General features: G+C 54.5%; 4 protein-coding genes and 1 long non-coding RNA gene across 11 annotated transcripts; 3 read left to right on the top strand and 2 right to left on the bottom strand.

Annotated features, from left to right (window-relative positions):
- Nucleotides 1-9,616: 9,616 nt before the first annotated feature.
- Nucleotides 9,617-11,301, bottom strand: LOC135977399 (uncharacterized). The gene is made up of 2 exons (XR_010594873.1): nt 10,369-11,301; nt 9,617-10,324 (listed from the first exon to the last, which is right to left on the bottom strand). It is a non-coding gene; the product is annotated as an uncharacterized LOC135977399 (long non-coding RNA).
- A 6,719-nt stretch (nt 11,302-18,020) lies between these two features.
- TJP3 (tight junction protein 3) lies at nt 18,021-64,451 on the top strand. Of its 4 annotated transcripts, none has more exons than XM_008171298.4 (20): nt 18,021-18,201; nt 40,966-41,022; nt 41,474-41,598; nt 42,272-42,374; nt 44,326-44,824; nt 45,324-45,427; nt 51,357-51,519; nt 52,148-52,238; nt 53,902-53,966; nt 54,826-54,886; nt 55,324-55,480; nt 56,492-56,600; nt 57,699-57,918; nt 59,005-59,201; nt 60,049-60,144; nt 60,650-60,720; nt 61,082-61,393; nt 61,837-62,094; nt 62,496-62,548; nt 63,879-64,451. In XM_008171298.4, the coding sequence occupies exons 2-20, from the start codon at nt 40,975-40,977 to the stop codon at nt 63,979-63,981; spliced, it is 2,835 nt and encodes a 944-aa protein (XP_008169520.2). In that variant the 5' UTR covers nt 18,021-18,201; nt 40,966-40,974; the 3' UTR covers nt 63,982-64,451. The 4 variants fall into 4 exon arrangements, with proteins under 4 accessions (XP_008169520.2, XP_042697334.2, XP_065434665.1 ...); XM_042841400.2 differs by having other exon boundaries at nt 18,083-18,201; nt 41,474-41,642; XM_065578593.1 differs by lacking the exon at nt 18,021-18,201 and adding an exon at nt 35,938-36,169.
- Nucleotides 64,452-65,411: 960 nt separating this feature from the next.
- APBA3 (amyloid beta precursor protein binding family A member 3) lies at nt 65,412-79,417 on the bottom strand. 2 transcript variants are annotated; one of them, XM_024107890.3, is made up of 11 exons: nt 79,319-79,417; nt 76,148-77,425; nt 75,411-75,450; nt 74,051-74,196; nt 72,750-72,836; nt 71,507-71,665; nt 70,600-70,779; nt 70,034-70,246; nt 68,642-68,761; nt 67,804-67,944; nt 65,412-66,670 (listed from the first exon to the last, which is right to left on the bottom strand). In XM_024107890.3, the coding sequence occupies exons 2-11, from the start codon at nt 77,381-77,383 to the stop codon at nt 66,599-66,601; spliced, it is 2,394 nt and encodes a 797-aa protein (XP_023963658.2). In that variant the 5' UTR covers nt 77,384-77,425; nt 79,319-79,417; the 3' UTR covers nt 65,412-66,598. The 2 variants fall into 2 exon arrangements, with proteins under 2 accessions (XP_023963658.2, XP_005283856.3); XM_005283799.4 differs by having other exon boundaries at nt 79,174-79,377.
- A 6,830-nt stretch (nt 79,418-86,247) lies between these two features.
- Nucleotides 86,248-89,517, top strand: MRPL54 (mitochondrial ribosomal protein L54). The gene is made up of 3 exons (XM_005283869.4): nt 86,248-86,433; nt 87,505-87,661; nt 89,179-89,517. Exons 1-3 carry the CDS (start codon nt 86,331-86,333, stop codon nt 89,309-89,311), a joined length of 393 nt encoding a protein of 130 aa, XP_005283926.2. The 5' UTR covers nt 86,248-86,330; the 3' UTR covers nt 89,312-89,517.
- Nucleotides 89,518-106,506: 16,989 nt separating this feature from the next.
- On the top strand, nt 106,507-135,686 carry LOC101950925 (mucosa-associated lymphoid tissue lymphoma translocation protein 1-like). Of its 3 annotated transcripts, XM_065578134.1 has the most exons (17): nt 106,507-106,646; nt 110,411-110,617; nt 115,427-115,593; nt 116,650-116,780; nt 117,199-117,349; nt 118,153-118,331; nt 118,630-118,726; nt 119,651-119,698; nt 126,846-126,884; nt 127,639-127,842; nt 129,284-129,461; nt 130,378-130,452; nt 132,480-132,607; nt 132,736-132,885; nt 133,424-133,581; nt 133,832-133,966; nt 134,881-135,686. In XM_065578134.1, the coding sequence occupies exons 2-17, from the start codon at nt 110,481-110,483 to the stop codon at nt 135,238-135,240; spliced, it is 2,337 nt and encodes a 778-aa protein (XP_065434206.1). In that variant the 5' UTR covers nt 106,507-106,646; nt 110,411-110,480; the 3' UTR covers nt 135,241-135,686. The 3 variants fall into 3 exon arrangements, with proteins under 3 accessions (XP_065434206.1, XP_065434207.1, XP_065434208.1); XM_065578135.1 differs by lacking the exon at nt 132,736-132,885 and having other exon boundaries at nt 106,513-106,646; XM_065578136.1 differs by lacking the exons at nt 106,507-106,646; nt 110,411-110,617; nt 115,427-115,593; nt 117,199-117,349 and adding an exon at nt 116,063-116,235.
- Nucleotides 135,687-136,614: the final 928 nt, after the last annotated feature.

Below are 136,614 nucleotides of genomic sequence, written 5' to 3'. Positions count from 1 at the left end.
CCTACCTAACACAATGAGCCCTGACCCTGCGGTCTCCCTTGATATTACTGTTATATATGTGCTAATGACTAATAAATGTGTATCAGCAGCGCCTCTGTCACCCCCTCTTCTCCCTGGTAGAGTCAGTCGGTTTCCGCTGTTGTTTGTGTGGGGTGTTAATTCAGCAGCAGAGAAGAGGAAAATCTTTTTAACTAGGGGGTCACGCTGTGGTGTCTGTGCATGCCATGTCCATTGCACACCCCAGGGGTTCTCGGCATCCCTCCATTTCCCCCTCGAGCACCCTGCGTGCCACCCTCCCAGTCTCCTCTATTTCAAGGACTCCTTGCAACACTCCCACCCTCTCCCTCATTCCAGCAGCTCTCTGTGCCCCTTCCTATTCCCCCTTCTCTCTATACCGGTGTCCCCTCTTTCTACCTTCCCCTTCCAGGGATTCTCTGTGCCTCCATTCCCATCTTTGCTCCATTGTCCCATGCCCCGCACCATTCTCCTTATTTGTGTTCTGTCTGGGAGAGAAGGCTGTCAAGGTGCCAACATTTTAAACCAAGCCGGAGCGGAGTTGAGGGATGTTGTTATGCTGAAAGGTATTAATTTCTGCCCTTAGCTGGTTCTTTGATCTACAGACAAGGTGTTAGAAGCAGACACTCTGCTAACCAGATGGCAGGGGCTCTGTGTGTGCCCCATTTCCCACTCCTCCCCTCCCCCCACTTTTCACCACCATAAACAGGTTTCTGACCATTGATACCATTCCTTGGCATTTTAGCATTAATCGGATGCAGAATTCAAAAATTATCACATTACCAACACACACAACAACGTAGTCAAGTTATCGTATTACCAACATACAGACACAGCAGTGCCGTCAAGTGGAGTATTAGACCCCGCTTTGCTTGTGCACAAATAGGGAAATGGGACTGTGAAATGGATGGGGAAGAGGGGCAGTCAGGAGCAGGTGTGGGACCTGCAAGTATTTTACAGCATAGTTGAAATCTGACAGAACAAGGAGTAATGGTCTCAAGTTGCAGTGGGGGAGGTCCAGGTTGGATATTAGGAAACACTATTTCACTAGGAGGGTGGTGAAGCACTGGAATGCGTTACCTAGGGAGGTGGTGGAATCTCCTTCATTGGAGGTTTTTAAGGTCAGGCTTGACAAAGCCCTGGCTGGGATGATTTAGTTGGGGATTGGTCCTGTTTTGAGCAGGGGGTTGGACTAGATGACCTCCTGAGGTCCCTTCCAACTCTGATAGTCTATGATTCTATGAAACTGACTAGATTTGAAATTGATGCTCCCCATTCCAGTTTGAATCAGCAGCTCTGTGACCAACACCCTTAGGTTCCAAAGTCCTTTTCTCTACACTCTTTAAAATTCAGCCCTGGTATAAGTGAATTCAACTGCATTCCAGTCAATAGAAGTTTGTCCCGTCACATCAGGGCTGAACCGGGGCGAGGAAGTCATGAGAATGCCAGTGTCAGGCTGGCTTGGTCAATCTAATTGGTGATGTTAGGATGTTTGGTTTCTAAAGAGCCACTAACAATCCCTTAGGAAAGCTTTGTTGTCTAAAAGGAGCTCTTCAAAGAAATTATCCCCGAGACAGACTTTGGATTTGGATTTGGATTTAAAGGTGGGATGTCAGACCACATTCTAACAAACCCACTCTGAAAAGCCTAGTGTAGACAAGGCAGCAAAGACATGAACATGTTACACCGCTCGAAAGTCTAAGCTCCCACTCATTCGACCAGTTTATCATGTGTTAAAACAGTGGTTCTCAACCTTTCCAGGCCACTGTACTCCTTTCAGGAGTCTGATTTGTCTTGCGTACCCCAGGTTTTACCTCTCTTAAAAACTCGGGCTTTGGCTTCAGCCCCATGTGGCTTTCTGCCCTGGGCCCCGGCAAGTCTAAGGCTGGCCTTGGTGACTCCAGTAAAATGAACTGATCTGCAGTTTGAGAACCGCTGAATAGTATATAGAGCACTATAAACATGTCAGTGTCTGTGTGAAATTTTAGTTTGTACTGACTTCACTAGTGCTTTTCATGTAGCCTGTTGTAAAACTAGGCAAATATTTAGATGACTTGACTACCCCCGGAAGACCTCTGCGTATTCCCATGGTTACACATATCCCTGGTTGAGAACCACTGTGTTAAAATGTACACCACCTTGCCTATACCACACTTATAATGTGCTAGCTAGAACAGGTGAGATAGCACGTTTTAACAATGCATCTTTAAATCCTAGTCTAGATTCTAGACAAACCCAAAGTGGCCTTCGGGCTACACCCTGCCCTCCTAGGGAACTGAGCCAAAACAATCCTGTTCCCCGCTCTCCCTCTTATTCTTAACACACATAGGCCCAGGCTTTACAGTCAATTATACCAGTTGTTGTTGGCGCATCTTCTTTTTCTCTCGTGTAACAGCACCACCTAGTGGTAGAGTTCTCCTCTTTTGCCCTGACACACAGGAGGATCTAGGAGTCCTGTGTTGTTACCATCATTTATTCAACCAAATACAATGTATGAGTCTCACCTTGGATGACAAAGCAGTTGCTGTTGCACATTATGAAATACATCACCCCCTTCTCTCAAGGAGAATACTTCTCATGCACCAGAGCCAGTCCTGCTTGATCCCTGGACCAACCCATTGAACTGGAGCCTCCAATATGGTCGTGTGGCATTGTTCTTTATCCAGGAGATGGGTGCGTCCTGATTTCAGGGTATGTCGCAGAGGGCAGGGTTCGGGTTGTCTGGTTATGCCCTTGGTGACTGGTTGATTTCATGGAGGTGTATAGTAGAAGAAGATGGGGTAGGTAGAGCTATAGCTTTATATGACATTGTTCTGGTGGTTTTGACTCAAAAGGAAGAAGGGCAGTGTGAGCCCCTGCCCTCCCCGGTAAGCCCCATGAGGGGGGCTCTGCTTCTGCAAAGCGGTGTGTCCACTTCCTCCCCAAGCACCACTCTGACATGGCCTAGCTTCAGAGCAACAGAACTGTCACCGTGGGCTGAGTGTCCCACCCCCATTTCACAGAGTGTGGCAGGATGGCACAGGGCAGCAGGAAGATGGTGTCACACACACAGGTGCAGGAACTTTTGATGAGCTTAAACTTAACCCAGACTTGATGTCTCTGTCTGAACTTTTAATCAAAGCTCTGACCTGCGAACTACTCATGACACCCCCCTCCCCTTAAGTAGCCATCTCCCCTTTTCTCTACTTAATTTACATTTTAACCTGTTTTATCCTGTAGAATCTTGATTGATTATGCATGACCATTATGATCTGTTAATCACTTTGTTTACTTCTGTGTATAAATATTGATGCTCACCCCTAATAAACTTGCCACACTTACTCTGAAGCTTTTCAAGCTAAGGATAGTGTGAGCCCGTTGGATCAACGAATTGGTGTCTGGTCTCTGACAGATTGTGAGCCCCATACCAACTCCGCACGAACTCGGGTGCTGGAGAGGTGAGTAAGGACTTGCTTTTTACCTAACAATTTGGGGGCTTGTCCGGGATTTCCTTCTGGTGCGGTGCCTCTGTCCAGTGGTCAGACCACTCATATACGAATTGGCAGGCGCCACGGGAGATTTCTCCCAGCCAATTCAATATTGAGGGGTCGTGTACTGGACAGCAGGATAAACGCCAGTTGGAGGGCTCCTGTCAGACACCATGGGTCAAGGGACTAGTGTGCCTCTTGAGAGTCCGTTGGGGATTGTAAATAAGTTATGGAACGAAGGGAAACTCCCAGTACAGACAGGAATGTCTAGGAGGAAGTTGTACACACTGTGTGTAAGGAATTGGACTGGGTATACCGCGGTATTGGCCGACCCGGAGATGAGGTGGCCTTCGTATGGCTCTTTCGAACAGGCTGCCTTAAGAGGAGTAAGGAGCCAGATCAAAAAAGACCATCCGGGACAGTTATGTTACTGGTTTTGTTGGGACACAGCAGCAGAGCTGTGGAAATCTTTAAAAATTATGGCAGTCAGGTATTCTCCCGAGAGTGAACCCCCTCCATGTTATTTCGATGAAGGGTGTAAACCACGGCGTGTTTTGACTCGTCAGTTGGTCCCCACTGCACCTGCCCCTATTCCTCCGCAGGGGGACTCTCTCCAGGGCACAGAGGGGAATCTGCAGGACTCCAGGTCGGAATCTTTGCAGAGGGATAAGGGGGAAATGGAAGGGCACACCTCGGGAGGAGTAATTACTAGGCAAAAGATCAAGCAGATGCAGCAGGTTGCATACCCCTCCCCTGAGGATAGCCCAGAGGCTGCCTCCGCCAAACCTTTTGTGAGTGATAAAGGTGTAAGTAGAGAAATGCCTTTACAGGTGCACGACCAACCTTTTGTGGGCAATGATGGCCAGTTACAACATACTAATATTGTGGAATATAAAGGATGGCTAGAATGGGACTTGAAAGAGTGGGGACGGTTGTCAGGGTCCTTTGGGGAAAATCCCCGAAAGATCACAGAACTTTTAGAAAGATTGTTTTCAAGTCATAATCCTACTTATACGGATGTAGATCAGTTGTTAAGTAGAGTTTTGACCGGAGAGGAACGTAGTAGATTGTGGATGGCAGAAAGGACATGGGGGGATAGCGATGCGGTTAATACTACTTGGATGGATAGGCGGGATCAAGCCGCTGGCTGGAATCCCCTAGACTGGAGTCAGCCAAGGCTGACTCAGCTGCGAACAGATCGAGAGCGATTGTTAGAGAGACTCAAAGAAATGGCTCGCCGCTCGCCTAATCAGGCTAAGTTCATGCAGATTCGGCAGGAATCTGATGAGCCACCCAGAAAGTTCTGGTCGAGGCTATTGGAGGGGGCCCAAATGTTCACTCAGATGGATCCTGAGAGAGAAGCAGACCACCCTACTCTTATTTCGTTTTTTGTGAATCAGTCAGTGCCCCCTGTAAGGGATTATTTGTTAAAGTTTCGCTCTGGTTGGGGAGGTGAGTCAGTCACTTCAGTGTTGGATGTAGCTGATTTTGCATGGGAGAAAGAAAGGGAAAGTAGTAAAAAGAAAGAGAAAAAGGAAGAATATAAGTTGATGGCTTTAGCTTTTCGCGGCGGTGTTCGAGGCAGAGGCCGTGGCCGTGGCAGGGGATTTCAGGGTGCTCGGGGAAGAGGGTCCTGGCAACCCCAGCCACCAGGAAATTGTTTTCAGTGCGGACAGCCCGGTCACTTTAAACGTGAATGCCCCTGGGGACACCCAGAGGGTCTGGTCGCATCCGCAGATACTTACACCAGGGACGAATACACCCCTGCACCACCAGCTCAGCCCGTTCCCCAGGCCTGGATCAACTACGGGCAACAGCAGCAGCTGCAGCAAACTCAGCCTCCTCAATGACGGTACCCCGGGGGCGAAGGCAAACAATGTGATGGTCTTATTTCCTTAATGTCTTTAGCTGGCTCCTTCCTCACTTTCTCCCCTCCCAGCAAAGAGCCTCGTCTAACCCTTTCAGTCCAGGGACTGCCTGTCTCCTTCCTCATTGATACTGGAGCTACTTTCTCTCTTTTAAATCATGCCCCCTCTCCCTGGCTATCCTCTGAGGTTAAAACTGCAACTGGGGTGGAGGGCAACCCACAGTCTCTGGGACTCACTTTGCCTCTAAATGTTATTTATGCTGATAAATGTTTTTCTCACCGTTTTCTTTTTTCCCCAGCTTGTCCGATCCCTTTGATGGGCCGGGATTTACTCTGTAAGCTTGAGGCTACTTTAACCTGCACTCCTGAAGGGGTAGGATTATTGATGACAGTGTTAGAAAATTCGGCCCCAACTCAGGGTAATTGGGAAACCCCCCCCTCTCTCTCTCCCCTGATCTCACTGACTTGCCTTTAACCCTCTGGGGAATTTCTGACACTGATGTTGGCCTGCTCCTTTCAGCAGAGCCAGTAAGGATTCAAGTGAAGCCCTCCTTAACCCCCCCCCCCCCGTCAGTCCCTCAATACCCCCTGTCACTGGAAGCCCGGGAGGGCATCCGCCCCATTATCGAGGGATTCATTGCACAAAAGCTAGTCCGCCCTCAGCGCACTCCCTGTAACACCCCTATACTGCCTGTCAAAAAGCCTCCTAAAAAGGACGGAGACCCTATTCGTTGGCGCTTTGTACAGGATCTATGGGTTGTTAATCAGTATGTGGTCCCTCTTCATGCAGTAGTTCCTGATCCAGCTACTATCATCAGCCAAATCCCCTGGGATGCTGAGTGGTTCACTGTTATTGACTTAAAATCAGCCTTTTTCAGCATTCCTGTGCACCCAGACTCTCAGTATCTCTTTGGTTTCACCTGGGAGGAACAAAGTTATGTCTGGCAACGACTTCCTCAAGGCTACAGAGACAGCCCCACGATTTTCAGCCAATGCCTCCGCCACGACTTGGAAGACTTCACCAGTCCGCAGGGATCCACGTTAGTCCTATACGTAGATGACATCCTATTAGGTAACCGCGAAGAAGCTGCCCTCCGCATCGATGGTAAGGCACTTTTATTATACCTACACACCAGAGGCCACAAGGTAGACCCTAACAAGATTCAGTGGGTCTCACAGACGGTCCGATATCTGGGCTTCCTGTTAACCCCAGAGGGGAGACAAATGGACCCAGTCCGCATAAAGACTATCCAAAACTGCCCTCTGCCAAACACCAAGAAACAACTTCGAGGTTTCTTAGGATTAATTGGCTTCTGTCGCCCCTGGTTGCCGTCCTGCGGGGAGTTAAGCAAACCGCTCCACCAACTCACTGCTAACCTTGCTCCTGACCCTTTGCAGTGGTCCCCGGACACAATCCAAGCCTTTCAGTTACTCAAGGACAGTGTGGCCTCCTCCATGTCTCTCTGCCCCCCCAATTACAGCAAACCCTTTCACCTTTTTGTCCACGAGAGGGGCGGAATTGCTAGTGGCGTCCTTACCCAGCTGAGCGGGCCCCACCATTTCCCGCTTGCTTTTTACTCTCAGCAGATCGACCCTGTCGCTCAGGGAACCCCATCCTGCACCCGAACTCTGGCAGCAGCTGCCCTGCTGATCACAAAGGCAAAGAGCCTGACCCTGGGTCATTTTACCACGGTTTGGACCCCTCATGCCTTGTCAGCCCTTCTGCGTAGGGGCACAACCCAAGTCTTTTCGGCCCATCGTCAGCAACAGCTAGAGGCCGAACTCTTAGAAGACACTAACCTAATTTTTGAAAGGTGTGGGCCCCTTAATCCAGCTACCTTGCTTCCTGACCTGCCAGTCCTCCAGGATCAGCACGACTGTGTGGAAGTAGTTTATAGCATCTTACAGATAAGGGACAACCTGTTTGACGTGCCACTGGACAACCCTGATTGCATCCTCTTCTCGGACGGAAGCTCCTTCTATGTTGATGGCAAGCGTTTCACCGGTTATGCAGTCACCTCTGAATAGGACATTCAAGAGGCCGCCTCACTGCCAGGCAACTGGGGAGCCCAAGCCGCCGAACTCTGTGCCCTGGCCCAAGCTTGCCAGTTGGCCGCTGGTAAGACCGTTACCATTTTTACTGATAGCAAGTATGCTTTTGGAGTTGTGCATTGTCACATCCACCTCTGGAAGTTTCGAGGTTTCCAGACAGCTGCCGGTAAACCCATTCAGCACCTCCCCCTCATCCACAAGCTTTTGGACGCCCTTCAAGAACCCTCGGTCCTGGCTGTAGTTCACTGCCAGGCCCATACTAAAGATGATAGCCCCGTCACCCGTGGGAATGCCCTGGCTGACGCCTCCGCCAAGACGGCTGCCATCTTACCCTTAGCCATGCCCACGTTGGCTATTGCAGTCTCCTCCTTTACTCCACCGCACCCCGTACCAGTACCCGCTGCTGAACTACAGTCGTGGGAGAGCCTCGGAGCCACTCTGGTCAAAGGGACCTGGCTTATGCCGGATGGCCGAGCCTGCCTCCCTCGCTCCACATACCCCGTGGCAGTTCGCTGGCACCATGATAAGGGGGGTCACTACGGCACGCATGCCCTTGTGGACACCATCGCTCGCTTTTGGTATGCTCCAGGCATTCAACCCTACTGCCTGTCAATAGTGAAAGCATGCAGCACATGTCAGCGTAATGGACCTGCTCCGCCTCTTAACAAAATTAAGGGTGGAAGACCTTCGCCTGCTGCTCCATTTCAACATCTTCAAATTGACTTTGCAGATATGCCAAAGGCTTTTGGGAAAAAGCACCTCCTTGTTTTGGTTTGCCCTCTGACTTCCTGGGTCGAAGCTTTTCCTACTGCTAATTGTACTGCTGCCACAGTGGCGAAGATTCTCCTTAGAGACATTGTACCCCGTTTTGGCATCCCTCTCGTGCTTGACTCAGATCGCGGACCTCACTTTACTGGTCATGTCCTTGGCCGTTTAGAACAAGGACTGGGCATTTCACACTCCTTTCATACACCCTACCACCCCCAGTCTAGCGGGAAAGTTGAGCGTATGAATAGGGAGCTTAAGTTTACATTGGCTAAATACTGTCAAGAAACAGGGTTAAAGTGGCCTCAGGTACTTCCCTTGGTCCTGTTTCACCTTCGTACTCGCCCAACCCGTGTATTGGGATTATCCCCCTTTGAACTGCTCTAGGGACACCCCCCTTTCAAAGGCGGGGCGCTACCACGTGCTGATGTTTCACTATTGGGAGGGGATCATATGACCGCGTGCCAGTTTCTCTCCCTACAGGCTCGCCTCCGTACCCTTTGGAAAGCCTCGCAGTTTTCCCAGACCGTGCCGCTGGAAGAACAGATCCACCCGTTCCAACCAGGGGACTTCGTCTGGGCCAAAAAGTTCGTTCGTGGCGACACCCTCCAGCCGAGGTTTACTGGACCCCACCAGGTTCTTTTAACAACCCAGACTGCAGTGTTCCTGGAAGGACGCAAATCCTGGATCCACCACTCCCACGTCAAGCCAGCCATAGTGGACCACAGTGACGGACCAGCAGCTCTTGCCACCACTGAGGACACTGCCTCCGACCAGTGGACCAGCTTACCTCTTTCAGACATCAGACTTAAATTGACTCGGCAAAAATGAGAGGACCTTTTATTCTGACAACTGTATGTTTTTTATTATGCCTTTTTAGTTTATTTTCTGCTTATGAAGATAATGCTTTTATTAGATATTCCCACAAGGTTAAAACTCGTATTTTAGGAAATAGAAGTAATTGCTGGGTATGTACTCAATTTCCAGTAAATGCAGAACAGGGACTCCCTTTCACACCCATTCCCCTGACCACTGCTAATATGATTTGGATGCCACCGGCTAGAGTAAAAGATCCAGTCCAACAAGGAGTCTGGTGGCACCTTAAAGACTAACAGATTTATTTGGGCATAAGCTTTCGTGAGTAAAAACCTCACTTCTTCGGATGCATCCGAAGAAGTGAGGTTTTTACACACGAAAGCTTATGCCCAAATAAATCTGTTAGTCTTTAAGGTGCCACCAGACTCCTTGTTGTTTTTGTAGATACAGACTAACACGGCTACCCCCTGATACTTGACTCCAGTCCAACACAATCTTACATGGAACAAAACAGGAGTGCCAATTAACAGATATCTCAGGGTAACCAATCAGACAGGATCACTGTGTTTTGTTAAAGAAAAGGGGTCAACTTTTGTGGGAACAAGTAAATGCAACATGTATTTTAATGGCACCGCCTTTAGTAAAAATCTTGGCTTCAAGCCTTGCGCATCCCACTTATTCCATATGTGGATCCCTCACCCCGATCCAACTTTTTCATGGGTGGGCAAGCCTTCAGAGTCAGCTTTTAAGAAGCCCTGCTCAGATCACGAGGGTGTCCAACTAATTGCTAAGGGACATACGATTGCCTTCTACAACTGCTCAAGCAGTACTACACTGCCCTTTGAAAACACCACTACCAAATTGTGCCTCTGCAGTTCGCACAACGACCCCTCTGCGTTACCAGGGGAACAGTGGTCCAACGGGTGGTGGGTTACCTCCTACTTTGAGAAATGGAATACCCGAAACGCATTGTATGGAACATACTGGGTGTGCGGGCCCAAAGCTTATTACTTTCTCTCCCCTGATTGGGCAGGGTCATGTTATTTAGCGTGGCTAACACCGCCTTCTTGCATCTCCCTCACTCCCCCTCATTTTCCCCACGTTCGTAACATCCGTGAAACCTTCAGAGATATTAATATCCGTGATGGTTTGTCGTGGCAGCGGTGGGCTGGTCTCATTAGCTTGAGGGGTGGTGTCATCCGTCTACAGGGACTACTAGAATCTTTAACCAATGAAACTGCGACCCTATTTGAGAATCAGGCCGGAGAAATGTCCCAGCTGCGCCAGTTAGCTTTGCAAAACCGAATGGCTTTAGACATAATGTTAGCAGCCCAGGGAGGAACTTGCGCCCTCATAAATGAAGAATGCTGTGTTTTTGTAAATGACACCTACTCTGACACTTTTCAACGTACCAAACATCTACGGGAAATGGCTAAGAACTACTCCTCTGGCCAGCCACCTTATGATTGGTGGGGAGCCTTATGGAATTGGCTGCCTGGATTTGGGTGGGTTAAAAAACTCTTGGTGGGTATTGTTGGGGCCATAGTAATCCTTATAATACTGTGTTACTGTATTCAGTGTGTCCCCTCCCTCATAGACTCATGTGGGTCAGTTTATTCTTTTCCTACTTCAGCCAAGGGCCTTACTCTCTTCGAGTTGGCCCAGGCTGAAATTGCCAAGCGGCCCTTGGCTCCTTAAAATGGGGTGTAGCTTTTGGTAAATAGTTATCCCAAAGCTACAAATGGAGGAATGTTGAGTCTGAACTTTTGATGAGCTTAAACTTAACCCAGACTTGATGTCTCTGTCTGAACTTTTAATCAAAGCTCTGACCTGCAAACTACTCATGACACCCCCCTCCCCTTAAGTAGCCATCTCCCCTTTTCTCTACTTAATTTACATTTTAACCTGTTTTATCCTGTAGAATCTTGATTGATTATGCATGACCATTATGATCTGTTAATCACTTTGTTTACTTCTGTGTATAAATAAATATTGATGCTCACCCCTAATAAACTTGCCACACTTACTCTGAAGCTTTTCAAGCTAAGGATAGTGTGAACCCGTTGATCAACAAATTGGTGTCTGGTCTCTGACAGATTGTGAGCCCCATACCAACTCCGCACGAACTCGGGTGCTGGAGAGGTGAGTCAGGACTTGCTTTTTACCTAACAGTGTCACACACACAGGTGCAGGGCAGCACATAGTGGTGTTCTCCCCTGCATAGGGGATGCGCTGACCTTGCAAAGGCACCACGTAAGTGCTGGGACGTGGCTGGACACTACATGTGTTGTACTTAAAGTACTGCAAAGGATCTTTTCAGGGGGAATAAGGCAAAACGCCACATTTATTAGTAATACATGTATCCATTAACACTGTATCATATGCATATAATATATTACACTTACACTCACACACACAAACACACTCCATCTTGTTGTTACCAATTAGTTGCTCCCCTTAACTTTACTGGCCAGGTGAGTTAGATGGGGGAGGGGGTGGAGCCGGGCTTCTGCCAACCCGGATCAATGCTCCCATGTTGACAAGACGAGACCCGGGGTCCTCTGCAAGACACCTCACTTTTATAGCAGCTTCCCTCTTATGCAAATCTATACCAGATTCAAACTCTGTGTCTGTGTCCATTGGTCCTTTGTGCTGCTTTCTTTTGAGTGTTGTCCCAATGCTGCAAAGAGGGTGTTTCCAAAAGAAGGTGCTTGCTTCTAACCCCCGAGGCCGTCGGTATGTCTGCTTGTCTTTAATGAGCCCACTTGACACGTTTTATTATCCTTGGGTCTGGCTCCCAGACCCTCTCCAACAGTTGAGGCTGTCTGGAGGTGCTGCCTTCCATGCCTTGCTCATCCACACCTCATTCATTCAACAGGGCAATTGATTAAGAGTGGGGGGGGGAGAGCTCTTGTTCTACTGCTAGCAAAAAGAATTTTTTCTTCTATCTTATTCTATCCTTAGGGGCTATAATATTATACCAAGGGCAATGCAAAGTTTCTAAATGAGGCTTTGATACAAAGTCCCATGAAAACAGAGATCACACGTGGGTAGACCCACCCCAAGGTTATATGAAGAGGCACAATGTAAAGTCATATGAAAATGATTAGAGATTTATCTACACATGGAATCTCTTCTGCTCCCAGTGCAGGAGCGCCGCCTCTAGTGGGGGACATGGCAGGGCCACACGGGGTATGTCTGGCTCGACTCAGTTCCACACTCCTGCTTTGTACATTTGACGGTACTTTGTGTCTTGTCAGTGTCGCTGACTCCCCCAAATGAGTCACTTCCTCTCATTATTGGGAGCTTTTCCATACAGCAATCGGGGGAAGAGAAATGTTTCTAAAACAGGCAGATGTGATTGTAAAGGGGGCAGGAGAAGGAGCCGTCAGAACCTGCAATTGCTGTTTGCAGTGGACTAGATTGGAAATAGATTCTGGTCCCTTTAAGTGTGAATCAGCCATGGGTCCTTCTGTTCCAACAGCCTTTTCCATCTCTCCACAGCTCCCTAATATTGGGTCCAGTTCAGCCCAGCTGTAAGTGCACTCAGCTCCACTGAAGTCAGTAGAACTGTCCCCCCTTACACCAAGGCTGTTGGCCCCTTGAGAGTGTGCCTCTTTCCCTCTGTGTTCCCTTCCTTTTCTCTCTTTACAATATTTGCCATTGCTGGGAGGCTGCCAGCCAGCTATGCTGCTGCCAGTGCTTGTTTTCTGTGGTGGCAACATGACGTACCCTCCAGGGGTGAGGAAGTCACGAGGATGCCAGTGCCAGGCTGAGTTGGCCGATCTAATTGATGGGCACTCTGCTTGTTAGCAGGAAGGATGATCCCAAAGCAGCTCATTACAAATGCAACATCCTATCAGCTGTGGAAGATGCTTCATCTAAAAGAAGCTCTTCAAAGCAACGATCCCCTTCTGCCTAGTAGTAACCCATTTCTCTTCGTTGTGCCTCCAATATTGTTCTATCAGGATACTGGGCTGAGAAAGCGCTGGCCTCCCCAACTCATTATGTCCTGTTTTCATGAGCCCAGGACTTCACAATAACTCATGGCTGGCTGCTGGCAGGTCATCTCTTTTCCCCTTACAATGGCACCATCTAGTGTAGAGATCTGCCCCGGCCTCTGATTTTATTTTCTCTCCGCCTTGTCTTCATTATGAGGGGGGGAGGAAAGATGCGTTTTTAACATGTGTTAACCAATGGTAACAGCCTAGAGAAGACTAGGAAGGCCGTTGTGGTTTTAATGTGTTAGCTGGTGTGGTGTGGTGTATTGAAAACTTGTTAAAATAAGTTGTCACTTTCAATTCTAAGGGGTTTCCTGCTCCTGCTTGCAGATGAGAGAGCTCAGAGGGACATGTGCAATTCTGCTCCTCAGCTGTGGGTCTGCAAAAAAGCCAGTCTGGGGCAAGGTGGGGTGAGTTGTACTTCTCTGCCTTAGGGAGCCGCCTGCTTTGACTAGCTCTGTATTTGCTTGGTGTGTATTAGATTTCTGGATTCTAGGAAATAAAGTTGTGTTACGTTGCAACCTTCCAGCAAGAGCATGTCTGGTTTGTTTCTAGCTCTGTGTGTATGCTGTGAATGTAACCGCTGGTATAGATTTATCTTGCCCAGCTAGGCCATGTTAAAACTACAACTGCCTTTTCTTTACCAGGATATAAACATTAAAAATACCCCTTTTCTCTTTAGTGTAGGCATGGCCTCACACCTTCACACGCCACCTGAATGGCCAATGTTGTCATCACTCATTCAACCAAATCTCCAGAGAGCAGTTATAGGCTCCCTCTACTGCCTTTTTCTGCTGCCAGCTTCCTGACTTTGTGCTAACCCTGCCTGTTCCTTCTCAGCTGGGCTCCATCATCAATCCAGAGTTACCTAATTCCCCTCAGCTGTGGCCTATCCAGTTAATTGGCCCCTTCCTCAGTCTCATTAACCCCTGCTTGGTTCTGATGAAGTGGGTTCTAGTCCACGAAAGCTTATGCCCAAATATGTTAGTCTCTAAGGTGCCACAAGGACTCCTCATTGTTTTTGCTTGGCTAGTGTGGAGTGAGCACCACATTACACTTGGTCAGTTTCTAAGCAGCATAAAACTTTTAAGTACTTCCTAATTAGCTCCTGTATTCCTTGATGGGTGTACTGTAAACCCTTATGTACAATTGGGGGCCGGGAAGAGTAAGGTGTAGTGCAGCCTTATTCTATAGAGAGCAAGGCCCCCATCCTACAAACACTTACACCAGGGGTTCTCAAACTGGGGGTCAGGACCCCTCCGGGGTTGCAAGATTATTTCATGGGGGGTTGTGAGCTGTCAGCCTCCACCCCAAACCCCGCTTTGCCTCCAGCATTTATAATGGTGTTAAATATATAAACAAGTGCTTTTAATTTATAAGGGGGGTCGCACTCAGAGGCTTGCTATGTGAAAGGGGTCACCAATACAATAGTTTGAGAAACACTGACTTACACACATGCTTGATTTCACTGCTGTTAGTAGTTCCACAGATGTCAATGGGAGTACTTGTGGTAGTAAAGTTAAGCATGTAAGTGTTTGCAGAATCCGGGCCCTGGATAGATTCCACAATAGGAACACCCCAGCTTTTTTTAAGTAAATATTACCTGGCATGTCAATATGGCACCTGGGTCGGAAAAGCTCCTCTGTGATCTTGTGCCTTCAGTTATTCTTTGATTATACAGATTTGATTAAGGGAGGGAGGGAATTTAATGATTCCTGCACTGGGAATCAGGAGACACGGTCTGGGAAATGCAGGGAATCAGGAGACCTGACTCTGCTACTGACTTGCTGTTTGACCATAGCCAGGTCACTTAACCTATATGTTCATCAGTTTCTCCATGTGTCAAACGGGAATTATAATACATACTCACCTTTATAAAGAGCTGTGAGACCCTCTGATGGAAAGTGCCGTCTAAGTATCAGTCACCATGATATGCATAATGTATTAGATCAGTGTTCAGCTGTGTTTGTTTAATTTGGGAAGGCATGTGGAAGTTACCTGTTACCCAGGGACTGTCAAAAGATTCCTCACTGGGAGAGCCAGGTGCTGCAGTGTTGAACTGCCTCTGCCACTGTTCAGTTTTATCTGTATCTCCAGGAAGGAGATTTGCACTGGCTAGGCAATCTTCTGCTTGTTTAAAAATAACCCAGCTGATATTAGTAAGGGGCTAAGTGAGATTTCTACAGCTCGGAAGGGATCTGATCTGTGGGTTGAGGAGGGAGAGGAAAAGCCCATTGGTGGTTGGTCTGTAATTTGGAAGGATCAGATCCTTTAGGGAAACAGCACGTGAGTGACAGTGTTAGTTCAGCATTATTCTCAAAGCAATGGAAACCTGATTCCCAAGACCACACCTATGAAGCTGCATCATGTGGAGTCAAATACTGTAGCTACCTCCCTGGCCACACAGTAGCCATCTTACAGCAAAAAATCTTCAGGACCAGACTCCAAAGAGAAACTGCTGAGCTCCAGTTCATTTGCAAATTTGACACCATCAGATCAGGATTAAACAAAGACTGTGAATGGCTATCCAACTACAGAAGCAGTTTCTCCTCCCTTGGTGTTCACACCTCAACTGCTAGCAGAGCACCTCACCCTCCCTGATTGAACTAACCTCCTTATCTCCACACTGATTTATACCTGCCTCTGGAGATTTCCATTACTTGCATCTGAAGAAGTGAGGTTCTTACCCACGAAAGCTTATGCTCCCAATACTTCTGTTAGTCTCAAAGGTGCCACAGGACCCTCTGTTGCTTTTTACAGATTCAGACTAACACGGCTACCCCTCTGATACTTGTAGCTAGTGAGAATCTTCAGCCTTCTGTATCGTTTGACATCTTCAGAGTGCAGTGCAGACATTGACCACCGAATCCTCACAACCCCCATCAGACAAAAATATTATGATCTCCATTTCACTGCCCAGGAAGCTGAGCTGTAGAGGAACTTTCCTGCCTTGGTCCCCAGAGAGAACCCTGCTCGGAGATATGGTTAGAGCTGAGAAGTTCCTCCCTCCTCGTCTTGTGTTCACACCACTAGGCCATGCTTGATATCAAACAAAGCACTGGACAGTTCCATGAGCAGCGATGAAATTGGTGGCCCTGCAGGCTAAGATTATAGCGTAATCCTGTCTCGCGCGCCAGGATGGAACGAAGCCGATCGCTGCCGACATTAGGGAAGATTTTTTTCTCCTTGTTCAGTATTGCGCAATCAGGCTGCTGTCTACGGTGACTTTTATGCCCTCCTCAATAACATCAAACACTAACCACAGCCCTAGGGTCACACAGCAGGACTTGGACTGTTGACCTGCTTGGGGATGGCAAATGGGCCAAATTCCACACTGGTGCAGGCAGGCACTGCTCTATTGAATTCAGTGAAGAAAAACCAGCAGCCCAGCCCCGTGGCTTGGTGATCCTGTTCTGCATTGGCCCCGGTAGGGCAATTCTTGTTGTTGTTTGTATGATGGTAGCACCTATGCAGCTAAGGACCAGCTGAGGACGGGGCTTCATTGTGCCAGGCACTGGCCAGCCAGAGTACTAGAGAGTCCCTGCCCTGGAGAGTTTCCAGCCGAAACAGACCAGACCCAAGGAGGGAAGGGGGGTAACAGACGAGCAGAGTGACAGGTGTAAATGTCACTTCATGCTGCGTGTTTTGTTTAATCCTTCAGATGGACTCTCGTGGGTGCAGGGGGATTTGCTAGATGAGGAGATAAGGGAGGGAGTGGGGCCATAGAAGAAGGTAGGGGAGATGAGGGATGGAGCATGCAAGGCAGGTGGGGATTGGAGCTAGCAGTCAGTCAGCACAGGAGAGAATGCCCCACTCTTTGCTCCCTGAGGGTGCTGCAGAAGAGAAAGCCCCGGGGATGGGGGCGGGGGGACTCTCATTGCTCAGTAGCGACCCTTCTGGCTGATTGAGATTCATCTTGCCCACCTTGGCCAGAGGCTTGTGGTACTAATGCAGGTGGGAAAGTGCCCTCGAAACCCCAGAGTCGTAGCAGACTAGGGAGGAAAGAGCTGTTTGATCCCCCTTGCAAAAATGCCATGCCAGTTTCCCAGCTCAAGCACCCAGCCCCTCACCTGTCCTTGCTAGGGAGATGCTAAGGAAGAAACTCCCCTCCCAGGTGAGCAGGGGAGGGTGAGAAAGAAATGTGCAAGGCTGTTTTAGATCAGCCCTATCCCCTTGCAATACAGAGGCTTAGAATCATAGAAGGTTAGGGTTAGAAGGGACCTCAGGAGGTCATCTAGTCCAACCCCCTGCTCAAAGCAGGACCAATCCCCAACTAAATCATCCCAGCCAGGGCTTTGTCAAGCCGGGCCTCAAAAACCTCTCAGGATGCAGATTTTACCACCTCCCTAGGGAACCCATTCCAGTGCTTCACCACCCTCCTAGTGAAATAGTTTTCCCTAATATCCAGCCTACACCTCCCCCACTACAACTTGAGACCATTGCTTCTTGTTTTGTCATCTGCCACCACTGAGAACAGCCGAGCTCCATCCTCTTTGGAAACCCCCTTCGGGTAGTTGAAGGCTGCTATCAAATCCCCCCTCACTCTTCTCTTCTGCAGACTAAACAATCCCAGTTCCCTCAGCCTCTCCTCATAAGTCATGTGCCCCGGCCCCCTGATCATTTTCGTTGCCCTTCGCTGGACTCGCTCCAATTTGTCCACATCCCTTCTGTGGCGGGGGGACCAAAACTGGACGCAATACTCCAGATGTGGCCTCGCCAGTGCCGAATAGAGGGGAGTGATCACTTCCCTCGATCTGCTGGCAATGCTTCTACTAATGCAGCCCAATATGCCGTTGGCCTTCTTGGCAACAAGGGCACACTGCTGACTCACATCCAGCTTCCCGTCCACTGTAATCCCCAGGTCCTTTGTCTCTCCAGCTCCCCATTAATTTTTTAGGGTTCCCCAGGTATACAGAGTATTTTCTGGCCTGCTCTGTCTTCCTGTGTGTTAAATGCCAGCATAGCTGCCCACGTCCCATTTCCCAAAGGTTACCTTTTCTTTCGCCCTCTGTTTGCCTTCCAGTTTCTGGCCCACAAAGGGTTAAGCGAGCCGCCCTGAACTGAAAGCGGCTGCTGCATATTTCAAGCAGGCTCTACCTGGGGAGTGGAGAGTTGTCTTCTTCCTGGTAGGGGAGCACCAGGGAGTCGGCTCTATGTGTGGCTGAATCCCAGGGAATCTCTCTGTTGTGGAGGAGCAGACACCTCGCACTCCCCCAAGGTGAGTGTTTAATGTGGTGGGAACTGTGGCTTTGATTGAACTGGGCTGTGGGGGAGGGAGAGGGAATTCCTCTTTGCTGGCACAGAGCTGAAAAACGACCTCCTTTTTGAGTTGGAAAGGGACAGTCTTCCCCATTTTGTCAGCACACCTCCCTGGAAGCCAGTGGGGGCCATAGACGTGCCTTTCAGACCCTGCTGGAGTGTTTCTAAGGGACGGGTGTGTCCAAAAGTACCCAGAGCTCCCGTGGAATAGGGGGAGCAATGTTCAAAGATTCCTACTGACTGGTAGAGGTGCTTCCCAAAGAATCAGACTTTAAGCGCTAACCGGAGCGAGGGCAGCCGCTCTAGGACTGGATTTTGCCATGGGAACCCGGCTCCAATGGCAGTTTTGTAAAGGAAACTCACCTTTCACTCTTGTCAGCACCAAATCCTTAGCTATGGCCAGTGACCTGAACACGGGGCTGAGCCCAGAGCCTGGAAGCTAGGACTGAAATGCTGGGGCGTAGAATTGATTTTATTTCAGATCTGAGCTCTGAAGCGTTAGCCTGACTTCCCCAAAGTCTGATTTCACAGGTTCCTCCTTGGTGTGTCTCAGGGGCAGTGAAGCAAACAGCTCTTTGCTGTAGCCACAAAACAGCTTGCTGGGATGTAAACAGTCTCACTGGTGACCCTGAAGCACCAGAGTGAGGCATAAGTAGGTGAGCTGCAGACAGCAAAGGCGCTTTGGCGAAAAACAAGTTTTAAGAAATTATAGGCGGCTTTATGCAGAGAATAATCCAGGAGTTACTCTGGATTTACACAAGCGTAACTTAGAGCCAGATCTGCGTCTGGGACAGGATACACTCTCGGGGCCAAATCTAGGCTGCAAATAAAACTAAATCAGAGGATCTGATTAGACCACTGTTGTCATCGGTAGCGCAGATGAGACCTGAGCTGAATTCAGGCCCTGGGGAAAAGTGCCTGTTTGTTCAGCCACATCTCTGCTGGGCAGTAGGAAAGGAAAGGAAAAGGCGGCTATTTGTAGTGCGCCCCGTGCTGTATATACAAACCAGGGGCCGAGCTCCCAGCCTAAGGCCCCAGACCAGATCCTCCCCGCCTCTAGTTTCCCCACAACTGCGTTTGTTTGCACTGTGAGCTGTCAGGGTGGGACTGGGTCTGTGCTCAATCAGTGCTTAAAGCACAGTGACAACATACTGGGTGGTGCTGTCCCCTCCCTTCTGTAGTAGCCCTGTGCCTTGGGCTGCAGTGGGAGTCAGGCCCATAGGTGCTGGGGGGGCTGCCACACCCCCTGACTTGAAGTGGTTCCATCACATACAGGGTTTACAGATCGGTTCAATGGCTCTCAGCCCCCCCACTGTACAAACTGTTCCAGCGCCCCAGTCAGGCCAGGGCTGTGGTCAGTGTTTTCGAGATGCTGCTTGATTTAGCAGGCTGGGAGGGTGGGGGTGGTTTCTGCAATGAAACCTGCCAAACCAGCTTCTCTGGCTGTTTGCTTGGGTGTCTTCTCTCCCTTAGCATGGGCGCACGCACCACACCTAGTTAGTGTTTAAGTGCCCCAAGGGTGGAGCAAAACTCCATCCACCAGGCCAGGGGCGGCTCTATGTATTTTGCCGCCCCAAGCACGGCAGTCAGGCGGCTTTTGGCGGCGCGCCTGCAGGAGGTCCGCTGGTAACACGGATTCAGCGGTATGCCTGCGGGCGATCTGCCGGTCCCGCGGCTTCGGTGTACCCGCCGCCGAATTGCCGCTGAATCCGCGGGACCGGCGGACCTCCCGCAGGCATGCCGCCGATGGCTCCCTGACTGCCGCCCCCACAGCGACTGGCAGGCCGCCCCCCACGGCTTGCCGCCTTGGTGCGCTGGTGCCTGGAGCCGTCCCTGCACGAGGCTGAAGCAAACCTGTGCAGGCACTTGAATTGCTCCTGTGATTTTGCTCATCAGAGTGTAAAAGGGGAATTGTGGGGGAGGGGCTGCAGATCCTTTCCCAAGTGGGGATGGGGAGGCCAAGGCTGGACTAGCGGAGGGGGGCTGCAGGTCATTAGGAAGGGGTAGTGGTAATGCTTTGAGGTAAACGTGCACTTACTAGAGCTAGCAATCTGACTGTAGCCTCTTCGGAGTCCCTCCCTTGGACACTCCCATGTGCAGTGACAATAGAGAGCCCTTTCCTGGGGACTGCATGCAGGGTCCCCCTGGGCCTCCCTTCCTCAAAACCACTTGGTTTATCTTTGCACTAGGCCTCTCAGAACTCCCTGTGCGTGGCAGCCAATAAAGGCGAGAGCTGGGGCTAGGGACAATAGAAACTGCTCCTGACCTTGGGCAATGTAGCAGGGTGGAGAATTCTGGACGGCTCAGACTGCCTCCCTGATGCCTGTTTTAACGCCCACTGTCCCGCCCTGCGGAGGAGTTTCGGGTCAAAGACTGCAGCCAGTTCAGACCTAGGCTAGGAGCCTGTTGATTGCATCGGCTTCAGCAGGTGTCTAAGCAGCTGGGCTCAGTCACTAAGCAATCTTTCTCTGTGCCACTCCCCACGGCGCTGTCTTTCTGGTTCCAGTCCACCTCTAGCCACAGCCAGGGAGGGCCCAGTTCCTCATAAGGCTTGGGGATTCTGGGGACTTGCTGCAGTCCTAGCCCAGGAACGTGCTCTGCAGCCTCTCTATGGAGTGGAATCCTGGCCCTACGCTGGGGTTAGAACCGAGGCACGCAGGGCCCAGCCTCACAGGATTTGGCCCTGCCTACGCCTTCCTTTTTGTTTTTAAACACAACAGTCTGCTTCTATGGCTCCTCTCTCTGACGATCCAGTGCTTTGCAAAGCCTCCCCGGGGTGGGGGGAGATACTTGCCCACGGTCATGGGCAGAGACGGAACTAGTGCAGGAGTCCTGGCCCCCAGGCTCCTGCTCTAACCACCAGACAATGCTGCCTTTGTGCCTCCGTCTGTGAAAAGATGATTCTGTCGAGAGTGCAGCTGCCCCTGCCCTTAATTTGTCTCTCTCCTTGGCTTTCCAAGCAGTTGCCGCCCCACTGAGAAGGCTCCTGGCTATGTGATGGAGTGAACTGCCTGGCTGGGAATCTAGAGTTTTTAGTCCGAACATTCTGGTGTGTGTGTTTCTTTTGAAGTCGGGCTTCTGTATAAATTGGTACCCAAACTGGCTGCTTCACTGTGCATCTCTCCCAAGGTAGACGTGCCATCGCACACACCGTGATGGCTCGCGCAGCAGGGATCTTGCAGCGTGGAAATAAAAGGTCTGCTGAAGAGTAGCAACCACAACAAAAATGCCCCTTGCCCCCTGCCGGTTGCCCTAAGCAATGTGGCCGCACAGAACATCAAACACTAGGGAATGTTCCCACTGACAAAATCAGGGAGAAAACTGGCTTTGTGGCTAATGTGCCGGACTGGGTGATCTGGGTTCTAGCTTTGGCTCTGCCGTAAACAGGTTGTGAAACCTGCTCTGTGCCTCAATGTCCTTGTCTGTAAAATGGGGATAAAACAATGGCTTACTTCACAAGGATTTAATGAGACTTCATGTATTCATGTTTGTAAAGTGCTGTGAGAGCTGTGGGATGGAATACACTAATAACAGTGAGGCTACATCACTGCCGGTCCTTATCCCTATTGTACAGCTGGGCAAAGTAATAATAATACATTACAGTTGTTTGGGTGGAGAGACTGCGTAGGACTGTAAGTGGGGTCTGAAAAGAAAAGATGTTGAGGTCCCTCCCCAAAGAACATCCTGATGATGTCTGGCTTAGGTATGGGTCTGTCACCTTAGTAGAATAGTCTTTTCATTGTAGTATTCCAGCAACTGTGTTTTGTATCTTGTATGCATACCCAACCTGGGGACAGAGCCTTCAAGGAGCTGGAAATTGAAGCTAGACATATTCAGACTGGAAATAAGGCGAAAACAGATAGATGGTGATTAACCATTGGTACAATTTACCAAGACTCATGGTGGATTCTCCATTACTGAGAATGTTTAAATCAAGATTGGATATTTTTCTTGCTAGGAATTATTTTGGGGCAATTTGCTGGCCTGTGTTATACAGGAGATCAGACTAGATGATCACAATGGTCCATTCTGGCCTTGGATTCTATGAATCTATGAAAAGTCCTTGAAGCAAACAGGGCATCATGTCTTGATGGCAGAGACTAGAATAGAAATGAAATACTTCTGTGTAGGGCCTGAGGAGAAAATCCCCAGGGCTCCCTAGAAATGAAGTGTCTCTGAGATCCTCCTCACTGCTCCATGTGGTGGTCAGATCATGACAGTTGATAAGGACTGTGCAGTGCACGTGAGCTCAGAACAGATGCAGGGACTCCAGATAATATTAAACTATCCATAACAGAAACAGACAGGACTGACTCCTGTCGGAATAACTGGAGTCCTTTTTGGTAAAGAACTGGTGGTTCATCCTTTTGTTGACCTCTCTGATTGTGTTTCTCACCTTGGCACCACCTGTGACTGATTGCATGCACATCTCATCCATGGCTTTTCTCCCAGGAACCTGCCTGTGGATTTTCATGCAGGCAATGAGAACCATCTTGTTGGTTTGTTTTTATTTATAATTTTGTATTCAGTTTTCCAAATACAATAAATATACCAAAATACCAGATTCATCATAATACAAAAGTAAAGCCAGTTAGGATAAAAGCGAGGAAGTAATATATCTATCTTCAGAGTCTACATTAATCATAGACCTCTTAAAGAGTCATTCCAAATTGCTTTGAATTTTTCGGGCAAACCCTTTCTGCAGAGTGCCAGTTGTTCATTAGCTGTGAGGTCAGCTGTATCACTGAGCCAGGCATCAATATTTGGTGGGGACTGACCATTTTTGCAGGATTAACTTTTTAGCAATCAGGAACCATGCTGCCTTGTTACCAGGTAATCTCTGTGTATCGGGAATATATACAAGAATGAAACTTAAGGGGGAGGGCTCCAATTTAGCATCCAATATCAAATTGGTCCTTTGACCCACCTCATACCAGAAATTCTTGATTCGGGGCACTCCCAAAACATATGAGCTAATGTAACATCAAGGGAGTTACATTTCCAAGAGTGGTCAGCATTTATGAGACCCATTAGCCTATGTGAGGACAACTATATTCGAAAAAGTGTCTTTTGGTGGATAAGCTGTAGTCTCAGGTCTATAGTTGCTTTTTAAACATTAGATAAAATTGTATTCCACTGGGCCAGAGATACTGTGTATCCAAATTTCTGTCCCAAGCAACTCTCAAATTAGCAATCTTTGGCAGAGTTCTTTGGGCCAGACAATCATAAAAGGATACCACTGGCTGAGAAAATCCCGGACGTTTCCTTCAAAATAATAAACGTTCTGGAACTCTCAGTGCATCCAGTGCAAATATATGTACAAGTCAATGCTTTAACTGAAGAGATTTCCATGCTACAGAGCAAGACATGCCAAATTGTTGCTGAAGATCTACAAATGGTTTAAATTTATCATTGTCAGTTAGCTGTGACACAGTCATAATTCCTGTGGCCATCCAATCCCTCCACAGCAAAGTTTTGCTGCTGATTTTAAGGCTAGGATTGCTCCAGAGTAGATTACTACATCTACATGGAAAAATGGGTGGAACTGGAATGTTTTAGCTAAGTTTGACCAAGCTTGCCTCACAAATGCTATTGTGGGAGCTCTGGAGCCATCAAATCTATACCAACTTGATCCTACAATGCCTGAAAGTGCGGGAGAGTATACCAATTCTTGTTCAGTCTGAACCCGAGGTGGCGTCTGTGTGGTCATATCTAACAGCCACAAAGATGCCGGGCTTAACAAAAAGGAGATATGATCATTTTCCAAGTTGGGAAAATGAAATCCTCCCAGAGATGGGGGAGCTGTAATTTGTTCAGAGCCAATCTAGGTTTCTTACCTGCACCCCAAAGGAACATTCTGAAAATATTATTGAATTTTCTTAAAATGAGTTTGAGGAGTAGAAATAGGGAGCCCCCCATAGGAGATAACAAAATTCTGCGAAGGACGTTCATTGTCAATATATGAATTTTATCCAACAAACAAACTGAGGGTTAACACACTCTATCTCCTCAAATTATCAGCCACTTGGGCATTAATTGGATCTATATTTATCTTAGGGATGTCTGGAATAATTTTGAGAATTGGTATTCTTAAATATTTCATATAAGATGATTGCCCTTGAAATTCCCAATTTGAGGAAAGGCCTTTGTGGGCATATTTGTTAATGCCTAAGATTTCTGATTTTCCCCCAATTAATTTTATATCCTGAGGAATCCAAACTTATTAATAGTGGTAGGACGGTTAGGAATAGTAACCTCAGGCTTAGACACTAATACAAGAGCATCATCCACAACATAGAGCCTAATTTTGTGCTCTTTTCGGCCCACCTTGATGCCGTTAATAGCGTGATTAGCTTGGATGGCAATGGCTAAAGGTTTTAGAGCTAAATCAAACAGAAGAGGAAGACGGGGGTAGCCATGCCTCGGCTCACTCTGTAATGGAAATGGGGTGGAAATAATACCATTGGTAACTACCCTGGCAGTGGGGTTAGAGTATAAAAGATTAATCCGCGCAATACATGAGTCACCAAATCCAAATTTTGCTAACACAGGAAAAAGATAGTCCCAGACTATGCAGTCAAAGGCCTTTTTGGTGTGTAAAGAAATGACTGCTAAGGGTTTTTAGAATCTCTCAAAGTGGCAATAATATCAATCAGTTGATGCAAATTATCTGAGCCAAGTCTATTATAAAGTAAACTTACCTGATTTATGTGTATAATATGGGATTGGACAAAGTTCTCTCATACAGCAAGAACTTTAGCTAAAATTTTATCATCACAATTGATTAAAGAAATTGGCCTGTAATTACTATATAGTTCAAGGTCTTTCCCAGGTTAGGAATAACAGAAATAACAGCTTCTTTAAGAGTAGGTGGGAGGGTTAGCTCATCCTTGGCCTCACTGAACATACTCAATAATCTAGGTCAGGGGTAGACAACCTATGGCACGCGTGCCGAAGGCGGCACGCGAGCCAATTTTCAGTGGCACTCACACTGCTCGGGTCCTGGCCACCGGTCCGGAGGGCTCTGCATTTTAATTTAATTTTAAATGAAGCTTCTTAAACATTTTAAAAACCGTATTTACTTTACATACAACAATAGTTTAGTTATATATTATAGACTTAGAGAAAGATCTTCTAAAAACGTTAAAATGTATGACTGGCACGCAAAACCTTAAATCAGAGTGAATAAAGGAAGACTTGGCACAGCACTTCTGAAAGGTTGCCGACCCCTGATCTAGTCAAAAAGAAGAATCTGTTTAAACAGTTCAGAAATATACACTTGGCACCCAGAGTGGATGTCCAGATCAGGTGAAACTTGGAGACCCTCACAGTCCAAACATTACAACTACAAGTATCAGGTGGTAGCCGTGTTATTCTGCATCTACAAAAACAACACGGAGTCTGGTGGGACCTTAAAGACTAACAGATTTATTTGGGCATAAGCTTTCGTGGGTAAAAACCTCACTTCTTCGGCTGCATAGAGCTTATTACCACTACAGTAATCACCTATTACCAGGGCTCTGTCTGCAGGGCCGGCTCCAGGGTTTTGGCCGCCCCAAGCAGCCAAACAAACAAACAAACAAACAATAAAAAAAAAAGCTGCGATCGCGATCTGCCGCGGCAATTTGGTGGGAGGTCCTTTGTTCCGAGCAGGAGTGAGGGACCGTCCGCCGAATTGCTGCCAAACAGCTGGACGTGCCGCCCTTCTCCGAAGTGGCCGCCCCAGGCACCTGCCTGGTAAGCTGGTGCCTGGAGCCAGCCCTGTCTGTCTGTCATGGAGGCCGCAGAACTCACGGATTCCATTACTTTCTGCAACCTCCATGACTTCTGCAGTGGCCGGTATGGCTGACCCCAGGGCTGCCCAAGCATTTGGCCCCAGGGCCAGATGCTCAGGTGGCCCTGCAGCCAGCCATACCTGCTGCTGCTTGGATGGCCCCGGGCAGCTGGCCCCAGGGACCACCTGAGCAGTGATCCTGAGGGTGGTGGGAGCAGCTGCAGCACAGTGGCCCCCGGCAGTGGTCCCGGGGGCAGCCGGAAAAGCGGCAGGTGGCCGGCCCCCTGGCAGCAGGTGCCGCTGGTCCTCCCCCCGAGCACCGTCCCCCATCCCCTTGGAAGCCTCCCAAAGCAGTGGGCTCCCAGCTAAGATTTAGTCAGGGGTATTTATAGTACAAGTCATGGACAGGGCACGGGCTGTGAATTTTTTTGTTTATTGCCCGTGACCTGTCCATGACTTGTACTAAAAATACCCATGACTAAATCGTAGCCTTACCTATTACCAATAGAACCTTGGTAACACTTAGTCCATAAGGAAGCCCCAGCTAATAAAACAATTAGAGGGGGAGGGATAGCTCAGTGGTTTGAGCATTAGTCTGCCAAACCTAGGGCTATGAGTTCAATCCTTGAGGAGGCAACTTAGGGATCTGGGGCAAAACTGGTCCTACTAGTGAAGGCAGGGAGCTGGACTCAATGACCTTTTGAGGTTCCTTCCAGCTCTATGAGATAGGTATATATCCATTTAGAATATATATATATATAATTATTAATCAAAATGATGGATTTTACATTGATGCTCCTTTCCTATGAGTTAAGGCAATAGGAAGTAAATTGATAATAACCCTTCAACCCCAATGAGAGAGGGGGAAAAAGGAACTAACATATCACTATGAACTAGCACCCATCAACTTGTTTAGCGCATATTAGTTCTAAGCGAGCAATACATACATTCCATACTGTCTGATCATTCCATAGATGTCTTCTCCTCTTGCAAGGGAGAAGTTTGCAGATTTTTGAGGTATTTTCCTGCCTTCTGCAGGGAATTGATGATACTATCTTCTTGCCATTCTTAATATGGAGCACTGCTGGGAATTTAATAAAATATTTCAAGTCTATCTTCCCAGCCAATAGTTTTGCCTGGTTAAAAGCTGCCCTCATCACAGGCATAATCTTGAAAGAGCAGTATTTTAATTGCTGGTTCTCCCCATAACAGTTCCTTTTTTCCCCTCTGGATTTCTGCAATATAAGCTCCTTGTTTTTGGTAAACATCAGGAATTTCACAATCAATGCTCTAGGCTGACCTTCTGGAGCAGGCTTGAAGGCAAGAGCCTAGTGTGCCTGTTCTGTGTCAAACCAAAAATCTACTGGCAGAACCAACAACTTAGTTAGCAGTTTAAGGAAATGTTCGGAGGGTTTACCTTTCTCTGTTCCCTCAGGGACACCCACAATCTTGCTGTTACGTCGTTTTGAGTGGCTTTCTAGATCCACTAGCTTGGTCTTAATAGTCTTGATATCATGAAAATTCTTCATAACCTGTAACTTGTTCTTCTTGAAATCATCTTCCACTTCAGAAATTCTGTGTTGTCCATCAGCCATTCATCTGGAAGGAGCTTGGAGTGCACTCTGAATCTCAGTCTTGCTGGTTGTAGGGTGGAAACTATAGAGTTAATTTCAGTGGTGTCTGTGGCCACCTGGTGTAGTACAGCCATCAGCTGCATTCCATCAGGCTCAGGCGCCATTTTGTTTGAAGAAGGTGATCAGGCAGATCTCCTGTGGGGTTTTTGTTTGTGTGCTTTCAGATTCAGAGAGGAAAATGCAGAGCTAGAGGGGATCTTGGGGGTTTCAGTAGTCAAGCACAATATTTCTTGGGGTGGGTTGGATGATTGGTTTTAGGGAACAATGTTTAGGGATTCCATGTGGGCTGCTTCCGAGCTCAAGCAACCTGCATCCGCCTAGGTCACATCTCCCTCTGGCGTCCAATGAGAACCATCCATGTCTAAATGAATGGACCATTTCTTGGCAGTTGCTTTTCTGATCTCTGACGATGCTTTTGATCTGGCCCTTCTGTGAGGAATTGTGTTCAGAGGCCTGTCCAGTCCCACCGATTCCCAAGCACTGAAATTGTAGTAGCAGTTCATACCCAGTTCTCCCCTGTACCAATGAGTGCATCCAGAATCAGATGAACAGAGCTAATCCAGAAGCTGCGAGACAGGTAGGGTATCCAGTCATACCAATGTGCTGCACTCTACAATGATTGGCAGCCAATTCCAGGCACATTTCAAGGATCTGGCCCTCAGTGGTCCACACCTGGCTACCTCTGAAACAGTCTCTAGCTGGCTCTGCACTCTACTGCAGCAGCTGTATTCAGTGAGCACGCTGCCTGGTGGACACTTTCTTGGGGGCTTTAGCTGTGGAATCAATTCCCACCAGAGATCTGCCTCAAGCCACGTCCTGCCACCTTCAGGGCACATGGTGAAACTCCTCGTTTGTTAGACCTTGTCGGCAAACAAGTGCATCCTCTGCCTTCATATCCTCCGCTGAGGCCACTGCCTGCTGAGTCCTTCCCAGTACAACAGGATCCTGACGTCCGACTGGAGCACTGCATTCCACTGTGCCTCATCCATCTTTGCAACATGGGGTAGCAGAGAGGTGACGCATGGGACAGATCAAAGGGAATTCTGGGCCTTTGATCCCATCGTCCCCTATGACACCAGAGCATATCCCTACAATGCATAATGAAAATTTCCCTTCAGGCAGTGTGGAGAACACTGGGACGCCTACCCTCAGTGCACCATGCTTCTAGCAATACAGCATGCTGTGGTGTGGACACAAGCATTGTGACATGCATCAGCACAGTGTGAAGGCACTCCTCTGAAACATGTTTTGTTTTGCTTTGGTAGCACTATGCCACCAAATCTTATCCCGGCCTAGCTGCTGTGTGCAACAAGCCCTTAGGATCACTAATAGGGTTGCCAGGTGTCTGGTTTTCAACCAGAACGCCCGGTCGAAAAGAGACCCTGGCGGCTCCGGTCAGAACCGCTGACTGGGCAGCTAAAAGTCCAGTCGATGGTGCAGCGGGGCTAAGGCAGGCTCCCTGCCTGCCCTGGCTCCATGTGGCTCCTGGAAGCGGCCGGCATGTCCAGCTCCTGGGTACAGGGGCAGCCAGGGGGCTCCGCGCACTGCTCCCGCCCTAAGCGCCAGCTCCGCAGCTCCCATTGGCCAGAAACTGCAGCCAGTCGGAGCTGCGGGGTGGTGTCTACAGGTGTGGGCAGCACGCGGAGCCCCTGTGCCACTCCGCCTAGGAGCCAGACATGCCAGTTGCTTCCGGGAGCCGCCTGAGGTAAGTGCTGCCCAGCTAGAGTCCGTACCTCAATTCCCTGCCACACCCTAACTCCCTCCCAGAGCCCACACCCCTCACCCCCTCCCACACCACAACCCCCTTCCCGAGGCCTGAACCCCTGCCTGTACCTCAGACCCCCTCCTGGAGCCTGCCCCTCACCCCCTCCCACACCACAACCCCCTTCCCCAGGCCTGAGCCCCTGCCTGTACCTCAGACCCCCTCCTGGAGCCTGCCCCCCAACCCCTTGCCCCAGCCTGGTTAAAGTGAGTGAGGGTGGGGGAGAGCGAGCGACGGTGGGAAGGGAAATGGAGTGAGCGGGAGGCGGGGCCTCAGAGAAGGGGCAGGGCCTCAGGGAAGAGGCGGGGCAAAGGGTGTTCACTTTTGTGCAGTTAGAAAGTTGGCAACCCTAGTCACTAAAGATTCCATGACCCTCTTTACAGGGGTTGGAGACTAGGCCTGTTGGTTGGACAAATTCCAGTCTCATCCTCCGTTTTTATTGATATGACCGTAGCACCTAGAAGCCTTAGCTGTTGTTGAGCCTGAACAGCTGACAGTCCCACCAGATGAGAGAGAGAGAGCGAGAAAGGAAGTCATGGTCTCCCCATTTTACAGGTGCGGATACCAAGACAGAACAAACTCAGCGAGATCAAGTGACCTGCACCATGCAGGGAGTCTGGCAGAGCAGGGAATTGAACCAGGTCTCTAGAACCTCAGGCCAGAGCCTTAATTACAAGCCTGTTCTCCCTCTTGGAATTTCTGTTATAGGCAGACCCAGTAGTGACGCCTCTGGCTCGGTGGCCCAACACTTTCCATTATAAACCCCTGCTTTAAGCCGCCTATAACTTTGCCAAACTGTACCCACTTGGTCTGAAATTGTCCATGTTTGCTTTCTACCTGTGCAATCTTAATTCAACCCACTCATGCATAGGCATTATGATCGCCTTTCTAATGATTTGATCACTACTTGTCCTACAGGACCTCTGCTTCATTTGCTTTCCGTCCTGGGCACTGATTGAGGTAGAGGGTGGCACAAAAAGAGAAGTTGTTTTGTGTTTAAGGTGCTGGGACTTTAGTAAGGTTGCTAAGACAGTGCCACACGACATTCTCAGAAGCAAACTTGGAAATGTAGTCTTAATGAAATGACTATAAGGTGGGGGCACCACGGGTTGGAAGACCATGCTCAAAGAGTAGTTATCAATGGTTCACTGTCAAACTGGGAGGCTGTATCTAGTGGGGTCCTACAGCACTCTCTCCTGGGTCTGGTACTACTGAATATTTTTATTAATGACTTGGATAATGGAGTGGAGAATATGCTTATAAAATTTGTGGGTGACGCCAAGCTAGGGGGTTGCTAGCACGTTGGAGTTAGAATTCAAATGACCTTGACAAATTGGAGAATTCATCTGAAATCAACAAAAAGAAAGTCAGTAAAGACAAGTGCAAAGTACTTTACTTAAGAGGGAAAAAACTCAAACGCCCAACTACAAACTGGGGAGTAACTGGCTAGGTGATCGTACTGCTGAAAAGGATCTAGGGGTTACGGTGGATCAATATGTAATGCAGTTGCAAAAAAAGACTTTTCTTTGAGTGATTGCACATGTACATTGCTGCACAGTCACTGGAAATGTTTCCCTCAATGGTACCCATCAGAGTGGCTTGAGTAGCCCCTGCCTTCACATGCCACTGCGGGCTGGACTAGATGTGGTGGACTCGGCTACCAAGACCATGGCTTCTGTGGCTTCCAGGTACAGGAGGTCTTGGCTGCCATCCTCAGGGCTTCTGCACATGGTCCAACAAACATTACAAGACTTGCACCCCCTTCCCCCCAAAGGTGCTTACTTGCGCCCCCTTCCCCCTTGTTTTTTTGGGAAGCAAATAGAATCCTTCAACTCATGGAGCTTAAAGTCTAGGGTGATTTTATAGTCTTTGGGGTTGTATACTCCTGCCCTGCCCGCAGCAGACCCACCATTACTCTGCTTCTGCTCTTTGTCAGATAGGGGCTATAAACGCAAACCACCATCTCCTCCTGCATCTTCATCAGTGCCTGCCCAGGGACCACTCTCACGAGGAGTTCCTCTTCCAGGGGACTCATTCTCTCCTTCAGGTAGGAGCCATAGAGGAGGTAGCTATGTTTCAGAGGGAAGGGGCTCTATTCCCATTATCACCTAACCACAAAAGCAAAAGGAGGTCTCAGCTCAGTTTTAGATCTGCACCAGCTCAACAGCTATCTCCAAAAGATAAAGTTCTACATGACCACCCTGGCTTCCATTATCCCTCCCTGGATCCTGGTATGCCGCCCCCAACTCAAGCCACCTATTGTCATGTGGCGAGTTATCAAGGTCACAGCAAGTATCTCAGATTCGTAGAGAAGCACTCTCCTTACCTGTTCCCCCTCAGGCAGCAAAGGAAAGAAGCAGTCATTTAAAGTATCGAGTACTCATGAGCATGGATGGAAGATCTGTGATCCCTCACAGGGTGTTAGGGATGAACTTCCCCAAGGGGCCGGGGTTTCTTGCACCTTCCTCTGAAGCCTCCGGTTCTGGCCGCTTTCAGAGACGGGACGCTAGACAAGCCGGCGAATTGGCCATGTTTAAGAGATGGAGCTTAGAGTAATTCTACACAGCAGTGTGAGCCCAGGCTCAAGCCGTCCACACTGCAAATGCCCTAACCTAGGGCTCGGAGCCAGGGTCCCAGGAACCTGCAGGGCTGGAGGGCCCACGCCTGTGTTAAGCTGGGTCCTAGGGTCTGAGCCCTATAGCTTTCCTGTGTGCATGCAGCCCCCGCTTGACTCAAGTCCCAGAGTTCCCGGCAGCCAGCACAGTGGCCACAAGTGCCATTACTGCCTGGCCGAGCACGCTCCCTGCTCCGGCTCCTCCTCGCTGCTGCACAGAGCGTGCCCAGGCAGGGAGCAAAGCTGACAAGTGGGAGGTGGCTCCCAGATGTTGGGGGTCACCCTTCCTCTGGCCATGCTGAGCCAGGAGCCCTGCAGCTCCCCCACCCTGCAGGGCAGCGCTTAGTCCCTGCTCCACTCTGACCCTTATTCCCAGCCCCCCCACTGCTGTCCCAGGGGCTGCGTGTGCAGAGGCGCCCAGGCAGCATGTACTGTCAGGGTGGCAAGTGGGAGCCAGCCCCAAAACTTCTCTACAGCCTCCCAGTGCTCCCTTCTCTCTGCCTCCTGGAGTGCGGTGGGAGCAGGGATAAGGGAACGGGGGGGGGGGGGGGGTGCTGGAGCACACTGCAAACTGCACACCAAGCCCTGGAGTCACACTTCACCACTGTGCAGCAGGTTGGCAGGGGGGGGGGGTCCTCTGAAACCTACATTTTATGTTAAACTTCAAAACAGACACAAATAAATGAAAAACCAACCAAAACCCCTTCGTTGAACAGCCCAGGTTGCAAATGAAGAATTGCAGAGTTTCATTGTAATAGTTTGATGGCCCTGGAGCCTGATATCCTAATTCTCCTCAGAACAGGCCCACATGGGCGTTTTCCTGCCTAGAGCTGGAGAGCCTAGTTCTCAGATTAGATGGCTGTTCACTATAAGTCTTCTCAACCTGCGGAGACAGCCACCAAAGAGTCATTAGGTGGTTTGGGTACTAATGCGCCTCATGGCGCCTGAGTCCCATCCATAGTTAGGAAACAGGGAGCAGTAGAGTTTCCCCCAGTGCACCATGTCCTAAGGCTGGAGCAGGGGTGGGCACACCTTTTGGCCTGAGGGTCACATCTGGGAATAGAAATTGTATGGTGGGCCATGAATGCTCACAAAATTGGGGTTGGGGTATGGGACGGGGTGAGGCTCTGGGGTGGGGCCAGAAATGAGGAGTTCAGGTGTGGGAGGGGGCTCCGGCCGGGAGAGTGGGGCACGGGGTGGGGGGTGAGGGCTTTGGCTGAGGGTGCAGGCTCTTTGGTGGGGTTGGGGATGAGGGATTTGGGGTGAAGGAGAGTGCTCCAGGCTGGGATTGAGGGGTTAGGAGGGCGGGAGGGGGATCAGGGCTGGGGCAGGGGGTTGGGGCAGGGGGAGAGGCTCAGGGGTGCAAGCTCTGGGTGGTGCTTACCTCAAGCAGCTCTCGGAAGCAGCGGCATGTCGCTTCTCCAGCTCCTACGCAGAGGCACGGCCAGGCAGCTCTGCATGCTGCCCCATCTGCAGGCACCGCCCTACAGCTCCCATTGGCTGCGGTTCCTGGCCAATTGGAGCTGCGGGGGCGGTGCTTAGGGCAGGGGCAGCAAGCAGAGTGGAGTCCCCTGGCTGTCCCTACATGTAGGAGCTAGAGCAGGGCCATGCCACTGCTTCTGGGAGCCACGTGGAGCAGCCCCTGACCCTACTCTCCAGCTGGAGCACTGGAGCAGGTCTATGCCACTGCTTCCAGGAGGCATGTGGAGCAGCCCCTGACTCTGCGCCCCGGCTGGAGCACCAGAGCGGGGCAAGCCCCAGACTCCGCTCCCCAGCGGGAGCTCGAGGGCCATCTTAAAATGGCTGTTGGGATGGATCCGGCCCGCAGTTTGCCCACCCCTGGGCTAGAGTGTCAACACTGGTAGGGGGTAGGGGCACTAGGCACTTTGGAATATGTTTTCTTTTACTTGGACTTGTGCACCACAGTGTGGATGCCAGAGCACTTGGTTTGACCACAGATTAGACAATCCTTAGCCTAGGATTAAAATGCAGTGTGGACACTCAAGCCCAGGGTTCCCTGACATAGGTGAGCTGACTTGAGTCCCACTACCTCTGGGCTTACGTTGCTGTATAGACATGCCATGAACTCTACCCGGAGCTAATGACCATCACAAACCTCCCCACCTTCTGCACCAAGAGCAGTGTGTGTGTGTGTGTGTGTGTGTGTGTGTATGTATATTATCCACAACAAAACACTCCACTGCACACACTTCTGCCCCGGGGAGAGGAGAGAACAAACACATGACAGATGTTCGTCACGTTGCTCAGTGCATGACTGGAAGGTGCCCAGATCCTGTGGGGATGAACATGGTATAAGAACCTAAATAGAGGAGAATGGATTAGGCCGGTTCCCTTGTCACTCTGGGCTGGCCGTGGGGCTGTTTGCCATCCTGTGCTCAGTGCCAGGAGTCTCCTATTGCCTTTTCCAAATGTAAATGTTTGTTGCAAAGTTTCAAAAAGATGCAAAGCAAAGAGCAGACTTACTGCGAATGGAGGCAAAAGCCCGAATCCCTGCGCTGCCCTCGGCGTGCGGCAAACAAGGCGCTGAGTGTAGGATGTCAAACGATGCTGCACATGAGAGAGAGGTGTCCTGCAGCACAGAAAATCACAACCAGCTCCGTTCCGTATGCACCTGGCCAGCTTTTGGCCAGCTAAAGCCAGAGCTAAACGAACATCATGGGAGGCTACAGGAGAGGTGAGCTAAACTAGTCACTCCCAAACTGCAGTCTGTAGAGAGGTCCCATGGAACCGGCTTCTCCATGTTTCCAGCCGCTAAAATGCATCAAGAAACCCTAAAATATCCGGGATACTTTCCAAAAGGCTGTCATTTGCCACACAGAAGTGAGGCCACATGCTCATGAATGGCAAGACAGATGGCTCGTGATCATGAATAGGAGGGGAGGTGTCCACCAGCCAAGGTGTGGTCCATGCTGGGAAAGGTGTGAGGATGCAGCGTGGGTTGAGCCACCCGGCCCTCCTCACCAGAAGGATACTGATGCTTTGTGCTTGGATAGCTCCCTTCAGCTGGGACTTCACAGTAGCGTACTCATGTTAATGAGCATTAATTTGATCCTGGCCGTGCCTCTGGGGGATACTGCAGTACTATGCATAGCATAAGGATTAGGGGCCCCATTTTACAAATGGGGCAACTGAGATGACTTGCCCAAAGCAGTGCGGAGTCAGTGGCTGGAGAAGGAACCCAGGAGTCCTGACTTACGCAGTGAAGGCTGGGCACAGGCTCACCTACGTGAGCTAGCTCGAATTCAGTTAGCTCCAGTAACAAATCAGGAAGTGAGCCCAGTACGGAGCCGGAGCTGGAGCCAGAGCCCGTGCTGGGCTTGTACTGCCCGCTCCGGTGCCCAGGCTGTGCTGTCTTCACGACTGCTCCTGGAGTTAGCTGGAGTCAAGCCAGCTGCAGTAGGTGAGCCCAGGCCCAGCTTTCGCTGTGCAGCAAGACCCTCTGGCTTTACCACGGGCTCCCATTACTCTGGGAACCCAGGAGTCCTGGTGCCATTAAATCTCATCTGGCGCAAATCCGTGTAATAGCAACTGGGAACCCTTCTCTTGTGGATACAGCATGAATGTGGTGGTGGGGTGGCAAAAACACTGTGCTCGGCATTCTCCTTCCTCCCAAGAGCGCAGAGAGGCTCCCTGCCCAGGGCAGCTGGAATCTGTGTCAGACGCCCTTACCTGGGTCATGCCTTCCGTGTTCCCTGCCTGCACCCAACCTCCTGGAGCTCTGTTCTCCTGTAAAACCTGGCCTGGAGGCTTGAGCCAGCTGAGATCGAAGTGCAGGCAGGAGACTGGCTGGGACCCAGGTCAGCTGGCTACCTGCAGAGCACCTGAGTGCACGTCAGCCTGGTCTCTTGGAATAGGTGTGTCAGCAGGAGGCGGGCCGTGGAACAGGGGAGGAGGCGGAGCAGCAGGTGTAAGCCCCCATCTCCCTGGGAGAAGGAAGAGCGGATTGTAAAGTGCCTGAACCTTGCAGCTGGCCACAGAATCTCTCGGCCTCTGCACACCTGCTCCGCACAGATCGTCTCCCTTGCTACCGGGAGCTCCTGGATCCTTTCATCCCAGGCCAGCCCTGCCCATGGGAGCAGCCAGCAGCCTGGGGCTTTGTGGAATATGGCTGTAAGATTTCAGGCAAGTCTCTTTCCCCAGCAGGTGTGTGCGTTCGGTGAAGCAGGTCCTGGGCCAGTGCTGTGCGTGGTAACAGCCGTCGTGGGGCAGGGGAACAATCTGAAGGGAGAAACGGGGTTTATCTTGCTCCAGTTCTGCAGCAGCCTGTTCAAAGGACAGCAATTCTAGGCTAAGAAAACAAGCTTCTCCAAGCCAATGGCAGCAGCTTTTGCTCACTCCCAGCCTGGCTCAGATCTGAACCAGCAACTCAAGAGGGAAGGAGATGCAAACATCAGGATGATTCTGAGGAGAGGCTGCCCACAGCCCATCCTGCTCCGGTTAAAGTCAATGGCCAAAAACCCCTTTGACCTCACTGGCCCAGGACTGGCTTTGTGCACGGTGCAGACATGCTCTGCATGGAGCTGCACCGTCCTATCGCGTCTCATGCTGTAACCTGCAACCATTGGTTTTCAGGCCTATCCAGACTTGGGTGGTGATGTATTTTGCTTTCTTGTCAGATTGTGTTTACTACTTTGATAGGCCAGCTGTTCTGAGAAATCCTGTGCTGTGGGGAATGCTCTGTCTGCTGAACCCAGGGATTCCTCCTGATGCGTGATTTCCCCTGCAGACGGAGGGTTTGGCTAGAGAGGGGCCTGAATCAGAGCTCCCTCAGACTTTTGGGGTATTTTAAATATGGCTTGCTCCCTTCACTAACTGTACCCTGCAATGCAGGGCCTGGTCTGTTCGCTATTGACGGTACTAGCTCTGCAGAGGGAAGCAAGCTGATCCAGGCCTGGGAATCCCTGGTTTGATCAGTCTCTGCAGCTTGTGGATTTCAAACCCTCTCTCCAGTTCCTGGAGTCTTTTGTCCGCCTGGCCTTTTTGTTACACCAGGTTTTGGCTGTTCCCTTCTTTGGGCATCTGCATGTCTTTCCTGCTCAGGATTCCTCCTCTTGGGGTGTGGAATGCCTCTTGTCCTGCCAACAGATACACTTTCCGGGGAGGGATGTTCAGCCCAGCTGACCTGCTTGGGTTGGGGGGTTGTTTGTGAGTGGTTTTCTCGACACTGATAAGGGCTTTCGGGCCTGAGTCTCCACTCTTACTCTGGTTCGGTGTTGGTGTCATTCCACTGACGCAGTCCTGGGGCTAGGGTTGCCAATTTTGGTTGGATGTATTCCTGGAGATTTCATCACATGACATAATCTTTAATTAAAGATTAATCTTTAATTCCTGGAGACTCCAGGCCAATCCTGGAGGGTTGGCAACCCTACCTGGTGGTCACTGAAATGTGCCCAGTCCCAGGTGATGCTGCTGGTGGTTTTTTCACTGAGGGGACAAAGGTGCTGGGAGGGTGGTGCCTGCTGTTCAAAAACTGCTGCTGAGGAGGAGCAGGGACTGGGAGGTCTCTAGATTTCACCCCTTTCTGGGGGTGGCTGGTAATGCTCAAAATCGTGGGGTTGGTGGCGGCTGGAGCTGGCACAATGGGAGGCATTTTCCACACGGCTCGGCCAAAGTACCCCACCCCCGTCCTGACCTGCAGCGCCCCCTGCTTGTCCGGTCCCCAGCCCCCGACAGACAGTCCTACCCTCGGAGGGGTCTGGTCTGGGTTACTTGATCCTTCCCTACCTCTCAGACACCAGGCTGTCCATCAAGATCTGAACTGCACGGTGTTTAGTTCCGGTCGTTTTGAGACTGCAGGTGCCTCATAATGACCTTGGAGCATGGCCTGCTCACTCGAAACCAGGCTTCTGCTTTTCACTTTCTTGGATCACAGACCTCACCCTGCTTAATTGTGCATCAGTGCGCTGGGGAGCAGGGGCTAGGGTATGGGACCTGAGTTCTTTCCTGGCTCTGTCACTCCATGTGCTCTGGGATCAGTTGCGTCTGTGCTCTGTGCCTCAGTTTCCCCATCTGTAAACGGGTGATATTATTATTATTGAAGTCTATGATTGGAAACTGCTGTATAAGCACTTACTATATGTTGTTAAATGGTAAATTATAGGTTATTAAATGCTGTACCAGTGCTCATTATATGTTGTTGTCCTTTGATAGTCCAACATGCAGTAGGAACTGTCGTTGGTCCTTGCAGATTAGCTGACCTGTAGATAAACTTGATTCCCCTCCCTAATTTGCATAGATACTTTAAAGCCATGGACCGGTGTGATGGCTGGTGGGCTGTATCTGGTGTGGTCTGACCCCTGGGCAGGCCAAGGAGGAGGTGAGGCTCATAACATGCAGCGTTTCTAAACTCCGTGGGTTACAGTAACTGCAAGCGCAGCATTTGTGGGTCTTTGACTCCTAATCGCTGTCTCTGTGGGAGGCAGGTGTTTAATTTTGGCTAGAAGCCCCTCTGCTTCCACGTGGACGTGTATTGCAGACGCTTGCACTCGAATCCCTAGAGAGGAAAGGCTGGTGAGGTGACTTACGTGCCGCCCGCCTGGGGCTCTGATGTGGCTGCGTCCACTTGAGCTGGGTTCCTAATTGGGGCAGTTGCGGGGTGTACCGCGTCTTCTCCAGAATTTGGCAGCCGACTGACTCAGAACAAGCTCCTGTCTGTGTCCTGGCCAAGGGCTGAGTTCTCCAGCTCCCCAGAGGGCAGGCCGTGGAGGTGGTCAGGGTGTGCTCTGCTCTCCGCGCCATGCCAGCCCCACGGGCCTCCTCCAGGGACTCAGCTTGCTGGGCTGGAGTGTTTAAGACCCTCTATAGGAACAGGAAGGGGAGGCATGAGCAGGGATAGCAAGGAGGGGCACCCACCGTGTGCTCTGCTAGCTAATCCCTAGCATTGCCTCCTCGGAGTGGCACAGCTTCATTCTCAAGTGTCCACGTGAATTGTTTAGCAATAAGTAACCATACAGCTTCCGCTCTTACCTGTTCTTGGATCACTGGCCTCCTCCCACTGTTCAGCAGGGCCAGGGTATGGGGCTAAGCTCTGTGCCGGGCTCTGTCACTCCACGTGCTTTGGGGTTAGTCACATCTCTGCTCTGCACTTCAGCTTCCCCAGCTGTGAATGGTGATCGTAGTATTAGTAGTAGTGAGCTCTGTGAATGGAAAAGGTGGTATTAGCACTGTCATAAACATACAGTGCCTTGCGTAATGACAAGTTTCATATGAAACTTGTCATAAACATACAGTTATGGGTTAATTCCTCTTTTACCTGTAAAGGGTTAAGAAGCTCCCATAACCTAGCTGACACCTGACCAGAAGGACCAATAAGGGGACAAGATACTTTAAAAATCTGGAAGGGGAAAAAAGTCTTTGGTCTGTGCTGGGTGTGTGCTTTTGCTGGAGGCAGAGAAAGAAGGAGCCACTCCCATAGGGTTGTGAGTATTTAGAGAAGGAATGGTTAGATTACTTTTATTTTCTATTTGTGAGTTCTTTTGCAAATAAGAGGGAGGGTAAATTTGGGTTCTTTGTGTAACTTTAAAGTTTTGCCCAGAGGGAAACCCTCTGTGTTTTGAATCTGATTGTCTGTGAGATTATCTAGCATTCTAATCTCACAGAGGTACTCCTCTCACCTTTTTTCTTAATTAAAATTCTTCTTTTAAGAACCTGATTGATTTTTTTCATTGTTTTAAGATCCAAGGGTTTGGATCTGTGTTCACCAGGACTAAGTGGTGAGGGATATTCTCAAGCCTTCCCAGGGAAAGGGGTGTAGGGGCTTGGGGAGGATTATTCTCAAGCCTGCCCAGGAAAGGGGGGTTAGGGATTTGGGAGATATTTGGGGGAAGGCAGAGTTCCAAGTGGCTCTCCCTAAATATTTGGTTAATGCTTGGTGGTGGCAGCGTACTGTTAACCTAAGCTGGTAAAAATAAGTTTAGGGGGTCTTTCATGCGGGTCCCCACATCTGTACCCTAAAGTTCAGAGTGGGGACGGAACCTTGACAAGCATTTATTGTTATCTTTTGATAGGCAAACATCCAGTAGGAACGGCCAGAGGGCCAGGCATGTTGGCTGACTTGTAGAAACTAGGTCCTTCTTCCTAATTTGAATAGATCTGTTCAAACCATGGACCCGTGTGTAAGCTAACTGACTGTATCTTGTGCAGCTACTGGCTCTGGGGAGGCAATGCTGATTTTCACAATAAGTAGACACAGTCCTGGTGAAATTTGGCTGGTCACGTCCCTCCTTCAGCTTTCTTTCTCCGCTCCCACTGGTCCCTTCTGATGGACAATCCAGATTTGCAGGGCTCTAATCCTGAGTCTGACTCAGCGAGTGTAATCCACAATGCAGACTAAACTGGACCCTTTTAAACAGAACCATTATGGGTATCAGGTTCCAGAAATTCATGACAAAGCTTTCTCCCTAAACGCTCGACAAACACCAAGAAACCTCTCTAATCCCCTGTTGATGTAGACTGGTATAATCCCTGTTCAGTTTGGGGAAACCGAGGCACGGGTTAATGACGTGATTTACAGTGTTTCGGTCCCTTGCTGTAACTATTACACACACGGCTTCCCTGGCTTCATGTGCTCTCATTGCATTCCGATGAGCCTGCTGGTGACCTCTATGTTGAGAGTTGCTGTCTGTTTGTAGTGCACTTACCCCAACGACCTGGACACCCCCTTAATGGGAGATGCTCTCTCTGCAGCTGCAGAGGCAAGTCTATTATTTAAGGGTGGGTTTAGGTGGGAGGAGGATGTTACCTCATTAGGAAAAAGGCAGCTTGGTTCTTTGCAGCTAGAAGTGATTTCTAGTATGCCCAGATCTCTGGGGGTCTAGAGAAGTGACAGGAGCAAATTGGCCACCCCTCCCCCTTCTCTGGAGACTGGGGAAACAATGGGATTTTGTTCATTGACCGTCCTTTTCCCCCCGGGCTCCCAGGTTACAGCCATGGAGGAGATGGTCATCTGGGAGCAGCACACTGTGACGCTGAGCAAGGTGAGCTCGTGCACTGCGCCGTCTCCGTCCGGGAGGGTGGGCATTGGGGCTTTAATCGTGGGTGGCGACACTGCGGTTCAGCCAAGCCTCCTGAATGGGGCCCTCTGCCTTCTGCTGTGATTGGGCTCCTGGCAGCATGAGCTGCTTCCCAGTGGGGCCCTGCTCCCGCCAGCCTGGCAGCGCTAGCCAGCTGGGGTGACCCTAGAAGTGTCTGGCCAGTGCCAAGCAGCCCCCCAGCAGCGTGAGCTTCCTTGTGGTATTGTGCCAGCTGGATCCCGTCGTTCATGGCAGCGATGCGACTGGCCTGCCAGGGACGCGGCTTACAGCAGTGCCATTAGCGATGCTTAGCTGCCCCTCAGAAATGCCTGCCTGCCCCTGTGCCCATCCTCCTTCCATCTGCAGCCGGTACCCGCTGTGCAGAGCCTGACCTTGTATGTATCTGTCGCACTAGGACCCTCGAAGGGGCTTTGGCATCGCCATCTCAGGAGGCAGGGACCGTCCCAGCGGCTTGGCTGGGGACCCCTCTATCGTGGTCTCAGATGTGGTACCCGGTGGACCAGCAGATGGCAGGCTCCAGTGAGTGGCAGACGGGGCCGGAAGGATTCACTGAGGAAAGCGTTGTGAGCAAAGAGAGGATCCAAACATCCCCAAGTTCTGGGGTGTCTTGGATCCGGGTCCCCCTCTACTCATGAGAGGAAGCAACACTTCAAACGCTTGGGGAAACTGAGGCACAGAGCAGGGCGTGATTGGCTGAAGGTCAGAGAGGGAGTCAGTTAGAACCCGGGAGGTCCTGGCTCCAGTCATATGCTCAGAACATGCCTCGTGGGGGTTGGGAGGCGGGTCTGCTGGGGTCACTAGTGTGGGAGGAAGGGGAGAGTTAGCAGCTGCTGGGAGGGTCCCTGGTGCACTAGCTCCCTGAGGGGATCTGCCTTCCCAGCTGGTGTCAGGAGGCAGCCTCGGGGGTGGAGTTGGGGAAGGAAGAGGCCAATGGGGGTGCAGATTGGAGGACACGGGGACTTTGAACCTGGGAGGGTCTCCTGCCCTTTCTGGGGTGGGACCTGCCTTTGCGGAGCTGCAAATGAACATGCTCCCCATCAGCAGAATTTCCGGGGGCGAAGCGTGGGTCAGACTGTCACTGCGGAGGTGTTTGCCTAGGCTGAGAGGCTGCTCCTAGCCACTCGGGAGCCTTATCGCCCTCTCCCCTGTGCCTTGGCAAGGGATCTCCCTGACCTGAGTCTTTCCTTTCCAGGACGAGAGATCACGTTGTGATGGTGAACGGCCTTTCCATGGAGAATGTGTCCTCCTCCTTTGCCATCCAGACGCTCAAAACCTGTGGCAAGTTAGCCAACATCGTAAGCGTCCTGCCTGGGAGGGGCTGACTTGGCTTGGGTGGGAGGAGAGGTAACAAGGGTCCAACGTAAAGCCTTGATGTGGGGCAAGTTTTCCCGGCTGGATGTTCCACTTGTCTGTCCTTGGGTTAAGCGCAGCCCTCATGGAACTGGCTGCAACTCCCCAGCACAGTTAATTCCAGTGGACACAGCAGCTGGAGAGTGGCCGCTCTCACTCGAGAGGAGCAATTCAAGTTAACTCTGTAGTGCATATGTACCCTGAATAAGTGAGGCCCCAGCCACTTACACCAGGGCTGGATTTGGGTCCCCCTTCTACCAGGCATTTCATGGCTAGCAACAGCTCTGGTTCTTCCACCCCATGGCTTGTTTAGATTGGCGTGTCTTGGTCCCTGTTAACCTCGCAAGTTACCCGCAGGAATAAACCAGTGTCTTAAAATATTGCAGGGCACTAACTCCTTGCAAACTTTTAAAACTGTGAAAGAGGATAACTCTAGGAATAATTGTAAGCAATCGCAGCTCAAAGCCAACTACAAACATTCGGGGGCGGTGAGTAGCAGCACCGGAAGTAAAGCTGTATCCGTGTTTTTGTTTAAAGCTGGATTTTCAAATCTCGCTACAAATCTATGTACGTAATCAGATCTGAAAATAGGTACGTCACACGTCAGTCCAGGGCCTGGCCCAGAATTTGTAGTATGAAACTGGGAACCCTGGACCAAATTACCCCAGATATAGGCTGTCCCCCAAAATGACCTATTAAAATTTTAGCTTCTAACCAGAAGTTCCTGGCTCCAAGTCCTGTGCTCACTTCTGTCTCAGGCCAGGGTTGGCAGAGTGGGGGGAGCCCTCGGTAAGATGGACAGCCCTTGTAGATCATGCCCTACTGAATGGGCACTACTAGGCAAAGTGGCTCTGGGACCTTTGTTGTTGCTCTCGTGGAGCCGTACTGCTCTGAATGCCTGAGACTCTGCCTCAAAGTGATCTCCTGCTAATGGCCCTTCTCGATCTGCAGCAGCCCAGCATAGAACCAGCAGTGTAGTGTGGAGTCACTGTGGCCAGAGTGCGTCATACATCAGGTGGGCCCTTGGGTGTATTTTAAGGATGACTCGAGAGGCTGTTCCAAAGGCATGAGCCAGCGGGGAGGAAGGCACAATGTCAGGAGGGGGTGACGGGCACGGTTGGCTCGTAAGCATGAGCCGAGGAAGGAAGGGGCGCGGGGAGGGTGGAGGTAGGCGGGAGGTCTGCGATATGTCATTGCATTGGTGGGACTGGCCACTCCTCAGTCTGGCTGTTTACTCTCCAAAGAACAGATGGGACCACGTGGCTCTTGACATGTCCTGTCCCCTCCGTGTTTAATCTGAGACGACGCGGCTCCTCCTTTGCTCATCTCCCTCTTATCCGTGCCCGTTGAACCATGGAACAGTCTGGATCCCATTAGTCAGTCACCTCCAACGCACACACGTAGGAGTTCGACGAAGGGACTCGTGGGGCTGGTCTTCACTTCAGTTTTACCAGTGTAACTGTTTTGGCTCGGGGTGTGACTACTGAACTAGTTACACCAGGCTAAGCCCCAGTGTGGCTGCAGTTACATCAGTATAAAGGCGCCTTGTCCTGGTATAGTTCTTTCCCTTTGCTGTACTGGTACAAAGCACCTTTCGATCAGCATAACTGCGTTCTCGCGAGGGGGCGCTGAACCGGTTTGTCTGTGCCAGGATAGTTAAAGGGCTACAACTTTCTAGTATAGAAACCAGGGGGCTCCTCTCTCCCAGCTGTCACTGACTTGCTATGGGGCCTTGGGCAAATAACTTAATGTCTCAATGCCGTGGCTTTCCCCATCTGTAAATTAAGACACTCTCTTCTCCCTCTGTGAAGTGCTCTGAAATCAGTGGTGGCTCTCTTTTGGGAGGGCAGAGTACGTGTCATTTGCCAACCAATTCTTCTTCCTTCCCACCTGCAGACAGTGAAGAGACCAAAGAAAATTCAGCTTCCTGTAACCAAAACCAGCCAGCCACTATCCAGCGACTCCTTGCACTCTCCCAACACCGTCCGATACGATTCTGATGAGGAGTACGGGTACCAGGGAGACGAGTCGTCGCCGCGGAGCACCGGGAAAGGATACGGGTACGACAGTCACAACAGGAGCCGGCCTCAGGACGACGCGGATTACAGTAGAGGCTACGACGGAGACTCCTCCAGTGAGAGGAGCTCCGGCCACTCTCGGGATGACAATCGAAGGCAGGTGTCCAGAAGCAGAAGGCGGAGCCAAGATGGCAGCAACAGGAGACCGAGCCCAGACAGCGGCTCTGAAAGGCAGAGTTACCATAGACAACACTCCACCAATGGCTATGGGGACACCAATGGGCTTGCGCTAGTGTCTGGGTTCAAGAGGCTGCCGCGCCAGGAGGTTCCAATGAAACCCATCCGCTCGGTTCTGGTGAAGCAGAAAGAGGGCGAAGGTAAGAGGCAGCTTCCCCAGTCTCTCCCCACCAGCCCCCTCCAGTGGGAATGAACCATCCTTCTTCATTGCATAGTCTGGTGGAGGCTGCCCGGCGTGCGGGAGGGGCAGAACAGGATGACTTTGAGGGCTCAGAAATGAAGGGCCTTTAACAGCAGCGAGGCTGAGCAGTCTGGGGGCTCACTGGCTGAGGGGGTGCCTTGGGGGGTGGAATAGGAAGGAATATCTTCACTTCTACACACTGGGTCTGTGGCCACATTGCACTGAGTTCACTAAATCAATTTAGAAACCAAGCCAGTTAAATGGGTGCAATTTGTGTACGCGCACCAGGCCTGAGCGACTGGAGTTTGTGATCTGGCTAACACGACAGCCGGAGCCGTAGGGTTCCCACGGGGTACTGTGGGCTCATAGTGAGGACCTGTCTCCCTGATACCCCAGATCTGGTATTTCTCTAGTTCCATTCCCTGAACCTGACTTGTCTCTCTCTCCCCGGGGCGCAGAATACGGCTTGAAGCTGGGAAGCCAGATCTTTATCAAACACATAACAGAGACAGGCTTGGCTGCCAAGGACAGCTCGCTGCACGAGGGGGACCTCATTTTAAAGGTATGCAGAGGTCTGGAAGGATTGGTGCACTCCTCAGGATTGTGCCTGATGCTGGGTTTCGGTGTAGGGTGTGACGCTGTCCCTGGGCCATGTGGTCTGGAGATTCTTGGGAGCTCTCTGCAGTAGGAAGATGAGGCTGTTTTAATAACAGATGTTAAACTATTTCTGCCGGCCCCAGAATGGCTTTGAAATGTCTGCCCTGCCAGTGTAGGCGGGGTAACTGTCTTCAGCATCACTTGAAAGGGGCTGTTTTGACCCCCACCATCACAACAGGTTCCTTTTCCCGGCAGATGCGACCTTAGAGCTGATGGGAGGCACAGCAGAAACTCCTCTCCAATCTGCTCGTGACTTGGGTGTTGCCGCCACGTGGTTCAATGGACCAATATTAAAAACAAAGTGGTGGGGGGGGGAAACCAGTAAAAGTTAATCATGCCCCCCAGCCTTAGGAAATAGTGTGAAACATAGACACACAACCCCACAGCTTGAGAACAGAAGACGGGACCTGATCACAGTCTCCAAATATGTTAAAGGCTGTTACAGAGAGGGAGGTGATCAATTGTTCTCCATGTCCACTGAAGGGAGGACAAGAAGTAATGGGCTTAATCTGCAGCAAGGGAGATCTAGGTGAGATATTAGGAAAAACTCTCTAACTCTCAGGGAAGCGAAGCTCTGGAACGGGCTTCCCAGGGGGGCTGTGGAATCCCCGTCCCTGGAGGATTGTAAGACCAGGCTGGACAAACACCTGTCAGGGATGGCCTAGATTTACTTGGTCCTACCTCAGCACAGGGGGCTGGATTTGATGGCCTCTGGAGGTCCTTTCCAGCCCAACATTTCGATGGTTCTATCAACAAGAACGTTCAAACTCACGCTCTGTTCCCCAAGCAAATCAATTCTACTTGGCCACAGGCCCCAAAGTTCCACTCGGACAGCCTGAAAACTGCCCTCTGTTTGACACCACTGTCCCGTGGGATTAATCGCTGTTGCCTACCATTTGCAGTTTGGAGTCTAGCCTGCTGATTAGGTGTCTTGCCATAGCACCAAGGAGCCTAGTTGTGGCCCAGGCGCTGGGTGCTGGACAAACCCAGAACAGAGAGACAGATCCTGCCCCAAAGAGCTGGCAATCGGAGTAACGTTACTGGGATTTATTTCTGACAGCATGTGGCACATGGAGCTGAGTTTTGGAGCTGTGTGGTTCGTGTTCTGTGAGAGCTGAAGATGAGCAATCGGTGTATAATGATGAGTGATGTCATTGAGCTGTAGATATGAACTTATACTTCTTAGCTGATCAGTTTGGTTTGATTTTGTAGCATATTATGGGACGAGACCTTAATTTCTGACTTTTTATTACTGAGGTCTCCACTTCTAGTAAGTTATTACATGCAAATATTCTGCAATGTCCTGTGCCTTTTTATTTGTAGAAGTTAATAGGTAAGATTGATGGTTTGCTCGTCAACTCCATACTTTGTTTTGGCCAATGAATAGGTTTAGCTGGTCAAGGTCATGTGACATAGTGGTGTGGGGGTGGGGCTCTCTGGGCTCTTTCCTAGCCAGGAGATGTGTGTATTCCTCCTCCCTGCCTTGGGAGAATTCAGGCTGCCTGGGTGTGACCATGGAGGCTGGCGGTGTAGGGTTGCATTGCAGAGGAGTGGACAATGTGTGTCTTTGTGAGCAGCTGTGGGTGTGTGAGTGGATGCTGATAAACGGCTTCACACTGAATTTCCCGGTTTTGTGTGAGAAACAGGTCAGATTGCACAGGACAGAGTGGGGTGTGGTGGGTGGGTGGTTTGAGGTTTGAGTTTCTGTATTTTAATGTTTAAATTACGGCGATTGCGCCCTGTCTCTTCTCCGTCTGAAAGTTTTTCTAAGTAATTTGTTGTTCCATATGATTATCCAGTTCAGCTCCCACACCCAATATGGGCGGAGCCAACTCCCCCTCCCCCCCCAACTCACTTTGGCACAGGGGGCATACTGTGGGGGTGGGGGAGCACTACTGCGCCCCCCGCCCCCCCCCAGCGATTCTCGGCTGCTGGAATGCCCCTGGAGGCTATTTGAGACACAAGGAGGGGGAGGGAATCTCTTCTATTGGGCCAACTTCTGTTGGTGGAAGAAACCAGCTTTGGTGCTCACAGAGCTCGGCTCGTCTTCAGGTCTGGGAGGCTGTGGAAGGCGGGGAGAGGAGGAGGAGGCACAACTTCGGGCTCTGCTTGGGCTGTTCTAACCTATTCCTGGCTTGATCTGCCCCTTGCCAGCCCCAGCGCAGAGATGGGGCAAAACCTCCCCAGGAGGACTGTCCACATTACCTGCCGGCTCCAGGGTCTCCTCTCATCTCTGAGACTCTCCTCCTCAGCGCTCCCAACAGAACCAAGGGAGGCTCACCGCTCCGCTCCGCCCCATTGTAACCGTTCGGTGGGGTCAGACCTGCCAGGATGGAGCCTATTGGAGCTGAGCTATTCCGCCTGCTCTTGTGGCTCATCTTGCCCTTTTGTTCTCCTGATCTTTCTCTCCCAAGCCCTTGCCGCTGCAAGAGCAGCTATTTCCTCACCTCTCTGGTTGCGGGTTTGGCCATTATGGCTTTGTCTAGCCTGGGACTTAACGGGGGTTATTGGGTCGCGTTCGGTAGATCAGGCTAGCTAACAGACCAAGCCTGTGACTGACACTCGCTCTCGTGAGTGCTTTCCTGCTCCAAACCTCCTGTTCTGATGCTGTGCTCCAAACTCTGTCGTGGCACGTGCTCTGCGCAGACACCTCTGCTGTTTTCACCCCTTTGCTCTGGGCAGCCTTGATTTTGCTCACTGATGTTAGATGTTTTTTGCATCGAAGGCCTCCGCTGGAGTACTGTGTCCAGCTCTGGGCCCCACACCATGGGAAAGCGGGGGGACACTGGAGAAAGTCCAGAAGAGAGCAACAAAAATGGTGAAAGGTCTAGAAAACACAACCTGCGAGAAAAGAGTGGGTTTGTGTAATCTGGAGAAGAGACGACTGAGGAGGGACATAAGTCTTCAAGGGTTGCTCTGAAGCGGAGAAGGATAAATTGTTCTCATCCACTGAGGATAGGACAAGAAGCACTGGGCTTAAATTGCAACAAGGAAGGTTTTGGTTGGACATTAGGAAAAAGCCCCTAACTGTCAGGGTGGTTAAGCACTGGAACAAATTACCTGAGGAGGTTGTGAAATCTCCATCACTGGAGGTTTTTAAGAGCAGGTTGGACAAACACCTGTCAGGGATGGTCTAGATAATACTTGGCCCTGCCTCGGCACAGGGGACTGAACTAGATGACCACTAGATGGGGAGGGATAGCTCAGTGGTTTGAGCATTGGCCTGCTAAACCCAGGGTTGTGAGTTCAATCCTTGAGGGGGCCATTTAGGGATCTAGGGCAAAAATTGGGGATTGGTCCTGCTTTGAGTAGGGGGTTGGACTAGATGACCTCCTGAGGTCCCTTCCAACCCTGATATTCTATGATTCGAGGGCCCTTCCAGGTCTAAGTGTCTGTGGTGACAGCCCCATTTACTAAATGGCATGAATTCCTTGCTGTGTGGTGCATTCTGAGGAGGCTTCACCATGGCCTGGAACCCCCAGGGCTCCAAAAGAGACACATCCCCTGTCTGAACAGCTGGAGCAAGCGTTGTGGGTTTACATGTTTTTGGAGGGTTTCTTTGTTTTGGGGACTAGATCGTCTTTTTACCGACAGAACTGTTTTGGCTGGGTTGGGAGGTAGTTAACGGCACAGCCCCTAGTGTGGACACAGCAGCTAGTCTAGTTTATTGCCACGTGCACCTCAATGCACTAGGGGCTCGTACCAGCGTCACTATGTATCTGTTCCTAACCCACTCTGGTGACCTGGTACAGTGTGCGCGTGTGTACACACCAGCCTGAAAAACTGTCATTTAACAACTACCTCATTTAAACCCCAAATTACCATAGAAAACTCCAAACCTGCCAAATTTCTAATTTCAAATCCTTCAAAAGAGTATTCCAGAGGGATCAGAAGGAGATAGTTAAAAGGAAGGGCCTGGGGCAGCGTTAGCCACAGAGCTGCCATCCGCGCCTGCATCATACTGTCTGGACGAACTGAGTCCTCACACAAACGGGGAACGCGGTGGCCTGCCTGCCCCAGGGTGGAGCTTGGCCCCTGAAAACCTGAAAAGAGGTGAGTGCTCATCGGGTACAGTGAAAGACAAGTGCACACAAAGAACCCAATCTACGGGCCTTTCCCCGGGCCAAAGCAACCCTCTGGCCTTGTCTGTGCAAAAACCAGACCCGATATTACTCCGGCTTTGTCTTCACTGCAGACAAGCACAGGTGCTGGCTTCCTCTGGATCCCGTGGGTGCTCTAAACCCCTCCCCCCATCTGACCCCAACCCCCCACCCCCTTCCCTGCCCCACTCTGCCCCAGGCCCCCACCCCTGCCCCACCTCTTCCTGCCTATTTCCACCCCCTCCCCCATGTGTGCCCCATCCCCACTCTTCCCTCTGTTTCCCAAGCGCCTCCTGCAAACCGCGGAACAGCTGAGCGTGGCGGGCAGGAGGTGCTGGGAGGGAGGCGGAGGAGTTGGTCAGTGGGGCAGCTGGTGGATGGGAGGTGCTGGCTGCACCTACTAATTTTTTTCCATGGGCTGGAGCACCCACAGAGTCAGCACCTATGCAGCCAAGGGGTGTTTAACATGGAGTTACTTAGCTAGCTGCTGAGTGGCGAAAAGGCACAGACAGGTTTTATCTCAGCAGAGCTAGTCGAGGTCAACATTTTACTAACCAGTTTATTTAATGGTCCCTGCCCCCTCCCAGCCAGACTTGTACATAACCTGATCTCTGCAAACGAGGACACCACTGATGCTTTGTGTGTGTGTGTGGGGGGGGGGGAGAGGTTGATTTATTTTTTTAATGCATAAAAATACAGAAGCTGAAGTGGATTTGTTCAAGAGGCCTTGGCAAGAGGGTCAGAACAGACAACTATAATTAAACTCGATTTGCAAGTGTGTTTCACAGGCTGGGCACATGAGGAGGTGCTGCTTGTCTGGGGAACTTTCTAAACATGGTGCTAGTTTTCTGTTCTCACTTCTGTTCAGAAGCTGGGAATGGGGGATGGGATGGATCACTTGGTGTTTCCCTGTTCTGTTTATTCCCTCTGGGGCACCTGGCATTGGCCACTGTCGGCAGACAGGATACTGGGCTAGGTGGACCTTTTGGTCTGACCCAGTATGGCCGTTCTTATGTACATAGTCAGAGGTCTTTCTATGGTGAGAGATCCTTCCACCCGATCATCAGCAGGTGGTTTGGGGACAGAGGGAGAGTAAGTGTGTGTGTGTGCGCGCGCTCACACTCCAACCACATACCTCCTTCCTGGCTCACGTCCCATCTATCTAAGAGCTAATAATATTTCCCACCATGGTTGTGAAGTGTTTTGAAATCTCTGGATGAAAACCCCTCTCTGTAGTGGTGGGGAGTATTGTTGTTAACAGGCCTGCTGTTCCTCACTGTGTTGTGCCTGTATGTGTACACAGCATGATTAAACTCCTTGTCCCAATACCCACGTGGACTCGCTGGGCTTCATACCTGCCTGCATTGTCCAAAGGAATGTCTTTCCCTGATTGCAGCAGGGTAGCTATGGGGACCAGAGCCAGCCTTGGCCCTGCCCGTTAAATCAACAGTCCCACCCCTCCCGTTGGGTGCTCTGATATGAGACACACTGGCTGGCATGTGGGAGTGTGACTGACTCAGCGCTGCACTCCCCAGCGTGGATCCCTAGATTAGCTGGGGGGGCGGGGAGGGGGTGGCAGATCTGGACTTACTCTGGTCTATAGGCTCTGTTTTCGCTACCCCCCTGCTCTCGGCTGTGCCCAGCCCCAGGGAAGGCTGCAGCCTCCCCCCTGAGCATGGTACTTGGCAGGCAGCTCTGTAATCCTCCACCCCCTCTCTCTGCCCCTCTGGCTAGATTAATGGTGTCACCAGCGAGAACATGTCTCTGGCTGACACCCGCAGGCTGATTGAAAGGTCAGAGGGGACGCTGAGGCTGCTCGTGTTCCGGGACAACCGGCAATTCCTGGTCAACATCCCCCAAGTGAGGGACAGCGACAGCGACAGCTCGCGGCTGGACGGTGAGCGGAGTCACGGGGGCCCGGGGGAGCCTCCAGGTGGAAGGAGCCAGGACACCCGTGTTCTGTGGCTGACTTGGGTACAGGCGGCGTGGCAGTGCTGGGGAACACACCAGGGCAACAGCGAGTATCTAGTTGCTGTCTGAATTCAAAGGTCACGGTGACCTAATTGCCGTGGTGCTCAGGGGGCTGGACTCTGCGGGGTAATTACTGTTTGGGAGTCCTCCGGCGGCACGGCCTGTGTGCTCGGTGCACACCAGTCCGGCGAGGGCTGGGTTTGTGCCAGATCTGCTCCTTGAGTAGCTGCAGCCGGGCTGGGCAAGCTGGAGGGAGAAGCCAGGCGCTGCCACTGGGCGTCTAGGGAGGTCATCAGTGGAGCGGCACGTGGCAGACTCGCCGGTGTTCTCGAGCGAACGGCAGGGCCATGGGCTCTGAATACTTCGTCTGTTGCCTCCAAGCCTTTGTTGTCTCACTGCATCAGACAGCAAGAGTCCTCCAGTCCTTCCCCAGCCCCCGATCTCTCAGCGGGTCACGCGCCTGCCACTGCCATAGAGCTGAGGAGGGAAATGAACCTGTGCCCTGGCATGCCTGGCTCTACTGCGCTGTCTTCTCTCCCCCCTTTGTGCTCTAGACATCTCCGACATTGGCTCTGAACTGTCCCACCCACCCCCAGCACAGAGCCCCCAGCGGGCCCCAGAGGCCTCCAGGACGAACTCGCAATCGTAAGCCCCTTGTCTATTCCTCTTCCCCCCCCCCCAACCCCATCCCCCTTCGAGTCATCAGACCCTCGCTGTTCCACCCCAGGCGGAGGGGCCGCTCCCCCTCTTCCCCGGCTGTGTTCCCCAGCAGCCGGCTTGTCCTGAGGCACCGTCAGACCCCTGAGAGACAGCCCCGGTTTGGGGTTGTGGATCGACACGGCTCGGTGGCTGCTCTCTGCCTGTCCCCCTCTCCCGTCTGTAACATGGATAAAGCGTGTGTACGAGTCCTCGCCATGCCCAGGAGCCAGTGCCGAGTGGTGCCATTATGTGGAGCTGGGCCCTGAGTTTAGTTTAAAGGCGACCTCCCCATCTTTGACCTGCACCGCAAACCTCGCCCAGTTTCCCCGCTCCAGCTGGAGCAGCCTACGCGGAGTTCCCAGGGAGTCTGTTCGTTGGGTCCCATAGCGTAACCGTCAGGAGCCTCTGCCTTCACGGCCCCAGAGAACGGCAGCCGGGGCCATCTGCCCCACGGGGCATTACACTGCTTGGCAGTCGCCGTTCTCTCCCCTGCCAGGACAGCCCGGGGGAGGGTGGCTCTCTAAGGGCTCCTTGGTGGATGTGGGAGGGGCTGGAGCAGGTGCCTGCTGGAGCCTGCTATGGGCGGCTCTGTGTGGGCTCAGAGCGAGGCAGGTGATGATACGTGGGAGGAGAAGGCAGGGGCAGCATGGGCATCTCCCTGCCTGATCCAGCCGGCAGCTGGTCTGTGGCTTGTCAGAGAGGAGCCTGGGTGCTGTGAGCCATCAGAGCTCTCCCCTGCAGAGCCGAGCAGGGCCTGCGCCCCAGAGAACAGCACTTACCGGGGGACGGCAGCCTGGCAGAGTGGGCTGCCTGCTGGTCAAGAGCCAGACCCTGCTGCATAGACTGCCCGTTTCTTGGAGCGGGGAGTGTGTGTGCATGTGCAGTGCGCTCGCAGTGTGTGCACGTGCAGTGCGCTCGCAGTGTGTGCACGTGCAGTGCGCTCGCAGTGTGTGCACGTGCAGTGTGCTCGCAGTGTGCCGTGCCCAGTAGAATCATAGAATCTCAGGGTTGGAAGGGACCTGAGGAGGTCATCTAGTCCCACCCCCTGCTCAAAGCAGGACCAACACCAACTAAATCATCCCAGCCAGGGCTTTGTCAAGCCTGACCTTAAACACCTCCAATGAAGGAGATTCCACCCCCCTACCCCCGGGAACCCATTCCAGTGCCACAGGGCCCCAAACCCACAAGCACTGCAGGCAGCCCAGCTGCAGCGCCCTCCTCCAGCTGGCAGCTCCAATGAGTGTCTCCAGTCCCTCACCTCTGTTCCCCCCGCCTCCCGTGCACTTGCTGCAGCGTGAAGGGGAGCTCTAGGAGCAGGGCCAAACCAGGCAGCCCAATGCGTGCGAGTCCCAGGATGTCCCCGTGCCTCCAGCCGAGCTCTCTCAGGCAAGGGGCTGCGGGAAAGGGCTCTCTGAATGGGACCAGAGCCCCCTTCCCTGAGCTCATGGGGCCGCGATGGAGCCAGCGCGGAGCAGGGCGGGTAGGAGGAGCTGAGGCCGACCCTGGCTCCTTCAGACAAAGCTCTCGTTTGTGGTGGTGAAGTGCCCTGTCCCACAAACGGAGGAGCAGCAGCAGTCCTGCTTAACTCTCACATCTCTTTTTGCTCTAGGGAGGGGAGACAGCTCAGCAGGGAGCCAGCAGCGACTGTACAGGAGAACGATGCTCCTGTCCCAGGTGAGTCCTGGCTATTGGGTCTCCTCCTGGCTAGGCAGGGAGCCCCGAGGCTGAGTCCAGCCTGTCCTGCTCTGGAGACTGGGGCTGGGCAGTCTCATCCCCGCCCCGCTCAGCAGGGTAGTGACCGATTGCGTGTTGGGAATGGGCTGATGTGTCCATCTGGTTCCTGGCACTCAGGTGTCTTCATGGCAGGAACCACCAGCATGGGTAGGAGTCGCTGGAAGTCTGGCTGTCCAGCTAAGTGGCGGGGCCAGGACTGAGTGGGGCCCTGGAAACCGATCTCCTCGCTTGTCTGGAGAGGAGGCCTCTCCAGGGCACGGCTGAAGATACGTTGGGGGTCCGAGGGGCGAGGGGCAGCTGGGGGGAGGGGGAGCCTACCCTGCCGCTCTCTGTGCTGCCCCTGTTCTGTGGCGAAGCAGAGGCCGTCAGTCTCCAAGGCTGTCGATAGGGGCCGTTCACCAGCACTGACTTCCCATAAGCGAGGCCAGGCTCTGAACAGACATTGTGGGCAGAGCTCCCAGCCAGGCCGGGCAAGCTGCTGTGTTCTGGCAGCAGCCTTGTGTAGTCTCAGGCGCTCTGATGGCCCGCGTGCGTCTCTCCCCCTGCAGCGTCCTTTGCTCTCGAGCCCCTGCAGAAGGGCGCTCTGCTCTCTGGCGGTGCTGCCTGCAGCTCTGAGGTCAGCAGCATGGATGTCCCCATCTTCATAAGCCATCTCTGGAGCACTGAGCCACACACCACACCCAGGCAGTCAGACTCCCTGTTTCCAACCCCCCTGCCCCAGCAAAGTCCCTCCGGCAGCCCTCAAAGCAGCTTGAGTGTCCAGGGCTGCTCCACCTTACCCCACCCTCTCCCACTTCAGATCCCCAGGAGCCCGCTGAGGAGAGTGGCCACCTCGCAGCCAGAGCCAGCGAGGAGGATGGGTAAGCTGCTGCCATGTGCTCCCTGGGCTAGCTGGGGAAGGGAGCCGTGTCTAGGCACGGGTATGGCGGAGGTGCACGGGGCTGTGCAGACAGAACAGGGCCCTGCCCAGACGCAGTCCTGAGCGAGCCTGGGGAGAAGCCACACAGCAGAGGGCTGGCAGGGGGAGGGGGCGATGGGAAATAGCTGGGTTTAAGAAGAGCTCTGATACCAAAGAGGAGGGCTCTCGGCAGGGGGTGAGCTCCTGGGGCCGCGATGGAGCCAGCCCAGAGCAGGGCAGGTAGGAGGAGCTGAGGGTGAAGCTCTCATGTGTGGTGGTGAAGTGCCCGTGAGCCCTCCCATGCTGGCTGGGGACCATGAGCTGCTGGCACCTGTCTGCTCCGATGGCAGCGCTGACTCCACTGCTCCAAGCTCACGCTGCGGTTCTTCCCGGTTGCAGGTACAGCCCGGACGCCAAGATCGTGCGCTTTGTGAAGGCCAAGAGCATCGGGCTGCGGCTGGCTGGTGGCAATGACGTGGGCATCTTTGTGGCAGGCGTGCAGGAGGGGAGCCCCGCGGCCGGCCAGGGGATCAAAGAGGGGGACCAGGTTCTGCAGGTACCACTGCAAACGAGGGGCAGGGGAGGGAGAGTGTCTGGAATGAAAGTGCTGCTGCATCCCGACCCTCCCTGCGCAAAGGGGGGGTCCTCGTCCGGTGCGGCTCTTACTGTTCTTGGGAAGTAACTGAGCCCAGGAAGTGCAGGGGAGCCCAAAATCCTGGGATTGTTTCCTGGCTCAGCTCCCTATGGGCTGGGACGTCCTGTGACCATCTCTAGCCTCCCAAACCCCCTGACTCCCAGCAGCCCTGCACCCCCGCTAAGGGGCCTCGTCCTGGGTGGAGAGTCTCCCACGAATGGAGTGCCAGGAGCCACCCTGCTGGAAGCTAATCCTGGGAGACAACCTTGGAAATGTTCTCCCAACCTCTAGTCTAGCCCTGCCCCGGCCAGGAGCGTTCGTCTCCTGCTGTGAGCACTTCCAGGGGCTCGCCCAGGAGCGGTCACACCCTCTGGCCGTCCTGCAGTGCAAAAGTGCCACCCGCTGCATGTCTAGAATACCCGGAGCACGCCGTGCTCTTCCCCGAGGCATCCGGGCCCCCCGCTCTCCTTGAAGCGTCCCCGGGTTAGTGTGCAGCGGCCGCCATCTCAGCTAGCACCTAGGGCTTGAACCGGGGAGCTCCCAGAGCTAAAAACACAAGCCCCTACAACTGGCGCGATGGAGCCTTGGCCCTGTAACGGCTCCTCCTCTGTGGGTTAGCCTAGAGGGGGACCCAGAACACAAATTACATAGGCTCCACCGTCTCCCTCTAGCACCTTCCAGGCAGGGATCTCCAGACACGTCCCTCTGAACCCCCTCGTGCGGTCAGTGTGACCGACAGGGAATCGTAAGCACCAAGGTCACGGAGCTGGGAATCCTCACTCTGGGCCTCAGCTCCGGCCACTTGCCCTGCACTAGCCTGGCCCCGCGGTTCCTGAGTGCCGTCCCCGTGCAGGCCCTTCCCCTGGCCGTGTGCTGCTCCCGCCCAGGTATGGATGGGGGATGCCGGCGCTAAGGCCCATTCTTCTCTGGCAGGTGAACGATACCAGCTTCCAGAGCCTGACGCGAGAGGACGCCGTGCAGTACCTTCTGTCCCTGCCACCGGGCGAGGAGGTCGTTCTGCTGACCCAGGGCAAGCAGGACAGTAAGTGACCAACTGGCCTCCAGTCTGCGGCTGCAGAGTGCTGGGGCTCGGGTGTTAAGGGGCTGGTCCTTGCCTATGTCTGAGCTGCCAATGGGCACCCACGTCTGTCTCTTGGGAGCCCGTCGTTATTCTGCCCACACATTTCCTCCCCTTTCCCCTGGGAAGCTGGGCAAGAGAAGAGACCAGCCTGGGACTTCCCGGAACTCGGGCTCCCCTGGAGTGCCCATGATCCCAGCTGTGCTGGACGGGCCCAGGCACATCCCCTGTTGCACTGAGCGCAGGTGGGTGGGAGTTAACCCAGCCCTCGACCGCATCCCAGAGAAACCCTCAGGTGCTGCAACACCCGCTCCAAACTCTACACCGCAAGCCACCATGCCGGGGACGCTACATCAGTGCCAGCCTCCAGTGTAGATGGGCTGCACCAGCGTCCTACAGGACGGGCACCCATGTGACACCAGGACAGCCATCTGGACCGAGGGGTGGGGCTGGTGTCGCTACACTCACACCGGTAGGGAGACCCAAAGGGAAGCCACATGTCCCTGTGGCAGATCGCTGTCTTGGGTTGAATCCAGGCCTGGGATCTAGTCCAGGCTCTTGGTGCCCGATCTCTCTACGGGGTCCCACTCCCCCATGTAGCCTGTACCTCCCAACCAGAGCTGCCTCCTGCTTCATCCAGCCACTCACTTTTGTTTCCAACATGACCTATGTTGGGGTTGCTGCCCTGCACGCTCCTGCTCCCGACCTTCATTCATGGGGGGGGGGGTAATCCGTCCCACTCACTGCTCTGGGCTCTGCCCGTCTCCCTGCACGCTGAGCTCACGCTCCCAGAGTTTCCATGGTTGCGAGGGGTCCATCTTCCTTCCAGCTCGGTTGTGTTGCTGATTGCTCCCGGTTTTCATGAGCCCCGCTGGGGGACTCTGTTCCCTCTACACAGACGGTCCCTTGTTCTCCACAGGAGTTTTGAGACCTGGGCAGTAAAAGGTGCTGCATAAATGCAGCCGGCCCGTCTCTCCTCCATCTTCCCTGTGTGCTGGCCCCCAAATGCCCCCTCCTCTCATGGCCACCTCGCCCTGACGGGCCCTGTCTTGGCCTTCCCAGTCTACAGGAAGATGCTCAAGTCCAACGTGGGGGACTCGTTCCACATCCGCACGCACTTCGACTTCGAGAAGGACGCTCCCTCTGGGCTGAGCTTCACGCGGGGCGAGGTCTTCCACGTGCTGGACACCATGTACCGCGGCAAGCTGGGGAGCTGGCTGGCCGTGCGCATGGGCAGGGACCTGCAGGAACTGGACAAGGGAATCATCCCCAACAGGAGCAGGTAGGGCAGGCCGGGGGGACCGGGCCCTTGGCACGAGTCTCAGAGCGGGGGCACTGAGCCCTGGGAGCTGGGGCTGAGCTAAGGGCACCGGAGTCACTAAGGGAGTGTGGGGGGACATCCTCCAGTGTGGATTGCAATAACCTCCCCACTCCCGGCACCTGCAGCCGAGAGCCCATTGAGGGGCCCATGACGCTCCCATGGCGGGCAGTCGTCAATCCCGCTTTCTGCCCTGGGCAGCGACAGAGCAGCAGGGCCAGCAGGCAGGGCCTGGGCAGGTGGCTGCTATGGGGCCAAGAACCTGCCAGCCCCACATATGCTGTCCTGAGCTGCTCTGCCTCAGAGCCATGCCGGCCACCCACCCTACTGCGGAGGGAGGCCCGTGATCCTCTAGGGCAGAGAGAGGAAGCTCTGTCCCTGCATGGCCTCCTTGGAGGAAGCATGGTCCAGTGGTAGCCCTGGGAATCTTGGCTCTGCCACAAAGTGGCCATGTGTCTGGAAGCCAAGTCACGTTCCAGCTCTCTGCCTCAGTTTACCCAGCTGTGAAACGGGGACAATGGTTTCTTCCTGGGAGGCAGTAGGGGTTGTTTGCAGGGCAGCCTGATGCCCTAGGATTGATGGGGCTGCGGCACAGCACCCTCCTGCCACGCCTGCAAGGTTAGAAGGGGCAGGACGTGCGCCCTAGCACTGCTGGGCCATTGCTCCTGTCGTGCGGAGGCGGAAATCCAGTGACCCAGGCCGTGTGCCCTGCAAGGAAATGCACCCTGGGTCTCGCTGCACGGGGCTCTGCGGCTTAGAGCATCTCTCTGCCCCCGGCACGGCTCCTGGGATAACCATACTGCTCGCAGTGTCTGCTGCTCGCCAGCCCCTCCCATCGGCAAAGGGGGGCACCGAGGGAGGAGGTGAGTTGGTATCGGCCCCTGGAGGGGATCCCAGGCCCCCTGGTCGCGGTGCTGGAAACGCTCGCCAGCACTGGACTGTGGGGCACACTGGCTGTGCCGGAGCAGGGACAGTGAGGTGGTTGGTTCGGGGGCGCCCCAAGATGCTTTGGGGCTCTCGATGCTGACACTGCCTCCCCCTCTGGTGCAGGGCTGAGCAGTTCGCCAGCTTGGAGTCTGTCCTGAAGGCCACCTCCGTCGCCAGCTCCTCCGGGGCCCGGGCCGAGTTCTGGAAGCTGCGGGGCCTGCGGGGGGCCAAGAAGAACCTGCGGAAGAGCCGCGAGGACCTGTCGGCTCTCACCAAGCAGGGCCACTATCCACCCTACGAGAGGGTGGTGCTGCGGGAAGGTGGGTGTGGCTGCCAGCCCGGGGCTGGTCCAGGGGAGCGGTGCTGGGGGGCTGATCCTTCAGGCCTGTGCCCTGGCCCAGGAGGCTGGCTGCTGCTGGCCTGTCCATGTGAGGGGGGCCCTGCACTCCCTGGCGGCCCACTGGGCTGGGCTGTCCCCTGGGAGGCGTTGCCCCAGGCCCTGCCCGTGCAGGGGCAGCTGCTTTGCACGCCTGCTCTCTGCTGAGATGGGGGGTCCCCTGCCTGGAGTGCGCTTGGGGCCTGCTCCTCACCGTGCCTTGCCCTTTGCAATGGCCGGGCGCAGGGTTGGTATCTTCGTGGGAACTCCCCCTCAGCCAGACAAACAGGCTGGGAAGCTTCCTCAAAAGCCAAGCTGAGCTGCCTGACTCTGCGCCTAGGGATGAGGCTGCCGATTCTTCCTCCCCCCCGGCTAACGAGGGCCGGCCGCTCGCCCCGAGGGCGTTCCAGTCAGCCCCGCCAGAGCCGGGCCCCTCCCACAGGCTGAGACCTGGCAGCCTAGGCAGGGATCACGTGGAAGCAGCAGTGGCACTGGCGGTAGTGGGGAGCACGCTGGGCTGACCCTGCAGGCTGGCTAGGAGGCTGCAGCCGTGGCGAATGCTGAGAAGCTGGACGCTCCCACGGCCTGAGGCCTCTGGCGTCTCTGGTCCTGCCGCTCGCAGCCATCCCCTGGGCCCAGCTACGCCCAGCCTGGGGGGCAGAGGGCCCGTCCCCGCCCGTTACAGGTCGCGGTGGCACAGGGGCGGGGGGCCTGCCCGAGGCCTGCCGCGTTTCAGTCAGATCTCATGTCCCATGTGGTGCCCGGCTCGCTGAACTCTCCTCTCCCCGCAGCCAGCTTCAGGCGGCCAGTCGTGATCCTGGGGCCCATCTCGGACATCGCCATGGAGAAGCTGAGCACGGAGCTGCCTGACGAGTTTGAAATCGCCCGTAAGCGCAGCCGGGAGCGTCCGACGGGCCCTGTCCTGGGATATTCCATGGGGATTGCAGGGCTCCCGTGCGTGGCCAGCTTACGGAGCGGGTGCTCTGGGCTAGAGCTGGCGGGACCCACGTGCCCTGCTGAAGTGTTCCCTCAGCCGTGGCTAATGCTGAGAGCCTCCCGCAGTCCAGGGGCCCTTTCAGGGATGTGGCCCTGATCCCAGTTGCTTCCTTATCCTGGGCCTCCACATTTCCCATGCGCAGTCTGTCTGTCTGTCTGTCCGTCCCTTCCCCGCCCCCCACCCCCATCTGCCCGCTGCTTTGCATCTTCACCTGCCCAGACTGCTGGCGGCTTCCTCCTGAGCTAGACGGGTGAGGAGCCCCCTCTCTGCCCCCCCTCCATCCGTGCACACCCCCTGCAATGCCCTGGGGCCCCTCGTACCATTTCCCACAATCAGTGGGTCCGGCTTAGAGACACTCTCACCGTCTCCCTTGCCGTGTTGTGCTTGTTCCCCAGAGAGTGTGGGCCGCGACGGGGGGTCGGCCAAGGTCATCAAACTGGACTCGGTGCGGCAGATCGCTGAGAAGGTGAGGCCCCGCAGGGCAGGGATAGCAAGGGATGCTCAGCCCACGCTGGCTGCCTCCTGACCAGCATGTTACCCCTGTCCAGGGGGCGAGAGGTTGGGTGTCTTGCCTGAGGGAGTGTGGGGCCTGCCATGTCTGCCCAGGAAGTGTGTGTGTGGGGGCTGGGGGAACGAGGTCAGGCAGTGGGGATCCCCCTGCTAAGGGGGCGGGGGGTCCAGAGAGCTGTATTCCAGTGCTCATGGCAGTGGATGGCCCAGTCCCTCCCGGCTGGTGTTCCGGGGCGGGGGAACCCCGCCGTAGATTTCCCTTCCCACCCCCATGATCCTCCCCCAGCATCCCACCCAGCCCCTCTCCTGCTCCGCAGGACAAGCACGCGCTGCTGGACATCACGCCGTCCGCCGTGGAGCGGCTCAACTACGTGCAGTACTACCCGGTGGTGGTGTTCTGCGAGCCCGACAGCCGGCAGGGCATCAAGGCCATGCGCCAGTGGCTCGCCCCCGACTCCAAGAAGAGCTCCCGCCGCCTCTACGCGCAGGCTGTCAAGATGAAGAAGAACTACAGCTACCTCTTCACGGCCACCATCAGCCTCGGCGGAAGCACCGACCCCTGGTACCAGAGCCTCAAGGAGATCATCCGCACCCAGCAGGCCCGGCCTATCTGGACAGCGGAGGAGCAGGTACCCGTAGAGGCCTTCTCGCTCCTCTAGGCCCCCTGCCTTTCTCAGGTCTCTCCTGTACCCCCTCCTGCCTGGCCTGACTGAAACGGGGCATCCCCTGGGCGTGGCCCAATGCCTGCTGCCAGAGAACTGCCAGGGAGCTGGGATTGGAGTCTGCCTGACTAATTCCCTGTGCTGTCAGACACGGCTCTGATCCCAACTCCCAGGCCAGCCAGGGCAGCCCCTTGGGCACTGGGGGAGTGAGCGGGGGCTGTGCTCCAGAATTACATGGAGGGGCTCCCATAGCACCCTGCTCCTCTGCAAGGCAGCTGAGGTACAGGGCCAGGGGGAGACCGATACCCAGTGCCGAGGGGCCAGTGCAGATGCCGCCTCGGGCAGCACCTCGAGTCACTGTGGGCCCCATTGGGCCTGTTGCCAGGTGACCCCCGTTCCTCTCCCTGCAGATGGACGCCTCCCCAGAGGAGGGCCTGGACCTGCTGAACCAGCAGCGTGCCGCCAGCACGGGGGACCTGACCTGCGACAGCCGTGCCAACAGCGACTACGAGGACACGGACGGCGAGGGGGGGGCCTACACGGACAACGAGCTGGAGGATGACTATGCCCAGCCAGCCCTGGCCCGGTCCTCAGAGCCAGTAGAGCCGGGCGAGCCCCAGAACCCAGACGAGCGCGTGGCAGTCTCTCTGGCCTACGCCCCCCCGCGGGTGAGCAGGGCACCAGGCAGTGAAGGGGTCAGACCTGGCTGGTGGCTTCTGGGGAAGGAGGCAGGAGGTCTTTGCCCTGGTCGCAGAGGGCATCGCTAACCCCCATCAGAATGGGCACCAAAGGGTCCTGTTGTGAGCAGCCTCCGCAGCGCCAGGGCAGCTGAATTCCCCTCTTCAAAGCCCAGGGTGAGGTGGGCAGGGGCGCCTGGTCCTGCTCTGCCCGTTCCAGGGGTAGCTGGGGGTGCTCTCCCTGGGGCAGGCCAGCCGGGCCGGTGGGCTTGAGGTCTGGTGCTGCCTCTCTGCCCGTGGAGCCCCTCCCAGGGCAGTGCCTGGGGCTGTAGCGCCCCCATCTGGAGCACTCGGCTCTGCAGCCTCTAACAACTTCCTTCTGATTGCAATAGGATGGAGACCAGCAGCCTCAGGGCCAGTGGAGACAGGATTACAGCAGCATCAGGTACCAGCAGCCAGCGGGCGTGACATGGGCAGTGAGTGGGGTGGGGGGTGAATCACCTGCTCGGAGCAGCCTTCCTGCCAGGACTAGGGTTGCCAACTTTCTACAAGGGGGGGGCTCCGGCTGGGGATGCAGGCTCTGGTGTGGGGCCAGGGATGAGGGATTTTTGGTGCAGGAGGGTGCTCTGGGCTGGGACTGAGGGGTTTGGAGGGTGGGAGGGGTATGAGGGGTTTGGGGTGCAGGAGGGGACTTCAGGCTGGGACTGAGGGGTTCAGAGGGCAAGACGGGGATCAGGGCAGGGGATTGGGAGGGGGGTCAGGGGTGCAGGCTCTGGGTGGCAGCTCCTGGAAGCAGTGGCATGTCCCCTCTCCTGCTCCTATGTGGAGGTGCGGCCAGGCGGCTCTGTGCACTGCCCCGTCTGCAGGTGCCGCCCCCGCTGCTCCCACTGGCCATGAGTCCCAGCCAATGGGAGCTGCAGCACCAGGGCCTGGGGCGGGGGCAGTGTGCAGAGCGCAGAGCCGGAGTGGGGACATGCTGCTGCTTCCAGGCGCCGCCCGGAGACACAGCCGGCAGGGAGCCTGCCTTAGCCCCATTGTGCTGCCAACCAGACTTTTAACGACCTGGTCAGCGGTGCTGACCGGAGCCGCACTGTCCCTTTTTGACCGGGCATTCTGGTCGAAAACTGGACACCTGGCAGCCCTTGCCAGGACACTGGGTCTGTGGCTGCAGCCTGAAATCCAGTTGTGAGGGGGTTAATGCAAGTCACTGGATTCCTTTCACCTTCCCATCCTCCTGGCCTGCCCTGCAAGGGTCTGTGGGCTCCGCACATGCTCAGGGGCAGGGAGGGGAATGTCAGCCAGGACCCGTTTTGCACCCAAACCAGCCGTGGCCTGTGGGCCACTGTGAGCTCTTCAACCCAGAGCCTGGCTGTGCACGCTGCCCCTCCGGTTTGAGCGTCAGCCCACGGCCAAGGAGACCTTCTGCATGGCAGGGCCTCTTGCAGTGAGAGGGGGTTTCACCTCCCTCTTGGTGCCAGGCTGACCCTGTGTCTGAGCCGCAATCAGGTTCAGCCGAAGCAAAGTGCCCCGGGAGCGGGGGGAGGACTGGCTGGGGGGTGGCTCCTCCTGCCCTGGTTTTGAGGGGATGGCACACTCTTGGGCAGCGGTGCCTGGCTCTGCAGATGAGTGCGCAGGGCCCCGGGAGAGCAGGATGAACTGGGTGCTGGGAGAAATCCTCACCAGGCCCGAGGAGCCTGGGCGGGAGAGTTGTGCAGCTGGCGTCCCTTCTCCCGCTCCCCAGCCAGGGCTTGACATGGCCTTTTGCTGCCCTGCAGGGAGTACGAACACAGCGCTCTGAAAAAGAAGTTCACCCAGGCCCGGGCCTACGACTCTGATGAGGATGAAGGCTACGACTGGGGCCCAGCCACGGACCTGTAGCCACAACGGCTTCCAGGATTCCTCATCCTACACCGCCAAGCTGCCTTCTGGGAAGGGCCTGCCACCCTGCATCGTCCCCTTCCCGCCCGGGGCCAGCAAGGGGACCCCTCCGGCCCTTCTCACGCGGGGTCAGCGCCCGCCAGCACGCACCCCTCTCCAGAGCAGGGCTATTCGGTTTTAATCTTCCTAACCACAAGGCTCCCTGCAGCGTGCTGCTGGCTGGCGAGCAGCCGGCGTGAGCGGTTCTCCTGGGCTTACAGCCGCTGCACACGTCCTAGACTTTAACTCGCCTCCGAGTCTCTGTAGGCAGAGCCCAGGTCTCAGGCCTGTCACAGCTGCCTGCAGTGACGCCAATGTGCCAGCGTCCATGGCACGTGCAGCTCTGCCAGTGTGATTCATCGGGCAGGACTCCCTGGGTGGGGCTGTAAATAGCCCTGCCTTTCTTTGTAATAAAGGAATCCTTTTCACTAGCCCCTGCTGGCTCTGTATTGCCCCCGAGGGGGCGCACTGGAGGCGGGCGACTTGTCTCTGTTCCAAGCCTCAGTGCAGGGGCTGGGGAATGAAGCGCAGGGCAGCCGTGAGGAAGCATGCACTGCTGCCCAGCTGCGTGTGCTCTGCAGAGGAGGCAGCAGCGTCTCTGTGCTCCCGCCTGACTGCGCGGGAGCCGAACGGAGCCGAGGCTGCAGGCCCATCTGCCCTCCTCCTGCTCCGCGCACTGAGTGTGGCAGCCGGCTTTCCTCGTCAGCCTGCCCAGCTGGGTGATGGCGCCATCTCCACCCCGTTCTTGCACAACTGTGCACATACAGGCCCGACAGCTGGTCCTAAGAGCCCAGCCTGAGATGGTGCATGCCAGGGAGTGGCGCTCACTAAACACAGCGTCTGTCAGAGCCAGACGCCCCCACAGAGCTCCTAGCTTAGCCATGGAGGACGCAGCAGGGTCCAGCCGCGGCCCTGGCTCCCAGCTCATGCTTGGCCTCAGGCGTGGCCCCAGGGCGCCAGGCCCTTCCTGCTGGGAAGCCCAGGGTGAGCCCTCGAGCCAGCAGCCCCCTCGCTTCCCTTCCATCGGCATCCGCACCAAGTGCTGTTCTCCTGGGGCATAGACCACAGCTGCGCCCATGGGTTTCACACAGCATGACAGGCAGGCAGGCGGCAAGACTGGGATCCCCCATGTGGAGTGTCCCCTCCTAACGCAATACAGTTCATTAGGCTAGCATCTGGCATGGGGCTGCTGGCGGCCTCATGAACCCCGACCCCAGGGCTCCCTCCATCTGAGTCTGGAGCTAGGGCTGATAGGGACACCGTGAGCAGCTGCTCACCCTCCCCCAGGAAGTGGGGAATCAGCCGGCGCTCCCAGGACCCTGTATGCCTGCAGGGAAGTTCTTCCTGTGCAGGAGGACGGGTGCCTGGCATTTCACTTACCCAGTCAGTCCTAGACACGCCACAAACAGCCTTTATTCTTACATCAGCCAGCAGTACAGGTTAAAAATCACAGCCCCAGGGTTTCCTACAGCCGAGGGAGCGCCGGGGCTCTGACTTAGTCCAGGAGAGACAAGGGGGGCGAGACGACCTGTTACTGGACCAACTTCTCTTGGACAGACGTTGGTCCAACCTCCCCCACTTTGTCTCTCATGCTGGGGCCACCACTGCAATTAACTTTGTACACGCAGCCTTCCGCAGGGCTAGCCTGACACACCAGCCCTGCCCATGGGAACGGCCCAGGGCAGAGGCTCCAGCAGCCAGGCGGGGTCACAGAGAGCCCCTTTCTCCCGTGTTCCCCCACCCAACGCACTGTGGCTGGCCAGGCCTCTGCTGCCTGCTCCAGCCCGACATTCCCCCACACCCAGCGCTAGGCCTGAGCCAGGTCATGCTGCTCCTGCAGCTTCTCTTGACTTTCTGCAGAACGAGAGTGCAGCTGACCCCTCCCCACCCCGGGGCCAGCTGGCAGACACTGGCCAGAGGCCCAGCCCTGATCCCAGGCACTGGGGGAGGGGGCGTTACAAACAGCATTAACAAGGCAGGTCTAAGAGGGGCTTTGTCCATCTGGGCAGCACCCTCCCCTCAGCCGGAGCTGGTGTTACGCTTGGAATCGTAGGCAGTTTGCTGGGCCCTCTCAGGCCGCTGGCAGGACAAGAGGGAGGGAGCAGCCATGGCTAGGCCAGTCGCCCTTGCTCTGTGTGGCAGACTCAGCTGGGATTCAGCAGACACAAGGCGGGATCTTCCACCTGCAGGCAGCGAGGAGGGGCACAGGGCTCCCTTTGATGCACTTGTGTTCTCCAGGGCCCACCCCATCAAGGCCCCTGATCCGCACTGCGCGGTGCAACCCGGCGACTCCGGCAGCGGAACAGGTGAGTGAGCCGAGGCCCAGGAGAGGAGCCAAGGAGCTTGGGTCCCCGTCTCTAAGGCCTGGTGCAAAGCCCCCTCGTGTGGTGAGGCCAGGCACAGTACATCCAGAAAAGGCCAAAGGGGTCCCTGCACGAAACAAGAAAAGCGGCGGGATCTGGCCCCCAGCAGGCCCTGAGGGACCTGGAGACGCAGCTGCTGCCCCAGGCCAGGGCCCCAAAGCCAGGCAGATGGAGCATGTGCAGAGCCACAGATGGGTAAATGTGAACTCCGCCCTTCAGAGGAAGATGGGCTGCTCCTGGCCTGTCAGTAACCGGTAGGTGGAGGCCGGCATGGTCTTGATATGGACCTAGATGGATAGGGAATGAATCACCTGGGAGAACTCCATTCCCACTTGGGCTCAGAGCCCTGCAGACCTCACTCATCTGCCCCAGCCTCCCTGGGCCTGGGCGAAGGACCCAGGGAAAACGTTTCATGATGAAGCATGGTCTAGAGATACTATGGCACTTTATATGTCCATGTACTGGCTGCAAGAGAGTTACTTCTTCCCCCCCTCTGCTGAAAGGCAGCTGCCTCTGGGGCGGAGCTGAGCCGCTGGTTTTAACAGGGTTAAATAATGCAGGTTAGGGCAGGATGTGGAGTTTCTTGCCCAGGCTAAGGGCGAACTTGAAGGCCTGACAAAAAGACCAACAGTTCTTAGCAGAACCCTGAACCTGCTCAGGCCTGCAAGGGAGCTCAGGCCGGCTGGCTGGGATTCCCACGCTAACCTGCCAGCTGCCCCAGGGCTCAGGGACGGGCTAGGGTAAATAGCCATCACTTTGCCACCCCTACTGCAGCCTCCAAAGCTCCCCGGTAGCCTGTCGCTTTGGAGAGAGAGAGAGAGAGAGAGAGAGAGAGAGAGAGAGCGCTCCTCCGAGACCCAGCCGTACACCACTTGGGGCGTTAGTTCAGTGCCGGCGAATCCGAGTCACCATTTCCTACAGCACCTGCAATTCCAGAGGGGGCTGCACTGCCCTGCCCTGTGGGGGAGAAGAGGGCAGCTGGTCCCTCCCTAAGAAAGCGTTTGCAGCCCAGGGCATCGAAGATCGGCCCCTGCTTGAGGCTCCGGGTGCAGGAACAGAAGGGGCAGGGGGAGCAGGAGAACAGCCCCTGCAGCGCAGCAGGCAGAAGAGATGTGCTGCTCAGCAGTGTGACGAGGGAGCTCCTCCCCAGCAGAGAGCGCAGCTTGCAAAGCAGGACTGGGAGTTGAGATGAGCACCCAGGAAATTGGGGGCTGGGGAGAGTTGGCCCATGTCAGACCCCCCTAATCATAGGGCAGAGGTCTCAGGGTGGGAGTCAGCCCTCCTCCCCGAACAGGGCAGGGGTCTGTCCCACACCAGCCTCCCCAGCTGAGGCAGGGGGCTCAGGGTGGGGTCTGCCCCATGCCAGCCCCCACAATGGGGCAGAGGGCCCTGCTGCGCTCCTGGCCTCGGCCTGGCTCACCTCGCTGACGGCCTGTGTGAGGATCTGGATGATCTTCTCGTGCGGCGTGGCCACCACGCTCTGCCCGTTGATCTCGATGATGCGATGGCCCACGCGGATGCCGCCTCTCTCCGCTATCCCCCCTCGCATCAGGCTGCAGATCTGAATGGCAGGGGGCACCGGTGAGAGCAGGCCAGGCCCTGCCCCCAGCATGCCATCCTCCGCTGCCTCCACAAGCAGAGCAAATCTCGCCTGCCCAGAGAGCCCGTGAAACCCACCCCTGGGCCTACCCCTCCCTGCACACTGCGCTCGCCAGCCATCGCCCCAGCCACAGCACCCCCTATTGCTCACTCCGCACCACGTTCCCGCATCCTTCTGCGCCCTGGCAGGACTGGCCCTGGAGGCAGCAGGGCCGGGCCCCCAGAGACATGGCTCCGAGCAGGAGAGTACCAGGGAGCTGGGACCCAGGACAAGCCGTGGTCACTGGGGTCCTGGCATGGGGAGGTCACCCTGGCAGCTGGTGCTGGTGGGGGAGGGCGAAAGGAGACAGTCTGCGGGCGCTGGGGTAACAGGCCCAGGCCTTGCTGCTCACCCCCCACTCCCTACACTCGGTGCTGACGATGCCCCACACGGGACCAGCCCCATCGCTGCCCATTCTCTCACTCCCGGGACTTGACGCCCACCAGGGCCACACGTCTGCCGCTCCTTAGGCAGCTGGAGGTTCTCCCCTAGCTCGAGCGGAGCCAGCCGGCGAACCCGGAGCACAAGGGCCCGAGTTCTCGCCCCAAGTGCAGCATCTGTGCTGGCCAGAGGGCCCCTGGCCCTCCCCCCGCCCCCCTTCAGGGCTCCCGCCACTCACAATGCCGTCCTCCACGCAGAAGCCCAGCGGGTACTTGGAGTCGGGCCGGCGGACGATCGCCGTGGTGACGGGCGGGCAGTGCACGATGCTCAGCGTCACCTCGGTCTGCGATTTCAGGTCCTGCCGGGGGCGGGCGGGGGGAGGGGCTCATTAGCGCCACAGGGACTATCAGGATCGGCCCGGCCGCAGGGGGGGAGACGCGAGGCAGGTTTACGCCCACTGGGCCCATGATGCCCTCAGGGCCGTGCCGGGGGAAGGGAGGGCAGATTTGAACACGGCCACTGTGCTCAGAACGCCTTACATGGGGTGAGTGTAATTACCACCCCCCTTTTACAGGGGGGAAACCAAGGCACAGTCTTGCCCAAGGTTACACTGCAGGTCAGGAAAAAGAACCCAGGAATCCAAGTCCAGCTTGCCCTGCTCTACCCTCTAGGCCATGCTGCCCTCTGGGCTTGCCCGTGTTCTGCTCGGACACCTCCCAGAGGAAGCGTCTCATAGGATGCCCCCCAAACACCTGCTCCTCCCAGAGCCAGGGCACGGCTTGAGTCCCTCCTGCAGAAAGATCCGAGCAGGACACTGGGAGCCAGGACTCCTGGGTTCCCTGCTGGCAGACTCTTGCAGGCTTAAGTCTGGAAGGTCTCACTGCACCCACGGGGGCTCCTGGGCCCAGCCTGCATCCCAGCAGTGCAGGCTCCACCCCCAGCTCACACGTCTCTCAACACTGGGCGCCAAGGGCTGAGCGCCTCTGAGGGAAAGGGGGCGGCTATCACGGACTGAGGGGCCCAGGAACTGGGCACAGGTCACCCGGTCCCCCTCCACTCCCTCCCCTTCCCACCATCCCCCCCACCCTCCACAGCCCCATCATCATGCCCCACCATTCCCCCAATCCCCATTGCCCCCCCAGCCCCACTGCCCCACCATCCCCATCACCTCCTCCCCAGCCACCATGCCCGTCTCCTCCCACCTCCCCTTGCCCCCTAATCCCCATCACCCCCTCCACAGCCACCCCACTGTCTACTCCCACCCCCTCCCCAGGCACCCATCCCACTGTCCTCCCTTCCCCCCCGCCCCCATCTCCCCTGCTGCTCCTCACCCCTCCAGCACCCCCTCCTCGCTGTCCCCCCAAGCCCCTCCCCAGTCACCCATCCCACTGTCCTCCCTTCCCCCATCTCCCCTGCCACTCGTCACCCCTCCAGCACCCCCTCCCCACTGTCCCCGCAACCCCCTCCCCAGTCACTCATCCCACTGTCCTCCCTTCCCCTCCATCTCCCCTGCCGCTCCTCACCCCTCCAGCACCCCCTCCTCGCTGTCCCCCCAACCCCCTCCCCAGTCACCCATCCCACTGTCCTCCCTTCCTCCCCCAACCCCCCCATCTCCCCTGCCGCTCCTCACCCGGATGATGCTCTGGCAGGTGCTGAGGGGCAGCCCCACCAGGCTCGTCCCGTTGACAGACATGAGCCGGTCCCCGATGCTCAGCTCCCCGCACTTCTCCGCAGGGCCCCCATGCATGAGGTTGGCGACGACCACGGTGGGCAGGATGGAGCCCCAACCCGACTCCACCACAGCGACGCCCAGGATCTCCCCCTTCTGCTTGCGGATGCAGACCTGCAGGCCGGGCAGAGCATGGGGCCCACTGAGCTGCGGAGCGGGCCCAGGGGCCCTCGGGGCTGGTGACCGCGCGGCCGGGAGCTCGGGCTGCAGCAGGCACCAAGAGGACTGGGTGATGCAGCTACTCCAGACCTGGGTCCCAGAGGGTGCAGTGCTGCACCGGTACTGAGCGGGAGGCTGTAGGGAGCGGGGCATTGGCCCCGCGGGAGCCCCCGGCTACTCCAGGCTCAGCTCCCCCAGCACGGCACTGGCAGGTCGCAACACAGGAGACTCCCAACAAATACCAGCAGGAGGCACTGCAGGGAGCCAAGCATCCCATCCCACCCCCCGCCCCTGCGGGCAGCTCTTACTTCCTTGCAGTTCTCCTGCTTGGAGAAGTGGGCCAGGTCCCCGTTGTGCAGCTCCTGGCTCTCCAGGGCGCGGCTGTCCTGGCTGGGGGAGAGCTGGCTCGGGTCGATGCCGCTGGCCTGCAGCAACTGCTGGTAAGCCACGCTGAAGGCCTGCCCGATGGCCTGGGCAATCACCTGAGCCTGCAGGAGGAAGTGCCCTGAGGTTACCCTGGCAGGGGGGCGCCTGTGGGTACAGGGCTCCACCCTCCAACGCACCCAGGAGCCTGGGCAGTGCCAGGGGGTCAAAGCCACCCATCTGCCATCCTGTCAGGGCACAGCCAAACCCTGCTATGGCAGCTGCAGAGAACCTGGGATGTATTGCGGGGTGGGGCGGAGCCAGACACTTCCAACCCCCTCTATGGAGAGATACCCCCACACCTCTCCCCTCCCCCACCCAGGTGGGCCCCCTCTACAGCACAGACACCCCCACACCTCTCCCCTCCCCCACCCAGGCGGGCCCCCTCTAAAGCACAGACACCCCCCCCAAGCCTCTCCCATCCCCCACCCAAGCAGGGACGGCTCTATGACAAAGACACCCCCAGGCCTCTCCCCTCCCCCCCAGCCCTGGCGTTCCCTACAGTACAGAGGACCCCCTCCCCCCCAGCACTCTTTACTGTCTCCGAGCTGGACCCAAGGCGGCTGGAGATGGGGGTGAGCGAGCTCCCAGCCCCACAGGCACAAGGCCCAGCACAGCGGCAGGGAGAGGTGCAACTGAACCGCCTCAAGGAACAGCACCACCTGGAGGCCAAGCTGAGAACCACCAGCTCGTGACGCCTACTGGGCTTCAGGTAGGACTGGGATCTGGAGCCTGTGTAAAGCCCCCGGGCGACGCTCTGCCCCCTGCCCTGCCCGCCGGGCTCAGACTCACGTCAGCCGAATGAAAGACGTGGCAGATCATCTTGTAGAGCCGCTTCTCCCCCGAGGTGTCTGCCCGCCGTGGCAGCTTCCTGCGCGCCATCAGCACGACGACGCTGCCGACGTCCGCGATGTAGGAGATGGTCTGGAGCGGATGGTCCATCATGGCCTCCTGGGGGGAGGGGCATGAGAAATTCAGGGGTCATCTACCCCGCTAGCCCTGGTGGCCTTGGTGGACAGCTGGAGTGCCAGCAGGATTACGGGAGCACAGGCTCCAAGCCAGGGGAGCCTGTTAACCGAGAGGAGGGAAGGGATCTTAGTGGGGCTCAGGTGACGATTTCACTCAAACGCCGGCCACACAGTTGGGAGAACACCCCTCGGAGTTACAGGTTGGACTCCAGAGCCACTCCTGTGGGTCCTGCAAGGAGACCTCCAGCAAAGGCAGTGGAGACCTGACTGCACAGGCCGATGGTTATGAAGAAGAACACGAATCCTCCTCGACCTTCTCTATCCACCCAGTGAAACTGCTCCAGAACCCTGCCTGGACACTCAGGCGGGGATTGATTATGTCAATATACGCCAGGTGTCAATCAATAGAAACCAGATTTAGATTAGTTGAGGAGCATGCCCGTAGGGCTGTGTACCAGCACAGCTCTGAACCTAGAGGAGGCCTAAGGCATAGGCACCGACCCCGTGGGTGCTCCAGAAAAAAAGGGCCCCCCAATCAGCGCCTCCCTCTCCCTCCCAGCACCTCCCACCTGCGGCGATCAGCTGTTCCACCACATGCAGGAGGCGAAGAGGAAGAGGGAAGAGGCGAAGTGGGGACGGGACCTGCGGCAGAGCTGGGGGTCAGGCACCCCCTGGCACCTTAGAAAGTTGGAGCCTCTGGCCTAAGGGACGCACAAAACCAATTGGTTTTCCCTTTACATGTAAACTTTTAACTGCTGCTGGGTCCACCCCAGAGGTGGCTGCATTTTGCCAGCAGCTATGTGATCCCCACTGACACCAGTGGATCCTCCAGGAGGAAAAGCCTCTTTATCCGGGTGGGATCACAACCCCAGGACACCTGCACCACGTGCAGTCGACAGGGATTCACACTTAGCCTAAGGCCTGTTTCCTGCACAGGCCAAGTGCCCTGATCCGGGGTGGAGTGCAGAGAAGATGACGTCCCAAGGCGGGGAGGATTCTAACAGGAACAAGCCCCGTTCTCCTAGCACAGGTAACGACCCCCCGTAACGACATCATTTCATACACACCTGCGAGTCGGCCGTCAGGACCTTGATCCTCTGGGTGGAGACAAACAGATCCACCTCGGTCATGGGCTGGGACTCCCCGTCCGGCGCCTGCAGCACGGTAAGGACAAAGCACCCGTGTGTGTGGTCACCAGTAGCCCCAGGGCAGAGGTTCAAACATAAGTGATCTCTCTCCTCCCATCCCTCTCCACCCTCTGACAAACAGAGAGATTTGGAGCCAGGACTCCTGGGTTCTATTCTCAGCTCTGCCCTGACTTTCTCTATGACCAGGGGTGAGTCACCGCCCCTCTCTGTGCCTCCGTTTCCCCTCAAGCAGCAATGGGTCCCCATGAACATGCAGTCTGGGGTGCTGGGATGGGCGATGGGTTACTAGTTCACAGCCCATTGGAATGCCAGAGCTGGCTAGCAGCAGCTAACATAACGGATTGGGTTTGCCCTGCCTTCCTCTACCCGATCTCTGGGCAACTCCCGTCCAGAGCAACCCTCAGTGAGCACTTTACAGACAGCCCACGCAGGAGGAATGGATCAGCCTCTTTTTACAGGTGGGGAAACTGAGGCACAGAGAAGCCATGCCTGGCCCAGTGGAAGGGGTGGGACTGGAACTCAGGTCTCCTGACTCCCTGGCCTGTGCTCTGACCATGGCTTCCTCCCTTTCGTCTCTCTGCATCCCACTGCTGGAACCCTGTTCGAATGAACCCTTCCCCGACCCAGCCTAGCGAGCGGGAGCTCGGCTTCCAGCTGCAGCCAGACCCAGGAGTGACCTGCTTTCGCTGCTCTTCACACCTGCTCCCTGCAGCTACAGGTCTGAGTATAAACAGAGCTACGCACCTCGGGGAAGTCAGCAGCACCCACTTCTGGAGTGGGGCCCCAGGAAAACGGGGTGTCCTACTTTCACCCCCTGGTCAAAGCCCAACTGCTGGCTGCAATGGCAGGAGTGGGTGAGAACCTGATGCAAACACAGGCATCCGCTCATGACAGGCTCAGCTTTGTCCCGCTGCACCCGGTCCAGAGCAGCCGAGGGAACGGACAAGATCCTGCCCTCAGGGCCCACACTTCCCTCGACCTGCTGCCAGGCCAGGCCAGCCCAGTGAGCCCAGGAGCCGCCTGCGACAGGCGCAGGCGGGGAGGGCAGAGGAGGATGCACGCTGTGCTCTGGGCAGGAGAGGGCACCGTGGCTGGGCAGTCCCAGACAGCTGGGCTTTGGCTCCAGGCGGGTGAAAGCCAACTAGTGCCAGGGGCTCATCTCGACGGGACCAGCGCGCACTGCCTAGTGACCGCCCGGCTCCCCCGGCGCCTTCACACACCTTTATCCTGTCCACGGCCTCCTGGGCCTGCGCCATGCGGACGCTGGTGGGGGGGTTCCTCTCCGAGACCAGCTGTGTGGAGCCCAGATACTTTGCTCCGAAGATCACTCCGTCCAGGAGATCCTCCGGCTCACAGGGGCCTGCCACTGAGAAGCCAGGGGAAGGTGTCAGCAAAGGCAGGGCCTCCCCGCTCCTCCCCTCCCTGCAATGCCCATGGCCTGAGACACCGGGCTGGAGCCAGGCGCAGCTGCTGCTGACTGCGGGTGGGGGAGGGGAGGGGGCATGGCCTCTCTTAGCAGCCTTTTATCCTGGGGGCCAGGTTACCCCATGTCTCTGTAGGGCGTGATTCCCATCTCGCTCTCCCCAGCCGAGCCCCAGCGTTCCTGCAATGCCCCTCAGTGTGAGTGAGATCAGCCCAGGCACGGTGCCCCCTGCTTCACGGACCTGAACTCCCCATGGGAAGAAGCCCAACACGTGCCCCTCTGCTTGGGTGGCAGCCTCTGCGGAGCAGGGAGAAGCTCCCCCGTCCCACAGAGACGTGCATCCAGCCAGGCCCAGCACCTGGCCAGGTCTGGCGGGTGGCTGGGCCGGAGCAGCAGCAGGCATCACCAGAACTGGCTTTTCAATCCCGGTTTTCACACCCCTCCCAAGGCAGCTCTCCATGACACCCCACCTTTGAGCTCCCTGCAGGCACTGCCCCAGCTCCCTTGGGGGTAGCTGCAGGGGTGATGGATGCATCCCCAGCTGGGTATCCTGCCAAGCCCCCATGGCATCTCCTTGTCCTGCATGTGCTGTTGGGAGGCGCCACTTTGGCAGCCCCAGAGGCTGAGGGCACCTACAGTGGCTGGGCAAGCGCCCTCTCCACCCCCCCGCCACACACACACACGTCCGAGCCCTGAGCTGGAGCGACCCCTTCCTTGTGCAAAAAGGGAGTGCAGCCTCCTTGACCTCCCTGCTGCGGCTGTCCTGGGGCACCCATCAGACAGCCGCGAGAAGGTTTACGCAGCGTGGGGACCTGACTGAGACCCCCCCAACTCATTTCACACGGGCCACAACAGGTCACTCGTGACTAGAGCAGGATTCGAACCAGGGTCCTCATGCTGGCCCCTCTCCCAGGACTTGGCAGCCAGAAAGCTTTTCTCCCATGAGCCAGGGCAGCGAAAGACACACACACACCCCTTCATAAATCCCCTCCCCTCCCCTGCCAGGCTGGGCCGGCCTGGCCTGCCGAGCACTAACCACACAGCATCCGGGAGAGGCTGTCACCCACACTAAGGCCCACAAGCTGGTGGTCAGAGCCACCGATGGGGAGGCAGGACGCCTGAGTTCTATCCCTGTTACAAGCGGACGAGTCACTCACCCTCTTTGAAGGCCGGATAGGCCGCCCGGGATTCTTTAACCTACAAAGCAACCACGAGATCAGTCAGTGTCAGCAGCCAGGGGGACGCAGAAGCCGGGATACCGGCCGGCCACCTCCATGGGCACAAGAGCGAACTAACCCCCTGGCAGCAGCCAAAGGGGAACCGAGAGCAGCAGCAGGACAACGCCAAAGGGCTCCGTGCTCTGGGCAGGGGGCGCGAGGGAGCAGAGGAAGGGGCAGGCCAGGGAGGCTGAGGTCAGTGGGCAGCTGCTGCCAGGGTGGAGGCCTCTGGGTTAGCTCAGCGGCCTGGGGATAGGCCAGAGCCATGTGACCCCAGCGGGGAGGGGGAACAGGTCAAGTTGCTGGGGAGGCTGGGTAGGGGATGTTCTGGCTGCAGGGTAGCAATGGGTGTCAGCAGCCCCTCGACCTGCCGGCTGCCCTCAGGAACACCTCCCCCATACCCTAGACATGGCAGGAAGCCAGGGGCAGCCGCTCTCCACATCCTGCTCCCCTCCCCCCCAGCCTGGGGGCAGCCGGCAGCGACTCTTGTGCCAAGGGCTGCCCCCCAACCGCCCCGCGTAGCCATTGTCACGGGATCTGTCAGAGCGCTCAGCTCCAGGCCTGGCATCCAGAGGTCGCTAATCCCAGGGCCCCCCATGGCAAGGTGGCCCAGAGCCCAACCCCACCCCAGGGTGCCCAGGGCCAGCACACCCCCAGCCAGCATGCAAAGCACTCACAGCCGTGCTCCTGGGGGTGGGCTGCTCCAGGCCCTGGCTGGGAGGAGGGGACATGGCCACCCACACAGGCTCTGGGGAGCTGTCCCGACTGCCCGGGGACACGCAGGCAGAGTCTCCCTCATGGGCTCCCCCTTTCCGATACCACCGGCTGGAGCCTTCTGCCTGCGAGCTGCCTGGCTGCGAAGCGGCCTCCTCTGCCTGCTGGGCCGCCGGGCTCTCCTGGCTCTGCAGGACCTCCCCGTCGCTCCCGGCCAGGACGTCTGACCTGGCGAGGGGGGTCTCCTCACTGGCCTCCGCTGGGAGCCCCCCCTCGTGGTGCAGGAGGCTTAGCAAGTCCTCCCGGTCAGCCTCTGCAAAGAGCAGGCCGTGGCTCTCCCGGCTCCTCTGGGAGCAGGCGGAGGGCTGAGCGTGGCAGGACGGCATTGCCAGGCCTCTCCCCATGGCGACATGCAGCAGGCAGGGAGGGCACTCGCCCGGCAGGCCCCGGCAGCAGCCAAAGGCCGGTTGGTGGGGAAGCGCCGCGTCTCCCCCAAAAGGGCCTGCGCCACAGTCCGACGCCAGCAGCGGGTCGTCCTCCGAGGCAGGCGAGTCGTCGCGGAAGCTGGGGCTAAGGGTCTGGAGCTGGGCGAGGAGGCCCTGGATCTCCAACTGGTCGTCCTCCTCCAAGCTCTCGGCCCACTCCTCCCCTCTCAGGTGGGCCTCGGGCTCCTCATCCAGGTCCATGCAAACCAGGTCACTCTGCTCCGGGCTAGCCAGGACTCTGGGACAACCCACCCCGCGGTGGGCTCCCTCTGGGTTCCCTTTCCAGTCAGCATCGCTCCCAGGTACTGCAGCGTCCTCACAGCCTTCCATCCCCCCTCCCAGGTCCCTGCAAGCGTCATCACAAGTTTCCCCAGCTGCCCGGAGGGCTGAGTCCAGAGCAGCTGGAGAGCTGGGGGTCTGCAGGCCCCCCAGGGCACTTTCGGGGACAGTCGGCTCTGCAATGGCTGCACCGAGACACAGTTCAGCCTCAGCGGCAGAGGGGTTAAGGTCGGCGCGCAAGGCACTGAAGGGGGATCCAGGCTGCTGCAGGCCGTGCAGGCTTTGTTCGCAGGCTGTTGGCATGGCCAGTCTTGGCAAGGCCCCTTCCTCCAGGTCCATGGCTGGAGGCTCCAGGAGCTCCCCGGGAAGGCTGTGGCTGCCAAAGCCAGGTTCTGGGCGCATGTCGGTTTGGAAGTCCATGCCGTTGTCCATCATGGTCGCTCCTGCTCAGGTGGGGAAGAAGAAACTCACCCTACACTGAGAACAGAAGGAGAGAGATATTCAAGGGTAGAAATGGGCAGGACTGAAAGGAAGAGCAGAGACAACGTCACAGACCAGATCCTCAGCAGAGCTGCCCTGAGTCAGGCCTGCGGAGGATCCAGCCCCGGACCTTCGGGATGGAAATAAGCAGCAGAGGCCGGGCAGGGCTGAATTCACGAAGGCAGCTGCTAAGCTGTTCCTGCCACTGAAACACGTAAGGAGCAGCCGTGTGGAGCCTCACATGCCACGGACCTCAGGCCCAGGTCCTCCGCCGCAGGGAGGAATTGAAATCAAGGGGCGTAAGGTGCTGGCCAGCGCACAGACTACGCTGGGGAAGTCTGCAAACCCACATCAGTCTCTCTGATGCGCTGCTGACGGCTATTGACCCTGGGAGCCCAAACTGATTATTTGAGAGGTGCTGAGCCCCCTCGGTTCCCGCTCCGAGTTGTGGGCACTCGGCACTTCTGAAAATCGGCCTCCTTCCAGGTTTCGCAAGTTGGGCACCCAAAGCCAGTAGCCACTTGTGAGAACTGTGCCCGAAGGGACTTACCCAAGGCCAGGCAGTGACTCAGTGGCAGAGCCAGGAACAGACCCCAGGCAGTCTGGTGCCCTGGGACCACATTAACAATTCTAGCTTTAGTCCCTCTCCAAACATTTCCACTGTCTAACCTGAAGAGGGTGGGCGCTTCCTTGCCTGCAATGGGGCTCAACCCCCTCTCTTGGTACCACGGCAGGGAATCCAGCCCCAGGGTTAGTGCAGGAGACTCATAAAAAACTACTTCTGAGGAGCTATTGTGTCCACCTCTGCTGGGCCGCATTACCCAGAATCAGCTGCTTTCCCCTGGAGGGCAGGGATCCACAGATGTACACTGGAAGCACCCTCAGATCCCAGCAGGACAAGGCTGGAGGTCACCATGCACAGATCAGTGGCTGCTTCCTGGGTCTCTGCCAGCAGCTGTGCTGAGAATGCTGAATCCCCCCGCTGCTTACTCTCTGTCTGATCCGGGAAGTAGAAATGTCAAAGCCCCCTAACACCCCACACGCCCCCTCACACCGAAGTGCAAACAAGGAGGCCTCAGTCTGCATTCACTGGTGTACATCAAGAGCGAATCCACTGAAGTCCATGGACCGACTCCTGAATCACTGAGAGCAGAATCTGGCCTCACAACCACAATTTAGCCTTAGAAAATTATACTGCCCCCAAACAAGGTGGTTTCATTAGATTGGTGAGTAAAACCAATTAGCTAGGCCCTGATTTTGCAATCAGACCCCTCTAGGCTTCCACCCCCAGGGGCTGCCAGGGCACTGACTTTGCTGCAGCTCCACTGGGACGAAGGGGGGCCGATTGCAGGACCAGACTCACAAAGGTGGGCAACTACCTCTTGTGTCTGGGCTAGTAAGTTCAAAGCAACGTTGCCCACTTTTTTAAGATGCCTGGAGCACCATGACTAGTGACCCACATCTCACAGGAGTCACCACTGAATAAACAGACCAGATCCCCTCATTCAGGGCCAAGCCCTTCATGGGTTGGCTCCTTCTCCCCAGCCCCAACTTATGCCTCAAACTTATTTCTAAAGAACTTGCTTTGAATCCCTCTTTCCTCGCTGCATCAGACAGGGCTGAAGGCCAGGAAGGGAATCCCCCAGATGCATCTTTCAGTTAGGAAATGACCCAGAAGCAGGAGGTGTATCAAGCACAAACCTCCCTGCCTCTCTGCACACATCTGCCTTGCAGAGGAAACTTACTTCCAAGAAAGTTTCATCAACTCCTACAGAAGCAGGAAACTGGGGGTTAGTTAACCCTTTGTGTGCTGGAATCTCCGCAGGCCGAGGCGCTCTCCTCTTGCAGGCAGCTGCCCTTGATGTGGCTGCTGAGTTAAATTTCACTTACCCCTGAGCCTCTCTTTCCCCCCTTCCATCTTCCTGTTGCTCGTCCCCTCCACTGAGCATGCGCAGGCCCCGGAGGCTGCTGGGGGATGTAGTTTTGGGCGGGCAGCGGCGCTCTGAGCACGTGGGGCGCTGCTGGGGGATGTAGTTTGGAGGCGCAGTTCCCAGGCCCAGCCCTGCAGTGTCCTGGGCCGGGCTCTGCAAAGCGGCTGCTGCGGGGCCAGTCCGGAGGAACCAGTGAACTCAGCGAGAGAAGAGATTTGCCCTTAGACCGGGGTTCTCAAACTGGGGGTCAGGACCCCTCAGGGGGTCGCGAGCTGTCAGCCTCCACCCCAAACCCTGCTTTGCCGCCAGCATTGATAATGGGGTTAAATATATACACAAGTGTTTTAATGGATAAGGGGGTAGCACTCAGGGGCTTGCTGTGTGAAAGGGGTCACCAGGAGAAAACTCTGAGAACCCCTGGCTTAGACCCCATTCCGGCAAAGCTGAGAGCAGGGGCATACCTGTGCCCATATGGTAAGGCAGGGGTGCTGGGGGGCATGTCCCCTGCCCCCCGGGTTCCTACCACAGCAGGATGCAAACAGGAAAGCGAGCTGCTGTTTCATGCTCTGCAGAGGACCCCACAGCCCTTAGCTGGGGTCCAAGAAGCGCTGTTGGCTGACAGGGCTGGACCCCCGGCACTGGGTGGTGGGAAATGTACATTTCCCAGTTGTGTGGGCTGTCGGCTGCGTGCCCTGGGGAGCGTCTGCAGGGTTCTGTCCGCCCCCACCCCTGCACAGAGCTGGTCTAATGAGGTTCCCAATCCCCCTCTGGCTGGGCAGCTGAGAGCCTGACACCCATTAGCAACCACCTGCCAGCCCACAGCCAGCAGCAGCACTAGCAGCCCCTGGACCGGGGGAGGGGAGGGGGCACTCAAAGACCTTCATATGGGTAAATAGCTCCCCATCACCCAGCTGACAGGATGAGAGCCAGGAGAGAGCAGTTTCTGCCTGGCCTTGGCTGAGAGAAGAGACCCAATGAGTGCTGATCTCCTTAAGTCTCTCCCACAAAGCTGATCAGTTTTATTTTCAGTGTTACAGTTAGTTAAGTATCAGAGGGGTAGCCGTGTTCGTCTGGATCTGTAAAAAGCAACGGAGAGGCCTGTGGCACCTTTAAGACTAACAGATGTATTGGAGCCTAAGCTTTCGTGGGTGAATGCCCACTTGGTCGGATGCATGTCTTAAAGGTGCCGCAGGACTCTCTGTTGCTTTTTACAGATAGTTAAGGTGACCAGACGTCCCGATGTTCATCAGTCGTTTGTCCCACATCCCGATGGATGTATGGTCGGGACGCCATTTGTCCTGATATTCTGGCTCGGGGCTCGTATTTATTTTGCTTCAGCGGTGCTCTGGCTCGACTTTTTTTTTTTTTGCTTCGGCGGCGCTCCGGACCTGCCCCCCCATGTGTCCCGATATTTTGTTCATGTAATCTGGTCTCCCTACAGTCAGTGCTGCCTTTAGAAAATTCAGTTGCTCCTGATGGAAATCAGAGGAAGTTATTGTACATAGCTCTACTTATCAATCAGAAAATAAAACATGTTTTCTTTCTTAAATTAGTCTATGGAAAATGACTGCCTAGGAAGGAGTACTGCGGAAAGGGATCTGGGGGTCATAGTGGACCACAAGCTAAATATGAGTCAACAGTGTGACGCTGTTGCAAAAAAAGCAAACATAATTCTGGGATGTATTAGCAGTGTTGTGAGCAAGACACAAGAAGTAATTCTTCTGCTCTACTCCGCGCTGATTAGTCCTTAACCAGAGTATTGTGTCCAGTTCTGGGCACCACATTTCAGGAAGGATGTGGACAAATTGGAGAGAATCCAGAGAAGAGCAACAAAATGATTAAAGGTCTAGAAAAACTTGACCTATAAGGGGAGATTGGAAAAATTGGGTTTGTTTAGTCTGGAAAAGAGAAGACTGAAAGGGGACATGATAACAGTTTTCAAGTATGTAAAAGGTTGTTACAAGGAGGAGGAAGAAAATGTGTTTTTCTTAACCTCTGAGGATAGGACAAGAAGCAATGGGCTTAAACTGCAGCGAGGGCGGTTTAGGTTGGACATTAGGAAAAACTTCCGGTCAGAGTAATTAAGCACTGGAATAAATTGCCTAGGGAGGTTGTGGAATCTCCATCATTGGACATTTTTAAGAGCAGGTTAGAAAAACACTTGTCAGGAATGGTCTAGATAGTTAGTCCTGCCACGAGTGCAGGGGACTGGACTAGATGACCTCTCAAGGTCCCTTCCAGTTCTGTGATTCTATGGACGCCTGAGACTTTTTACAATTCCTGGAGGGCTCTTAATCCTACAAGGTTGTTACATCCTTGGAACATAAGAACGGGGTCAGACCAAAGGTCCATCTATCCTGTCTTTTGACAGTGGCCAATGCCAGGTGCCCCAGAGGGAATGAACGGAACAGGTAATCATCAAGTGATCCATCCTGTCGTCCATTCCCGGCTTCTGGCAAATAGAGGCTAGGGACACCATCCCTGCCCATCCTGGCTATAGCCTTGGAACAGGTCTCTTTATTAACTTCCTTAATATTTGAGTAAGCCCTTGAAAATGCCATTGTTTAGAGGGCAAATTTTCTAAATAAAATTTAAGACATATAGTATCACATTATATTTTAAGACATGGTTAAGAATCATCCAGCTGGATCACTGTAGATACATACTCAGGATTCCTGTGGAACTGAACCGTTTCCAGAAGCTAAAACGGGCTTTTAGATCAGTCATTTGTAAATGCAAGTGCAATGTTTAAATTCATTTTTTATATTTTTAATCATTACACCTTGAACTGAAGTGTGTTTTCGTCTGTGCTGGAGAAATATCAAATGCATTGTATAAACAGATTACAATGGTTAAGACTTTATTTCTAGTTACTGACTAACTTAATAGGAAAAGAAAACACTTGGCCATTGGAAAAAGGTGATAACTTTTATCTACTGGAAATATATCTTCAGGTGCATCAGAGCTGATACGAAATCCATGTTGTCAAATCTATTGTAATATTTTCTTTCCAATTATCACTTTAAAACTTTTTTGTCTTTCTTTTTTTTAAGCTAGTGCCAAAACAAATTTGTTTTCTAATTTGTTAGTTTTTCCATGTTTTAGAAGAATGTTTGAGAGGAAACTCAACTACTTTAGACTTCATAACTTTTTAATGAGAAATGAGAGATACAAATTAAGAGTGCATGTATTTGCTTGCTTATATTTTTCCAGACAATAATATAAGTGAAAATAAAAAAGTACGTGGGTGTTTGAGGGTGATTGGTGTGAGGTTGAAAGAAAAATTATATTCAGTAAATACTCTGTATTTACCAATTAAAGTTATTAATTCTTGTACTAAGGCTCCAAAACTGACATAGGAAAGTAAATGCAAAGTAACGCACATTGGGAAACAAAATCCCAGCTGTACAAATGATGGGGTCTAAATTAGCTGTTACCACTCAAGAAAAAGATCTTGGAGTCATCATGGATAATTCTCTGAAAACAACTGCTCAATGTGCAGCGGCAGTCAAAAAAGCGAACTGACTGTTAGGAACCATTAGGAAAGGGCTAGATAATAAGACAGAACATATTGTCTTGGCTCTATATAAATCCGTGGTACGCCCACAACTTGAATACTGAGTGCAGATCTGGTCACCCCATCTCAAAAAAGATATATTGGAATTGGAAAAGGTTCAGAAAAGGGCAACAAAAATGATTAAGCAGGGTTCTCAAATTTCATTGCATCGCGACCCCCTTCTGACAACAAAAGTTACTATACAACCCCAGGAAGGGGGGCGAAGTCTTAGGCGGGAAAGCCAAAGCCCAAGGGCTCCAGCCCAAGGCAGGGGGCCTGTAACCTGAGCCTTGTCACCCAGGGCTGAAGCTGTTGGGCTCTGGCTTCGGTCCCGGGCCCTAGCAAGTCTAACGCCAGCCCTGGCAACCGCCTTAAAATGGGGTCATGACTCACGTTGGGGTCCTGACCCACAGTTTGAAAACCGCTGGATTAGGGGTATGGAACAGCTTCTGTATGAGGCGAGATTTAAAAGACTGGGACTCTTCAGCTTGGAAAAGAGATGACTAAGGGGGGATACGATAGAGACCTATAAAAACTTGACTGGTGTGGAGAAAGTGAATAGAGAAGTGTTATTTATCCCTTCTCATAACACAAGAACTAGGGGCCACCCAATTAATAACACAGCAGATTTAAAGCAAAAGGAAGTACTTCTTCACACAACGCACAGTCAACTTGTAGAACTCATTGCCAGGGGATGTTGTGAAGGCCAAAATGATAATAGGGCTAAAAAAAAGAACTAGATAAGTTCCTGGAGGATAGGTCCATCAGTGGCTATTAGCCAGGATGGGCAGGGTGCAGCCCCATGCTCTGAGTGTGACAGTGTCCCTAGCCTCTGTTTGCCAGAAGCTGGGGCTGGAGGACAGGGGATGGATCACTTGATGATTGCTTGTTCTGTTCATTCTCTGTGAAGCACCTGGCATTGGCCACTGTCAGAAGTCAGGATACTGGGCTAGACAGACCATTGGTCTGACCCAGTATGGCTGCTCTTATGTTCTTATGAGGTTTTGCTTCTTATGTTCTTATGTTCTTTCAAGGTTTGAAATTGGGAATAACTTGGTGTATTATCTCCTGATTGTTTTAAATTTACATATAAACTTAAAATATGACTTTAACTGGTGTTTGTATATATTTTTTCTTTCTTTATATAGGAATTAGATACAGTGCTTCTGTCAGATAATTTCTAAGATATCTGCAAAAAAGCTAGAGTTTATAGGTGTCTAAGTAACTCCTGGAATTACGGTTAAAATTGCTCCCCCCCCCAAATCTGAAATGGTGCCACTGGGGCTCTAAATCTCGTGAAGACGCATTGCAGGTTTGGCTCTTAAGTTAGTACCTTGCTTTATGGGGTCAAATAGCAGGACTGAGTTAATTGCACTAGTAAAGTCCTGCAATCTGATCAGTGCAGATGGGTCCTTGTGTCTGTGTGGAGTTGACCTCAGTGGGGTTCCTTATGGGTGCAGAGGTCTGCCTAGGAGGCCAGATCAAGACTGGATGTTTTCCTGAAAGCTCTGCTCTAGGACTTCGTTTGGGGACATTCTCTGGCCTGTGTTATGCGGGGTGGGGGGTCAGACAAGATGATCACAATGGTCCCTTCTGGCCTTGGACTCTCTGACTCTGTGAAGGGATTTATTAGGAATGGTTATTTATATTACTCCCATAGCACCATTTAGGAATTTTCTCCCAGGTGAGACTGGGAGGGACCTTGCGTTTTTTCACCTTCCTCTGCAGCATGGGGCATGGTTCACCTGCTGGGATCATCTGTGTGCGTCTCACTTAAACAATTTCCTGCCATCACAGGGACCTTGGGCTTTGGTGGCAACATGGTCTCTCCCATTTTCTGCCTGCAGCATGCTAGAGTTTGGTCTCTAGACGAGGACTGAAATGCTACTCCAGAGGTCTGCTCAGGAGCGTGAACTTACTTGCATAAGTATTTGGAGCGGGCAAGGGGCCAGGATTATTCCTAACTAGAATCTGATTTGCGCTCTTGTTCTAATCCTGCAAGTGCTTAGATGCGTGAGTAGGCCCATTGATCCAACAGGACTATATTCTTACCAGTAAATTCACGCACAAGTGCCAGTGTTTGCAGGATCAGGCTTTGGGTGCTTGTATTGCTAAGCAATGACAAATGGTGGGGGTGGCTTAAAAATCATGAGATTTTAAAAAATAATAAATTGTAGCTTCTCTGTATTTGCTTCCTGTTGTTTGCACCTTTAGGGTCCATTTTCAAGCTCTCCCTTGCGACCACAAGGGCCAGAAACATCCTTTTTTTCAGTTAACATAAGCTGAGAGTCTCATGTAATCACATGACTCTGGGAGCTGGGGCTTTAAGAAAAACCCCAAATATCATGAAACTCTTGATAAAATCGTAGAAGTGTAGGACTAGAAGGGACCTCGATAAGTCATCTAGTCCAGTCCCCTGCACTGAGAGTTTGCAGCACTAGATGCAATAAATTAAATAATAATGTCAAGTATCAGGTGGTAGCCGTGTTAGTCTGTATCCACAAAAACAATGCGGAGTCCGGTAGCACCTTAAAGACTAACTGATTTATTTGCGCATAAGCTTTCGTGGGTAAAAAACCTACTTCTTCACATGCATGGATCATGATAATGATTAATTAATGAGTGCAAGCTATTATTATGACATTCCACTTGAGTATAATAATAATGATATTCATAATAAATAGCATAAGTAATAATGACAAATGAAGGTGTCCTTGCCACTCCATAGTTGCATTGCATTTTGCAGTTAAAGCAGAACTAAAATCCTTTAATTGTTTTAATAATTACTGTAACATATTGTTAGGGTGACCAGACAGCAAGTGTGAAAAATCGGGACGGGGGTGGGGGGGTAATAGGAGCCTATATAAGAAAAAGACCCGAAAATCGGGACTGTCCCTATAAAATCGGGACATCTGGTCACCCTACATATTGTTATAGATTCCAAGGCCAGAAGGGACCATTGTGATCACCTTCGTCTGACCTGTATCACACAGGCCAGAAATCTGCCCTGAAATCATTCCTAGAGCAGATTTAGTAGAAAATCCCCCGTGAGCGCAGCGACGATACTCGGGATTAGCGATGACTAACGAGGATTCGTATCGTTACAGTAATGCTAGTAGCAATGCTCGGACCCTGCCCCCGTGTTAGTGCCGCGAGGCTGGGCACGCTCAGAATTCACGCTGCAATTAATCCACACGAGCAGATTGACACGAAATAGTTTGGGCCCTTGGCAGAGACTTTCCCCACCTCCAGCCTGCACAGCCGAGGGGGAGGGGGGGGGTCAATGAACTACACCTCCCAGCATGCTCTCTGTTCTCTCCCGGACTGCAATTCCCAGCCTGCCCCGGGCCTGCCCGGCGGGGAGCGGGCCGGAGGCCGGAGCGGAGTCCCGCGTGTGCAGCTGCGAGCGGGGCCCATGGCCGCCCGGGCGCTGGTGCGGGTTCTCGGGGCCGGGCGCTGCCTGGGCGCCGCCCCCGCCCCCTGGCGGGTGCGGGCCAATGGCTATGCCAAGAAAGCAGGTGAGCGGGGGGCCCTGGGGTGCGCTGCGTGGCCGGGACTCAGCTGGGCGCTCCCTGCTGCCCTTCCCGGGATCCCAGACTCCCGGCAGCCCCCTGGGGCCCCCAGCACTGGGCAGCGGGGCCCAGCAGCGTTTCCAGGGTGTGGCTGTGTCCTGGCCCCCGGCGCAGCCTTGGCCGGATTTTCTTTCCTAGCAATCCCTGCCCGGGGGGAGGAACATCTGCCCTGGGTGCAAGCCGGGGGTCAGGACTCCTGGGTTCTGTTCCTGCTGGCGGATCTCTGCAGCCTCTCGGGCGAGTTTCTCTTTCCCTTTCTCTGCCTCAGTTTCCCCATGTTGCAAATCCATAATACCAACCGCATTGGGGAGGTAGGATTGGCCCAGAGTTGGGGCACTATCCATGGATTCAGGAGACCTGGGAGCCAGAGGCCTCCTGTGTGACCCCGGGCCAGCCTCGGTTCCTCACCTGGAAAAGGGGGGTCCATAGGCCTGTCCTGCCTCATGGGGCATTGGGAAGATAAATACACTACAGATTGTGAGGGGTCACGTACTATAGTGATGGCATCACATGAGCACTGTAGATTGATGCCCATTTTGCTCTGTGCTGAGGTCTTCCCAAGTGTGTTTGGACATCAGCATGGTGGAGGGTTTAATATGCCTATTCTGACTGCCCCCACAAGAGAGGCTCATTGTTTTGTGACACAGTGGCCTGGAATCTCAGGGAGAGAATGTGACCCTAACTGGACTGAGAGCTGCCTTGATATCACGGTGACGGGCACGTCAGAAATTCATAGGATTCTGCTCCTTGCGTTGCGGTGGGCTGGGCTTATGGGGAGTCAAAGCGAGAAAGTCCAGTGGGGCAATTGTAGACATTTGGGGTTTTCCCAGTCAGTGGACGTGCCTCCAAAGCTGATCACTTGTGTAGCAAGAGCGTTTGGTCTCTGCCCCCTAGGAAGCAGAAATTGCAGGCAGAGGAATTTGGTAGCACCATTGCTGCTCCCCGTAATAGTCCGGTGCCTCCCCCCAGCGCCGAGGTGACCGGACTCCGGGCTGATGTCTGTGCTTGTCTCTGCAGTGCCGAAGGCCAAAGGGAAAGGCTTAAGTAAGGAGGAGATGAAAGGCCCGGAGGTGTGCAAGGACCCCGTGCTGCTCACCACGCATGCCATGGGAGTGAACTTCTACAGACAGGGCCCGGAGGTGGCTCTGAAGGACGACTCTGAGTATCCTGATTGGTGGGTGATGCCTGATCTGCCCTCTCCCAGCCACTCAAGGCACATGGGACTAGTGCAGCGTTTCCCAAACTGTGTTCCGCACGATGTGAACAGGTGTTCCGTGAAAGACTCTTGCACTTGATTTTTGTACTACTTTATACGCGCTTTCCAGTTAGAAATTGTTAGTTCAAGTTATTTTAAATTGTATTTTTGCTTTGTTTTATAAAATAAAATATATTTGAGCATAAATAACGCAATTTTTAACGACTACAACATAATATTATAAGTGTTCCTTAATAGGCTAAAAAGTGTTCTGTGGCCAAAACAGTTTGGGAAACGCTGGACTAGTGGTTAGAGCAGGGTCCTGGGAGTCAGGACTGCTTGGTTCCATTGCTGGCTCCATCCCTGACTCCCTGCGAGACCTTGGACCTGACTGTCCCAGTCCCTAACGTGGGTTGTGATATATTGTGCCCCACAGCTCGAAGGTGCTACGGGGAGAGCAAGGTGCTGAATAACTCGGGTTGTGAGCTCCCCGGGGCAGGGACCGGGTGCTTTGTGGTGTGTTTGTGCAGCCCTAGCACAGCGGGGGCTTGGGCCACAGCTGGGGCGCGTCAGCGCTACCGTAATACACCTAATAGATAATGTAGAGCCCCTATAGCACCATGGGGTCCTGGGTAATGATGGGGGCTCTTAGGCACTACCGTAATACACCTAATAGATAATGTAGAGCCCCTATAGCACCATGGGGCTCCTAAGCGCTACCAGAATAGAAATAATAAATGCGCAGAGCTGTCACCCCCTCTACAAAGGTGTCCCCGTCCCCCCCCCACGCTGGCACCCCTGCACTTGAGTCAGTGTCTGACTCAAGCCACCTGCAATGCTATTCCTATATCCCGGCACCCACGGCCCCCTACAGAACCGGGCAGCGTCTCCCCTGTGGCCTCAGAGGGCCCGACCCTGCCAGTGCTTAGTCCCGTGTGTTTGTGGGATTAGGCCCTGAGCAGAGAGTCCTTCCTCCCCCATCCGTCGGGGGGTGACCAACAGGGCTGGACAAGTAAGGGGAGTTTCTGGTTTGCTGGTAATTCTGAGAAGCAGGAAAAATATTCATTTCAGATGGAACAAAACATTTTGGTTTGATCTTCTCTTTCTCTCAACGTTTTTTATTATTTAATGAAAGGAAAGCTGGAAATGCCACCTCGCTGTGAACCAAAAAAATCAAAACATTTTGTTTTGAAAAGGTGGAAATGAAATGGGATCATTTTTCCCAACCAAAGCAATTTGGTGCGAGTTTCAGTGTAGCTGAATCTGCATTTTTCACCGGGGGGGAAAAAAGCTTTGTGCAAAAAATTTGGCCCATTTCTGGTGACCATGGCTAGCCTTGGGGCGCTTTAAATGACGAGGCGTGCTAGCTAGCAAGGGACTGCATGAGGCCAGGAGCCCAGCCGGAACCTGAGGGGCTGCTGCGTCCCTTCGCCTGGGTCAGGATTCAGGGATTCTGCCTGGCCTGGGGACTCACTCTCCTGTGCATTGGTCCCCAGGCTCTTCCAGATGCACCTCGGCCCCCCCAAGACACTGGAGGAGCTGGACCCCGAGACGCCCCAGTACTGGAGGCTCCTGCGGAAACACAACACCTGGCGCCACAACAAACTGAACAAGAACAAGAAGTTTTAGGGTGGGACCTGTATGGCGACATTTCTGTGCCAGGGAAGGATGCTGCACTGGGGCTCAAGGTGGGGTTTGGACATGTCCTGTGAGACGGGAAACAGATGCAGCTGGGCAAGTCCCCTGAGCTGGGATCAGCTGGCACCTCCACCCGGACAGGGTCTCTTATTTTTACTTTGAATACTGACGACAATAAATCACTGGCCGTAACTGTACAGCGTTGGTGTGTCTGTCCTGTTATCTATGCTGTGCGTTGCCTGGGGCGTGGGACCAGAGCACTTGCAAACCCAAGGCTCAGATCTTCATGCATCCCTCTCTCCATGGCATTCGGGGCCGTTGGCTCCCTTTGAAGGCTGAATCAGGGTGTGGGAGGGGATGCAAGTAGTGGTACCCTCCCAAGCTCTGCCCACAAACTGAGCTCCAGGCATTTGACACTAGTGTGAGTCCACTCATGGTGGATCTTCATAATATAGTGGTTCCTTCTCTTTCTTGCTTTGATAAATTGTTTGTCATTAGACTTCAGAGTGAACAACCCATTAGCTTAACAGAGGTTAAGGGGTGACTTGATTGCAGTCTGTAAGTACCTACATGGCAACAAATATTGAATAATGGGCTCTTCCATGTAGCAGAGGAAGGTCTAACATGATCCAATGGCTGGACAAATTCAGCTGGGCAGTAAGGCATAAATTTAGGGTAATTAACAATTTACCAAGGATCAGGGTGGATTCTCCATCCCTGCCAATTTTTAAACCAAGATAGGATGTTTCTCTAACACATCTGCTCTAGGAATTATTCTGGGGCACGTCTCTGGCCTGTGCTGTGCAGGAGGCCAGGCTAGATCACAACGGTCTCTTCTGGCCTTAGAAATCTATAAATCTATGACAAAAATGGCCCGGGGTTTTGCAGAGCCGTTAAAGACAGTGGCCAACTCAGGCTGTGGAGTAGCAGATGCTGCACGCCCAGCGAGCCAGGTACAAAGAGTGTAGATGGTGAGACATGGGGTTTAGGTGAGTAGAGTGCCGGACCCACCTGAACCCCCAGGTTTGTCCTCTCCGTGGCTGTATAGAAGCCAAGCAGTGCCTCCCACTGCTGCTTTTAGCAGAGTCGTGTCCCGCTGCCTCCCCTTGGCCAGAGCCTTTCACTGCGGCATGTCGCTGTGTGTGTAGTGCCTGTACTCCGCACACTGCTGTAAATGTAGACATCGCCTCAGGCCGGCATCAGTTACACGTGGCTCTGAGATTTTTTAATTTTATTTCACAGCCGTGAGACTAGAGACTTCATTTTTAAAATCCCCCCCCCCCCCCCCCCCCCCATGAAAGCTTGGAATTTGGGGCTCAAGGAGACAGCGTCCAGAAAGGGCTCTGCTTTGCTGATCCACTGCGAGCCCACATCGGTTCACATCGCATCGTCTCCATTAGACGATCTGCTGCCCTGCGTCAGACCAATGGTCCGTCTTCCCCAGTAGCCTGTCTCTGACAGTGGCCCACACCAAAGCTTCGGGAGAGCATTTAGAACAGCGCAACTATGGAGTGATTCTCCCCCTCCCACCCCCACCCCCAGTAGTCAGAGGTTTAGGGTATTCCATGTGTGGGGTTGCGTCCCCGACTATCTTGGCTAATAGCCATTGATGGACTTCATCCTCCATGAATTTACCCAGCTTTGTTTTGAACCCAGTTATACTTTTGGCCATCACAGCATCCCTTGGCAATGAGTTCCACACATGAGTTGTGCTTTATGCGAAAAGTACTTGCTCTTCCTTGTATTAGGTCTGCCGCAGATTAATTGAATTGGAGTGTTTATTTTGGGAAAGGGTAGCTAACCCTTTTTCCATGCCAGGCATGATTTTATAGCCTTCATATCATTCTACCCTTAGTCGTCTCTTTTCTAAGATGAACAGCCCTAATCTTAGTCTCTCCTTGTATGGAAGCTGTTCCATCCCTGGATCATCTCTGTTGCCCTTCTCTGGACCTTTTCTAGTTCCACTCTATCCTTTTGGAGATGGGGGCAACCAGAACTGGACAGTATTCAAGGGGCGGGTGCCCAATGGATTTATATTGTGGCATTATGATATTTCCTGTCTTATGTTCTCTCTTCCCTACCAGTCCCTACCATACTATTAACCTTTTTGACAACAAGATGTACACCTAGGTGCTGGTTTGGAACTTTTCTGAAAGAGCTGCAAGGAACAGTGGAAGCAGTGAATGAAATTTTTTAGTATCGTCAGCAGGTGCCAGTGTGGGCCAAGGGGAATGGCTCTGTGTCCAGGCCCTAGGGCAGCCCATGCCCTGACATGGAGGATTGATTTCGGTCGCAGATTTGAATTGTGATTTAAAACAGCAAGCAGGAAACCCTGATTTTCAATAATCAAATTGCGTCTTGTTTTGCATTTGCACTTTTTAGTTATTTTCCTAAAGCAAGGTTGATTCTCATTGGTTGGTAACCATTAAAACAGGTTGGTTTGCCATTAAAATAGCCTTTATGCTAAATTTGGTACTAGCTTTTGCCAATCGGGAGGATACACTAGAACAATACATATTTATTTCATCAATTACATATCTAAACTTAACGTTTACTCAGATTCTTAATTTTTCCTATTTTCTACCATTAGAAAACAGTGAGTGACGTGTTTCTTATTTACTAGATGATTAATTAGTTCTCCTTGTGTTAAGCTGCATTTGGATGGAAATTGGGATTCAATCAAAAATGCACAAATCCAGCATTTCAAAATTTGTTTTTTGTTCAATACGACGGTCACAGCTACGTTGGACACATACATCAGGCACCTGACTTTCCGTAAAGCTTGAAGAGCAAACGTACTGCTTACTAGTCTATGTGATTTGATGTAAAGGATCTTAGATTAGGTAAATTTAGGGGCCTTGACCCAGATTGTCAATAACTTCCCATTTAAGTAGGTTTGTTTTAAAAAAGAAAAATGCACTTAATTTAAATGTAAAAGAATTGGATTTAGTGTGAATTCCCCTGTGCTCTGAGCCCACCTTGCTGGGAGCGTGAGGGACGCTCCTAATCTGCAGCCTCCCCCTAGCTGGTGTTTACTTGTCTCAAGGATGCCACAGAAGTTAGAAATGGGGAGGGAGGGGGATGTGCCCCATAGCTCTCTGCAAGGTAACGTGTGCCCCTCCCTTGGGGATTTACAAAGCGCCCTCCGCCTCCACACGCTCTCACTTCCCCTTCCTCCCCCCCTTTCTCAAGCTGTGCAGTCAGAGGAGGTTCTTCCACTCACCTGACCCTGGGGAGGGAGAAGTGTATTCACCCATTCTGCCTTCAAGTTTTCTAAAAGGGAGAAGTGTCTAGTGCAGGGTCGGCCACCTTTCAGAAGTGCTGGGCCGAGTCTTCATTTAGTCACTCTGATTTAAGGTTTCATGGGCCAGTCAGACATTTGAACGTTTTTAGAAGGTCTCTTTCTATAAGTCTAGAATAAAGAACTAAACTATTGTTGTATGTAAAGTAAATAAGGTTTTTAGAATGTTTAAGGCGCTTCATTTAAAATGAAATTAAAGTGCAGAGCCCCCCGGACCGCTGGCCAGGACCCGGGCAGTGTGAGTGCCCCTGAAAATCAGCTCACGTGCCATCTTCGGCACGTGTGCCATAGGTGCCTACCCCGGTCTAGTGATCGGGGGTGGGATTGGCAGCCAGGATGCCTAGGTCAGGGGCGGCCAACCGGAGCCTGAGAAGGAGCCAGAATTTACCAATGTACATTGCCAAAGAGCCCCAGTAACGCGTCAGCAGCTCCCTGGCGCCTCCCGGCAGCCCCACCACGCAGGGCCTACTCCCCCCCTCCTCCCCCAGCAATCAACTGTTCCATGTGCGCAGGAGGCTGGGGGGGGAGTGAGGGCATGGCAGGCTCAGGGGAAGGGGTGGAGAGGGGGCAGGGCTTGGGGCAGAGCAGTGAGTGCCCCACATCCCACTGGAAAGTTAGCATCTACAGCTTCAGCCCTGAAGTCGGTGCCTAGACAAGGAGCTGCATATTAATCTCTGAAGAGCCGCATGCAGCTCTGGCCACCCCCGGCCTAGGTTTCCATGCAAGGATCTGCTGCGTGATACTAGGCAAGACCTGTTCATGCTTCTCCCAAAAGCCTGGTGCCAGGAGATCAAGATCCAGACCCACAGGCCTGAATCCTGGAGCAGAGCCCATGTGGCTGTGCCCATCCTGGGCCTCCCCTACTGCTCTGCCAATGCACCTTGATCCTTCCCAGCCCTGTACTTCCAGCCCAGGGGCCCCTCATACCCCTGCCTTCAGCTTGGCACAGAAAAGTCCGATCTCATAGAATCTCAGGGTTGGAAGGGACCTCAGGAGGTCATCTAGTCCAACCCCCTGCTCAAAGCAGGATCAATCCCCAAACAGATTTTTACCCCAGATCCCTAAATGGCCCCCTCAAGGATTGAACTCACAGCCCTGGGTTTAGCAGGCCAATGCTCAAACCACTCAGCTATCCTCCCCAGTACCCTCTAGCCCTCCTCTCATCAGCTGTTTATGTAGTTACACTAGAAACTGCTCCAGAAGTGTAGGGAGTTTGCCCTGGGGTTTGGGGCAAGCTGCAGCCACAGTGGATCATGCAGGATTCCCGGGGCGTAGAAGGGCAAAGAGCCAGTTGGTACCTGCACAGGTGGAGATGTTACTAGCAGCTCTTGGGGAACCAGGGCACAGTACCTAGCCTGTCTGACTCACAAAAGACCTCCTCCCGCCCAGCCTCTGCTTGAACCAAAACCGATGAGAAGAAAGACTTACAAAAACCAATGACAAGGCAGTGGGAGGTCTGGTCTACACTACAAGGTTAGGTTGAATTTAGCCACATTAGGTCAATTTTATAAGTAATGTGGCTAAACAGCAAGCCCTGTTCCACCGACCTAAAGGGCTCTTAAAATCGACCGCTGTACTTCTCCCCAACGAGGGGAGTAGCGCTAAAATCAACCTTCCTGGGTCAAAATTGGGGTAGTGCAGAAGCAGCGCTGTGCAATTCGTTGGTATTGGCCTCCGGGAGCTATCCCAGAGTGCTCCAATGTGACCACTCTGGACAGCACTTTCAACTCCGATGCACTAGCCAGGTACACAAGAAAATCCCAGGGAACTTTTGAATTTCATTTCCTGTAGGTCAGCGTGGCGAGCTCAGCAGCACAGATGACCATGCAGTCCCCCCAGAATCGCAAACGAGCTCCAGCATGGAGCGAACGGGAGACGCTGGATCTGATTGCTGTATGGGGAGGAGAATCTGTGCAGGCAGAACTCCGAACCAACAGAAGAAATGCTGATATATTTGCAAAAATCACACAGGGCATGATGGACAGAGGCTACCCCAGGGACACACAGCAGTGCCGCGTGAAAGTTAAGGAGCTCAGGCAAGCCTATCAAAAGACAAAGGAGGCAAACGGTCGCTCCAGGTCAGAGCCCCATACATGCCGCTTCTATGATCAGCTGCATGTTATTCTGGGGGAGAGGACCCTACCACTACCCCACCACTGTCCGTGGACACCTGCAAGGGGGGATTCTCATGTAGCACAGAGGAGGATTTTGTGGATGAGGAAGAGGAGGAGAAGGAGGAGGAGGAGAATGTGTAGCAGGCAAGTGGAGAATCTGTTCTTCCTGGCAGCCAGGACCTTTTCATCACCCTGGAGCCAATACCCTCCCAAGGCGGGTTCCTGGACCCTGAAGGTGGAGAAGGCACCTCTGGTGAATGCACTTGTAACTACACTACAGGGGTTAAAAGCAATTGTGTTTAATGTTTGATTTGCCCTGAAGAATTGGGATGCATTTGTGGCCAGTACAGCTACTGGAAAAGTCTGTTAACGTGTCTGGGGATGGAGCGGGAATCCTCCAGGGACATCTCCATGAAGCTCTCCTGGAGATACTCTGAAAGTCTTTGCAGAAGGTTTCTGGGGAGGGCTGCCTTATTTCATCCGCCACGGTAGGACACTTTACCACGCCAAGCCAGTAGCAAGTAGTCTGAAATCATTGCAGCACAAAGCATGGTAGCGAATGGTCCTGGGTTTTGGTCGCATTCAAGCAACATTCGGTCTTTATCTTTCTGTGTTAGCCTCAGGAGAGTGATATAATTCATGGTCACCTGGTTGAAATAGGGGAAGTTTTGTAAGGGATCAGTAAAAGGACCCCGTTCATGCTGGGCTGTTTGCGCTTGGCTAAAAAGGATCATCCCGGAGAATAGCCACGCGGTGGGGGGAGGGGTGAAGGGCTCATCCCGGAGAATAGCCACGTGGTGGGGGGAGGGGCGTGCTGCACATCCACCTCAAACCCGCGGCCCCTCCTTTTAAATGGCAAACCCAACCGACATTGCTTGCTATGGGAAAGGAGGGCGCTGCAGTTTGAAACCATTCCCACATGTTATGAAGGCGGAAGAAGTCAACCCCACGTCCCCTTTGGTTTACCATGGTTGCCTGGAAACTGAATTCTGTTGCCCAGCCGGGTGTGATGTGTCACCATACCGACAGGCGCTCAATATAAAAGGCAAAATGTGACCTTGTACCTAAAGCACATGTGTTGTCTGCTGTGAATTGCTTGATTCACTGTGAAAGAGTCTCCCTTTTGTTCTCAGAAATGTATCTTAAATTGTACTCTCCCTTTTCATCCCCCAGCAGGTGCAAATGTTTCTGTGCTCCCCCTATCATCTCAGTCCCTGAGGTTATCGCAGATTAGAAGGCGAAAAAAACGCACTCGCGATGACATGTTTTCCAAGCTCATGCAGTCCTCCGGCACTGATAGGGCACAGCTGAATGCATGGAGGCATTCAGTGGCAGAGGCCAGGAAAGCATATAGTGAGCATGATCAAACCACACAGGAGAAGATGCTGAGGCTAATGGGGGAGCAAATGGACATGATCAGGCGTCTGTTGGAGCTGCAGGAAAGGCAACTAGAGCACAGACCCCCGCTGCATCCATTGTATAACCGTCTGCCCTCCTCGACAAGTTCCATAGCCTCCTCACCCAGACGCCCAAGAACGCAGGGGGGAGGCTCCGGGCACCCAGCCACTCCACTCCAGAGGATGGCCCAAGCAACAGAAGGCTGTCATTCAAACAGCTTTGATGTGTACTGTGGTGTGACGGAGCAGGGAGCGGGGCAGATTTGACCTGGGAATGTTGCAGGGGGGTTGCAGTGGGGATGTGGGACTTCCCTTGAAGGAAGCTACCTGAGCTGTAACCTGAGCCAGGAACGGGGGTGGGGAGAATTAACACCTTCTGCCCGGGAGACTGAACAAAGGAGAGGAGGAGCTGGGGGGAGGGGGAAGAGAGGAGCTGCAGGAGGAGTTTTGGTTTGGTTTCAGTTTGGGCTGGGTGGTGCAACGCAGGGAACCCCAAGCTGGGGTCTAAGCTCCCTGAACCTCCCAGAGGGACCTAATTGAGGGGGGTCTGGTCGTACCTACACGCTCTGCTTGAGACTGTGTTCCTGTCCTTAAATAAACCTTCTGCTTTACTGGCTGGTTGAGAGTCACAGTGAATCTCAGGAAGAGGGGTGCAGGGCCCTGACTCCCCCACACTCCGCGACAACTGGTGGCAGCAGCGGGATCTACTGCACCCCGTGGACGGTGCTTCCTGCAGTAAGTGACTGGGGCGCAGTAAAACAAAGGGGGATTGACGGGCGTGCTGAAGAGTGAGAGAGAGATGGTTATTACCCCTGGGAGTGTGTGACCAGCAAGAAGGACTTTTGCAGTAACAGGGTCCCCCTGGGGGATCGCAGCGAGTGATCCCAGGGGCGGAGGAGTCTGCAGCTCGACCCTGGCAGAGAGGTGGTGACCTCGAGAAGGGCTGGCACACTAGGGGTCTCCCTGGGAACTGTGGGGAGCTGTGAGCACACAGGCCGGTGAGTGGCCAGCAGGAAGATGTATGCCAAGCGGCTTAAGAGCGACCTGGTGGAGCTGTGCAAGCAGAGGGGGCTGCGCAGTGGGAGGCTCACCAAAGAACAGCTCATTGCCCAGCTGGAGGCAGAAGATCGCGCGAATGAACTGATCCCTGTGTCTCAGGGAAGCAGCCTGGCAAATGCAGCGCAGGCACCAGTGTCTGTCCCAGCTGGGAGTGGTCAGCCGGCTGCTGAGGGCTTCCCGAGACCCCTCCTTCCTATGCCTAGGGGAAGGGTGGGGAGGAGCCCAGCAAATACCGAGGGCGCCGTGACCCCCCCGGCCAGCAGGGGATCCTCCCGGCGAAGCTCGCCGGCCAGCAGAGGATCGTCCCGGCGACGTTCGGCATCCGTGGAGCGGAATTGGCTGGAATGGGAGAAAGAGCTAAAACTGAGAGAGCTGGAGGATCGTGAACAGCAGAGACAGCATGAACGGGAGGAGAAAGAGAAACGGAGGCAGCATGAACGGGAGGAGAATGAGAGACAGAGACAGCATGAACTGGAACTGGCGAGACTGAGGGGCAGCGAACCCCCGGCTGCGGTGAGTGAGGGGGGACCCAGGACTGCACGGAGCTTTGATAAGTGCATCCTGGCCCCACGCAAGGAGGGGGAGGACATGGATGACTTCCTGGATGCCTTTGAGATGGCCTGCGAGCTGCACCGGATTGATCCCGCGGACAGACTCCGGGTCCTTACCCCCTTACTGGACCCCAAAGCCGTGGCATTGTACCGCCAACTGGAAGAAGCAGAGAAAGGGGACTACGAACTATTCAAAAAGGCCCTGCTACGTGAGTTTGGGCTGACTCCTGAGATGTACCGGGAAAGGTTCCGGAGTCAGGATAAAACCCCTGAGATCTCATATCTGCAACTAGCCGTCCGCATGGAAGGATACGCCAGCAAGTGGGCTGATGGGGCCCAGACGAAGGAGGACCTGGTTAAACTGCTGGTACTGGAGCAACTGTATGAGCGGTGCCCATCCGACCTGAGGCTGTGGTTGGTGGACAGAAAGCCAGAGAACCCGCGACACGCAGGGCGGCTGGCCGATGAGTTTGTAAAGAGCCGGTCAGGGGGTGGCAGGGAGGAGCCCCAAAGGAACAGGCCCGCTGCGATGAAGAGAGAGAGTCACCCGGGTACCTCCCAAAGGGGGAATATGGGGAATCCCCTCCCAAGGGGAATGCCCAGCGTCAGGGACAACCGACCGGCTCGAGGGGACCCACGGAACATGAGCTGCTATTACTGCGGCCGAAGAGGCCACGTTCGGGCCCAGTGCCCCAAGCTCAAGGACAGACTGAGCAGACCGAACCCGCACCGGGTTAACTTGGTAGAGGCCCAGACGGACGAGGGGCAGGCTTCTCACGCAAGAGGGGCTGGCAGCTTATCAACTGCTCAAGAGAGAGAAGGGCCCCAGGCCAGCTTCTCTGGGGGGCCAGATGCTCCGGATTCAAAGTTCTCCGTTTACAGGGTGGGCGCGGGGCTGTCCCTGCGGAGCGAGTGCCTTGTTCCCCTGGAGGTGGATGGGAAGAAAGTTTATGGATACTGGGACACGGGCGCAAAGGTGACACTGGCCCGGCCCGAGGTGGTGGCCCCAGATCGGGTGGTGCCCAACACCTTCCTGACCCTGACAGGGGTGGGCGGGACCCCATTCAAGGTTCCCGTAGCGAGGGTACACCTGAAATGGGGGGCCAAGGAGGGCCCCAAGGATGTGGGAGTGCACCACCATTTGCCCACTGAGGTGTTGATGGGGGGGACCTAGAGGACTGGCCAAGCAGCCCCCAGACCGCCTTAGTCGTGACCCGTAGCCAGAGCTGGCGAGGGGCACTACGCCCTGACCTTGGGAAGGATGTCACACCGGAGGCACCGAACCCTACCCGGGTGGGGAGGGAACACCCAAAGACAAGGCTCGGGGTGGCTGGGGCTTCCGACCCAGCCGACGAGAGGGAGCAGGTCCCCATCCCTTCCCCAGCCGCCGAGTTCCAGGCCGAGTTGCAGAAGGACCCCTCCCTGCGGAAGCTAAGGGGCCTGGCTGACCTCAGTGTGGTACAGACCATGATGAGAGGATGCAAGGAGAGGTTCCTGTGGGAGAAGGGGTTCCTGTACCGAGAGTGGGCTCCCCCAGGGGAAGTGGAGTCGTGGGGGATCAGGAGGCAGCTGGTGGTTCCCCAGAAGTTTCGCCACAAGCTACTGTACCTGGCCCATGACATCCCTATCGCAGGGCACCAGGGGATCCGGCGCACCAGGCAGAGGCTGCTACAGAACTTTTACTGGCCCGGGGTCTTCACCAACGTCCGGCAGTACTGCCGATCCTGTGACCCCTGCCAGAGGGTGGGGAAGGCCCGGGACAAGGGGAAAGCAGCGTTGAGACCTTTGCCCATCATAGAGGAGCCTTTCCAGAAGGTGGCCATGGACATAGTGGGACCTCTCAGCAAGACGACCCGGTCTGGGGAGAAATACATCCTGGTGGTGGTAGATTTCGCCACCCGCTACCCCGAGGCAGTGCCCTTATCGTCCATCGAAGCAGACACTGTGGCAGATGCGCTGCTGACCATTTTCAGCCGAGTGGGGTTCCCCAAGGAAGTCTTGACGGACCAAGGGTCCAACTTCATGTCGGCCCTACTCCAGTGCTTGTGGGAGAGATGTGGGGTCCGGCACAACTGGGCCTCAGCATATCACCCCCAATCCAACGGGCTGGTGGAGAGGTTCAATGGGACGCTAAAAATGATGCTGAAAACATTTATGAATCAGCACCCGCAGGACTGGGACAAGTACTTACCTCACCTGCTGTTTGCGTACAGGGAGGTACCCCAGGAGTCTACCGGGTTTTCGCCTTTCGAACTGTTATATGGAAGGCGGGTAAGGGGGCCCCTGGACCTGATGAGAGACGAATGGGAGGGGAAGGCCACTCCTGATGGAGAGTCGGTGGTGGAGTATGTCCTGACCTTCCGGGAACGACTTGCCGAGCTCATGGGTCTGGCCAGGGAGAATCTGGCCAGAGCCCAGAGAAAGCAGAAGGTCTGGTATGACCGCACAGCACGGGCCCGCGCCTTCGCCACTGGGGATCAGGTGATGGTCCTCATCCCCGTGAGGAAAAACAAACTCCAGGCCGCCTGGGAAGGGCCCTTCAAGGTTGTCAAGCAACTAAACGAGGTAAACTATGTGGTGGAGCTGTCGAACCGGGCACACCACCACCGGGTGTACCATGTGAATATGATGAAGCCATATTATGACAGGGGGAATGTGGTGTTGGCCGTGTGTGGACATTGGGAGGGGCAGGGAGATGACCCTTTAATAGATCTATTCCCTGGGACAAGAGCTGGCTTCCCCCTGGAAGCAATTCCCCTCTCTGATCGGCTAACCCCTGCCCAGCGAGCTGAGATCGGAGGGGTGCTGCATCTGTACCAACAGCTGTTTTCCAACCAGCCTGGATGCACTAATCTGACTGTCCACCGGGTGCAGACAGGATCGCACCCGCCTATAAAATGCTCCCCCTTCCGAGTCACAGGGAAAACTGCTCAGGACCTGGAAAGAGAGGTCAATGATATGCTGGCTTTGGGGGTGATCCAGCCGTCTTCCAGCCCTTGGGCCTCGCCGGTGGTGCTGGTCCCCAAAAAGGACGGGTCGATCCAGTTCTGTGTGGACTATCGGAAGCTCAATGCCATCACTGTAGCCGATGCCTACCCCATGCCCAGGCCTGACAAGCTCCTAGACAAGCTGGGAGGTGCTCGGTACCTTACCACCATGGATCTTACAAAGGGCTATTGGCAAGTGCCGCTGGATGCAGATGCCAGGCTGAAATCGGCCTTTATCACCCCTCTGGGGCTCTATGAGTTCCTGACCCTGCCCTTCGGCCTCAAGGGAGCACCGGCCACCTTCCAGCGCCTGGTGGATCAGCTACTGAGGGGGATGGAGAGTTTTGCCGTGGCGTATATCGATGACATCTGTGTCTTTAGCCAGACCTGGGAGGACCACATGTCCCAGGTTAGACAAGTGCTGGACCGACTCCAGGAGGCTGGGCTGACAGTGAAACCTGAGAAGTGCAAGGTGGGGATGTCTGAGGTATCCTACCTAGGCCACCGGGTGGGAAGCGGCTGCCTAAAGCCGGAACCAGCCAAAGTGGAGGTGATCAGAGACTGGCCCGCTCCCCAAACCAAAAAGCAGGTCCAAGCCTTTATTGGGATGGCAGGGTACTATCGAAGATTCGTGCCCCACTTTAGCGCCATAGCCGCCCCCATCACTGAGCTGTGCAAGAAGGGGAAGCCAGACAAGGTGGTCTGGACCGAGGAGTGCCAGGAGGCTCTCCGGGCGCTGAAGGAGGCTCTGGTCAGTGGCCCAGTTCTGGCAAACCCAGACTTTGACAAGCCCTTTATGGTGTTCACCGACGCCTCAGACACGGGACTGGGGGCGGTGTTAATGCAGGAGGATGAAAAGGGGGAGAGACACCCCATCGTGTACCTGAGCAAGAAGTTGCTACCCCGGGAGCAGAACTACGCGGCCATCGAGAAGGAATGCCTGGCCATGGTGTGGGCCCTCAAGAAACTAGAGCCATATCTCTTTGGGCGACACTTCACCGTGCACACCGACCACTCTCCCCTGACCTGGCTGCACCAGATGAAAGGAGCCAACGCCAAGCTCCTGAGATGGAGCCTGCTCCTGCAGGATTATGACATGGACGTGGTCCATGTGAAGGGACGTGACAACCTGATAGCGGACGCATTGTCCCAGAGAGGGAGCCCTGAACTTCCCCAGGTCACTGGTCAGAGTGACCCCGCTCAGTTCAGTCTCGAAGGGGGGAGAGATGTGACGGAGCAGGGAGCGGGGCAGATTTGACCTGGGAATGTTGCAGGGGGGTTGCAGTGGGGATGTGGGACTTCCCTTGAAGGAAGCTACCTGAGCTGTTACCTGAGCCAGGAACGGGGGTGGGGAGAATTAACACCTTCTGCCCGGGAGACTGAACAAAGGAGAGGAGGAGCTGGGGGGAGGGGGAAGAGAGGAGCTGCAGGAGGAGTTTTGGTTTGGTTTCAGTTTGGGCTGGGTGGTGCAACGCAGGGAACCCCAAGCTGGGGTCTAAGCTCCCTGAACCTCCCAGAGGGACCTAATTGAGGGGGGTCTGGTCGTACCTACACGCTCTGCTTGAGACTGTGTTCCTGTCCTTAAATAAACCTTCTGCTTTACTGGCTGGTTGAGAGTCACAGTGAATCTCAGGAAGAGGGGTGCAGGGCCCTGACTCCCCCACACTCCGCGACATGTGGCTACAATAAGTAATGTGGCCTTGTCCTCTCCTCCCCCACCCCACCCGGGCTACCTTGTCAGTGATCTCAATATTTTTTTAAATAAATAAATAATGAATGGATTCAAAACAATAGGGACTTTATTTCCTTTGCCAGGTGTGGTCGAAGAGGGGAGGGGGATTGGCTTGGGAAGTACATTCCCCCTTACTCTCACAGATATCATGGAGCACACAGCTAGCAGCAATAACAATGGGACTATTGGTTGCGCTTAGGTCTAACCTACTCAGCAAACAACGCCAACACCCTTTTAAGCATCCAAAGGCACATTCTACCACCATTCTGCACTTGCTCAGCCTATAGTTGAACTGCTCCTTACTACTGCCCAGGCTGCCTGTGTACAGCTTCATGCGCCATGGGAGCAAGGGGTAGGCTGGGTCCCCAAGGATAACTATTGGCATTTCAACATCCCCAATGGTAATTTTCCGGTCTGGGAAGAAAGTCCCTTTTTGCAGATTTTCGAACAGCCCAGAGTTCCAAAAGATGCGAGCGTCATGCACCTTTCCTGACCATCCCACGTTGATGTTGGTAAAACGTCCCTTGTGATCCACCAGTGCTTGCAGCACCATTGAGAAGTACCCCTTGCGGTTTATGTACAGTTTGGCAAGGTGATCTGGTACCAAGATAGGGATATGCGTTCCGTCTATCACCCCACCACAATTAGGGAACCCCATTGCAGCAAAGCCATCCACTATGACCTGCACATTTCCCAGAGTCACTACCCTTGTTAGCAGAAGGTTATTCATTGCCTTGGCTACTTGGATCACAGCAGCCCCCATGGTAGATTTGCCCACTCTGAATTGATTCCTGACTGACCAGTAACAGTCAGGCATTGCAAGCTTCCACAGGGCTATCGACACTCGCTTCTCAACTGTCAGGGCAGGTCTCATCTTGGTATTCCTGAGCTTTAGGGCCGGGGAGAGCAACTCACAAAGTTCCAGGAAAGTGGCCTTACACATGCGAAAGTTTCACAACCACTGGGAATCATCCCATACCTGCAACACTGTGTGGTCCCACCAGTCTGTGCTTGTTTGCTGGGCCCAGAATCAGCGTTCCACTGTATCAACCTGCCCCACTGCTGCCATGATGTCCCAACTGCTACATCCCGTGCTTTCAGGAGCGTCTGTGTCCATGTCCTCCTCACAATCTTCCTCATGCCAGCGGCTCCTAGCTAGCCTCTCCACATACTGCAGGATAACGTGCGAGGTGTTTACAATGCTCACAACAGCAGTGCACAGCTGAGTGGGCTCCATGCTTGCCGTGCTATGACGTGTGCACGGGTAACCCAGGAAAAAAGGCACGAAACGATTGTTTGCCGTTGCTTTCAAGGAGGGAGGGGAGGCTGACGACATGTACCCAAAACCACCTGCAACAATGTTTTTGCCCCATCAGGCATTGGGAGCTTAACCCAGAATTCCAATGGGCAGCAGAGACTGTGGGATAGCTACCCACAGTGCACAACTCCATGAGTCGATGCTAGCCACAGTATTGAGGACGCAGTCCGCCGACCTACTGCGCTTTGTGGAGACACACACAATCGACTGTATAAAATCGCTTTCTAAAGATCGACTTCTATAAAATCAACCTAATTTCATAGTGTAGACATGCCCGGAGACACCTAAACCCCTGGGACAAGGGTGACAGGATTAAAGAAACTCCCCTAGCCTAATTTGCATCGAAGATGGGACAGAGGGGCATCTCCATGAGAACAGAGATTCCAAGGCAAGAACCGCACAGAACTCTGGGTCCAGAAAAGCAGGGAAGCAGTGCATGATGGGGGATCTCTGCTCCAGATGTTAACTAACCCACGCCTGCACACACCCAGCTCAGTAGTTATCAGACCAATTCTAGTAATAAATCCTTTATTGGTATCCAAAATAGTGAAGCAGCCTAATTGCATTGTAAGCTCCCTCCAAGGAAAACCGCCCATAGCCAGGAATGATCAGTTCCTGTTGTGTAGCCTGAACAAAACACCTTTGGTATATTCCCTTGAGCCATCAGTTTACACATAAACAAATCTACAAAAACAACAAGGAGTCTGGTGGCACCTTAAAGACTAACAGATTTATTTGGGCATAAGCTTTCGTGAGTAAAAAACCCACTTCTCCAGATGCATTCCCCCTGATACATAAACAAATCTAGTCTTCTCCCTCAAACCATTGTTGTTTCCCTACAAAAACCCTTACCCACGCTCAAGTAAGTGCTCTGATGCCTGGATCCAAAATCTGCAGCAATTCCATTGGGACTTCATCTTCTCCTGACTGATCGTGCTGGGGGCTCTGCCTAACTCCAGCACTCTGGACCCTCAGCTACCACCACCACCACCTGGGACCCCCGAAGGATTCAAGCTTCACGGAGTGGTGAGAACCCAGCTCGCTCTCTCTCTCGGTATAGCCTTCTGACACTGACTTGTGGGATCAGTTACAGTTTTCTAAACCTGACTTTTATAATCAAATTGAAGTTAGATTTAATATTAGAACTGTTTTGTTTGTTTGGCTCTCCTATGGTTATTACCTGGCAATAAACAACTTTCATGGTTAAGTTGGTTGCTTCTCTCTCTCTCTTCCTCCAACTCCTCGTGGGTGGTTTTTTTTTTTTTTTTTTTTTGGCTTCCCATTCGCTTTGCAGCAACGCTCCTCGTACCTAAGCTAAAGATCCCTGCAGCGCCCAAAAATCCTGTGGGGTTTGCTCATCAAGTGGGTTACTACCCGAACAATTGCAACGAGAAAGTGGGGATAGGGACGTGCTGAACCTGGGACATATGAGAGTGGCGGATTGAAAATGCTGCTCGACCCAGTCTGCTCAGGTGTGCTCTGTTCCGGTGCGGTGCCCATGGCCTATGAGGGTGACAGCTTGGAGGTGCTGTTCGACCCGGCCTGCTGAGTCCAGGGACATACAAAGGGTCAGCTGGGGAGTGCTGATTAACCTGGTCCTCTCAGACGCACTCTGTTAATGTGTGTGTGTTCGTCTGATTCTGGGGCTGGAAGAACCCAGCCCTGGGGCACCCAGGTCCTGCAGGATAGCTCATTGGGAGGGACCTTGCAGCAGGGAGAAGCAGAGCTCTGTATGAGAACACAAGTGACACAAGCAGTGCATTGATAGCAGAGCCGGAACAAGGAATTTTTGCGCCCGAGGCAAGGGCCGGCTCCAGGCAATTCGGTGGCGGGTCCCTGAGTCCATCTCGGAGAGAAGGACCTGCTGCTGAATTGCTGCCGAAGAATGAATGAAGCGGTGGCGGCAATTCGGCGGCAGGTCCTTCCCTCCGGCAGGGACTCAGGGACCTGCCGCCGAATTGCCGCCGAAGAAGCGGCAGCGGTAGGGCTGCCGCTGAAGTGTCGCCAATCGCGGTAGAGCTGTGCCCCTCCGCTTTGCGCGCCCGAGGTAAGGGCCTCCTGGGGCTAGATCCCCACGGGTATTTCTGTACCTAACTCCTGTCTGGGCCTTGGCATCTCCTGGCTGTTGACCAGCCTGTGTGTCAGTGAGGCGCAGGGAGGCCCCATGGCAAACTCCATCCCCCATGGCACAGACAGGACTCAGGAGAAGCTAAGGTTTGAACTGGTCCCCCCAGAGCAGCGCTCCCGGTGCGGGGCAGAGGGATTTTGTCCTGGTGCTGCTCATGTTGCACCTGTGGCTCAACGGAGAGCTCCGTCTCCAAAGCTAGAATTCACCTCACCAACCAAAGCTGGCCCTGCCCGGCCATGGATTCTCAGAGACGCTGCTGTAGGCCAAGAGCGACCCCACTTCCCGCTGGCATGTGGAGGGTGGTGTGTGCGCACACGCATGCGGGAGCTGCCTGGGGCCCTGGGTAGAGGTTCCTGGTTTAGCTGGTTCCATTTGAAGGCCAGTGTCTGGTTCCCAGGGCTCAGCTGTGTGCGCTGGGCTGCGCGATGGCCGTGCAGGGGCAGCGCCGTGGGAGCAGAGGGGGTTAGGCTGGGGGTGAGCTGGGCCCCGGCGCTGCTGCAGTTAGGGCTCAGGAAGCCGCTCACAAAAGCAGAAGTGCCGTGTACTGCAGTGTGGGGGGGACTTTTGTTTTTAATCCTCATTTCCTGTGCGTGGGCTTCAGAGCTCGGTGACACGGCTCTGCACAGCTGGGGCACAGGCAGGCTCCTTGGACGGGCGTGTGGAGGGCTGCCGTCCCCAGGCTCGGGACAGTGCTGGCAGGAGCAGGTGGGCTTCCCCAGCACCCAGGCTGTCTCCAAAGGTGAGTCCGCTCGGCCGGGGCTGAGTTCACTGTTGCTGACTCCCTGCTGCCCAGACTTCTGCCCTCCCCTCCACTTCCTCCCATGCTCCCCTCCCTGCATGGCTCTTCCCATTCACCACGGCCCCAGCGATCTCTCGTGTGCCCACCCTGAACCGGCCATGCCTGCAAAACCTTAATTCCACCCTGCCAAGCGTCCAGCACCCTCCGCTCTATTGCTATCAGCCTCTTTGAGGATCAGGCCCTAGGCTGGTAAATCCGACAGGGATGGGCGCAGCCTCCCTTGCAGTGCCATCAGGCTGGTCGCAGGAGAGAAAGGACATGCTTGTGGTTAAGGCAACGGGGAGGGCAGGACTCCTGGGTTCTATTCCCTGCCCTGCCAGAGAGTTCCTGTGTGACCTTGGGCGAGTCACTCTTAAGCCCTGGGGAAGTGTCTGAATTGTGGCTCCCGTCTGCCACACTCCTGATGCCAAGGGTCTCAGGCACTGCGGGTCCTGCTGCTGCTGGAGCGGCATGAGATGGAGCCAATAAGAGATTGCTCAGCTCCCCCCAGCCAGGATCAAGGCCTGGCAGCTCCCCCCTGGGGTCGCTACAATAACATTGGAATGGAGGAAAATAACAGAGAGGAGCTCCAGGGCTGGAGGAAACTGGAAGGGGGGAGGGGGTTCCTGGCAATAACTCCCCAGCCCTTAGGGGTCAGCCAGGCATACAACACCTCTAGCTGGCACCTGAAAAATCCCAGCCCCTCCCTGTTCAGTCTCCACGTATTCAGTCGTAACAAGAGACTCAGAGGCTGAGGCCGAGGCAGTGCAGCCTAGGGGTCAGCGCACGGGACAGGGAGCCTGTGACATACCAGGGGACAATCCAAACTAATGAGCAGCTCAGTCAGCCTGGCCCTGCACCCTTGGGTGCCTTACGATGCCTTGCTGAAGTGGCTTCCACCTGGGCGGCTCACAAACAGCTTCCAGCATGCGCCACACCCTGCGTGTGTGTAACTGCAGCCTGCCAGCCACACTGGGGTTACACGCGCTGCTCTCACCAGCCTGGGTGACACCAAAACACCCCCAGGCTTAGACGGTCCCTCAGTAATGTCTGTCTTCTCCTGGACAATACAAGCTACATTAAGTCTATTCCTTTAATAGAAATAATATGCACACAACTTGCCACCCCAAATGGAGTTTGTCAGCCACTTTAATTTAAACACAGTGGGTTAGATAAAAGAGTAAAACAAGTTTATTTATTACAATGAGTACAAGTAATGAGACATAAAAATCAGAAATGGTTACAAGAAAAATAAAATTAAGACATTTCCTAATGCCAAACTTAACAAACTATCAGATTCAAGCAAAGTTTCTTACCATATACTTTCAGCAGTCTTATTGACCAAACCCTGGAGGTTAGGACCCTTCTCCCAGAATCCAGTGAAGGCTTCTTTTGTTGCTTCAGGTGCAGTGAATGTGATGGGCAGGGAGAGAGAAAGAGGGGACCTGTAGGGTTTTTGTCCTTCTTTTTTATAGTTTCAGTCCTCCTCTTGAAAAACATTTCCAGGTGGGCACTAGAAGGCAAAGAGTCTGCATGGAAGGATGTTCCCTGCTGCTTTTTCCTCCTCTATTTAAGCTTCTTTTGTTTCCCTTCCATCTCGATGACTCTGTTTACTGCTTAAATGCAAATTAAGCAGAGGACACATTCCTTTGTTTAGGACAAGCCTCTTTGCCACCCTCAGTTTGGAACATGTTTTAATAATGCCACACAGTGGACTCTTATAACTTCACATACAAGGTTACCACACAGGTTTTATCAGGACGTTACTGATCAGCAAATTATGAGTTTTGAAATGATATCTCACAAGGTGTACTCTGGACAAAGTTTTTTACAATAGTGTGTCAGGTGTGAGTACAGGGGTATGTCATTCTGTCACAGAGCCGAATTCTAATCCTGATGGCAACACTAAGGCCAGTGCCCGTGTGTCTTTCCCAGGTGCTCTCCCACCCAGGGCCTGAGAGGCTATTAGGACATTACTGTATTCCCCCTGCCCTAAATCCCCCTGAAACCCATCTACCAGGTCCCAGGGGCAGGATCACTCTGTCTAGGGCTCTTGCCTAAAACAAATCAGACTGTAGCTCAAGCCTTCGCCCAGGTCTGGGCTCCTACTTCTGGCTCTAGGAAATTAAAATAACCGCTCCTGGGTCCCCGTTACAGGGGGCTCTTCCCCCTCGCCAGCACTCGCACCCTTGGAACATGAAGAGCTTTTTATCTGGGGGAAAACAGTCAAACGAAGCATGACAGCCCAGGTATAGATTTACCTGTAAGAGCCTGAGCCACCTAAAACAGTGCGTCAGGAGTCTGGATGGCCTCACAGGAAGGCTGCCTGAGCAGAAATCCAGGACTCCACAGGCTTGTCTTCCGGCAGAGTTAACTCGAGTTACACTCCCAGCACCCCTCACTGGAGTCCCACAAAACCCTTCACTCCTGTGATGGTGCTTTTTACACCAGCTGACTACTCCCCCCTTCCCCCCTCCAGAGCACAGGCTGATGAGTTGCGCAGTGTGGTCGCAGGCTTGCTCCACTGGCCTGCTGCTCATCCTCCAACACCTTTCTACAATTCTCCCCCGCGCCCCCCATGTCCAGAAAGGACAAACGAGTTTCCACTTACTGCAGAGCCACGATCTTGTGCCACACACGAGGGAGGGCCGCGCCCAGTGTGGACACAGCAGGTGGGATTCCACAGTGTAGCTGCTCTCACGCAAGCAAGGTTAACTCAAGTGGAGATAACTCAAGTTAACTGCACAATGAAGACAGATCCCAGCCTGTCCACAAGCCCCACCCCCCTAAACCCCTCTTGTGGGTCTCCTCTGCCGGTTTGCTCCTGCCCAAAGAGAACCGTGCATCTACCTGGCCCAGCTCTGCAATATCAGCTCCGGTCCTGCTGGCCCAGGACGCTGGGAAGTCAGCTCTGGCTGGCGTGACTAACAGGGTGCCATGGGCTGACGGAGATCTCAGCCACGTTCCACTGCTCCTAATGGCTACCACGCCAGCTCTGCACGATTACCTCCTCCACTGCTCCAGCCCCACAGATTCACTCCACACAGAACCAAGCCGCCAAGTGGGGAACCCAGAGCTCGCTGCCCTCTACTCATTCCAAACCACGGGTCTGGGGGGCACAGGGGGAATGGGAAAGGGACCAGATGCGACACTTGGGGCAGTCACACGCCTCCCTAACCCTACGGGTGGTCTCTGTCTAGCACCATAGGGTGAGCCCCACGTGCCCAAGCCTGCAGACCCAGGCTCTGCGCTCGTTGCCGTGTGGACGTACTCTGTCTGCTGGCCTGTGCCTGAGGGCCCCATCAGAGGGCTTGAAACTCCTTGGGCTTCGGCTTATTGTGTTGCCTTTTGATTATTCCTTTGGGGGTGGGGGACAAAGGAGTGGGGGTTTGCACCCTAGCAGAAGGGGCTGTGGGTTCAGCCTCCTAACCCACGCTGCCACCCTGCTGGCACTTCCCCTGGTCGCAGGCTTTCCTGACTCTCCCCCTTGCTGGCCCCCGGGCTATGGGATAGGGAGCTGCTGCTCCAAACAGCCTGCACTCCCAGCGGGCGATTGGTGGGAGCTGGGGCGGGTGTCGGGCCAGGGAGGGCGGCTGCCCATGGGAGATGCCTGGCTATTTTGCCCCCGGCTCTCAGTTCAAACAGGAGCTATTCAGGAGCCGTTGACTGTGTTACCCTCCTCAAAATGACGCTCCATCAACGCTGGCTGTGCTTTCTGTGCCCAGGTGGATGCTGGTTCGGGATCACCTGACACCTCCTAGGGCTTGAGGCGGAAGGAAGGGGCCAGGCGGGCCAATGGCTGACGGGAGTGTGCCCATCAGCACCCTGGGAGACGCTGCCTTGGCCAGGCTCTGCGAGCTCCTGGACAACTGCAGCCGGGGCTGGAGAAAACTGGCTGAAATCGCCGGCGCCGAGAAACGCTTCAAATGCAGGTGGAGGGAGCGAGGGGGCACAACGGGTTTCGGGCACCGATATGGGCAGCGCGGCCACGGGCACGGGCAACACGTCAGTGCAGCGGCCTCGCCAGCCTGCCCGCCCCAGTGTGCGTGTGTGTGTATGTGCACACGCAGGGGGGTGATGTAGGTGATGCTCCTGGGTATGAGTGGTCAGGCTCTGTGTGTGTGCGCATGTCAGGGGGTAGGGGTGTCACTGCAGTGTAGGCCTTTGGTACCTACCTACCTCAGTGTGTGTGTGTGTGTGTATACAGTGTGTGCTGTCCCATTGAAGGCTGTGGGGGGGGATGTGTGATAGAGAGAGAGCTATCCCAGTGTAGGCTCTGTGTGTTTGTATGAGTGTAGATGTCACAGAACAGACTGTGGGGGGTGTAGGGTGTTTGCTATCCCAGTGCAGGCTGTGAGGGGTGTAGGGGGTGTGGCGTTCCAGTGCAGACTGCGGGGGGCGGAGGGAAGGGGGTGTGGTGTCCCAGTGCAGGCTGTAGGGGGTGTAGGGTGTTTGCTATCCCAGTGTAGGCTGTGAGGGGTGTAGGGGGTGTGGCGTCCCAGTGCAGGCTGTGGTGGGGTGTGTGTAGGGGGTGTGGTGTCCCAGCGCAGGCTGTGAGGGGTGTAGGGGGTGTGCTGTCCCAGCGCAGCCTGTGAGGGGTGTAGGGGGTGTGATGACCCAGTGCAGGCTGTGAGTCATGTAGGGGGTTGCTGTCCCAGTGCAGGCTGTGAGGGGTGTAGGGGGTGTGCTGACCCAGAGCAGGCTGTGAGGGGTGTAGGGGGTGTGGTGTCCCAGTGCAGGCTGTAGGGGGTGTAGGATGTTTGCTGTCCCAGTGCAGGCTGTAGGGGGTGTGCTGACCCAGCACAGGCTGTGAGGGGTGTAGGGGGTGTGCTGTCCCAGTGCAGGCTGTGAGGGGTGTAGGGGGTGTGGTGTCCCAGTGCAGGCTGTAGGGGGTGTAGGATATTTGCTGTCCCAGCGCAGGCTGTGAGGGGTGTAGGCGGTGTGCTGTCCCAGTGCAGGCTGTAGGGGGTGTAGGGTGTTTGCTGACCCAGCACAGGCTGTGAGGGGTGTAGGGGGTGTGCTGACCCAGTGCAGGCTGTGAGGGGTGTAGGGGGTGTGCTGACCCACTGCAGGCTGTAGGGGGTGTAGGGTGTTTGCTGACCCAGTGCAGGCTGTAGCGGGTGTAGGGGGTGTGGTGTCCCAGCGCAGGCTGTAGGGGGTGTAGGGTGTTTGCTGACCCAGTGCAGGCTGTAGGGGGTGTAGGGGGTGTGCTGACCCAGCGCAGGCTGTAGGGGCTGTAGGGGGTTTGCTGTCCCAGTGCAGGCTGTGAGGGGTGTGCTGTCCCAGCGCAGGCTGTGAGGGGTGTAGGGGGTGTGCTGACCCAGCGCAGGCTGTAGGGGGTGTAGGGGGTGTGCTGTCCCAGTGCAGGCTGTGAGGGGTGTGCTGTCCCAGCGCAGGCTGTGGGGGGTGTAGGGGGTGTGGTGTCCCAGCGCAGGCTGTAGCGGGTGTAGGGGGTGTGCTGTCCCAGTGCAGGCTGTAGCGGGTGTAGGGGGTGTGCTGTCCCAGTGCAGGCTGTAGGGGATGTGCTGTCCCAGTGCAGGCTGTGAGGGGTGTGCTGTCCCTGCGCAGGCTGTGAGGGGTGTAGGGGGTGTGCTGTCCCAGTGCAGGCTGTGAGGGGTGTGCTGTCCCAGCGCAGGCTGTGGGGGGGTGTAGGGGGTGTGGTGTCCCAGCGCAGGCTGTAGGGGATGTAGGGGGTGTGCTGTCCCAGTGCAGGCTGTGAGGGGTGTGCTGTCCCTGCACAGGCTGTGAGGGGTGTAGGGGGTGTGCTGTCCCAGTGCAGGCTGTGAGGGGTGTGCTGTCCCTGCGCAGGCTGTGAGGGGTGTAGGGGGTGTGCTGTCCCAGTGCAGGCTGTGAGGGGTGTGCTGTCCCAGTGCAGGCTGTGAGGGGTGTGCTGTCCCAGCGCAGGCTGTGGGGGGGTGTAGGGGGTGTGGTGTCCCAGCGCAGGCTGTAGGGGATGTGCTGTCCCAGTGCAGGCTGTGAGGGGTGTAGGGGGTGTGGTGTCCCAGTGCAGGCTGTGAGGGGTGTAGGGGGTGTGCTGTCCCAGTGCAGGCTGTGAGGGGTGTAGGGGGTGTGGTGTCCCAGTGCAGGCTGTGAGGGGTGTAGGGGGTGTGGTGTCCCAGTGCAGGCTGTAGGGGGTGTAGGATATTTGCTGTCCCAGCGCAGGCTGTGAGGGGTGTAGGGGGTGTGGTGTCCCAGTGCAGGCTGTGAGGGGTGTAGGGGGTGTGCTGACCCAGCACAGGCTGTGAGGGGTGTAGGGGGTGTGCTGTCCCAGTGCAGGCTGTGAGGGGTGTAGGGGGTGTGGTGTCCCAGTGCAGGCTGTAGGGGGTGTAGGATATTTGCTGTCCCAGCGCAGGCTGTGAGGGGTGTAGGCGGTGTGCTGTCCCAGTGCAGGCTGTAGGGGGTGTAGGGTGTTTGCTGACCCAGCACAGGCTGTGAGGGGTGTAGGGGGTGTGCTGACCCAGTGCAGGCTGTGAGGGGTGTAGGGGGTGTGCTGACCCACTGCAGGCTGTAGGGGGTGTAGGGTGTTTGCTGACCCAGTGCAGGCTGTAGCGGGTGTAGGGGGTGTGGTGTCCCAGCGCAGGCTGTAGGGGGTGTAGGGTGTTTGCTGACCCAGTGCAGGCTGTAGGGGGTGTAGGGGGTGTGCTGACCCAGCGCAGGCTGTAGGGGCTGTAGGGGGTTTGCTGTCCCAGTGCAGGCTGTGAGGGGTGTGCTGTCCCAGCGCAGGCTGTGAGGGGTGTAGGGGGTGTGCTGACCCAGCGCAGGCTGTAGGGGGTGTAGGGGGTGTGCTGTCCCAGTGCAGGCTGTGAGGGGTGTGCTGTCCCAGCGCAGGCTGTGGGGGGTGTAGGGGGTGTGGTGTCCCAGCGCAGGCTGTAGCGGGTGTAGGGGGTGTGCTGTCCCAGTGCAGGCTGTAGCGGGTGTAGGGGGTGTGCTGTCCCAGTGCAGGCTGTAGGGGATGTGCTGTCCCAGTGCAGGCTGTGAGGGGTGTGCTGTCCCTGCGCAGGCTGTGAGGGGTGTAGGGGGTGTGCTGTCCCAGTGCAGGCTGTGAGGGGTGTGCTGTCCCAGCGCAGGCTGTGGGGGGGTGTAGGGGGTGTGGTGTCCCAGCGCAGGCTGTAGGGGATGTAGGGGGTGTGCTGTCCCAGTGCAGGCTGTGAGGGGTGTGCTGTCCCTGCACAGGCTGTGAGGGGTGTAGGGGGTGTGCTGTCCCAGTGCAGGCTGTGAGGGGTGTGCTGTCCCTGCGCAGGCTGTGAGGGGTGTAGGGGGTGTGCTGTCCCAGTGCAGGCTGTGAGGGGTGTGCTGTCCCAGTGCAGGCTGTGAGGGGTGTGCTGTCCCAGCGCAGGCTGTGGGGGGGTGTAGGGGGTGTGGTGTCCCAGCGCAGGCTGTAGGGGATGTGCTGTCCCAGTGCAGGCTGTGAGGGGTGTAGGGGGTGTGGTGTCCCAGTGCAGGCTGTAGGGGATGTGCTGTCCCAGTGCAGGCTATGAGGGGTGTACTGTCCCAGCGCAGGCTGTGGGGGGGTGTAGGGGGTGTGGTGTCCCAGCGCAGGCTGTAGGGGATGTAGGGGGTGTGCTGTCCCAGTGCAGGCTGTGAGGGGTGTAGGGGGTGTGCTGTCCCAGTGCAGGCTGTGTCTGTATCTGGGTTGACTGCACCAACTCACCTGCGCTGGGTCCGGGCTCCTGGGAGCCCTTTGAGGTGAGGTTCTCTGTGGTGCTTGGCTCCGTTGCCCTGAGCTATGGGGCACTGTCTCTGAGACACCACTGGATGCTCTGGCTCCTGGTGCTGCAGTGCATGATGGGACCTGTAGTCTCTGTGAGCTGCCTTCCCCCATTCAGCATCAAGCTGGCTGCACTCTGCTCCCTTGGGCACACACTGGGCGAAGTCATTGTGTTGCTCCCGGGCAGGGCTGCTGTGCCCAGCACTAGCAGGCTCTCGGAGGACAGATCTCAGCCCCATCTCAGACCCTTCGAAACGCTGCGTGAACCCTCCTTTCTGCCTGCGATTGCCATTCTCTGTCCCGTAGGCGGGTTTCACCGGATAGCAGCAAGGCTCGTGATTCATTGAGATCCTGCCAAAGAAGTGCCAGGCACGATCAGGCCAGCAAACCCCTCTCTTTGTATATAGGCTTAAATAGCAGGCTGGCCAGGAGATCACAGCTCTGGCTGAGTGACAGAGGGGCCGTGACAAGCGTTCACAGCGTCCTGCCCAGCAGCTCTCCCCGGGAAGCTCAGCCCTTGAGGTGCTCCAGAACCCACACCAAGTCCCCAACGCCCAGTGATGCTCAGATGCTGGGTTTTCGTTCCAGTCCCGTCTCTGCTCCTAACCCATGAAAAGCCTCGTCTGTACGCGGCTCGCCAAGTGCTGGCTGTGAAGAACAGCCTGGGGGTGGGGGGAAGGCGCAGGATCTGATGGGTGATGGGTGATGGCTGTGCCAGTGAATGTAAGTGTAGGGCCCCCGGGGTGCTCTAAGGATGGTGGGTGTCTCAGCTTGGATCCCCTACCCGGGAACGTTACCCCGGCTGTAGCACGTCTCCTGCGTAGATCTCAAGGCGGGTTAGGATTGTTATCCCTGAGACACAGGCTGTCCCGCAGGGCAGAGCCGGGCTGAGCTGAGCACCTGGGTCTCCTGTGTCCCCGTTTCCCGCCCTCTCCACCAGACCACGCGGCCTCCCACTCAGAAGCTGAGGCTGTCTCCCCAGCCACAGGATGGAAAGGGTTAATGTTGTTCTGTGTTTGCTGTGGGTTCCCAGCGAGGAGGAGCTGGAGATGTGTTCCCTGAAGGTCCTGGAGCCCCGCGGGAGCCCCAGCCAGTGCCTCCTGCAGCTGCTGTCAGAGAGGGACTGCACCCTCAAGTACCTGCTCTGCTGCTTGGATAAGATGGGACACACCGAGGCCTTCCAGTTTCTCTCCAGTGTCGGTATGGGCTGGTGGTTGGAGCAGGGACTGGGGGTCAGGATGCCAGGGTTCTGCTCCCCGCTCTAGGGTGGGAGTGGGGTCTGGTGGCTGGGTCTGGGGTCAGGACACCAGGGTTCTGCTCCCCGCTCTAGGGTGGGAGTGGGGTCTGGTGGCTGGGTCTGGGGTCAGGACACCAGGGTTCTGCTCCCCGCTCTAGGGTGGGAGTGGGGTCTGGTGGCTGGGTCTGGGGGTCAGGACACCAGGGTTCTGCTCCCCTCTCTAGGATGGGAGTGGGGCCTGGTGGCTGGGTCTGGGGGTCAGGACACCGGGGTTCTGCTCCCCGCTCTAGGGTGGGAGTGGGGTCTGGTGGCTGGGTCTGGGGGTCAGGACACCAGGGTTCTGCTCCCCACTCTAGGGTGGGAGTTGGGCCTGGTGGCTGGGTCTGGGGGTCAGGACGCCGGGGTTCTGCTCCCCGCTCTAGGGTGGGAGTGGGGTCACTGGCTCTTGGGTTCTAAGCCCCGCGGTGGGAAGGTGGGAGAGGGCTCTCTTGGAGCAGGGAGCAGCAAGGCAGAATGTCGGGATTCCAGAGAGTGTGAGCTGATGGCTGGAGCTGGGAACCAGGATTCCTGATGGTGGTTGGAGTGGGGGCCCCAGGAATTTACAGGTGAAGGGAAATTCTGCGAGGGGAGTGTAATGGGAACGATCTAAAACTACGGCAACTTACGCACAAGCCGGATTCTTGCCCGAGGCTACGTCTACACAGGAAACGCTGCAGCTGAGCCCCTCTAGCACTTCAGCATAGCCACCCTCGGCCGCAGCGGGTGGGGTTCTCCCATGGGGTAGCTAATCCCCCTCCCCCAGAGGCAGTGGCTGCGTCGCTGGCAGAATTCTTCCCTCGGCTTAGCACTGGCTGTGCTGGGTGTTTGTCGGCTTCACTGCGTTGCTCAGGGTGTGGATTTTTCACATCCCTGAGCAACGTCGCTGGGTTAACGTTTGAGTGTAGACCGAGCCTGTGACATATTCCTGGAGGGGCCTGATTTCCTAGAGAGCCAGGGGGGTGTTCTTTCCTCTCTTGCAGTCCAAGAGTCCATCAGGATCGTGGTGCAGCCCGAATCTCAGGTGGTTACAGAAGGGACCCGAGCGTCTTTCAGCTGCTGGGCGACGGGGCCCCCGGGACTCAGCTACCAGTGGTTCTGTGGGAAGCAGGAGGTGAGGCTGGGGGAGGGAGGAGGGAAAATGGAAAATCTCCAGGCTTAATAAATTAATCAGTCAATAAATCTGCAGCAGCAGCAGGGTCGAGTGGGAGGAGAACAGCTGTGCCACTGACACACTGAGCAGCCTTGGGCGAGTCAAATTTGGGGGACGCAGCTTGAGACACGAAGGGCCGAGCGAAGCACCCCCAACTCCAGCTGAGGCCAATGGATTCATTCGTGCCTGGTCAGCGCAGGCCGTGCTCAGAGCTCTGTGTCAATGCTAGGTGGTATTATTAGACCATGCAGCCTCCCGGTGCAGCCCCCGTGGGGGGCGGGAGTCCGGGACACTTGGGGATGGATGGAGGGCGCAGGGCCAAGAGGCTGCATGGTTCCTGCCCCCTTAGACCTGGCGTGGTTTATTTCGTGCCTGTTAGGTGCCTGGTGCCACCTCCCCTGAGCTGGTGATTGACCCAGCCACTCTACAGACTCCGGATTGGTACATCTGCCGCGTTAACCACAGGGCCAGCTTCGCGTTCTCCAGGTGGGCCCGGCTCCAGGTCAAGCGGAGCAGCAGCCCTGCCTCAGGTAGGAGGGCAAGTCACAGGGCTGTTTGCAGCAGCGGCAGGGAAAGCAGCCGGCAGTTGAGCTGTCTGGGGGCAGCTCCAGTCTTGGCACCGTGTTGACTTGCAGATTCTGCCCTTTGGGCCTGGCCGAGGCGGGAGGGCCGTGTACCGTCAATGCGGGCTTCATGCTTGTGCCTGGGATGGGCCTGCTGCCCTGTGGTACCAGCTGTGTCCTGTCCTGCAGTCCTTTCGCATGCCGTCCTCCCATTGATCCCAGCCCTTAAACAGCCTGCCTGACAGCAGCCTGCCTGACAGGCTGGGGTCACCAGGGCCTTCCTGCGAGTGCATTACAGTGGAAGGCAGTGTGGTCTAGTGGGTAGTGCACTGGACTGGGACTTAGGAGTCCTGGATGCTTTTCCTGGCCCTGCCAGTGGCCTGCTGGGTGACTTTGCCTCTGTGCCTCAGTGTCCCCATCTGTAAAATGGGGACAAGGCTCCTGCCCTCCTTCGTAAAGCACCGTGAGCTCTGTGGATATAAAGTGCTAGATAAGGGCTCAGGATTGCTGTTATGATGATTAACTGAAGCGGCCCGGCTATGAGCAGAGGGCGATCTGGGCTCTGGAGTGACACAGTGCCCTGCTGCTCAGACTGAGATGGAGCAGTGCCTGCTGGGATATGTAGTCTCCACTGGCTGGGCCTCCGTATTGCCCACCTGCTGCAGGACTGCACCCTTGGCTGCCCTTGCATGAGCCTGGTCCCACATGAGGACTCCTGTGCCTGCGTTGTCCTGCCCCAGGCTAGCACTCTGTTCTCCACCCCCCTCCAGCGAGCGGCTATTGCCCAACAATGGTGGGACTGCAGATCCTCTGTCAGCCCCAGCCCTGCAACTTGGACGAAGGAGACTCCCTCCAGCTGCAGTGCGTGGCCATCGGGAACCCACCGCCCCAGTACCAGTGGTTCCGAAACGGGAGTCCGATTGAGGGGGCGCGGAACTCCCACCTCCAGGTACCCTCCCTTGGGGTCTGGGCAAGGGCTGCTGGCTGGGCAGGGGGCCCGTAATGGGCTGCAGACTCTCGGTAAGGCGCTGTGGGCTCAGCAGCCCAAGGTGGGGGGGAGCGAGCGAGGGGTAATCCCGGATTCAGGGCTCCCAGCCTAGCCCACCGGTGCACGTTCTGCTGCATTCAGTGCCCGCAGCCCCCAGCTCACCAAAGGCAGATTCCTGGGGGCTCTAGTCACAGTGTATGGTGCCCAGAGTGCAGGGTCTGCCCGCTGGAGCACGCCTCTTCCTTTCCCCTCGCTGCAGGTGAAGCTGGTGACAACCGCGGAGAGAGGCCGCTATGCCTGCAAGGTGTTTAACCTCTTCCAGGAGCTGTGGAGCCAGGACACGGTGGTGGAGATTGGTGAGGACTCGGGATCTGGTGTCGGGACTGGGGATCTGTAGTCACCCCCACTGCAGGCCATTGGCAGGCTTGGAACGGGGGCCTTCAGAACCAAAGCTCCGTCCTCCATCACTCGAGCTAAAGGAGCAACTCTGTGCCCGGGTAGCAGCAGTAGGCTGTTACCCTCTGTTGACCAGCCACTAGAGAACAGAAGCCACATTTTGCTCGCGTGTTGGACCTGGGCGCACCGAGCCTGCAGGCAGTCCCCACCCCACCAGCCCTGCCCTGCGGGAGAGCTCTGAGGCTGCTGGGCAGGCTGTGAAGTGATGTGGTCAGTCCTATGTGAAAACCGGATAATCATGTGGGACACATGCTAGTCACATGGCTTGGTGCAGTGGGGGAAGGTGCTTGATATCCTGGTGATGGGCCTAGGGCTGCCTGTTAAACCCAGGGATCTCAGCAGGGGTCTCATGAACAGGTATTGGGGGTCACGGCCACCCTAGCTTGCTCATAATGTTAAATGGACGGGGCCCCAGCTGCGTCCTGGCTAGACTGCAAGGTGTGGGGAGGAGTTGAGGGCCCTTATTAAAATAATCTTCTCCCATGTTGGCCTGGAGTTCCCACCCGGGCATGGCCAGGGACAGAGGGTACATACCCCCTGCCCACCCTGGGCATTCCTGTCTCTGTAATACCTTCCCAGAGGCGTTGTGTGGGGAATGGCCGGTCCCACCCAGCCTCGCCGAGGCCTGGGGGTGGGAGAAGAGACCGCAGCGCTTCCTACGGTGCCTCCTGTGCCTGTCTGCAAGCCCTGCAGGGAGGACAGGGTTTGGGGCAAGGACTGTGGCACGAATGAACTGCGGCCCCAATCACCAGCCGGAGCCGGCACTCCCAGGCAGCCCTGCTCATCTCGCCAGCCTCACGACTTCACCCTTTGTTTTGTTCCAGGCCCACAGCTGTTTGCCTCCGGAGGCTCCTGGCGGGAGGAGGACGCAGGTAGGTGTCAAAGTTAGACTCAGGACTCATAGTTTGTCAGACCACTCTGTTTTATTAGCACAGCGCTCTGCTAATACATTCAGATAATGTGAGCCTCCATGCAAGATTCAAACAGTCTTATTTATACAGATAAAAGGGTGCGAACTAAACAAAGGGACAGAGAGAGCAAAATTGTAAAATATGCATGGAGCATAATATGCATATCCTGCTTCCTTGTTAACTCTTATCGATCTAAGACTAATGCTTCACCAATTGCCCTTAAGTGGCAAGTTAAGCAGTTAATGTCTGCTTTCCTGCCCCCCTGGCTTGCAGCTTTTCTCATTTCTACTTAAAGGTACATACAGCATTCTTTAATTCATTCTATTTCTTTAATATAATTCATTTCACTTTCACAATCCCTCCTTTTGGTCAAGCTTACGCAAAGACCAACAATTACTGGGTTCCACATATTAATAGTTCTTTATCTCTTCGTTCATCAGTGATATTTAACATCATCATATTAGCACTCTGTTTTGGGGTAGTCACCTGGGTGGCATACCTTACACAATTCTGGATACAACAGGAGATTAACTGAAAACATACAAAAATCATTGGGATTCCAAACAGGATAGTCAGGGCTCCCTGAAACAACCAGTTTCCTGTGCCAGAGAAATTGAATAGGTTACTTAGCCACTTCCATAAAGAACTTGGCTCTTCATGGGGAAGAGATGCAATTTGTTCTAAGTGACTAGCACGATCTATTACCTCATTGGTGTCGTCAGGTATGAACACACAACATTCTTTCCAATGAGAGCACAGGTCCCTCCTTTGGCCGCCAGCACTATATCCAGTGCCTGACGGTTTTGGAGGGCCATCTGTCGGATCGCCCCTGTTTCTTTGGCCAGGGTCTTTAAACTCTCTCCGGTTTCTTTTGCCATTATTTCAACTACTGCTTGTAACCTTAGGAGCCTTTTTGCATGGTGTATTACTCCCCCAAGTGGGATAAGGGAACCGCCAATGGCCTCTTCCCAGGTCAAGGGGCTTATGTTATTTACATACCATTGGGCATCTGATAAGTCCCTTCTTCTTCGCCTGAAATTACGGAGGCGTTCTCGTAGGAAGGACCCTAGCACTCGGAATTGTGGGAAGAGTCGGGCGGGATAACAGATACCTGACCAGTTAGCTGGTAACACAGTATAAGCTTTGGTCCCACAAACCCAATGATGGCCTATTAAGGCTGGGAAGGGTCGGTTGCACCCATTTGTCACATAGGTGCCTACAAAGGAGGAGTAATATCCTCCGAAGGGCACAGGGTAATTCTCCTTACGAGGAGTGGTGTTATTTGCATGGCATTGAAAGATTGTATTGTTTTCACTAAGATTACTGTAGGGGGAACATGAGCTTGATTTTTCTGTTTGATCCCAGGTTGAGAAAAAAATTCATATCCCCATACCCGGCCCACCACTCTTTAGTTTTGTTTGAACAATCCCATACACCATTGACCACAATATGCTGAAGACAATGACTTTTTCCCAGATCCAGCCCTGTCCCATTACACACCCAACACCAATGACCTTTTCCCTCCACCACACTTATCCATTTAGATACATTTATTCCCACTGCTTCCCAAGTGTCATTATTGTTCCATGTTCTGTTAAACGGACGAGGTCCTCCAGTGAGGTCTGGGGAATTGAGTGGGATTGCCAGGACAGGAACACCAGCTTGAGAGTGGGCTGGGATGTGGCTGCAGACCCAGCAATTAGAAATATTAAGAGTCTGAGCTATCCACACTTGCTGCTGGATAAAAGAATTGTCATTGTGGACTCCCCAGACCTTAAGACACCAGCAGCTGAGGAACAGGCGCCACCAGAGGCACATGTTGCAGGCAAGGCCCTTCCGGTTCTGACAACCTCAACTGAGGGAACCGCAGTCACGGTTTTACATCCACCGGGCAGTAGGCGCTAGGCTCACTACTGCTTCTTTTTGGGCCTTGCTTTAGGTCCTCGTCTGTTTCTGGCAACCCTTACGAGAGCGTAGATGGTAAGGTATTGCAGGCTGTTCCTCTACGTCTTTTTCTGGAGTCAAAATTGACTCTGCGTGGTCCTGAGGTGATTGGTTTGCTGGGGGGTGCCTTCTTACACTGCGAAGCATGTATGCACGCTGTGATGCCAGACAGTTTAACAGCCATCTGGATAGTAAGCAGTACCTGATGATTTTTTTGATGTCCTTTAAGTCTCTTTACTTCTTCTTCCTTGACTCTGGCTATAACAATGGCCTTCACACCTTATCTTTTCCTGATGCATACATTCCTTATTCACACAGATTGAGAATACAAACAGTAGTATTTTATATGGAGCAAAAAAGGCATTGCAAATTAAACCTTGCTAAGTTTTACAGTCAATAACCAAGACAATTTACATTGAGACCCAGGCCTTCAATGTTCCTCTAATCTACTTAACATAGACACAATATGTATATTTAACTAGAGGCCTACTTTGTAATACATATAGGAAACCATAGTAGACATTATAACTTATTCTAAAACAAAAGGGTGACCATAATCAGTCATAAGGATTGTTCTGGTCTGTCATTCCTTTCTGCTATTCAAAAAGGGTGGCTGACAGGGATGAAATCAAATCATACATTAATTCCTATGGGACATTATAAGATCCTGCTCCTACATATCCCCCTTTTGACACCAAGATTATTAATCGCCAGTGTCACTTCTTATTTAGTCCACGTAATAGAAAATACTGGGAGGTGATTTGGGCCTGTGGCTCTAGCTTTGCATACATTTGTTTTATCCAACAGCACATTTTAAATGTTACAATTAAACACATACAATTTAAAATCAAAACCAATTAGGGTTAGTAACATTAGTACGCCAGTAGTTGTGGGAGACCATTCAGAAAATACATTATACCAATGGTAAGCTGTTATGTCTTTCTGCAGTGGCAATTCTTAACATGCTGCCATTTGCATGTATAATATGAATGGTTTGGTTTCCCACATTGCCGTTTTGTTTGTTTTTAGGAACTATATTACCTTTTTATCTTTTGTAAACACAGTACTTACATTACATTTACATTTGTCTATTGGAAGGTTGCTAACACTTCCATTCTTTTAAAACACTTTCCCCCCCAAGAATTAACACATACACATAGCCCACTATACAGTACTTTGGTCTCATTATTCATTTTATCCCACATACAGGATCCTAGTGAGATGTCTTTACTACAGGGCTTTGGAGTAACAGGCATGGATAAGCATACCCACTTTTATTTGTTTCTTATTAGGTTGTCCTGTAGCTGATATTAGCTTTTTCTGAAAGACAAAAATAACATTTTTCTACCCCTTTTGGGGTGGCATTCATTATTGCTTAAAATATCCCTTTCTTTTACACGTACCCTTGCTGATTGCAGGCAAAACAAGAGGAATTACCTCCATATTTTCCTGTGTTTTTGTTCTATAGGCAGGCCAGGTTTTAATGGCTTCTATCTTTTAAGAGTTATGGGGAAATTATCCCACTGTTCAGTCATTAAATCCATGAGGTGGTGTACCTCAGTTTTCCCTTTACAGCAGACCAAGGTTACAATGTCTTTCCTGCTGTATTAAGCTTTAAGTTTGTTCACAGGTAACAGCTGAAAAGCATCATTACCATAAAGGATTTTTTTTCTTCAAAAATCATACACACTATACATTGTTACAGGGGTACGTAGTAACATTAAATTTATTTTAATTAAAGGTATCTTGTTATACCGTGCCTTTTATTTAGACCATTTGTTTGCTGACCAGGTATGTTCTTTATCTGCAACTTCTTTGTGCTGGCAGTTCTCTCACTTCCTTTATCAGTTAGATAATTTGCATCCACACAGGCTTGGCTTTTGGATTCAAAACCATTAGCAGAGCTCAGAGACTCTGTCTTAAAAGGAACACAATTAACTTTTACCAGAGTTTTGATTACTTTTAACTCTTGCTTCCAAAACACACATAGAGCTGAAAAAGAACACAGTCTATTGTGGCTCCTTTGGAGCCCGAATAGGGTTTTAATTAAGTAGCATGTTTCGTTTGCATTTCTTTTACCCCCTCTATAATATACACTGCACACGTCTGCACATTCCTTCTATACTTTAACTTTTAAACCATTAGCCAGATTAATTTTTACATAAGTGTAACTGTTTCTTTTGTTCTTACAGAGTTTTATTTACCCTTATCAAAGTGACAGTCTGATTACACAGAGCCATTTTAAGGCTCAGTGTTTCTAACATTTCTTCTTTTTGTTTTGTGCACCTCACCCCTGCTGTTGCTTCAGAGGGCCACTGATTTTATTCTTTTCCTACAGCTTTCATTTGCTATTTTGTTACAAAAACAAACAGAATCCAGAATCTCTCCCTATTTTTCTGATTTTGACTGTCCTGCTGCAGTCATGACTTGGTCTTTATTTGAAAACATTTAAATTTTGTAAAGAATCAAGTTACCCCTTAAGGGTTAAATACCAAATCTCAAAGTCAACCAACACTGATTACCTGTGTCTGGCAAAAAGGTCTGTCAGTTTTGCAACTTTGAATTAAAGAGTCAAATGGATTTTTAGTGGCATTATAAACAAAACCAAACCAATTTATCTTAAACTTACAAAAGAGGAGTTTTACAAACCTCACATATTCCCACAGACAGACAGATACATACACATTTTCTCTCCCTTAACATCCCTTTTACACTGCTTTGTTTTTACATAGCTGTACATAAATTACATTACCTTTATACATTTGGGGCAGTTCAGTTCTAATAGAACCCCCCCTATGTTCTTTTAGCAAATTTGACTCAATTGTCCGTAGTCAAATGATTTTAATTAGATAGTCTCTTTACCTGGATTATTTACAGACATTCCTCTGGAAAAGGGCCCATTTTTTCCTTTAGAATGGCTGCAAAGAAACCAAGAATTCTTTTAACAAGATCCTTTTTAACATTTTCACAAAGTTTAACTGTTTAATTCTCTCTAGTCTCTGTAGAGTTAACTTTTCACTCTCTTTCCTTAAATCACTTGTTTATTTCCCAAAATGACACCTTTATCAACTCAGATTTCACCATTTTAAGTATTGTTCCAGGGGTTCATACTTGCACTTACTCCTGACACTATGCCCTTAGGGCTTCCAACCTGTTTTTTTTTTTTTTTAGTTTCTTTATCTGTTGCTTGCCTGCTTGTCTGGGCCCAATCCTGCTTTTTCCAATGAACCATTTTTGTGAGTGATATTGTGGTCATTTCACAATTTTGAAAGAAATGCTTAAGGAAAGGGCCCAGGAAGGGTGGGGGCTAGTTGAGGAGCCCACCCTCCTTGCTGAATTGGTAATGGAACACTAAAGAATCAGTTTCTGAGACAGACAACGAAGGGGAACAGAACAAGGGGCATTTTATCCTTTTTACAATGAGAGGGGAGTATGAAGGGAGTTGGGATCGATCCGGGGTTGTTGGTTTTTTTTGTTTTTTTTGTTTGTTTGTTTGTTTGTCAGAGAACAGGGTGAAGGGGAGCGCTCAGTCTGGTGGTGGGAGAGGAGGCTTTTAATAAAGCTTTTAATTTATTATTTGAATATTTGAGAGAGGTGAGTTTTGATTTTGTCCACCTACGATTTGCCTCTTCCCATCACTGCATGAAACAATTAACCTCTCCTTTAGCCAATTTAGTTTTAGGCTGACCGAGTTTGTTTTTTTTAAGATGTCCACTCGGTCCTTGTTCCAAGGTTTTAACAGTGGCCACTGAGTTTTGGGATCTCCCTGAGTTAGCCTAGACCATTTTTCCAGAAATTTACAGGAGTCCGGACCCTTCCTAAAACTGAGCCGGCGTTCCTTTAGGGAACTGTCCCGACTTAGACGTCTGGTTACCAATACAGGAGGACTTTACACACACCAATCACACAAGAAGGAAATTCGGGTTCGTCAGAGCGATGCCCGGTGCAACACACAAAAGGAGCCCACAGGCTACTGACTCAATCGCCCTTGCTTTCACACCAAGAGTTTTACCCAAGGTGCGGTGCGGCTGCGATTGTGCAGATTTCACTCACTCAGACCGCGGGGACAGGAACCCCTTGGTCGGCCGATCCCCGGACGGAGATGGCACCCAGACTCAAACACTCCACAGGAGGACGGATAGACACAGAGACAGAACAGTCCTCAGTCCGGACAAAACACAGAAATAATTACCTGACCAGATTCCTGATGTCAGATCCCGGGATCCCTACCAGAACAGAGTGGGAACCAACAGGTTCGATGGCGTAGACCTCACTGTGGTCGTGCACCCTTCCGTTCAGGAGGAGGACCGCTCGGGCCAAATGCCCAGGTGCCGGCTACCACGGTCGTCCTACAAAAACGGTCAGGAATCACACAGCCCCAGTGAAGACGGTTGCCATCTCGGTGGAACCTCCAAATTGTCAAAGTTAGACTCAGGACTCATAGTTTGTCAGACCACTCTGTTTTATTAGCACAGCGCTCTGCTAATACATTCAGATAATGTGAGCCTCCATGCAAGATTCAAACAGTCTTATTTATACAGATAAAAGGGTGCGAACTAAACAAAGGGACAGAGAGAGCAAAATTGTAAAATATGCATGGAGCATAATATGCATATCCTGCTTCCTTGTTAACTCTTATCGATCTAAGACTAATGCTTCACCAATTGCCCTTAAGTGGCAAGTTAAGCAGTTAATGTCTGCTTTCCTGCCCCCCTGGCTTGCAGCTTTTCTCATTTCTACTTAAAGGTACATACAGCATTCTTTAATTCATTCTATTTCTTTAATATAATTCATTTCACTTTCACATAGGTGAGGCCCAGGTGGGTCCCACCCGGACCTAGGAGCTCCTCTCTGAACCCAACTCCCCTGGGCTGGAGGCTCTGGCTGTGCCCGCCATGGGGCAGGTCAGGCGTTGTCACGGCAGCCGTGGCCTTTACACGTGCTAGTTAGTGGACTGGACTTCTTCTTTGTCCTCGCCCAGCTTAGCTGGCTGCTGGGGGCTGAGTGCCTGCCCTGCGGCCCAGGGGGTGCTGCTCTGGGCAAGGGAGCTCCTGGGACTTGTGTTGGGTTGCCGAGGTTCCCTCCCCGCCGGGGGGGCAGGGTCTACCAGCCATGGTGCCCGTGTGGTGCTCAGAGAGATGATCGTGTGTCTCTTTCTTTCCAGGGAGTGCCCCAGAACACAACGGCCCCAGCCAGTTGTACGGTAAGAGGCTGCATCCAAATCCCCAGGCCAGGCCTCCACTTAGAAATGGCTCGAGAGATACGGCTCTGGGCCTTCCCCCCTCGATACATGCATCCTCCTTCCTCCCTGGTGCCAAGGCGGGGACCCATTCCAGACTGTTCTCCCAGCCAGCCCCGTCTCAGCTGACCCGTGGAGAAACATGTCTCGCTGATCCATCCTCACGTGGGCTCCTCCCTGTGGATTGGGCAGAGAACCAACGCGGATCCAGCCCTGCCTGTGGATGTGAGAGATGGAGAAGAGCCATCAGACCACCTAGCCCAGCCCTAGGATTGGCCTGGCAATGCAATCTCCAGGGCTCTGTCCATCGCCCATCTCCTCCATGGCTTTGCAGCATGCCCTCCTACCCCTGCCGCAGCCCTGGCACCCACTGGCAGGCAGCGAGCACAGCGTGCTGGCTATTTTAGGCAAAGTGTGGCCTTCAAGGAGGAGCCAAAGTCTTGTCTGGAGGGATAAGCCAGCTGGAGGGAGGACTCTGCCTTGCTTTGGAATAGAGGTCTAGGCCCAGGGCTAAAACTTGGGGCCGACTAGTTACATCCCGACTCTAGAGAGCCCATCTACAGCAGGTGGGGCAAGAGGCTGTCTGGGGTGGTGCTGAGCGTGAAGGGGAGATAGAAGCAGGGAGAGGATGAACGTTCATCCCAAAGGGCCCAGGAGGGTTCCCCTCGCTCCCTCCCCATCCTCCTGACCTGTTCCTCTTGTCCCTCTCCTGGGGCAGCCACAGACAAAGTGGCCCTGCTGATGGGCAACATGAACTACCTGCACCACAAGCACCTGAAAGCACCCATGGTGGACGTACACGAACTGACCAACCTGCTGCGCCAGCTGGATTTCAAGGTGGTCTCCCTGCTGGACCTGAGCAAGGACGAGATGCAGATGGCCGTCAACGAGTTCCTTCTCCTCTTGGACAAAGGAGTGTACGGTACAGAGGGAGTGCGCTATGTCGCTGGGTAGCGGTGGGAGAGCCCTTCTTTACTGGAGGAAGGGATGTCTACATGGTGTACGTTGGTCTACGCTGGAATACGCCATTTCCTGCTGGGGCCCCGATCCGTCTGGGCAGACTAGTGCAGGCTGGGAGGGGTGGGACTTCTTCACCAGTAAATACACAGGAAGATTTTCATGAACATTTCAAAGTTTTTCCCCAGTTTTTTTCCTTAAAGTGCCAAGTTTTAAATGGAGTCAAATTTTAAACTTAAAAAACTGTTGCCCCCTCAGTGGAGGCGCCCGTTTCCTGCCCCTCTTGTGGCTGGGCGGTCGGGCAGCATCTCTGGGGCTCAGGCAGTAAAAGCCGAGGGTGGAGCGTGTGTATTTTAGACGGCTCTATCATTTCTCGTAATCGCCCTCATTCACTTGCCCAAGTGCCAGAAGGGAGTTGGCACTGAGTGATTGTCACCAACTGTAGACGGTCTGGGAGGTGTGGGATCGGTAGCAGCCCGGTGGGGGTCACAGACGCACCGTGGGGTGGCAAGGGCCTTCCTTGCTCTCACTACTGCTCAGCTCTAGCCTGGCACACTGCGCCACACAGCCCGGGGACCGGAGTCACGATAACTCCGTGTCAGCCAGGTCGGGCCCTGTTGTGCTGGGTGCTGTACAGAGGTACAGAGGGCGAATGACAGGAAGGTAATGGGGCCATAAGGAGAAATGAGGGAGTGGGAGGGAGGGATGGGGCGACAGGCAGACAAACACAACAGGAGCTGTGTATCTCCTAGCTCGGCAGGTACAGTGGCCACAGGTCGGCTAGCAGCCACCTAGGAGATGCCCACAGGCCGCAGACACGGGGGCGAGGAGGGACTTGGAGGGACCAGGGGATGGCTGGAGGAGTCTGTCTGGGTGCCTCCCACTCGGGACAGGAGAGAGCGCACAGATGCTTGTGGGAGAAGCCAAGGGGCCCTGGAGGCTGGATTGTTAGCAGCTCAGTGGGTGCACACTGGGTGAGGCCGAGCTGTGGAAGGCTCTGGCATTAAGGACAGGGTTTGGCTTAGCAGGCGTCAGCGGGGTGGCATAGCCAGAGCCTGAAGCCAGGCCGACGATCCTGCTGAAGGCCTAACGCAGGACCCCTCCGACAGCCTGGCCAATCCATTGCGGCAAGCAGGAAAGGGCACTCCAGGCAGTATGACCCCAGGGATGGGAGGGGGGAACTGGGCGAGCAGAGGAGGGTTGTGTATAGGTCAGGCGGAGAAATGAGTGGGAAGGAGGAGGAGAACCTGAACTGGATTTCTGAGCCCCCCTGGAATGGACTTTGCAGCCCTGGATGCAGCGGGCTGCAAGGCCAGAATTAGGAGGGAGGCAGAGATGGAGACGGTGTGAGAGCAGCACAGACCGGTGCAGGTTGATGCACTCTGCTCCTGCTCTCCCTCCCCCAGGTTTGCTCTACTACGCTGGCCACGGCTACGAGAACTTTGGAAACAGCTTTATGGTTCCGATTGACGCGCCGAGATCCTACACCTCGGAGCACTGCCTGTGCGTGCAGAGTGTGCTGAAGAGCATGCAGCAGCGGCAAACCGGCCTCAACATCTTCCTGCTGGACATGTGCCGCAAGAGGTGAGCACCCCAGAGCCAGCCGCCCGGGAGCAGCAGGGCCAGGAAGCGTCGCTCGGCACAGCTGAGTGGCTGCATTCGCACTCCTGTACCGCGGACGTAGATGGGGACACAGTTCTTGGCTGCCTGCTTTGAGGGCCTTGGCTGGAAGGTGCTATGTAAGTGCAAGGGACGTACACAGCAAGGGCGTGCGAAAGCAGTCCTTTTGCTTTCCAGAACACATACAGACACTGGTGCAAGCACACGTGTGACCATGCTATCAGGTGTGAAATATTATAGCCACACACTCTATAGCCACACACAGCTGCCTGTGGGCATGCGTATACCCAGGGATTCCTACCCAGACGCACGCAAGAACATGCACGCAGAGGCAGCCACCATGCGTCTCTTAGCCTGACTGCTGCTAAGCTGGCAAGTGCCATGTTGTGCCGTCGCTGGCAAATGACGCCATTCCACCAAGTAAAGACACTGTAGCCTCCAGGCGCAGACAGATTGAGATCTCGGCGCCCGCGGCTCGTATCCGGCTCGTTGGCCGATCTAACAGGTCTTCCCCAGCTAGTATTGCAGTGCTGACGACGCTGGGCTGCCAGTTGGTGTCTCATTGTGTTGGCGCACTGGCCTCATGCTAAACAATTCATCGGGCTTGCACTGTTTCCAGCCCGGTTCAGGGCTGTTCCTTACAGCATGTCCTGCAGGGCTTTGTCCTGTCTGGGCCTGGGGGCCCAAGCAACAGGGCTCCCACCTGAGGGACTAGGCCACTACCTCCCAGAGCTCACCGATAGGCAAGTGAATAGCATGAAACCTTTCCTCCGCTCCTCTGATCAGAGCCCATTGGCCTGGCCCCAGCCCGGAGGTCCCAGAGCGACCATGGACTGTGTAGGTTTCATGTCCCTCATGAGGTGCTTCCATTTCTTTTCAGGAACCTGAACGACGACATCATCCCGCAGGTGGGGGCGCTGCAGGTCACAGCCAACATTGTCTTCGGCTACGCCACGTAGGTGCTTCCTGTCGCCTCCCGCTGGCCACAGTCACTCCTCATCTGTGTCCTCCTGGGGCTTGAGTTGGGGGACGGGCGCAGGGTCCATTACAGGGGACTGAACCCACCAGTCACTCTGTATTTGGAGAGCTGCTAGCAGGGGTGTGTTCTGCATGGGCCTCCTGGGGTGACAATCCTTAGGAGAAAGGGCAATAATGCAGCACACCTCCATATTGCCTCTCACCCCAAGCTCTCCGAGAGGCAGCCTGGTCTACAGGTTAGTGCACAGGGAGTCAGCGTCAAAAGAGCTGGGTTCGGTACCCCATTCTGCAGTACCTGGGGCATGTCAGGTCCCTGCTCTGTGCCTCGGGCTCCTTCCCCTGTCCATAACGTGGCCGTAACAATTCTTGGCCACCTGCTTTGAACTCCTTGGCTGGAAGGTGCTGTGTAAGTGCAAGGGACTGGGGCAGAGCACTTTTAATTCATTACGCATCACAGTCCTTTTGGAAGAAGGTAGAGTTATTAGCCCCCATTTAGAGGTGGGGAAACCAAGGCACATCAAGCCAAGCTGGCATTCCACCGCCCACATGGCTGATCCGTGCCGAGCTGGACAGAGAACCCAAGTGTCCTGCCTCCCAGTCCTGGACTTTATTCTCCAGACAGCACTTCCCCCGCACTGCATGTGCTGTGTATTTTGTTCAGTTCCGTGTCTCTGTCCCAAGCCAGAACTTCTCCCCTCTGTAACCTGAGGGGAGGGGGTGACTTTCTGGGGCTGCTGCCTGCGTCTCTCCCAAGCAATGGTGCTGCTGAGACCCCGGTGCTTTGGTGGGGTAGGTACGTCTGCCTCTCAGGCCTGCTGAGCTCTCGCGGTGGGGAGCTGCGTCATGAGCAGGCTTTGCGGGAGTGGAGAGGGGGGATTCCCCCCTCAGACTGGCCTTGGAGAGCGAAGCAAGGGGCACAGCTCCGGGGCCGGAAGCTCCAGGAGAAGCGAGGCTCCGGTTCCCATTGAAACACAAGGGCAGCAAAGTCCCTGCGGCCCTGTGAAAAACCCAGCCTTAGAACACAAGGGGATCCAACCTCTCTTCCCCCCTTATCTTGGCTATTGGGCTGCCTTGATAGGCCCTAGGCCAGGGGTGGGCAAACTTTTTGGCCTGAGGGCCACATCGGGGTTCTGAAAGTGTATGGAGGGCCGGGTAGGGAAGGCTGTGCCTCCCCAAACCCTAACCGCCCCCTTCCACTTTCCGCCCCCTGACCGCCCCCCCTCAGAACACCCGACCCATCCAACCCCCCCCCACTCCTTGTCCCCTGACGACCCCCATCCAGCTCCCCCGCTCCCTGACTGCCCCGACCCCTATCCACCCCTGCCCCCGGACAGGCCCCCCCGGGACCCCATTCTACCCAACCCCCCCTCTAAAGCCCCTTTCAGAATGCGGCCCTGCGAACATGGGCGGAGGGCTCACGAGGAGCAGGGGCAGCCACGCAGCCGGAGAGAAGCTGCAGTTTCCCCTTCAAAGCGCCGCTTCTCTCCGTCTGTCTGCTCGGCCGCCCTGTGCTCCTCCTGAGTCGTTTGCCAGGCTCCCGCCACCCGCACCGCCCGCCTGCTCCCCTGAGCTTCCCTCCCTGCTCTCCCCTGTCCCTGCCGTGCAGCCCCCTCCCGCGCCGGCGGCACGGCGAGCTGAGGCTGCGGGGGACAGCAGGGGAGGGGCCGGGGCGAGCCTCCCCAGCCGGGAGTTCAAGGGCCGGGCAGGACGATCCTGCGGGCCGGAGTTTGCCCACCCCTGCCCTAGGCCCAGACCCAAACCTGAACTTCCCCAGGTTGTAAGGGTGTCTGGAACCAGGGTCTTGGTTCCGGACCATCTCTGGTGAGCCGTTCTGCCTGAACCCAAAGCTTCCTCAAGAGTCCGAATCAAGCCAGCTGCTGTTGAGGCCAGGTTCCCAGGCCATTCTGTGCTGAGCGGGAGAAAGGGAGCAGCTGGGCATAGAAGAGGCTTCACCCCTGCCATGAAGGAGCTCCAGGCCTTAGCTCTCTTCCGTGCCCCTCCCAGATGTGCGGACGCAGAGGCCTACGAGCTGAGCCAAGGGGAACTGTTCAACGGCATCTTCGTCAGCTTCCTGAAGCGATGGCTGCTGGAGGAGGAGAAGATCACGGTGCTGCTGGACAAGGTGGCGGAAGGTGGGTTATCCTGGGGTGGGGGTAGAATGACTCTTCCAGGCCAGCCCGTTACAGCTCAGGACTGTCGGCGAGCCGTTGACTCACGGCTGTGCTGAAGTCATGTGCCCAGCCCTGGTTGTGTCTTCCAGACATGGGAACCCTGGAGATCACCAAGGGCAGGCAGGCGCTGGAGCTGCGGAGTAACCTGTCCGAGCGACGAGCCCTCACTGATCCAATTAAACTGTCCGAGGGCCCAGAGGAGTTCTCTGTCAGGAACCTGCAATGGGCCAAGGCCCATGGTGAGAATTGGGGCCCCGTTATCCCTGCTGAGGGAGGCAGACAGTGAGAGAGGCCTGTCCTGGAGGCGGGGGGAGGGCGTTACTCAGGGAGCCCCCAGGGATTGCAGTGACTCGGGGAGGTCTCAGCCCATGGAGCAGGCATTGCAATGCAGTTACCCAGAAAGCACGGGACAGAGCAGAGAGCTAGAGCGTGAGGGGCACACAGCTGGGCCCAGCAGGAAGCCTAGATCTCGTCAAACTTCTGCAAATGGCTTTGTTGCTATTGTCCCAGCTCTGATCAGGACAAGCACTGCTGGGATGCTGAGTTAGTGTCACAAAGCAGCTGCCATCGGGGAGCTCCACACTGACCCTGGGGACAGGACCCAGAGCCTCCTCCACTCCCAAAGCGCAGGCCCCTGCCATGTCAGCTGAAGGAGAATCTCCATTAATAGTGTTGGTAGGAGAGGGCCTAGGACACATGGCTGAGCAGTTCTCATTCTGACCAGTAGGTGGCAGTGAGACACACACGCATATCATGGGCCCATTTCTTTGTTTGCAGTGCTTCCCGAAAGCCGATACCTCCAGTTCGACTGCGGGGCTCGGGTACAGCTGGGCTTCGCTGCTGAGTTCTCCAACATCTTGATCATCTACACCCGCATCGTCGAGATGCCGCAGGAGATCACACGGTGTGAAGCAAAACTCACAGATGTCCCAGAGGTGAGAGGCCCAGTGCCAGAGCCTGCCTGGCTCAGAGCCCTGGCTCGGGATAACTGCGGGGTTGGGGGCTGAGCGCTGGGAACAACTAGACCCCCACCATTATTATTTTTTAAATCTCATGATTTTCAATCCAATCTCGTGATTTCGGGGATGCTGAGTCATGATTTCGGACCGCATTGGGTGGGCGGTACTGCAGCCTGGTGCCCTCTCATGCCTTGGCTGCCTTTGATGATAGTGCTGTCTCTGGCAGGAGCTGGATGTGGATTTGAAATTTACCAACAAGGAGAGCCCAGAGGAAATGGGGAGCAGCCTCTCCCTGGCCTGGAGCCTCAGTTTCCCCGAGTGTTGCCTCTACAGCCGCCTCTGTGGCCTGCAGAAGCTGAGGGTAAGTGCTGCCCTGCCCCGTCGGTGCTGTTCGTGGTGAGACTGCTGGTTGTGTAACCACATCCAAGGTGGAACGGACTCCAGCTCCTGCAGGGCCAAGAGAGGCTAAAGGCAGGGAAAAAATAATGACCCTGATCATGCAGAAGGAGGCCAAGTGAAGCCCTAGTGTACATGCGCTGGCTCACTCCGCTGCCTTCAGGGGACTCCCGTGCCCTGACACCGGGATTTCGATCCTTCTCACCAGTGCTGGGCTTTGCTGGAGTGAGTGACTGTAACCTTTGGGGCAGGGACTGTTTGTTCTGTGTTTGTACAGCACCTAGCGCAGCGCGGTCCTGGTCCGGGACTGGGGCTCCTAGGTGCCCTGGCAATGCACATAATGAATAGCAGCCTCAGCGGGCAGGAGCTCCCCATGCTATTATGCATGTTATAGTGAATGGATCCAATGCATCCCTCGGGTAACGTCCAAGTTATTATCTAGTGGCACCTAGAGTCACCAGCTGACAGCAGGGCCCCATTTCCTGGGCACTGCAGGGACAGTCCCTGCTCACAGACACACGCTAACAGGAGCCAGACAAAGGCAGTACAGCTGGGGAACCAAGGGGGAGAGAGGTGAAGTGATTTGCCAAGGGCTGCACACGGAGTCTGTGGCAGAGCTAATTTGACCCAGCTCTCTGGGGTCCCAGGCCAGTGCCTTCCCCACAAGGCCATCCTGAATGGTGCTGAGCCCCTGGAACGGAGTCCCAGCCGGGAGGAGTTGGCACCGTCAGGAGTCAAAGGACCAGCATTGACCTTGTGGCTGGTGGTTAAGGAGAGGGCAGTGAGGAGTGTGATGTAGATGTCGTAAGGCGATAACAGTGTCACATGGTCCTGTCACATGCCCACCTATGGTAACCCCGGCTCGTGGTGTTGTTGCAGAAAGAACTGGCCTTCACCATCTGCCTTCAGTACCAATACCAAGGACTCGACGACTTCCTTGAGGAGAGCCAGTCAGTAAATATCGGGAAACCACTGATTGCAAAGCTCAACCTGTGTGTCAGCGACGGGCCAGGGGCAAACACCCCACTGGCTCATGCAGACTTGTGTGCAGACGCCTTGACCGGCTCATTCCAAAGCACTGGGAGCATGGAGACCTCCGAGTCACCAGCTGCCTCAGAGACCTACCGGAGTCTGCCTTGTGACTCGCACCTTGGCAACTGGTGTGCTGAAGATGGCCAGTGGGCAAACACCCCCGAGGAGAACCTGAGCCCTGAGTTCCCAGGCTCTCGCTCCATGTAGCGGAGTGATACATGGGGTATCGGGGTCCGGCATAAACGTCACCATCCACTTCTCTTCCCAGCGTGGACCGAAGGAAACCGCTAGGGTCAGATTCTGCCCTGGCCTCCACCCCACACAGTTAACAGAGACTGGGAACCAGTCTGTAAATGGATCACTGAGCACCAAATAACACAGAGCTATTGACAGGCGCGAGAGTCCCAGATCCCAAGGCAGAAGGGACCACTGGGCTCGCCTAGTCCAGTCTCCTGCAGTGCACACCTCAACCCAGTAGGGGCTGCACCGGCCCAGGACTTAGCTGTTTCCCTCTTTCCCGCGCTAGCGATGGAACGCTGTGTCCGTAGTCCTCCCAGCCAGCCCACGCTGGCCTCTCTGCATGGGATCGCAGGGAAACCCGGGCGCTGCTGGGGAGTTGTACTGAGAAAATAAACGTAGACCTTAATATAAAAGAAGAGACGGGCCTTCTGCACCAATGGGGGGCTGGGGGGGGGCATTGGGGGTAGGAGAGGAAGCACTTGCCCTTGAAGCTTCAGCTCAGATCCCCCCTGCCAGGGTAGTGCCCACAACAGTGGCCGGCTGGTGGCTGCTCAGCCAGTACAAACCCCCCTCGTGATGGGGAGTCCCCATCTCCCCCTGGCAGACGCAGTAGAGCAGGGGTTCTCAAACTGGGGTCGGGACCCCTCAGGGGGTCATGAGGTTATTACATGGGGGGTTGCGAGCTGTCAGCCTCCAGCCCAAACCCTGCTTTGCCTCCAGCATTTATAATGGTATTAAATATATAATCAAGTGTTTTTAATGGGTAAGGGTGGGGGGGGTCACACTCAGAAGCTTGCTATGTGAAAGGAGTCACCAGGACAAAAATTTGAGAACCACTGCAGTAGAGAGACCAGGGACTGTGCGGTCTGTGAGGACTGGCCTCTCCATTCACCAGGAGGTAGGAGCCCTTTCTGCGAGGGCTGGGTGGCCCATCCTGTGCCCACTCTGGGTATAGAAAGTTGCTGCCCTCTGGGCCCCTGTCCCCAAAGGGAACAAGACACCACTGTCTCTGTAAGAGCCATCCCCAGCCTGCCCATCTGCACAATGGCCCGTCATGTAGGGTTACCATACTTAACAAATAAAAAAAGAGGACCCTCCACAGGGTCCTGGCTCCGCCCATTTCCCACCCCACCCCCACCCCAACTCCGCCCCTTCCCCACCCTAACTCCGCCCCCTGCTCCCTCCCACTCCCAGCCACGCGGAAAGGGCTGCCCAAGCGCTACCAGCTTCACGGTTTGCCGGGCAGCCCCCAGACCCTGCGCCCCCGGCCGGCGCTTCTCCAGCACAGCTGGAGCCCGGGAGGGGAAGCGCCCAGCCGGGGGCGCAGGGTCTGGAGGCTGC

Source organism: Chrysemys picta, chromosome 25 (assembly GCF_011386835.1).
Source record: "Chrysemys picta bellii isolate R12L10 chromosome 25, ASM1138683v2, whole genome shotgun sequence".
Taxonomy (NCBI): domain Eukaryota; kingdom Metazoa; phylum Chordata; order Testudines; family Emydidae; genus Chrysemys; species Chrysemys picta.
Note: the sequence above shows the minus strand (reverse complement) of the source record. Positions and strands in the feature narration are given on the sequence as shown.

Coding starts and splice junctions, on each gene's coding strand:
- TJP3 (XM_065578593.1), top strand. Junction 45,428..51,356: donor AGGGGGACCTCATTTTAAAG/GTATGCAGAGGT, acceptor CCCTCTGGCTAG/ATTAATGGTGTCACCAGCGA. Junction 62,549..63,878: donor CAGGATTACAGCAGCATCAG/GTACCAGCAGCC, acceptor GCTGCCCTGCAG/GGAGTACGAACACAGCGCTC.
- APBA3 (XM_024107890.3), bottom strand. CDS start 77,383: ATGATGGACAACGGCATGGACTTCCAAACCGACATGCGCCCAGAACCT. Junction 74,197..75,410: donor CTATCCGGCCTTCAAAGAGG/GTGAGTGACTCG, acceptor CTGGCTTCTCAG/TGGCAGGCCCCTGTGAGCCG. Junction 71,666..72,749: donor TCCTGACGGCCGACTCGCAG/GTGTGTATGAAA, acceptor CCCTCCCCCCAG/GAGGCCATGATGGACCATCC.
- MRPL54 (XM_005283869.4), top strand. CDS start 86,331: ATGGCCGCCCGGGCGCTGGTGCGGGTTCTCGGGGCCGGGCGCTGCCTG. Junction 86,434..87,504: donor TGGCTATGCCAAGAAAGCAG/GTGAGCGGGGGG, acceptor TTGTCTCTGCAG/TGCCGAAGGCCAAAGGGAAA. Junction 87,662..89,178: donor GACTCTGAGTATCCTGATTG/GTGGGTGATGCC, acceptor ATTGGTCCCCAG/GCTCTTCCAGATGCACCTCG.
- LOC101950925 (XM_065578134.1), top strand. CDS start 110,481: ATGGCTGACGGGAGTGTGCCCATCAGCACCCTGGGAGACGCTGCCTTG. Junction 116,781..117,198: donor GGTTCTGTGGGAAGCAGGAG/GTGAGGCTGGGG, acceptor CGTGCCTGTTAG/GTGCCTGGTGCCACCTCCCC. Junction 118,332..118,629: donor CGCGGAACTCCCACCTCCAG/GTACCCTCCCTT, acceptor CCCTCGCTGCAG/GTGAAGCTGGTGACAACCGC.